We start from the raw sequence: 127,116 nt of genomic DNA, 5'->3' as shown, positions 1-127,116 counted from the left end.
AGATAAAATTCAGTACACAGATTTATCTATACTATGAATACCAATCAAATTTTGAGCCAAATCCAACTACAGATTGACTGTATGTCAATCTGTTCTTTCAGAAATATGTAAACGCTATAGTTCAAAAATGCAGTGACTTAAATATACTAGATTTGATATGGGATTTTGTGACTACAAGTATAGTTATGTATCAAATTTTTGTTTCAATCGGTTTGGAAAAACGTGTCTAAAATATAAATTCAATTTTCCGGTACTTTAACAGTAATCAGAGACTAATCACCAAAGATTCACATGATAGATTCATCAATGATAAATTCATGCCAAAGATAATATTTCATGATTTTGTACCTCTATACCATGCAAAGCGTTCTTTGAAGACACTTTTATTCACATCTTTATTAGAGAGTATGTGCGAAAGTTTGGGGAAGACCACTGTTGCTGGCTTAAAAATAATTTATTCGGAATTTAAATTCTGTGCTAAGCAGAGAGGTGGATCATGAATTCAGAAACGGACAGTGCTGTAAATATACTTCTCAATAGAATACTATCTCCAAGTGTATCCCTAAGTTTTTAATTGCAACATTGTATTTTTAAAAAGTATCGACTTATTCTATGATGAACGGCTGGTAACAAAATAAAGTGAAATCATTAAACGATATGCAGCTCCATTTTTCTGTATTTTCTATTTTATCATTGTATATCAATGTTGGAAAATGACCAAATAGGAGTAAGAGCAAAAAATAAAATTTAAAAATATTTCAAAAGCTGCTGCAGTTTTAATGGGCAAATTAAGCTATCAGCAATGCCAAGCTTGATAAAAAGTTTTGTATTTTATTTACATAATTTTTAATTATATATGGATTATATAAGGATGATTATTGGAATATTGTTCTTTGTAATTAATTATCCTAAATCAAATTTATTTCAGTTATGGAGTGTATTATCTTATCTGTAGAATTTGGGGAGTGTTTCATACGGAAACTTACAATTTATAAGAATTTACTCCTTATTAACGTCTGTAATTTTTTTTAAATCAATATTATCAATTTACATAAAAATTTAGATTGTTTCCAATAATTTCTTTATTGGATAAAAGTCCAACATTTTACTGTTATATTAAAAATGCAAGGAATCATAGGGCACAACTTAGTTATAAACTAGATTTGTTAGCTTGAAACAATTGTTGACATAAGAGAACTTCCTGCAACTTATGGGATTCAATATTTGTACAATTAAGAGATATTCTAGAAAAATTATTCAGAATTTTATAAATGGATCTAAATTTGTCTAGAATATAAATAAATTTTTGAAATAAAATTCTAGTTCTTAGATTAGACTACTATTGCCAAATATAAGTTTTACCAACTGAATCATAGGGGACTGCTGATAACAATACTGTTATGTACTTTATTATATTTCATGCAGAAGTATTCTATTTATATTTAATCATTAGAAGTTGTGTAATAGGAAACTGGATGTGTAATTTTCTACCATGTTACAATCGCAGTATTTTGTAGAATTCCAACATTTACTTAAACTAAAATTTGTTCTTAGAACTGATTTAGATTGTAGAGAATTAGTCATATGGCAGACTGATAAAAAGTTCTCAATTAAGCATGATTCTGTCTATAAGCATTTCTAAAAGGGATTGATGATGAAATAAAATATTGATATTAGTGCATAAAACAGAAGCCATAATAATAATTTTTTGCATTTCAAGCAGCATAAAGTAATTCTCGTTTGTCTGGTATTAAATGTATGTTATTTTTAATGTACAGCATATAAAATTATTAAACTTATAATTATTAAATTATAATAAAAAATAAGCATGTTCATAATTTTCTTTAAATCATGATAATGAATAAAATCTATTTTTACTGGAATAAAATTTAGATAAACAATACAAGATTAAAAGTATCTGAGGTAGTACAAGGAATGATTTTTAATAGTTTTTCTCTTTAAGGTTATCATCAATGCTCTTGCATGTTGAGACTAACTGTATCAATTTAATATGAAGAAATGTGTGCATTTTTATCAAAAACAAATATTGTTTGATTATATTTTTCTTGTTTATATGTATTAAAGGGGAAAAAAAGATTCTGTGTGTTTATAAAATTATATATTTTGATATATTACAAATTTTGCATTAAATATTCTCCATTCATCAAATATACACTTGTAGAGTAAACTCTTCATTTAAATTTCAACTGTAAATGAAAAAGTGTTGACATTAAAAAAATATCTAACAATTTTTTTGTGAAAAGTAAACTAACAAACTTGCAAGCACTGAAATCAATTATTGAGTCATATTTGGATGTGTAGGTATCCTAATGCAAATGAAAATTAATCGAAAGCATTTTCATGTAAACATATAATTTTTTCATATTATTAATGGAATTCACTTATCTACAATTGAGAGAATAACTGCGAATTAAACATTTTTAAACAAAGAAATCATAGTTAAAGTATGTTTTAGAGTTTCATTGTAAAGAAAGAACAGGACCAAATGCAAAACAAATTGTTTAGACCAGAAAGGATCGATTTACTAAGAGAAATTAATAATAATTCATTTTTTTGCCACCTGGGATAAGAGTTGTGCAAAAGAATGATTTTAGATTATAAAATAGGCTTAAAAACTAAATAAATGAACTAATTAATGTTTAGGACAGACTAAAATTTAGAAGGTAACTTTAAATAAATTCTGAGCTGTTACATTTTATTTATAGTGTTTAACTTTCATTTTCACTTATTGACTTAACAATTCACAGCTTATTTTTTTATAATTATACTTTTTAAAATTTCATAATTTAATTTACCAAATGTTTTCTTTGTACTTGTAGTAGCAAGTTCTTTCTGAAAATAACACTGTAGCACTGACTATTAAAATGCTGTTTGTCAATATTGATCTGTACATCTTGCAATATTATATAGTCTTTTATATCAATTAAATCATGAACATTTCCAAGTTATATAAATTGTTTAAATCACCATAATAGATATATATTACAATTGTCAAAAATTTGGATGATACAGAATTTCACTTTTTCTTTTTGTGAAATAGGAGAGGAGGAATGAAAATGTTGAATAAATAAATGTAACTGCACTAAAAACATTCCAATGCTAAAATGCCTATTTAATTTTAGTAAAAAATGTCATGCCCTTTTTTATGCTCTTATGCTTACGATGTAAAAATGTGATTTCTCAACTTAGATTCACTATATTCTATATATTTAATGGCATCTCAATACTTCCTTTGTAATTTAACTCTATACACTTAAAATATAATCACCCAATATTATTGAAAAGATTTTAATTGTTTTATACCTGACAATTAAAAGTTGTATTATATATTTTTAAAACAATTGCCATTAGATGCAATTAATTTTATATGAAAAGGGGAGATGAATTCAACATAATGTAAAAATACATACAGAAAACTCTTCTTTATTTTCCATTGAAAATTAATGAACATATTGGTGCTTTAATCTCCTGCATTCTTTTATGATGAATTAAATACATAATTAACAAAAATCAATTGAATTAATGTTTGAATAAAATTATTTTATGCCTTTCTGTGCAGAAGAAAATGTGAAGTTGTTTCATAAACAACAAATGTTATAGCAGTGGCAGGAACTACTCTCAGCATATTGGGTACAATTCCCTTGTAGTAACCTTTAATGCCTTCATACCTAAAGGGAATATTGTACTTCAGTAATCATATAATGTGTATATTTAAAAATTATCAGTTATTCAACATGCATAAAAAAATTAAATGACTGTTTGTAAAGTATATTCATAATACTTGCATATTAGATGCAATATTATAAATACACAAATGAAAATAGAACATATTGCATACTAATAAAAAGCTAACTTCATAGAAAAATACATTTCTTAAATTGATTTTTATTTCATAATATACTGATACTAAAAATCAATTTTTTAATGAAAAAAATAAATGTAAAAGTCTTGGGATATTCATGAAGAATTTGCCTTATACTACAGCACATTATCACTTTAGATATGGAAATCACCTAAACTTTCATATATGCTCTAGGAGCTTTGATTTCACTAAAATAGAGGCGAGATGAACTTGCATAATGGGTAGCCTAACAAAGAATTGCAAAAAAGAAGTATTCTTAATCATTGAGTACCACCTCTATGTGGAATAAAAATCATTTAAAGCAATAGGCATAGCTTCTTAAAACAGACAGTTTATGAAATATTTCCTATATAATTATGTCTTAAATGAGTATTGGAAAATATTACAGCATTTTGTTACCATTTGGTTATTATCTATCAATCAGTAAATTCTCAAATTTATTTAAGAGGCAAAAGATCTCTGAAAATATTTTTGGGCCTTTACCTCAGATTTATAATTACAACTAACTTATTAGAAAAAATATTTCTAAAGAATTTTTTTTATAACCAAAATTTTAAATACAAACTTACAGAAGTCACTATATTAATTTGCCACTTGATTATACTTCAATCATGATATTAAAAACTGTGTACAAATAAATATATCTTACCATTTAATCATTATATATTTTTTTTAACTTTCACTATACAAGATTTTATGAATCAGTTTTAATTATTTGAATACATAAAATGTGATATGAAATAAATAAGAAGCAGACCAAATTTTCCCTGTTTTTATTATGTATTGAAGTTTTGCAAACAAAATATACTTTCACTTTAAAATAACATGGGAATGATTATATTGTGCAGGAAAAAAAGAAAACTTATCAAAAATAAAACAAGACAATCAGTACTGGAATACGACTTCCATTCATACAGAAGCAGTATATGACACAATATAAAATAAAATATTAATGCATATCAATAAACACAGTTTGAGATTTAATTGGTGCTTTAATTTGGCTTTTTCTTACGATAAGAAAAATAAAACGTTTTGAAAGAATTATCCTTTTACAATAGGTGAAATAAAGAAAAGAAAACTTTTAAATACTGCCTTAAAAAGAACTTCAGTAAACCTTAGTGCAAAACATCATTGAAAAAGCTATTTAAATCTTTTATCTTAACCTATATAATTTTGCATAGATATTGATTCAAAATGCACATCATTTTATAAATGTTAATACATGCTATTAAATATTATGAATCTAAAATAGTTATATGTTAAATTTATTTTCCCATTGTAATAAATTCATATTTATCTTATGAGAAACAACTACGAAATTCAAATGCAAAGAAGTTCCAAGGATCAAGAAAGATCCTTTCTTCTGTTACGTAATTATGCATCATTTAAAAATTTAGGACTAATGTTGATCTAAAAAGAACTATATGCATAACATGCAAACTGCAAATAAGAAAAGTTCTAAGGCTATAAATTTAATTACAGGTAAAGAAATTTTATATTTCAGATTTTTTTTAAAGATAATGTGAAGGGGAATTCAAAATGAACTAAAAAAATTTATATCTTTAAATTTTTCAATTTTGTTAATTTCATAATGGAAGATGAAGTTAATTATAAAAGTTACTTTTCTGAATTAACATATCCGAATATCATGTTTGAATTATCTGAGTGAAGTAGAAAACCTTGTACTTCAAGATGTTAGTTAATCATTATTGAAGGTCTTAGCTATCATTATGTTATCTAATTTAATTTCATCTTCATATTGTGCATTGAATTATTTAATGTAAAAATAATTAAAAAATATTCAAATGAAGTCATTTTATAATATGGTAATAGAGCTAGCTGGTGTTATTAAAAATTAAATACACTCTTTTATAACTTATTTTATGCCTGAATGAAATATTTTTAATAATTTATATTGAAAAAAATTCTAATAATGAAATTATATATAATTAGAAACTTTAACAATATTAATTAAGAATTCATAAATTCCTACCAATATAATTAAAGAAAATAGAAATAATGGTATTAAATTTTAATTTATCAGTTATTATGGTTATAGAATAGTTTCAAAAATATGCTTTTACAAATTTGAACATAAGAAGGCAAATATTTTGTTTAGAAACATCATTAATGCAGTATGTCTTTGCAAAATTTAAAAATACATACACAATACAGGGAGATTTTGATTAAGTACAAAATATGAAAGGGAGAAACTCTTTTGTCAGTTTATTATTTATAAAATATCATAAATAAATTTTTGACAACATGTGCTTGGGATAAAATATATTTTATTTCATAAATACAAAAATTATGTTTTCAATGTAAAATATCAATATCAAAAGTTTTTCATAGTATTTTTTTAGATGCTCAGTGTGCTGGAATTTTTTTTTTTTTTTACCTTATACCGATTTTTACCAAAATTATCCCAATGCTATATTGTTCTTTTGAAATCAGAGTTTATAATTAAAATCTTGTTCATTACAATTCACATTTTTTATAGTTTTGTTTAATACTGCTGATTGAATTTTATTTACTTAAAAATAGTAAATTAGATATAAAGATATGGAAATTGGTTTTATAGAAAATAATATCACAAGATATAAAATAGTTCAATAATTATACATAAAAAAATTGCATCATTAGGGTGGTGTGATTGTTGGACACTGTTTAGGTTGATCAATAGTTCTTAGAATGTTATATGCATCAAATCTTGAAAGATAATTGTATCACATGATATTCACCAAAGTGGTGAAGAATGTAGATAATATAGTACATATTCTACAAATAAATTTACAAAGTCCTATGAAAAAATTAATGTCATAGAACATCTTCTTCTGGGAAGATCGGTTCAGGTTCATATATGTGGGTTAATTTCTCATATATGAGGAAGACAATACAAATATTTGGTGTTACGTGGAGGAAGTACGCAGGCAAACCCTTGTAAAAGCCCCGCATGCCTTCATACCTATGGATAAAGACACAGTACCGATCTCATAAGATTAAAGAGTTCACTGAAATAAATGCATTGGCTAGATGTAAAAAAGATATCCCAAGGCAAAAAGATTTTAAAATTTCAGAGCATAGCTAATTCATAATTTAGCAATAATATAACACTTTATATATAAATTTATTATAAGGTTATATTACATTATAAAAAAGTTATTTTTTAATATATATGAACTTAACTGCAGAAAGTTAAAGTTAACCAAAAGTTTTTTTTTTTTTTTTTTTTTTTGTAAGACATGACATAAAATTCTTTGCAATATTAATTTTAATATTTTTCCTACGTTGCATGATGTCTTGAATTTTAAAGGGATTTTCTCAGTTTTAAGCACAAATTTGCATTTTAAAAGATAATACAATAGAATAGCATATTAAATCTAAAATAAATGAAATGATTAGGAAGAGACGCATAAACTTGCTTTTGTAATATGAAGTTATTCTCCAAGACTTTTGGTATAATTAAATTACGACAAGTTTGACAGCGAAATTGCTAATGCCAGATTCTAAAATAAGCTTTAATAGGAGGGGGGATCCTTTTTGTTAGTTTTCATCAAAAGGCTACATAAGAAATTGCAACTTTTTTTTCCAGTAAACTGCATAAGTAGCTTTAAAGCTTTATAAATGCTTATAGATGGTTTTAAATTTAAGAAACTGCAAATCTTTTCAATAACAGGATATGCATTAAAAAAGATTTATATAACTTAAACAGCTTCATAACATATCTCAAAGCAATCACAAGAAATTATAATTCAGGAACAAGAGAATGATACAAAGCATTTTTTAAACTAATGTAACTTCATATATGTTACAAGAAAACTCTTCATTGGTTATTAAAAATCAAGGGGAAAAAACGACAGGCATTTTTAGAATAAGGATGTGCAGTTTGATCATCATTAACAAAATGGAACAATTACTACAAACTTTCATACATGGTAATAAATCTGATACTAGATTTTTTTTTATCAGCATAAAATTATGGAATAGTAGAAAAGAGATGAATAGCGGTGAAAGTTTAAAGTAAGAAAAAGAAGGGGGGGGGAAAGGGGGCAGTACTGTTTTCTATAACTAAAAAACAAAAGAAACCAAAGTATCTCATTTTTGTTAAAGTCTACAAAATAATTTCTCAATGTTTTGTCACATAACAACAGAATGTAATAAGCATTCTATTTTCATTGATATTAAATAATTATATATTGAATATTAAATAATATACTGAATTATAATATCATCTTTCTTACTGTTAAATCATATGTTCCTGAGGACAGGAGTTAATAATAGATAATAAAAGCGAGAAAAGAAAATATTTCATTACAGAAAAGGCAACATTTTTTTTTAAAAGAACAATACTGAAATAATCTTTTATTTATCTCAGGAAGTAATAATTTGATGAAGAATAAATAATCTTTTTGAAATTTTTTTTTCTAATAATCATACTGATTTAGTAATTGAAATATAATGATGATTAGACAAGATCAGGTTTTCAATTTATATAGAAGGTGTCAACTCGAATGGTCCAATAACTAAGTTTTAATCTATCAGAGATAGGCATATACTTCTAATTGAATTACTATTCTAAATGACGAAGAATAATGCAGTATTTGAGACAATGAATTGATTTAAAAAAACTGGAAGTCAAAATTTTAATACTATCCCGCAGTCCTATTATTCAAAACTAATAATTTTTTCTTCACTTTTTCTTTTCTTTCTCTCTCTCTCTCTTTTTTTTTAATTTCACTTTTCTGTTTTCTTAATTAAAAATAAGTAAGTGATGGAGCTTTGAATATCTATTTTAGACTTTTCAATAGATGCCTCGAAAAAGATCTATCAAGAATGAATGCCATTTTCTAGAGATAAGAAACTGAATAATTAAAGAAATTTGAAGCTTCAAAACTGGATCAGTTTTGGTTACAAATGGGTGGAAATGTCTAATTTAAAATGTTTGTGACACAAAAATAGTTTATTATCTACCACCAATGGGAGTGAAGATCTGCATAAAAATTTGGACTTTACATTTTTTCATAAATATATTTATTAATTCAAAAATAATAAATGAATATAATTAATAAATATAAGTGTCATTTGAAGCAATTTACCAACTGGAAAAGTTCCTACCTCTAATTATTATGAAACTAACTATTGGGTATTATGTTTTTTTATCATTATTACAACAAAATGGAATCCTCTAGGGAAAAACTTATCTGACAAGAAAAAATAAATTTATTCAATAATTTTGTTCTAAAGTCATCTTTGGACACCTCAGAAAGGAGAATTAAAAGTCAATTACCTTCCAAAAGGTATCAACAGTAGGAAATTGCTTTCTGCAGGTATGCAATAAAACATTTTGATCTTGTGAAATATTATTGGCAATTCCATGTATTTCAAAGAAATTAATAATAATAATAATAAAAATAGAATTCCTAATTAAGAGAGAAGAAAACTGCATTATGAAGCTAACTTTTATTTCCATTACTTCTTTCAGTATATCTTACAAATTGTTTTTATACTGCCAGAATCATATAAAAATTTGAATATAAATAATTTAGCATGTGCTACAGTATTAATATAGTTTGCTGTATTTGTTCTATGATTTGTTAAAAAATTATGATTACATTAAAATATCCTATGCTAATAAACATTTTTAAATTTCTTAAATGTACCTTAGATCTTTTCTCCCATCAAATAATCATCGATGAAAAATGTTTCTCAATAAAAAGCTACAATATCTTGGTTTTGAAAATTACAAAACAAATATATTGGGGGGAGGGGAAGGGGAAATAGAAATATACTATACCTCCAGGTTCTTCTAACAACTTCCAACACACCGGAATATTCTTTATATTGATCTTGCAGACGGGCTCGTATTACCTGATAAGGATATGTCACACTAGCAGCAAACAATTTTGACATTGCGGCAAATGATAAATACTGCAAGGTACCCTGAAAAGAATCTTTGGTTGTTTAAATGAAATAAAGTTTTGAAAACTATTATTTTCTAGGCAAATTCTAGCTTTTATTTAAGAGAAAAATCAGTAGTTAAAAACTAATAACATTGGAATTTAACTTATTACTTTTATAAGGGCTCATATATAAATTGTTATTATTAAATTAGTATATTATTAGTATATATGTTAGAAATTGCTATAATAAAGCAGTTTCAACATAATTTACCAATTTATCATCCACAGGTAATTGATAGTAACTTATATAGCATTTTTTCATTTCTTCATAGGCCATAAACTGCAAGGCACCATGAGATACTCCAAACATACCAGGCACAAGTCCCTAAAAAGAATTACAAAATATTTTTAATTAACATTTATAAATCCAAATAATTAGTCACATGATGTGTAGTTCTCGAACCATACCCTAATATAGGTTATGCCAGTGAATATTACAAGAATATTTTGAAGAGAAAACATTTTTATTAATTTACATAAATAATGTCTAGGTTTTCATTAAAATGTTTCATTCTTTCAAATAAAAAATATATATTGTTTATTTCATAATTATAACAACAGAAATCAAATAATTTATATATATTGGTAATTATCTAAATAGTTTGCTCAGGTAAATAAGGTGAAATTACATGTCAATTTCAAAATTATACTAGACAATAGCTTTGTATTTTATTTTATATTTACTTTCCCATTATATTTTCAAATTAAAATTTTTGAAAACTTTAGTAATTAGAATTCATTTTAAAAGATATTAAATTTTAGCATTTCTTGTCCATGGAACAAGGTCAGACTGTCATTCAAAAGTGTCAACTAGTTTTTATTAGTAATCAAATTCATACCTTATACATTCCTGGAATGCCTTCATGTCGATAAACTTTGACTAGAGCATCAAGCATTCCAGTATAATGCTTTGAAGGAGGCAAATCTGTGGCTGTAGAATATTGTAAGCACATTCGTGTTTTCACAACCCATATTGGATTTGTTATAAACAAAGTTATGATTCCTAAGAATAAAAATATACAGATTACCACTGTACATAAATTAATAGGAAGATTTATACAATAAAAGCAAATGTTATAATATCAACCTGCTTCAGCTGCAGCAAGCATATGACTTCCAGGTCCCAATGTTTTTTGGTTACCATGTTCCACCATCCATGTTTTGATGGCATTGTAGCTGAAATGTATTAAAATATATTACTTTATGTGTTTTATGAGTTTTTAGAAAAAAAAATATTATTTATCATATAAATATTAATCAATCATATTATATTAAAGTAATAAGATTCCGTACTGATAATATGATAATACATCATGATCACATCTATCAGTATTAGATAGAAAATAAATCTGAAAAAGCTTTAAAATTCTACAATTTATTATACCTAATAATTAAAAAACATCCGAGACTATTTTCAATTTGAAAATTTAGGAGCTTTTCCTTTTTGCTGCCTAGCTTGAATATTGACTTTATTAAATTAGCTCGTTAAGACAGTATCATTAAGATCTGAAGAATTATCATTAAAATTGGTAGATTATTGTCTAATTCCACTATTGACACCCCCCCCTCCTAAAATTTAAAATGAATCAATTACTTAAGTTGTATTTCTAAATATAAAACCTCAAATGATAATGCATTCTATATGAAACAAATGTTTTGAAAAAAGAAAGAAAGAACGACAGTTTCAATAAAGTAAAGCAGTAAAACCTTGTTAAGTCGGAAATCAAGGAGCAATATATTTTTGGTCTTCGCTGAGGATTTCTTTTCATTCTGTATTTGCTATGAAACCTGCATGTTGGAAACAATTCAAAATGTTTGTGATGAAACACAGCCTCAATTTTTGTGAGCATGTCTAAAACCAAAACTTTCAACTCTTCGCTCTTATCCCATGCTTTTATCAGATCCTTTACAATCACTTTTTTTTTTTTTTTCTTGTACTTTCATTTAAATTCACAAATTATCCCTTGAACAAGAGGCTGAAGAAATGCAATTACATTTGGTGGAAGGAAAACAATTTTGATTGCTTTTTCATTTTTGGATTGATTGTGAGCAGTACAGTTATTTCTTATGATAATTGTACCTTTTGTCTGAAAATTATACCATAATTGCCTTATCATTTTTTATGATAATCTTATGGTAGCATTTCTTGTCTGACATTAAAATTGAGAATCCAGTTTGCAAATATGTTGTTCCCAAATTATGGTAGTCATCCATGCATTTAAATTTACTTCATATACAACTGGAAGGGTGAAGTTACAGGCATTGTGTGCTTGCTTCTCCAGAAGTGCACTTTTCACCCTTAAATGATAGAGTTTTATCAGAAAAAAGATGGTAAAAGGAACCAGTTTCATCAAGATTAAAGACATTTGAAGCATCACATCTAGATAAAATGCCCTTGAGGACACTGTTCTCCTAGTCTTCTGTAGGATCAAAATTAAAGCAGCTTATGGTTCACAAATCATTTTAAAAGAAAGAAACTATCCGTCTTTAAAATGTTTCATTCGACCACTGCTGCAATGAAATCTTTAACGCTCAACTCCTCAGCTATTTTCGGGGGGGGGGGGGGGTCCTTTGAAAACCACAACAGAAGTTGGTATGTATTACACTGTAACATGGTAATAGCCATTGTACTAAAACTTCCCCAATATTGTCAAATTTCGATATCCTCATTTCCTTTTTTTTTTTTTTTTTTTTTTTTTGTCTTTTCAGTCAGCTTTTTCAATGACTTTTTTCAATGAAAAATTGTTGTTTAATATAATCCTGAGAATATGGTCTTCTTTGACAAAAGCTGTTTTCAAAACACTTGATTTTTTAAGAAAACCAATTGTTCCTTCCTTCTTTCTTTCTTTTTTTTAAAAGAAAATTAAGTAAGTTTTCATTTCCATGGTATGTTAAAAACATAATTGAAATACGACTTTGCCAGAGAACTAACTGCCTTTATAGCAGAACTTACTCACTATGAAATGAAGTCATACTGCGGAGTGGTCAAGAAAAATATATGCACTCAACAGATTCAATAAGAAGTGCAATTTTGAATGATTAGTAGCGAGAAATGTGGTACATGTGCATTGAGAAATCCCAAGAGCAAAAACCCCAAAATGGATATTGCATGGAAACTAATGCTTAGAAACAGCAGAGACCTACAGATGTTTTGTTGAAGTGACAGGCATAATCAAAAATTCCCCATAAAGGTTTGTCTTTCTTAAATTGAAGATGTAGTGCTGAAAAGACAAGACAATGGCAGGAAAAATGGAAAAAGAAGATGCTTTTGACCATATTTGAGGGTAATGAGTTATCTGGATTAAAATTAAATTTGATTATGGATAAAGGAAGGTTAACTTATGTTATTGTGCACAAGTCTGTAGATGATTTTCGCAAAAAATATTGCAAAATATAAAAAGCATTTTTTTTATACAACAACACACACACACTGCCCTCAGTCATTACAGAAAAATGATTAACTAAGAACACGAAGGAACAACAACAGCATTGCTAGGATCTTCAATCTTATAGCATACATGTGACCATATTAGCATCTGGCCAATGCGCAGCTTACATAATGGCAGATTCTACGTTAGGATGAAGGAGGTGAAGAAGGAGAAAATGAGCACTGATATCTAATACATACTAATAGACTTTTTCAAAAATAATGTTCATCAATAACATATAGTTAATGCAGAAGCAATATTAATAAATACATAATTACATACAAATTAAATTATTATTTTATATTCAAAAATTAAGTATTAAATATTTAAATTACAAAGAAAAATTAAGGGAAATAATCAAATTCATTTTTATTCTTTGGTACTGCCTCTTATAAGCACCCCCAGATTCTATTGCAAAGGAACTAAAATATATTGTAAAGATGGTTCCATTATGCACAATATATTGGGCATAATCTGAAAATTGCTAAAAAAACCTTGAAGCCACTATTAAACATAAATAACTATTTTTTACAGATAATAATTAACAGCTTTATATTTTGTTAACACAATAACAAAATCAATTCTTATCAGTAATAAAATTACTATTGTTTAATAACTTAATATTTAACTGATACAATTCAATAATTCTATTAACGGGCCCAAATGATCAGTAAGTTTAAATGTTGGTATAATCATCTCGTGAATTATCATTAAGATTTGGCCATTTTGCCTGAGGTCTCTCTACCAATTTTATTTCATAATAATTACTAGCTGCATTTTGAATCTAGTTATTCAAGGCGAAATATTTGTTGTATTTAATTTTAATTTCCCATGCATAACTTAGTATTAACAGTTCCCTCAAAAGCATTTTTAAACATTGAATTGACTGAAATTTAATAAGTGTCATTTTAACAGTCTTAGATTAAATCTATCATTTTTTTAAATGAATCCAAATAAAATGGCATCATAATTCCATACAAATGTAACGATACATATCATCTAACGACACACACATTACACTTTCTTATTTTTTAAATAAAATGTACACTTGATATCAACAATAAAATAATACAGTAAATTTTACTAGTATTATATGTACACATCCAACAGCAAGTTAAGTGGATTTGTTTGGATTCTTTTCAAGAGCTATGATGTTAACTATAATCTGCATATCAGATATATTGTCTATTAACTTATAAAGTTGTTATTACTTTATTACACAAACTAATTTAATTAAATAAAAATAGAAATGAAAAATTTATAACAACATTACCAAAGAATGTGAAGAAATGAATAGAATCTTCATTTCTTAACTTTCAACAAAGAAAGAATAAATATTTGCAGAAACAATGAAAACATTTATAATTCCATAACAACAAAAATTATTATTGCAAATATAGCATAAAAATATCCTTAAAAAATGGTTTTTAAAATTCTGGAAAAAAATTGCACAATGTAATTGGTATCAATAAAATATAATTTTTTTTAAATATTTATATTATATAAAAATATTTTTATTAATTTTAAGTAATGGTAGAAAGTCAAGTTTGTGCTATAACATTTTTTGAAATTATCAAATTTTATATTTTTAATCAACTAAAATTTTAAATTGCTTCTAGATACATATTCTGATATATTAAAGTTAATATCGGTAAAATCCGACAGTTCTACGTTCAATAATCTACTCTGTAGAAGACAGACATGCATTTGTTTTTAAAATTAGTAGAAATCAATGTTTTTTTCAGTATTCTTTTGTAAGTAGGGTCCAGTCATTGCTAAGGTTCGATATTATTATTCCAATAATGGCAATATACATTGCTAAGATGTGGCACCAAAACTACCAATAAGATTTAGCAGATTTTTATTTAAAATCTGCTAATACAATTTACATTTTTTTTTTAATAATTAGAACAAGCATCCAATATGTTGAATTGCAACTTACAACAGGAAGTAAAAGCCCCATGATGCTCCAGCACCCCAGCAATTTGGAGTCACTCCTCGATACAATCCTTGAATGCCTTCTTCTTTTATAATGGTAGAAACAGCATTACCCAACCCATGGTAATGTGGTCTTGTCAAGAGCTGTCCATCATTGACTTAAAAAAATTACATTACAGTCAACTTAATTCCTTTATTTTAAAACAGAGATTCGATTATAATAAAAAACAACCATACTAGAGAAAACAGTGAAGGAAAAACTGTTGAAGTAAATTTAGAGATTGCGATAGAAAATATTCATTTATCTGTTTATGTTTAATAATAATAAAAAAAAATAATTAAAAAATAGAAAATTAACAAAAAAACCATTTAAAAACTATTTCTATTGATATATATTTAAAGATTTTTAAAATATAATAAAATATATAAAAACAATAATTACTTTCAAAATCCTTCTGTTTTTTTCAAAAAAAAATAAAAAAAAAATGCTCAAATGATAAAGATTGATTTCAAAATCTAGTTAATGGTTGGTAGATGATAGTTAAAAATTGTTTCAAAGAATGGGAATACATATTGAATTTTTTTAAACTAAACAAAAAAAAAGTTGATATGTTGAATTTTATTGGCGCAAGAGCCATGTTTTGGCTAAACTGCGCCAAAAAAAAAGGAGGAAAGAGATGATTTCATAAGTGTCCTGTAAATAGGATATTAAGCATTAATAAGTTAATGTATTGCATTAATAATAATAATAATAAATAATAATGAAGAAATAAAATTGGGCTTGCATATCAACCTCCAGCCAGCAATTAATTGCAAAAAAATAAAAAAGCCAAAGACATAACATTTGACAACATTTGCCAAAAACATGCAGTTAACATATAAGTACCATAAAAACTACTGATTACTTCACAGCAGGTTCATAATTGGATTAAATTCTATAGTATGTTAATTTTTACAACCGAAATTTTGTTAATAATTTTACTATAAAAATTAAAACTATTTCATCCAATAAATAAGAAATAATAAGCAGGAACATGAATATTTAAAAGTAAAAGAAGTTTAAAGTGAATTTACTAATAAATTCCCTTAATTTGTGTATTCCTATTATGATTTCATTTTTAATAATCATAAAAAAATTAACTTTTTCTACTTTTAAATAAGTTTTATGACTTTTTTTTCTTAACTATCTTGTTTAAAATTATTTTTAAATTTAAGCTTATATACTTGATTACGAAATCAATCTTTTTGAAGGTGACCCACAATCAAATATTTTGTAATTTCAGGACATCATAATATTTGCTACCTAAAACATAATTATTATATTCTTATATAACTATTAAATTTAAATTAATAAAATAATATCTTTCTTTGAGAGAAGAAAGAAAGGCATTGAAATTTAAATTGCCTATTTACCCTGCAGAGCTTAGTTTGCCCCTGATCTTACATAATACAAAATTATACATGGTTATATAACATTTGAAAAATAAATTTATGTTGAATCATTATAATAAGACAGAATTACTTGATGCAAAATAAAAACAGCTTCGGGGAAATATAACTTTTTTTAGCAATTAGAAACTAAATAAAGGATATGATCTTTAAATACAAGCATGAATATCCAAATACTAAAATTTATTACTTAGAATACATTCAATATATATTTATACTCTCTATATATATTATTTCGATTGCATTTAATTTACTGAAGAAAAAGTTTCATGATAAATAAAAGAAAAAAAAATGCTTGAAATACTTTGCCAATTAATATCAGAAATACAATACAAAATGTTGGAATGCTCATTAAAATGCTTTTACATTTTCATAATTAATTTTCGTGTTTTAAATGTGGATGACTTCAAAGCAGAAATATGTCTACATAAAATAAAAGGTATGTTAAAAATTATACTATTTATGAAAATTATGAATTTATTCATAATATGTAAGAGAAAACAAATATAATATAATATAGATGGCGAAGTAAAAGAAGCAATCATGTTAAGAAAATGTTCCGAGAAATGAATAAAATAACGTCAGTGCAATTTTGGAAAAGCAATAAAATATGTGCAAATAATACGTTTCATAAGATTACAGTTTATTACCATTTAAAAAGTTTTATTTTAGATACTTCGCATAATCGGTTAATTACTTTTGAAAATAATTTAATTTTTAATTGTTACGCACCTGCAAATCTGATTTTCAATAAATCAAGAGGGTGAAGAACTAATGTCGAAGTTACTCCACCGCTTATGCCAGCCAATAGATGCTCAAATTTAATATGAGCAAATAAATTGATTGGTGATTGCACTTTCGTCTGAGCATTCATGTAATAGCTTGAAACAATTCAAACAAATAAACAATTAATTTAAAAATACCATCATAGGTTTCACTTCCAAACTAATCCAATGATTGCATCACTTTTATCTTTACATGCTCTCAGAACCTACTCGAGATTTAGCCCATAGGAACATCTGGAAAGTTGATTGGTCGATCACAGAGAGAGGAGATGAACACACCACCAGCTCTTTGAAAGAGGATTGGACAATATAAAGTAAAAGGTAACGGATCTACAGATCTACGGTAGTAAAAAATATTGGCGATTGGCAAGTCAAAAACACAAATCTGAAGGAATAATATGTTTTAAATTACAAATAAGATATTTTTCCAGAGTAAAGAATGATATCTATTCAAAATGTTTCCAACATAAACAATTGCAGGAATGCTTTTTCTCTCTTTTTTTTAAGGCAGATGTGCAGTATTCGCTTTAAAATATTATTAATGCATAAGCTGGTCCATATTTTTCTACGCATATGTTTGCTTTATCATGTACTCTTATATATAAATGGTAAATTTTAATTTAATAATACTAGTTTTATTCGTTTTATTTTTTAAAAATATGTTGAAACTTTCTGAAGAAACTTTAAAATTAGTTAAAATTTTCTGTAGTTTACAGAACGAACAAAATATTTTTGTTGATAAAGAAGAACGTATGAATAAAAAACAAAACTAATCTTTCGAATTCTTTAATTATGGATTCGTTCCATATAGCATAGCAATGAAGACTGTCCATAATGTTATTAACAGAATGTTTAGCAATATTCCAGTTATGGCGAGAAAGGGCGTATCTTGAGGTGGGACAGAAACCCAAGTCATATCGTTCATTGGCTAGGAAATGTGATGTTAAGGCTTATTTGTAAAATGTGGCGTGTAAGCACTATTTTCTCATTTTCGGATAACAAATTTCTTCTCGTAGCTTCCAGTAGCAGTGAAACTACTGGAAGCTTCATTCGAAACCTTATTCTGAAAAGAAAAAAAATGGGGGTAGGAAAAAGCTCATCTTATTCAACATTATAAGAAGAGAAATTTGAAATACAACTATTTTTTTCAAAAATATGTAGAAAAAATTTCTAATGCAGCGTTTGGTTTACGAGTGGTTTGCACTGCTGAAATCAGAAAAAGGAGCTGTCCAATTAACTACATAAATGAATTTATTGACTATTCTACATTCGGATTACCATAAAGATTGTAGAATTTAAAATTATTACTGTAATACATAAATGTCATCATTTTTTTTCTGCTAAAGAATTTTATTTAAATATCGCAACATTTATATATTATTTTTATCTTAAAAAATTAATGATTATAACTTGCATTAGGTTTAGTATAATTGTTAACTTTATTTATTTTTTGGGCTCAAAATACAATTGGAAAATTTTAAGAATACGAATTAAAAGTACCGTTTCTTAAATCATGAAACCTGTCGCAATTGGAAACTATATCGCAAAATTACTGACAGCTTTTATTTCTGTTTGTTCTTCAATACTGGTGAACAAAAATCAGTCGTCCATCTTACGAAAGCTGGATTAAATATGTAAATTTTTATTCTAAATAAATTTGAGCGTGTGCTTCTAAACTTGTCTAAGGAGGAAAGAAAAATAATGGGGAACTGCAATGAAAACAATTATTTTAATTATTATTTATTGTAAAAAAACTGATCAATAATTAATGAGAATTACTTTTTCATATGCGAAAGAGAGCATATTGTGATCATCCAAAAACCCGATCTCAAAATTTTGATAAGGAGCGAAATTTTGATTTTCTTAATCTAGGAAGATATTTTTGGATTAATGTCTTTCTGATTGAAAACATGACAGTTCATATATGACATAGACCCGAAGAATTGCATTCATTATATGGTCTTTATATAGAAATTTTAGATTTCTCTAAAATTTTGGATGAAATTCGGCAATGCAAAATCTACCCTCTCAGTACGTATGACTGTAAACATAAGAATTGAGAATGAAAATCCTAATGAGCTAGTCGGATGAAATTTGACATTTAGTTTTACATCCGGAATCGAAAAGGAGTATCAAATTTTGGATGAAATCTGTCAAAAGGTTGGTCTTTCTTTTCGGGTTTTACGAATGTCATAACCTCAAACGGTCATTAACCAAATAAATATTGTGTAGTATTGTAGTTTTAATATGAAAATTGTAATTTGTACCAAGTTTTTTTTTTTATTCAATAGGTTAAAAAGAAAAGTATAAATGCGTTTTCTTTCTTTTCATTGCACTACACATAAGGCGCTTTACAAAATTTTTACTATGTCGTACGGCATTAGAATACCTGATAATGCTCTGGAGATACCGCACAATGTGCTTATAGGAAAGAATCTCAACAACACAAACAACTAGCCATATTGTGTACACGTATGAAGCGAGCACATTTTCGCTTACTATTGTTTTATTCTGACAAATATATAAAAGGGACATAAATATGTAAAACATTCTTCGAAGAAACCGGCTTGAAGTTCCTTAAACAATTTTTATATTTTTTTTATTTTAAGGAAAGAATTTAATTTTTATCTATCATCAAGAGTTCTTTACTGAATCTTTGATCAGTACAGCGGAGTATGCTGTTTGGGAAGGCACAAAGCAGGGAGCAGGAGAGAGTCAGGAAATATTCTGAATTTATATAGGTTCATAAAGGATTCTGTTGATACCGCGTTTTGATCACCGCGGGAAAATGTAACTCAAGTTAAATCGGAGTTCGAATGATTAGAAAAATGTTTTTATAATGTAGACAGTTAGATATTATATATATATAGTATCTGCAGAAGCATTTTTGCAATAATATTGCTCTTAATAATATGTATATGTTATTCAATTATTTAACTTTTAAAATTCATTCATATTATTAGACAAAAGCATAATAAAATAAAATAATTTAATACGCAGTTTAACATCTTTACATTCTATGGATAAAGTAAGTTAATTATATTTTGAAACAAAATTTTTCGTTTTCGTACGATCTACTGAAAAGCTTTATTTAAAAAGTTTAATTATTTAGTAAATGTTCTTGAATGTGAATAACTAGTATAATTAACTTATAAATGAAACTGAAAACTCGCCAAATCTAAACAGAAAACTTTTGTATTGAATTTAATTTACCTTCTTCAGTTGGGAAGTGATATGTACAGAATGATTATTTCGTAGCAGCCACTGAAAAATGAAATAAGAAAACTTGTAGTATCACATAGTGTTTACAGGATGGCATACTGTTTGTAAATGTAATATGTGTGATGCAACAAGAAGGAAGAAAATTTCAGCAAAACGCTCTAAAAACGTTAATATAGATCACCAAATTTAGCACGTAGTTATTTCTTAAATAGAAGGCGATCATTAGGAACAAAACTATCATATCTTTTTTTTTTTTTTTTTTTTTTTGTGAATAAAAAATAATTGAAAATTTTATATTGTACGTCAATAATTTCGGATGATGTAATGATACAAACGCATTTTTATACTACATTAAAATTAAAAAGAATACAAGCTTTTCAGCAATTTCCAATTTTAGTTTCTTTTTTTTTCCCTCAGTTTTTTTTTAATATTTTTTACAAGTTTCTTTAAGCATGTTTTACAGCAATAATTTTCATTTTCTTAATTATTGGATTTATATTTAATCCGATATTTAGTACATATTTTGTGCTTGTCATTTTTTTAATGAAATTTAAAAACTTTGAAATAAAATAAAGATAAATGAATCAAACTAAAAAAAAATGATGAAAGTACGATGTCTCGGACTAGAGTTTGACAATAATTATTTAATAAATATTTATTTCAAGTAAAAAGATTAGTTGGATAGATATTTAAAAATATACGGATTAATTGATTTCGCAATGTAGTGAAATAACAAGATAATTGAACCCTTTTTAAAGTTCAGAAGAGGGAGTACGCCAGTGCTTGGCTATGGTTTTAATAAAGAACATTTAAAATGAATTCTAAAAATTTAATAGTAATGAATATAATAATGAAGAAAATGGAATAAAAATATGATTTCCAATAACCATTTCTGTTCTCCTTTCCCTAGATTCCATTGTTCGGAATCAGAGATTTAAAGACGATTTCACCAAATGCATACTGTTTATGTGAACTTGGTTTAAATTAAATTTGCCGTTTTTCTTTTTTATTCGTCTTGTAAACTATGTAAATATTAAGCAGAATCTTTCTTCTTCAGTTTTCAATAATAGAAAAAATCCCCTGATTAAATATTTACCGAAACAATGAAAACAATTTGGATTTCAGGTCAAAAATGTGATCTATAGTTAGAAATTATAAATAAATAAAATTAAATTCAAGGGAAATTCGCACGACTATTAAATTGATATCCGTAACAAGACAATGTAAACATTTTTTCAAACTGTATAAAACTTATTTTTATGGATTAATAATTTCGGAATTTATCGCAGAAAAATATCAAAATTCATCTTCATTTTCAGTTAATAAAAATTTTAGTTAAGATTTCAAAAAAAAAAAAATGTTAATATTTTTCTTATTAATATTTTTGAAATATTAATTAGAATTTTAATTTATTTAAAATTAGGAGAAATTTTATCGTCTTTTTCCGAAAATATTGTTGCACAAAAAAAATAAATTTTCCATTCTTTCATAATTTAATTTTTTTAATGATTCCAATTTAATTGACAAAAGAATTTTTACTGTATTTTTGCAATTTTTTTGAAAAAATATTTTTTATTTAATTTTCAACATTAAATTACATTTCTAAATTGAAATTCAAACCGTACTTATTGTTCCTTAAAATTTTTAATACCCTTATTTTCTTCCGTTTTTGAAAGCCCAAGAAGAAGGTAGATCGGTGTAGTTTACAAGACAAATATAAAAGTGTATTTACAATGTCGTAAAATTTAGAAAATAGACAAACAGTATATTTATGTTTTTAATGTTTCTATAGTGTTATGGGATTATTTGATTAAAAAATATTCATGTACATCGTATTTAATATTCGTGTACCCAATAAATAAAGCTTAAGTAAGCCAAAATAACATGTCATTAATCCCTAACAGCCTGGCGGAATTCAGAACATGAAGTTATATCTAAACAATTTATATGAATGTTAGTAGTATTTCTGACGAATCAGCTGGCTGTTCAGACCGTTAGTGCTTTTAGTATAAAATTAATAAATAATTTTATGGAAAAAAAGTTATCCTTCAACTCTATGGGTAAAAAGATATATATAATTCTTAAAACTGTTTTCGTCCAATGTCAAAGAAAAAAAAGAAAAGTGAAGATGGAATGCGAGAAGACCATTTGAAAGAAAAAAAGCTGGCGAAAAATAAAAATGAACTGAAACTTTACTACAGGAATGAAGGTTACCATAAAGTAGAAAGAATCCCCGCCTTCTTTTCCCTGTCCACGCCCATCAATATCATTTGGGGAATCAAAGTGTATTCTGTCGATAGCAACTGCAAGACCGAATAATATAAACACTACGTTCTTATTAGCGTGATTGTTTTTCACATATTGACGTACTTATATACTGTAAGCAACATATAATCGTATATTCTATAATGGATATACAATATAATCCGAAACCTCTTATTGCCGTGGATTATCCGGGAACTGTTTTGAATGTTGATGAAATGTCCAGAACTTTAGGAGGGAAGCAACAAATGTTCAAAGCATTTAAAAATCCATCTAAACGCTTAGAGTTGAAATTTCGACCGAGTGATCCATTTTGTAAATGTGTTCATGGTGATCGATTTAATACCACTAATATTGTAATGAGAGTAACTAAAAGAACCAAGCGAAAATCAAAAACGGGCGAATTACCACTTGAACCTGAAGTTCAATATAAAATAGAATTTCTAGGTGTTGCATCTACCACTTACAAATTCAAATCGTTGGCAGATTTTCAGATTCTTCCTGTGACTTTTGATAAAGATGAAAAGAAATACAAATCTTTGCTGCCTAAACTGGTGCCAACTACTTTGCATCCAGCATCATGGCTGGAAGAAGAAATGGAACTTTTCGTACCTCCTATTCTTTTTTCTCGATTTGATTTTCCTCAGTCTACATATTCAGAAACCCAAACCAAGGCAAAGGTTCAAGAAGCAAATCGACATTTACCTCCAAACATAATAGGAAGAGGAAGGAAAAGAAGAGCCGGTCATGCAGTATTTGCAACGTTTGAAGAAAGGAAGGTGTTGGATAAACCTAAGCCAGAAGCTGTAACTCAATTAAAAACTTATCCTCTAGATGTTGAGGTGAAAAAGAAAGTGGATGTATTATTTCAAGAAAGACCAGTATGGAGTAAAAATGCCCTTCAGCTTCGATTGAAATGTGAAAAAAGTAGATTAAAATATCCACTTCCTTGCTCTGCTTATTATTTTACAAATGGACCATGGAGGACACTTTGGGTTAGATTTGGCTATGATCCACGGAAAGATCCTGCTTCGAAATTGTTACAGGTATTGGATTTGCGCATAAATCCAAGCATCCCTATTAATGAAAAAGGCTACAGACCACGCTCATCATATTACAGTTTGCCTAATAAGAATGCACTCAATCACACACGTGTGGCTACCATTAAAACTTTAGATTTGTTGCCTACATGCAAAGATGATGATATTATGGATGATAAGGACATGGAAACTAGATTATTAACATGTGAATATATACCTGGTCAACTGCCTACTGCTCGGCAATGTTTTTATCAGCTCTGTGACATACATTTGGAACCTGTTCAAAAACTCATCCATCAGAATGACGGGCAAGAAGAATTTTGTCATGAAAAAGATGGTTGGTGTTTACCAGGGACAATAGAGAAGTGCAGAGATCTTATTATGATGGATATACAAAAAACTGTGCAGGATTTAAAAGAAAACGAAGTTCAGTGATAATCTCTCATATTAAATCACTCGGAAGACAATACTTATATTAGCTTCTTCTGTCAATTTAATTTTTTTGAAAAATTCATGAATGGATAAATACTATGGTGTTACAAAAGTACTATAGTGTTTGGATTTGATGAAAGAGAGCAGGAAATGATTCATCACTAGGCAGTAAAATTCTGTTCCTTCAACTTCTTGTGTTGAATAAGTTTAATTACTTATAATCTTTTTTTTTCTGTATTTTTTCTCTACAATCTGTAATTTGCATTGTTTTAATCATTTGCATTTCTCTTTGGTATTTAATTAGGTTTTTTTTTAATATTTATATTCTGCATGATAAGAGAAAGGATTGTTTTTTTTTTTTTTTTTTAATATTGTAATATTGCTTCACTTGTATATAGTATTTGTTTATCAATCTATGTATATATGCTATCATTTAAAATAATGTGTATTTGTGTAAATGTAAAAATATTGTATGTTTTGATGATGAATAATGCAAACAATTTATCATTAAAATATATGATTAAATAACTAATTTAAAGCATAAAATATCCTACATGTTTTTATTGATATTGAATAAAATTTCTGTCAACAGCTGTGTTATATTTTCCTGAAAAAAACATAGATATAGGTAAAACTAATAAATATTACCTTTACATCAAGATTGCAAGTTAAATCATTTATAACATTAAATCTATTGCAAACATTTCAAACATTAAATTCTTAAAAGACCTGTATTTTTTGAAACAAATATTTATTGCTTTTATATTTCCAATAAAAAAATAAACACATTAAATATTTCATATATTAACAGTTTCTCATTTTATGAAGATATATATATATATATTAAAATATTTAATTAATTTATAGTAGTGTCAATAAAGATATTTTCATTTAATAATGATTAATAATTTCATTTAATAATTCTTTGATTTGATTAATAATTTATTTCATTAATAATTCATTAATTAATGAATTTTATATGTTTAACTTGCTTTAAGAACAGGAATTCAAAGATAAGTATAATGATTATCATAATTAAGGAGCTAATGCCCAGTTTTTGTTTTAATATTTTTTATTGTTTAGCTTGGAGAAATATAGATTGTTACTAAAAAAATTTTAAAGTTCTATATTAAAAAACCACAAAGCAGGTAATTGAAGAATCATACTACAATCAAATGTTATTTTTCTTCTTTTTGTTTCGATCTATTATAACCAATAAAATTTTGTTCTGAATTAACTGCATATCTTTGTTAAGCTTGACAACATGCGAGTTTTTTCAGCAATGACATCGAATTGAAGGCAATCATTGCTTTTGTAGTAGTTCCTTCTCTAAGTGCAAGAGCTGTAAGACAAATTTTCTTCTTTCAGGATGCCTTTCCTCTGGAGATATTTTCTACAAGCCTGATATTTTTTTTAAGGAGTTGTTAATCATAAATAAAAAAAAAGATTAAATTGAAATAGTTTTTCTTTTTAGGTAATTATTTTTTCAAAAACATAATCTAATGATTATTAAAATTTTTGGCATTTTTTATTAATAAATATTGAAGAATTTGGAAGAAAATGCTTGGAAAAGTTTTGTGGTAATAATAATATCAATCTATATGATCATATTTTGAGCCATGGCTTGTATTAAAAAAAAAAAAAATCTTCATTATTAATATACTAGGAAATAATTCTACTTTTATATATTTATGCACCATGGTGTTTTTAAAATGCAGTTAGTCATTAACTATGTAAATCTATAAATATATTTAAAAAATCTAGGAAATTAATTATTTTGATGTTACATTATTTTTAAAAATTAATTTGTTGAAATACTTCTCTTTCAAGTCATGAATGTGATAGTAATATTATTTTATCTCGAAGGTGTTAAATAATTTAGGATTGATTAATAAAGACAGCAATGCAGATGATACAAATAAACATTGCATCATGATAGATTATAAGTTATGGATCCCCACATGGATACAAGACAATTCTACAAATCACATTAAATTGCACACCTTTTTTTATTTGTCCTTTTACTGCCTACTATATAAGGATATATTACTATCATATAGCTATTTCTTTATTTTTCTGTCAACTTTATAGATATTGTCTCATGAAATGGAAGAATATCTTCTAAATTTCGCATAATGTAACTTCACATTTTTATTCGTCTTGTCAACTCCCCAGATATAAACGAAATGTTTCTTTAACTTTCACCAATGGAAACAAGTTGCAGGATTTAATATTTAATGAATCAGTGAAAAATGTTTGAATTTTGAAGCAACAATGTAATCTATTGTTGGAAATTAAAGAAACATATATTCTTTTAAAAATTGCCAAAATCTGAGGAAAATTCGCTCATTTAGTAAATTTATATAATTAAAAAAAAATTCTAATTTTTGAAATGGTTAAAATTTTTCTTTTGTGAACTAATATTCTCGGAATTTATGGTGGCAAAACACAAACATTGTAGATAGTTAACAGAGAAACTAATTCATAAGCTAATACTAAATGCTTGTTTTCTGTAGAAGGGAATAAAACAATTTAAATTAATTTAGTTATATTATTTATGTCTCATTTTCTAAGCAGTTTGTAGCTCATTGCACTAGGACTATTTTCATATAGAACAATGGTCAGATAACGTAAATGGAAGGGGCGGTAATGACATTCGAGTCGTCATACAACTCCAAACTTTTGAGCCATATCGTAGAGGGGTAAAAGCGGAATATGCGTGTTATAGCTTGAGCTTTTATCAATGCTTATGAAAGCAAAAGATTATTCGGGGAAAACTCCTGTTCACATATGACATCTTTTATAAACTTTTTAGAAAATTAATAATTGGAATATAATGTTTAAATGTTTTTATATTTCTATTACATCGGTATTTCTATTGCATGTCTAAAAAGGTTTGAAAAAACAAGGTCGCGAATATTTATATTTGAAGTTACAAACTTAATTTTTGTAATTTGATAAATAACTTTCTTTTCACAAATGAAATCTACCATGAAATCATTCAAGAGTTAAAATGCAAACGATTTTTTTTTTTTTTTTTTGTAATTTAAAAATTATTTTTTTAACTTGCAACGCAGCATTGGCTTAAGCAATATTGCATTTAATTTCTATTTCTTTCGAAATAATTTGTTTAAACCTTGAAGGTTTAATCTAGCGTGTCTATTGTTAGAAGAAAACATTTCCTGGAAATGTATTCTTCAGTACTCGAGAATTTTCATTTAAGCAGCACATCACAATCGAAACCGTTCGCATGCTATTAATTGGTCCTGTGTTTCTGATTTTGAAGGAAACTCTTACAAATGAAATATAAAGAAAAATAAACGATAATTTGTTGCTTTTCAATGGCAAATAAAGAGTGCTCAGTTGTTAACAACAATAAGATGAAATTTTATTTCTTTCAACTGCAGGTAAATTTTTACAATAGTAAAATATGTATTAATACATGCGATGGTTTAACACATCATTGTTTATATGTTTACTACTCACGAAATTCGAAAAGATTCAAGGAAAAGTCAAGAATTTTATGAAAGTTATGACACGAATTTTCTTCATTAGGGATAAATCAAAAAAGTTTCAAATCAAGCAAATATTGCAGAAAATTTGAGAAAATAACTTCTTTAGAAAATACATCCTTAATGTTTTTGACGTGATAATATTTATGTACTGGCATGCTATTTATAGAATGTAATGCATAAGATGAAAAAACCGTTCAAATCGATTGACAAGGCAGTGTAGGACCTACAGCTACTTCTTGAACAGCAGATGATAATAAAGAAAGGGTTTCCTAAAAAATGAAAACTTTGGCGTTTTCTCTCAATAACTCCGAAGTATGTTGTCCCACAAAAATTATTCTTAACACTATTACTTTATTATTTCACTATTTTAAATTTCAAAAGAGTAAGCCTTTTAGAGAATTTCAGTTTTATCTTCATTATTAGATTTTTATCTAATTTTAATAAATTTTAAAAACACTCTGAGTTTGTCTTATTAGAATATTTTTCACTGTTTTAGTTATTGGATTTATACTGACGCACACTGCAAGATAATTAAAAATTTTAAGTGAAAATTTAAAAATTTGAGTGCTCTATAACTGAGTAGATTTTAAAAATAAAATAAAGACAAATAAATCAACCTAAAAAATTATCTTGTTAAAAAGTCTTGGATAAGAGATTCAATTTTTTATGTAACTATTAGTAAAATATAATAATATCTCTTAGTAAAATAATTTTAAAATTTAGTTAGGTTTAGTCAATAAAACTTTTGGAATTTTTTTTTTTTTAGAACAATGAGTAAGATTCTTTTTACTTTCTCGTATACGTAGCATATAAAGAAAGTAAAGTAATCGTCAAAAAATTTGAACTTGAGATTTTGACGAATCTCTACATTTTAAACCAACCTGAGTGCGAAAAACACATTTTAAAAAAATGTCCATCTGTCAGCCTGTTTGTGACAACGATAACTAAAAAACGCTTTGAGTTAGACATTTGAAAATTTGACAGTTTTACACAAAATTTGTAGATTTTTATCAAATTTTGAATAAGCAAATCCGAATTACAAAACTAAGAGAGCTAGAAAGATAAAATTCGGTACACAGATTTATCATTTATTGTGTAGACACCTGTCAAATTTTGAGCCAAAACCAATTCACTTTGACTATCTGTCGGTCTTTACTTTAAGAAATAAGTAAACGCTATAATTCAAAAACGCAGTGACTTAAATATATCAAATTTGGTATAGGATTTTGTGGCTACAAGTGAAGTTTTGTTTCAAATTTTGGTTTCAGTCGGTTGAGAAAAATGTGTCTAAAACACAAATTTGATTTTTATTTTTAGATACTATTAATGCATCCCAGGGATAAATCAGCAAATAACTCGCCAAGGACGACACAATGCATTTAATAAAAATGCCAAATTCACTACTATACGCCAATGGCATGCAAGACGTTCTCTGGCATGACAATTTTATTAGAAAGTAAACTAGAAAGTTTTAGGAATGAATTTTTAGAAGGATTCTTTTTAAGAAAAATCAAAAAGAAGAAATCAATCATAAGAAGATAATAAGAAATCCAAAATTTCTTATAATTACTAAGAAAGCGATAACTTCGATAGTTTATTCTGTTCATCTAATCCGTTCGTGTTTAGCAAATTTATCCCTTAAAACAATTCATCGCACCCCTCGTCCCGAGAGATAATCTTGAAGGATGAGATTTGCCCTGTAAAAAAGATTTATCAAGACGTTCAATGATACTGGAAGTGATTAGTTAACGATCCCATCACCGATGACAGGGCATACTTCTTTGTTGGAGTCTTGGGTAACGCTCATAATGACAACTCTTATTCTTACTTTACAATATTTATATTGCTATTTGTCGTAGAGCAGTCATTCAAATTTGTTGGACGTTCGCAAGAAAAAGCCAAGTGATGATTAATTAAAATAATCCAACACAAGCATAGGAGTATTATAAGAAATTGCAGTGATTTACTCCATAGAAGATTGCAGTAAATTATTTTTATAGAAACAGCATTGGAATCAGTTTTTGCAAATATTTATAATGAATAAAATCGAATTAAAGTATCAATTTTTTTTAAGTTTCTACATACGAAACTGGGTGTATTTATATTTTGGAAAAAAACAGGGTGCCCACATTAACTAATTTGTAAACTATTACAGATTAGCATATATTTTCAAATAGAAAAATGCTTTGATTTTTTTTTTTTTGAAAATTGATTTAAAAATAGAAATTATTATACAGCTACACCCAGTCCTGTAAGTAGAATTTAAATAAAATGTTCTTATACTAACATTTTAAACAAAAAAATTTCATTCTTCTGAGATGAAAAGTGACTGAATTATGATTCTTTAAATATCACTATTTTAGATTATTTAAATGGCTGCCCCCTAAAAGACCACTGAATGTACAAACACGTTTTACTCCAATTAATCATTGATTGATCTGAAATAATGAAATTCAAATAACTTACCAAATTTATTTCATAAAATAATCTTCATAATTTGAATTTCAGTCACAAGAATGGAACTTTTCTTTGTTTAAAATTTTAATGTGTTAAAAATATCTTATTAAATAAAACTTACAGAATTGGGGGATTATAGAAACATTTAGTCATTTATAATTATTTACTAAAAAACTTGGGATATTTTCTTTTACATCATCTGAAGCGTTTTTATAATTTAAACTACAGTAATTGCCACTTAATGTTATCATTTTAGGACTTCAGAATTTTGATAACATTAACCGATTGATGATAATAACCAAATTCAATATAATAAACTAAATTTAAATTACATTAAGGAAAAAGGATTTTAGTTTCAGGACTATCTGCAAATTTATTTCAAAAAATAAGCATTAATTTTAAGCAAGCATTTACTTATTTGTTGCTTATGGATAATTATTCTTAACATTTCACTTACCATATACAAAATATTTATAATATTATATATATATATATGTTTTTAAAAAAGAAAAATATTTTTCTTTCTTTTTTAATTTGCTGAAAGATTCTGCATATTGAATTTCAAATTTCCAAGAAATAGTTGCTGTTTGATTAAAGTCAGCATTTGGCGAAGGTCATTGCATTTGTTTCTGTAGGAATCATCAATTATCATTTGGTTTCAAATCACAAAAAATCACGATTTTATCAAAACTTTACAAAGAGGGGCTGTGAAATTTTCAACTGTGCACAGCATTAGGATGTCTAATTTTTGTTAAACTTTTATAGTGAAAAAATTTTAATTTTGTCTTTAACACACAAATCAGTTAAAAAAAAACATTTTGCTATTATAATTCAATTACAGGCAACAAAGATTTAAGGTTGTTTAATAGATTTCAAAGCTAGATCTGACAGTATTTCTGTCCCACTTAAACTGATCCAGACTGTTTTGGTCCAGAAAGGAATGTAACCCCATCCCATCAGAAAAATATATATTACCTTACAAAGTACATCAAAAAATTTCATGAATGTCAATCATTAAAACTGGCTGAAACTGAAGGATTGGTTGATTTTCTAATTCAATTTTGATAACATTAAACAATATGGTGATCATACAAAACAAATAATTTTGTGTACATTTGGACACATTGGTTTTGGACCAAGCATTTTGATAGTATAAAATGAATTATAACATTAACCATATTTACATTAAGTGACATCCATTTAAGCATATCTCTAATGTTTTAGTAATTAGCTATTGGACAATGTTTAGAATGGGAACCGCTGATATTTATACACTCAAAACCATTGATATTTTTTTTCATTTTTATCTCCGTTTAACAAAAGAGTTCTTCCTTCACAATATATCATGGGCAAATAATAGGTGCATTAATTTTATTTTTTTAAATGAATATTACAGTTTACATTTAAATAATTACAAAATATTTAATAATTGAAATTAATTATTAAATAATTAAGTGTCAAAATTATGCTATTTCAATCTTATAATATTAGTTCAATCCTACAGGAATTTTATCTTGCATATTTATAAGGAGGGGAAAAAAATGCATACACATTTAAAAAAATATTTTTTATTTTAAACTTAACAAATTTTTTTTTATCACAATCTTAAAAAAAGTAAAATAACAAATAATAAGTAATTGATTTAACAATATGTTCAATATATTTATGATATATAATGAAAAACTGATTAAAAAGCAATACTTGTATCAAAAGGATTCAGATCAAGAGTAGCAAATGTTGAAGTACAATTAAGTAATAATCTCAATTTCTAATTGCAAATAATGTTCATTGAGAAGAACTTTTTTCAATCCTTTTTTCTTCATTTATGTATGCAATCACTTTTCAACTTTTGATAATCCTTTCTTTGCAAACCATTCATCACTCTTGTCAGCATCAATAGCCTAGAAAAAGAAATATCAATAAAAATATTAAATATCAACAAATATATACTTAGAAATGGATATCATCACTTTCTCTCTCTCTATATATATAAATTTCTAGATACAAAGACAAAATATGATTTCTGCAATGAATGAATGAAAAGCTTTCAACCTTGCCCATCACAGAAGAGTAATAAGTTGCTGAAAATGTGCACATTTAAAGAATAAAAAAACTACTTGCAAAATACATTAGCCAATAAATAAAAAAAAGTTCAATACAATAAGCAAATGGCATTAATATTTTCATAATTTTTTTAAAACTCAAAACAATTCAGTTTTTATACTTTTTACTTTTTTTTTTATACTTTTTGGTTTTTTTTAAAAAATTTTTTTAGCTTTTATACCAATTTGCTAAAACAAGATACAGATGCCATACTTTTCATGATCTAATAAATTTTTGCCAATAATCAATACATTTATAAAGAAATATTTTGTTTAATAAAAGGTAATAATTATCTCTTTTTAAATATTATTTACATTGTATAAAAATGCAGCAGTTAAAAATATAAAAAAATTAGAATAAAATTTTCAAAATTGAAAAAATCAGGTAATTGAAATCTATATGATATTGTAAACACTTACTTCCTTTAACAATCCTTCTCCTTTAGGGTCAACTTTTGATAATTCTCGGAAAGCTTCATCTCCAACAAAGCATATTTCATGGCCATCCTAAATGATAATTATCATTATCAATAATTATAAATGTTACAATTTTTATGTTACATTGAAGTTTCATTTTAATTATGCAGCATAAAAATAAGAATGGTTTAATAAAAATTTGACAACATTTAATCATCTTATTTAATACAATAAAATATAATAATTATAAGTAAATAACAACAGAAATTAATCATGACAAATTGGAGATAAACAAAATCCTCAATCAGCATAAAACAAAGAATTCACTATTTTTGTTCATTATATATATTGTGGTTTAGAATAATAATTTTATTATTTTAATTAGAAAAATACAGTATTAGGTGAAAAGAGGATTAGGCGAAAGAGGAAAAAATTACCGGATCAGCCAATATAACAACATGAACAGTGGCTTTACCAGGAGTGTCTAAACTCACTAGAGGAGTCAGAATTTTATAGCCAGAATTCTTGACAGCATCTTGGATACCAGCCAACTGCAAATTGTTTTAACAAAATAATTAATAAAAAACATAAGATACACTCAAATCAATAACCAACCAATACTACTGAAATATTGATAAAATTTTTGTGATGAAAAATTAATTTTTACAAATGAATTAATACCAAAACAGCAGCAATTTTTTTATTTCACAATATTTAAGGTCCCCCCCCCCCAAAGTAAACAAAAACAGACATTCAGCAATTATTTACCCACAAAACTGATTTGTTATAAGAGTTGCACTAATTTTTCCCAAATTTAATTCACAACATCTATATTTCTAATTCTCAAATTCTGTAAATTAAATAATTATATAAATATTTTCTTAAGAATTTATTTTACAAAAATATAATTTCTGAATGGATGAGTGTTATTAATTCTTCAATAATTTTCCTTAAAGATGAAAGTTTAGAAAGGAACAAAACAACCTTAATGTTCAAATGCACTAAAATTTCCTGGAAAGATAAAGAATAACTTATTTAATAAAAATCGACCATAACAAATTTTTCACTCATTTTCCTTGATACAATTTATGCTTGAGAATTTATTTTAAAAATTCATATGCAATTTCCATTATATTATATTTTTCATATACATTATAAGTTATCTTATAAATAATTATAATTAAATAAATAATGGTTCTTTATTTTGTGAATCATTAAATATTAAAAATGTTATTACAGTTTGACCTGATAGCAAATTATCCATAAAAAATTTGTGAAAAGTAAATTCAAAAAAAAAATTTCAAAAAGGAATATATTTTTTTTGGAGGAATAGAAACAAAAGTCTGATGGGGAAAAAAAGTAACAATATAATACATTAAATGAGAAAAATTTTATTCTGTAGAAGTCGGTATTTTTGAGCAAAATCTATGTTAATGAATATTAGAATCCAAACTACTACTTCACTTACTTCAGAAGTTGGACAAGAGAAAGCAATTCTGCCAAATGCTTGTTCATGGTTGACTGGGCCACCAATGTCTTTTAATTCGAGTTTACACTAAAAGTCAAAACTTTATTAATATAAAATTATTCTTTAAAGAGTAAAATAAACCCACAACAAAAGTCTGATATAAGTCACCTCACATTAATTATTTTTATATTTTCCAATGCAAATTATCAATTATCTCCAATTTTATTTTTGCAAAGCATATACTAAGATTTTCCATTTATTTGACTTATGACTTAATTTTGTCCAGTTAGTTTAATTAAAATCCAGTTAAGTATATATCATTAAACATCACACACTGTCTTAAGACAATGTTTGCTTATATATAGCACAAACTTTTTGAGCAGAGGAGAAAATGCATTTTTCAACTTCCAGCAAATGTAATGCCAAAGTTGCCAATGCATTTTGCTATATATAAATGATTTTGAAGTTTCTTCTAAACAAATCTAAATTATTCAGAGCAAAAGATGTGAAAATTTGAAGACAAGTTTGTATGCAGTATCCTTTTAAAATCATAATGTTCTTTTAACATACGGATATCGTAACTAAATTTTTAAGAAATGAAATTTTTTATGAATATTTAAAATAAAATTATATAAATATTCTATAATAAAAAACAACCAATAAAATTTAATGAGGATTCCCTCTAATGAAGCTTTGAGCATGAGAGTAATAAGAACATATAAATAGGGAGTAATATAAACATAACAGAGAGCAATGTAAAATGAATTAATAATTTTTAAGAAAAAATAAAATGTTCATTAATGTTCTAATGTAAGAATTATTAGTGGTAATTAGTAATAATAAATTTGTAGAGGACTCTGACAAAGATTTACTAAGTTTAAAAAGAATAAATATTTGTTAGTTTTATGAAATCAAAAATGTATTTGTACTTAAACTTATAATCTAATTTTTTAATACTGTTTACTAATACTATTTAGTATTTCCAATTATATACTACTGTTTAGTAGTATATAAATGAAAAATAACATGTTACTACTATATAAATTGAAAAAAAAAATTAACTGTTATGTATTCTTCCAATGTTAAGATACTGATAAGATTAAACAATAGAATTTCAAAAATATTCCATTATAACTTAAATTGTTAACAATAAAAGGATAAAAAGAAATATCATTATTCTTCAGAATTGATTAATACAAAAAATTATAGCCATTTCTTGAAGTAGTCAAAGAGATTATCTTAAAATTTCATGAAAGATTAATGAAATTATATATTATATAATATTTAAATAAAAACAACATACATATTAAAAAAATATACACAAAAATAAAATAACTTTAAAAATTTCAATGTACTTTCTCAGTTAGGTAAGTATTATAATTGAAAAAGCTAAGTCACATGTGATTTGAAGAAACAAGTTACCTGTGTATCAGCGTAACCTAAAGTTACAGAACTGTCTGTTTTTTCATATATTTTCATTCCCAAGAGACCATTCCAATAATCTAAAAAATAATTGTACTTATAATATCAAAAAGAAAATTATAAAGAATTTAAAACAAATTTATTTAAAAATAAGAATAAAATTTCATTATATATATATATATATACATACATACAAGCAACTTTTCAAGATTTCCTCAAAAATGATAATTTTAAAATTTATGCTAAGTCATATTTAAATAGATATGAAAATATCAATACCATTAAATAGTTAAGAAAGTAAAAAAGTAAAGTAATTTAAATGTTATTCATTGGCAATTTCTTTCTTTACTAGAACTATCATTTTTTAAATTCCTTTTGATCAATAATTATCTATATTTTTCATTCTCAAAGTTTTATTCATTTTATACTTTACCTATAGATTTCTGTAAATTAGAACAAGCCAAAGAAACTTTCTGCACTGGATCTAAAAAAAAAAAAAAAAAAAAAAAAAAAGATGTATAAAAGAAAGTTTAGTATTGCATATAAAAAAACTGATCAATAACCAAATATAGGTCTAATAATTCATGATGATTGCTTCTGACATGTAATAGTTTATACAAAGAAGTAATGAATGTTTCACTTCAATAAACTATTTTGTGTAAGCACACAATTAATTAAAATTAGTTAAATTCAAAAATCTTATAAAAGAACAAATAATTTTTTTTTTGGGGGGGGAGAAGGAAAAGAAATTTTTTTTATTAAAAAAATTATCAGTTAAAAAAGGAAAGAAATTTAATTCCATTTTGATAAATAAAGCTACGAAATAAAATTTTTGACACAAACTTAATTTTAATTATTTATTTATTAAAAGCAACATTCAAAAATTGTCTAATTAATGTATCTTATATATTCTATAAATAACTAATCCTAAAATAACTAAATATTCTATAATTCCCTATAAATAACTAAATATTCTATAAATAATAATTTAACCTAATCAGAAAAATACCTGCAGAGTTTGATTTCTGTTGGTCACAAATAAAATACTTATAACCACCAGGAGCTTCAAGAATGGCAACATTATTATCTTTTTTTGTAGGCCATCCTTTAGTTTCAGCATTTTTTAAAATGTCACTTGAATGAATTGTTATACCCTAAAAATACAGAAATTATACATCATTATATCAATGCACATTTTTATAAGAACATTAATATATATATTTTTAATTTCTATTTAGGTAAACATATTTTTACATAGAGAAAATGAAAAGGAAAAGCATTTAAAAAAAATTCCTACAATTCTTCAATTCATCTTTATACTAATAATTGAGCTTAATAAAAGCTTAGATTTGAGGTGAACTCATAATACATTTTTTGAATTATGCAATTACAAAATAAAAAATACCATAAATAATAATTATAAAAATTAATTAAAATACCAAAAAATTATATATGCAATTTAAAATCTTGTGAAGAATTAATATTTTTCTGCTAAAAAAATTTAATCATTAATTACAAAAAAAAAAAAAAAAAAAAGAAGACTTTATCGCATACTTAAGGAAATTATTATGTACCTCTATAGAGTACCAATGCTAACTATTTTCACAAACTTGAAATTTGAAAATATTATAAATCTTAAAGATCAAATTTAAATTAAGGCAACAAGTTAATCAGACAAAAACTAATCACTATTAATTGAAATGTCATTAAGCAACACAATAAATACAATCAGAATAAGCACAAAGGAAACTAGAGAAGCCCGATTAATATTTTTCTAGTCATCTGATATGCTTATTTCAGAACTATATTACTAGCATTTCTCATTTAAAAAGAATTAAGCATCGCTATTCGTTCATAATAAAATTTCACTATTTTAAATTTAATATTTATGCCAGGAAGGAAAAAAAAATATATATATATTCAGAAAAAAGTTTCTTCTTTAAATATGAAAAGCAATCAGAGATATTGAAAAGTAATCTTGATAATTTATTAACATTTAAATTAAATAGTTTCAAGGAATCTTAAGATATATTACTTAAAAAGCTAATTCATCAGGTGAACATTTAAAGGAAAATTGACAAGCTGTACAAAACTTGCATAAAAAATAGCTTACTCTAGAATAAAAATGTGGAATATTTTTCAAGAAAGAGCACTAGAAAAACATTTCACTATTCACAGTCTCTGCTGATTAGAGATCTTTGACAATTAGTTATTAACCCCATTCTATTTTGTGATGTAAAAAAATTAGATGTGTACAACAATGTAGAGGGGGGGGGATACAATATTTTTCATATGGAAGAAATTAAAAGGTAATCTTGATTATAAAACAACTCATGTAGAGATGTATACAAATTGAGCATATAAATACATAGATTAGAATAATAGCTATTAAAAAATAACAATGTCCAAATATCAGAATATAATCAAGTTCCTTAGATATCTTTTAAAAATTAGAAAGAATTCATCCTATACTTTGAAAGAAAAGTTATTCTTTAATTATATATTGCCTTTCTGATAAGATTAAATCTTCCAGAACAAAAATCTAAGGATTTTTTATTAATAAAAAAATAAAAACTATCTTTGGTATTTAAAAATAATTATTAGATATATAACCATTATAAAGACAGGAACTAACACAGATATTTTTGCTATAAAAATTCAAAGATACAATAAACAAAACTGCATAAGTTTGAATAATTATATTAACTACTTTTATTAAAAGAATCCTGGAAAGTATTTATATTCTGTTTAAACTTACAATAAAATCATTTCCCAGTTTATAAGATTTAATGCCATAGTTATAAGTCAATTCAGCAACAAAGTGATCATCTTCAGGCCCATATCCTATCATTGTTTTACTCCATTTTCCATCATATGGTCTGCAGAGAAAATTAAATTATTTATAAAATGGAAGTTATTTAAAATACATCATACTTTCTAGATTTCTTAATTAAATTTAATAAAACAAAATTAAAAGACTACTTAACAGCTTTTAGAAATATCAGGCATTCTTTTAATTATCTTTTTTCTTCTGTTTAAATAACTTCACAGTTGCATTACATTTTAAATATAATAAAATATAAATTACCACTTAAGAAACATATACTTACCCATTGCAGCTAGCTTTACATCCTTCTTCAAATTCTTCATGTCTCAGCACCTGTAAACGAAATTAAATACATTATATATTAAAATTATCAAAATACTTACTAAATTATTCATTTTGTCAAAAAATAAAATATGATCACTGAAAGTTTATTTATATTATTTAAAATTATTTTTAAGTACAGATTTTAAAACTTTCAGTTACCAAAAAAGTTGTATTTAAACGCAGATATTTTCATGGCGTTAGATTTAGTGACAAGAAACTAAAAATTTAAGAGTTTATAATTATTTAGGTAATTTAATCATAATTATTTAGGTAATACATCTGAGATTAAACATTTGCTGGTGCATCTAAATATCAGATTTAAAAAATAATATTACACAATATAAGCAAAAGAAAAGGGGCGAAAACATCGCCGTATGATTTCATTATTTAAATAATAACTAATATTTTCACCGTTTTTATTTTATTCAATAATATACTGTGAAAATTAGGGGCGAATGAAATAATAAAAAAAAGGGATATTTTTTTGTGGAACAATCGCAAAAAAACGTAAAATATTTTGACAGAAAACAATCATAAATATCATTCATAAAAATAATTTTAAAATATATACCTTCATTCCTAACACTTCAGTATAAAATTTGATAGTATCTTTTCTATCACCGACTTTGAAAACAAAATGAAGAGCTCTTCTTGCAGACATTTTGAGATTTAATACTCTTCAAAAGTTATGAAAACTTTTTCGGCTATATAATTACGAAACTGAAATAGTGAATGAAGAGACTCGTTAACCGGAGGACGCTTGAACCCCCAATTTGAAGTTGAAAGGGGGGAGCAGTGGGGGGAAGCAGCACTGGAGGACGGATTTCATTCCGGTAGTGATGGAAATGGGGGAATCGATGTATGGTTGCTTACGGAAAAGCTTTTTTCGCCAACATTTGAAAATTTATTTATCCGCCAAGAATGAAGCGCATTTTTGGAATGTATATGGTGGAGTGTGGACGAATGTCGGTTGGATCTATGATGAAGGCAGACCTTATTTATGCACGATCTTTTTTAATAAAAGAATAATACCGTGTTATAATATATTTATTTTTGCTCATAATTAAGTTTTAAGAATCTAATTTTTGACTAGAAATTAATGTTGACTGTGGCTGAGAACAGTGGGAACTTGGGAAAGCTGAATTTTCTACAGGCGCCTTCTATTTATAATTAATTAAATGGCAAGAAACTAATATGTTAACTCATAATTAAATTCTATCTTCTATTAGTTTGTTAAATGAAATTTAAAGTTTTCACAAAGTAATGGAATGAACTTACAAGTTTCATTTAAATTCTTAATGGAAGTTTAAAATGATGCTTTATTCGGAATACAAATTCGATGTAGTTTTAATTTTATTTCTTGCAATTTGGCTGTATTCATTGGAAAGTATTTTAGTTTTTTTATACTATTAATTTTAATGCCCATATTTTGTTTGTTTGTTGTTGTACAAAGCTAAATGTTTTTTTTTTAAATTAGCTAAAAAATTTTTTAAATGATGCTTTTAAAAAATTATATATATATTTTTACCTAATTAAGTAATAAATTAGTGTTATAGAACATTTAAAACATTTTTTATAACTGCAGGCATGCTTTGATTTTGTTATTTGCTAGTATTTATAGTAACAATAAAGCATTTATATTTTGTGGTCTAAAAATTGCAATAATAAAAATCTGTAATCTCTTTCTTGCAGTTTTGTCCATTCTTTTTTTTTTTTTTTTAATGTTGATAATGTGCATGATGTACTCTTTAAAATTTGTTTTCAAATTGAATAATTCATACTTGTAAAAATATGCATTGTAAAGATATATATATAATTTTAGCTAAGTTTTTGATAAAATATGGCTTATTCTCTGTTAAGAAAGTATAACCAAAAATCCTCAAAGGGATCATCAAAATATTCAATATTTTCTATTTAATAAAAACTAATTTTTGTTTTGCTAAAATAAGATTTATATTGAATTAAAAATTATATGCATAAGCTGATTAATATTACATGATTTTAAAAAGTGCTTTTTCAATACATATATTTTTTATTCTAATTTATTAATTTTTTTCATAAATGCTTAATATATTTATTTATGCATACAGCAATTTAATTCTTCTTTTAATGCTAAAAATCAGAATTTTGATTGAAAGTAGCCAAACTAAATTTGAAAAGGTAATAGAATCAATTATTTCTAATTATACGATTGGTGTAATAATATTTTAAAAGATAATTTGTATTAAAAATTCTAATATCGTGGATAAATTTGTTCTAAATGTTGAATTTTCTACTTTTATAATAATGCACAGAAGTTAAAACTTTTAAAGAAAATTTGGAATGTAATTTTTAATTTCAAAAAATAAAAATTATTTTTTAATTTAATATAAAAATATTAGTGTATTCTAAATTAGTCAATAGAATTTTCAATTAAATTGTAAAATATCATTTGTTAATTTTTGCATAATATTTAAGTCATATTTTATTCAACACTTACATTTTCTCAAGAAATTTTTTTTCTTAGTTTTTTGAAACTCAATTTCTTCTTATTTTGATTTTCAATAATAATTCATGAAATAAAAATGATTTGCTTCACAAGCATTCATTATTGTAATATACAAATGTATATTAGTTAACCAAACCATTAACAAAATAAACATTTACTCCACCTTAAAAAATGCTATACTAATATTGTTTTAACTGATTCAAATGAGTGGATAAATACCAAGTGATGAATAGTTCTGAGATATTGTGTAAAAAAAAATTATAAAGGATGATGAAAATCCTTAAAACCTATAAAACTTATATAGTTTATATACCTACTTTATCTTTTAGAATTAAGGTTTTGACTAAATTATTAAAAAAGACAATTTCTATGAGGATATAGAAAAAAAATTTTTTAGGAAAAAAAAATTGGAAAATAATCTTTTTTGTTTTAAAGTAATGAATAATTACAATGGAATAATGAATTTTAACACTGTTTATGTTAAATTGAAAAAAATTATTTACAATTTAGAATCAATAATAAAAATAATCATAATCTCTGAATCAAATTATCTGCAAATTCATTTGTTCAATAGGAATTTAATAACTTGGAGAATATGACTTTAGTCACTTGGGGACTTTAAATCAACTTCCATTGTCCCCATTACAAAAACGTAAAGAAAGGCTAATTTCCAAAAATAATTTAGTATTGATTCAATTCACCTTCAGTAAAAATTTTAAACTACTAACGCAAGTAGGTTAAAACTGTATGAGTGGTTTACATATATCAATTGGATCAATAAAAGAAAATAGATGGCAATCAACTGAAGACAGATTTTATTCATTACAGAAAAAAGGATGGACAGAGAATGAATAATATCAGAAGGATCACAAAATATGTTCTGATCATTGTTTTGATGAAGGAGTTTGTATGAAACCAGTATTTTAAAAATCAAAGTAGTTTTGTACATTTTAAATGCAACTGAAAGAACTTCCTGGGCCATTGTATTCACAAAAGAAGAAAAAAGAAATATTTTAGCATATGAAAGAGCAATTGAACTTGGATATGTATCATATAATTGGGAACTTCTAAAGAGAACTTGACAGGAAAAAAAAAACTTAATGAACAAAGAGAAAGCACAATCATTTACAATTGGAATATATGAATAATATATTCTCAAGATATTGTATCAAAGCTGATAATCTATACAACTCCTCTCAAAATTCAAATTCTACCTCTAAAACATGATTCTTATTAATGCTTAAACCACAGCCTGAAAATTGGAAGGGAAAAAACTGTAAACAGTATCTTTCACTTTTGTTTCCAATATCATTTTAAATAATAAAAAAAAAAAATTCTTTTTTATTTAGTTAAAATTACTTTTTAAAAAATCGTCTACCTCATTATTATTCATTGTAACTAAAAAGAATTTAAATTAAGTATGTTAAATGTATGATGTGTTATTCTTTGTTTTTTTATTAATTTTTTAAAAATTTTATGAAATAAAAAAAATTATATGCTTCCCTCCCTTTCTCTCTTTATACTTTTTCTGCCTCTTTATAACATTAGCATATAAGATCATACAGTTTTTTTTTATATGAATACAATTAATTGAAAAATAAATAACCATTGTTTATATTTATCCTTAGAATTAGATACCTGAATGCCATCACTAATCAACTCGCACTAAAAGAAAATTTTACTTTTGAAGAAAAATAATTATTTTGCGAATAAAAGAAACCTTGGTTAATGCTTCAGAAGAAAATTTCATAATTTCCAAATGTATTTTTTGAAGTTTTAAATACTAAATCTGAATGATAAAATGGTATTTTAACAAAATTTCGAATATGGCTGTGTTCATTTACCTAAGCATTTTTATTGAACAAATAAAATATCTTGAAGGGTACGAGAAATTGTGTGGTTTCAAGATGTCATAAGGAATTGTTTACCTCGTTTGTAGATTTTTCAGCTACTACTGCAAACATAATATTCCATTTTTTTTTCAAAGATTATTGTTATCAAATAATATTATTGCTGTCATACTGCTTTTTTTTTTTTTTTTTTTTTTTTTGTAATCACTATATTGCATACAAACAAACGCGTAATGTTGAGTGACAGAAAAAACAAGTTTAAATTAATGACAAAAGAATAAATTCATCTTTACTTGATTAGTTAAATTTTGATAGTCTTGGGAATGAAATGAATTTTATTACAATAATAAAAATTATTGTAGAAATACATTCTAAAATATTTTTTTAGTTTATTTATATTAAAAAGACAATTGTATGATAATGAAATTGATATCAATAAAAGGATTTTGATATTAAGTTTGGAAAATGGTGTTAGTATCATTTTTGTACAATAATATATTTTGGGAATTATAAGAGGAAAACATCAACATTTTGTTTAGTTAAAATTATAACTGGAAATTTTGATGCATTGCATCAAAGCACACGCTTTCATCTTTTAAAGCATGTTTGATAGATTTTCAGTTTCTGGAGTCGGCAGTCTGTCTTAAAACTCATGTTAAAGTATAGATAAATATATGAACAACTATATATTTCTTCAGTAAGATTGAAATTACAATTGCATATCTGTATATTGACCTAATGCCATTCTTTGATTTGATATCCACCGGAATGCAGCATCTTGTAAAATTTTTATTCATCTACTATTCTATTTAAAAGTGAAGGGTTTTTTTTTTATCAATTAATTTTAATAAACATTATTTTGATATTTTTCTCTTTTTTCGTTAGCATTTTAATCATCAAAATAAAATTGCTTAAATGTAGTTTCTCAAAGAAAGCTTATTTGCAGAAAAGTATTTCTTAGATAGCGCAGTAACCGATGCTTTTATGAGCATAAAGAAAGAAAAATAGATACTTATGACAGTTCTGTAATTGATTTTTCCACTTCCATCTACTTATCTATCTCTGCTGCTTTTGAAAGGCTACCCCAATTTGCTTACAGCAACAAAACCCCTGGGTGGTGGTAAGCAGATGCGCTCTTATCTAGTATCATATGTGCTAAAGTTGTAGGATTAACGGAATTTAATTACCTTTTAGAGAAAACTTGGTAAACAGTTAGAAAAGCTGTAGTGAATGCAAATTTCTCATTCTTATAATGCGAGTGATTGATGGATAATGATTCTTTTTTATGGGATAATCAACATTTTTCCCACGCGAAACTTGATAATTACACTTTAACCCATGCCTGGAGATGGGAAAATTCAGTGAACTCATGATCTAATTTCCTTCAAACAAATGCCTTTATTTTATAAAGGCAAATGAATAAATTTTTATTGAATTAAAAAAAAAGACAAATTAAGGAATAATTAAACAGACAGTTATTTGTTTACACAAATGATATAACAAAGTATTTGACATTCGCATTGGTCTGTGAATATCCATTTTGAACGGATGATTTTTAAGTAAAGTTGATTAAACTGAATCTATTTTTCCCTTGTAGCATATAAATATTACAAACACTTGATAAAGAATATTGGAATTATTATTACGATTTATTTCTTATTTAATACTTTTTTATCGGTGTATTTTAGTCAGTTTTTGAGTTTGCTGTTTTGAGATGCATTTTAATATAGTTAATGTTTTGATAGCAATAATGGACAAAACCATTTTTTATACAACCATGTCGAATGAGTTTTATTTCAATATATAGTATGTATAAATATATATATATATATATAGAGAGAGAGAGAGAGATTAATTAAAATTATAGTTGTAAATTTTCATAAATTGCCTAAAAGTACACATTTTTATCCTCTAAATCACGTTTGCTAAATGTTAAGCTTTGGGGAGGCAGTCTGTCTTGTAACTCATGTTAACATATAGATAAACACATTAATAATTATATTATTCTTCAGTAAGACTGAAATTACGAACGGGTATCAGCATCTTACTCTAATGTTATTCTGTTGATTTAATATTCATTAAAAAGGACCGAGAAGAGCTATTTGGAAGACAGCATACAGCAAAATTTTTATTATTTTTATTAATCTGCTTAATGATAAAGATTTTTAACCAAAAAATTTTTATAGCACGAGTTTTATATTTTCCCCTTTCTTGTTTGGTATTGTATTCATCAAAGAAAGAAATCGCTTAAAAGTAGCTTCTCAAATAAAGGTAATCGTTTGCAAAAATAAATTCAAGTTAAAATATCGATTTTTATTTATTCTTTTATTATTTTTTTTTATTGGGCTCAATTTTTCATTCGGTTGACAAGTCTAATTTTTCTGAAAAGGATGTTGCATTATTTACAAAAATTTTAACTTGATTAAATTTATAGAATGGATGTTGTCTCTGAATTAAGTTAGAACATTTATCAGGCAAAAACATATTCGAGATTTCTGAAGGCTAGACCGTTCGACCGAAAGTTGGTTCGTAATTTGAATAATAAATGTTCACTAAGAAAAGTTTTTAAAATTGCAAATAGGTTTTTTTTAAATATTAAAATTAATTTAAAATATTATTCAAAATATTAATTATTCAGTGATATCAATTTTATTTCTGTGTAATTTCTTTTCATATTTTAATTAAATATTTGAAAATATTTTAAAGAATATTTTATAATAATACTTACTAGTACCTTTGTTACAGGGTTGGTCTTAGAAAACGCGAGGCCCAATCTGAAACTATTTTCTATAATACTTATTTCTAGACAATTTTTACCAGTTATATAAAATAACTTTTGTAAAAAACACTTTTTAAAAGATATTCTAATTAGTGAATTAAAAGTAGATTTTAAAAAATTTTAATTGATTTTTTAAATTTTTTTAAATTATTGTTACTATTTTCCTTTGGCAACTAGCTGGTTTACCTAGAATTAACATTTGCTTTTCAATTAAATATTTTATGTAACTTGCTCTCTTAATAGATTCTCAAGAAAAATGTTTTTAAGCTTCAAATTTTTATAAACATATCACCGATACTATTATAGAAGCCTTTCCTTATTCTGTTCGTTCTTCGATGCCTTTCTCTAATTTTCTATGAGCTCCCGTAAAATGTAAACTTGAAATTGAAGCCGGAATTGCTAAAACTTCAATAAATACATTTTTTAAAAACCAAACACGTCTTTAAAAAATATATGAGTTCAGCATTAATATCTAATTTGTATTACAGAATATTTACATATTTTATGAATTAAATAAAAATATAATTCAATAATATTTTCTTTGGCCTCGTCATAAAATTTTATTTTTAATTTTGCTTTCTAAAAGATTTAAATGACGTAATATTTTATTTTATTTCAATTAAAAAAGTACTTCTGTAAACGATTATGAAGTCTAAATTTTATACGATCCTTCAGACCTAGGAATCCTATTCAGTAAAATAATCTTGACCATCTAACGTTTCCATCTTTGCGGCAAATCTGACCGAGTTATAAAGCCTTGAATATCCTTATTTTAGGACAATCAAAAATGTAATTATTTTAGATTGATCAATCTTGGAGAAACTCAAGGCACTGATTTTGTATCTTCGAGGCAGTCAATGGAGTTCCGCGTTCAAATTGTCCGCATTCAAATTGTCATAATTCACTCAGTTTTGATCACAAAAGGGCGAACTTTTTTTTATATAATATAACAAAATATACATAGAAAAATTATTAAAAGCATGCCTCATATTTAAGTCAACTCAACATGGGAAAATAAACCAAACCTTCATATCTTGGTCATATCAGTGGGAAAAGGCTAAGATGAGGTATTAGGAGCAACAATGTAAATGGTTTCAGTTTCTCTTCAGTAATAAAATACAATGTTGTAAAATAAACTTAAAAACTTTAAAAAAAATAAAAAAAATTATATGGCAAAAAAATTTTCATCATTAAAAAGATAATGTTTTGAATTTTAAGATGCTGTACAAATTGTTTTTCTGCTATAATATTTTCAGAAATTATTGCAAAAACACCAAAATTTCACAAATTTTAATTAACTGAAAATTCAAAAAATCCCACCGAAATTTCAAATTTCCGCACTGAATATATGTGCAAAATTTGGTTGTTATAGATGGAACGATTTTCCCTGTACAGTACCAATACAAACACACACAAATTTATCTTTATAATTAGTGCAGATTATATGCATTATGTAATTTAAAAATAGTTTTTTTTCTCATATTCAGTACCGGATGACACTAATCATGTGAAATTAAAAATTAAGTAAATTGACAAGTTAATTTCTAGAAAAATTATGTATAGTCATAGAGAATACAAACGTGTAGTGCAATTTTGAACTGTGTCACTTGAGAGGGTGAATAAAAATTCCATAACAAAACTTCATCTTTACAAACATGAAATGCATTATCTACTAATAATAAAGCGCATTATTAGTAGAGCGATCTCTACTAATAATAAAGATGAATATGTGTTTGCGCGTTTGTATATCTGAGTATTGACGCTCTATTAATCAAACCGTAAGACATATAGCTACCAAACTTAGTACGCACTTACTATGTTGGACGGATATAATGTGCACTTCGGAGCAATTTTTTAAAATTTCATTTAGAATTTTATTTAATTAAAAAGTAAGCAAGTTCTTGATGTTTTTTCTCCTCGATAACTTTCGAAAATATTACAGTATAAATGTTATTTTTATATATTTAGAAATTTTTTTTTCAATGATTGTAATTTTTTGCAGTATAAATATTTTTTTCATATTTAATCAATTTTCTAAAAATATTTTAGGCACATTTTCCAGCAAAAATCTTAAGAATTCTGAGCAAATATTAAGCGTATCAAGAATAATTATACAAAAGCATAAGAATTCTTGATGAACACCAAAGTTATTATAAAATTTGCGAAAAAATGTTCAGTTTTCGTTTTACTGTGCGAATTATTATTCTGTCCTTTAAAAAAATTATGACTGGCAAAGCTGATCTCAGGAAAGTAAGCAATATAATTATCTAATTCCGCAAAAAAAAAAAAAAAAAAAATCTGAAAAATTTACATTTAAAATATTTTTAATATGAAGAAAAATGCCAATTTTTGTTTTGCCCTAGGTTAGAAATTAGATTGTATTGTTAAAAGACTAAAAATATCAAAGTACATCCACGATGGTTAGTGGCGTTGGCAGAAAATAAGGTAAATGCATAGTAAAATTAATAGAATCATAGAAGTCTTCTAATATAATATTTATTATAGACTATCTATCAAAATTTGAAGCTTATAAATAATTTGCTAAAGAAGCTATTAAGACCCAGTTACGTAAAGTATTTAATTGAAAATTTTAGCGGCCATTAACTTTGGCTAGCCAGTTGGTCGGTGATTAGTATTAAATAAAATGTTGCTATAGATATAACTCAGCAATAGAATGGAAATCACAAATAGAAATTAACGCTAAATAGAAAATGATTAAAACGTGTTTTTCACACGGATTAATAAACCAAACATACTCGTAAATTTATATATATTTTAAAACATATCCTTTAATTTTTAATTCATGAATGCACATAAGCTAGCCAACAAATGGACAAAAATTTGTATACTATTTGTAATAAGTAAATAGGTCACTATACTATTTATTTCAGTGACTTAACAAAGATTTATGAAAATTCTTTATTTGGTACAAAAAGAAAATTGAAATGCAAGAACATTGTCAGAAATAAATAATTTTTAGGACTAATAAATAATTTTTAGGAATAATTGAAAATTCATAGATCATTATTGTCGTTTATTATTAGGGAGCAATTTTTCTTGTTTTTATTTCCTTTTGCGAACTTTTTATATAAATCCGAAATCCAGCTGATTTCAGATCCAATCGATATAACTGCCCAACAATTTAAGCGTCCTTGCTGAATTAATCATCGTAAGTTTGTTTTATAATTAATGATTTAATGATCGTAAGTATGTTTTATAATTAATGATTTAATGATCGTAATTAATTTCAAGTTGGAAAACTTTCTTTCTGAAACTGTCAAGAGAATCCGTAGATGAATATATAAATTTGAAATGCGTCTTATCTGTTATCACAAGCCAGAAATTCAAAATTTTCATGTTTTTTTTTTAAATTTTAAATTTTATTTTATTTCCAAATGCATTCTTCAATTTCCTCACAAAGCATTCAACCATCATATTTTCATTCAAAAAAGAAATCGGAATGGGATTTTTTCCCCTTCTGCAAATTATTTCACTGAAAAAAACTATATTATTCCAAATGTTCCCATTAATGACATATGGATAAATGCGTCTTGTTAAAATGGTGATTAATAACAAAAAATGTTGATAGAATATGCATAACTACTATAATGAAAAAAAGTTTTAAAAATTAAAAAAAAAAATACTTATTTTTGTGAGAATTTGAGCTCACAAAAGTTAAAATAAAATTCTTAAAAATAACCCTTCAGGATTACAAGAGAATTCGAATTAAGAACAAATATCTTGTTTTTGAATAAAGTCAGTGCAGAATAATAATATCATATCAGAATAATAATTTCATAAATTCACATTTCCTAGTTAAAAGGCTTTTATTTAAAAATTCCTTTATTCAAATTTTATAGAAAGCACCACTTTTATAATGAACCAGAAATCAATGCATAAAATGCTAATTATTTTTTAAAGAAGAAATGCCTTGAAATTTTTATTTTCTGCTCATGAAAAGTTTCGCCACAGATCCATTAGTAAATAGCATGTTAAGTGGACAAGAAGTTAATTTTCGTTGCTGAAGAGTTTTAACTTTCCGAATTCTTCTAAATTGTAAATTCTAAAAAAAGATAGAAATAATGATAGACAAAAAACTGGTAACAATGATGGGGAAAAAAAAAAAAAAAAAAAAGCTGATACAAAATTAGTAGTAACATTGAAAACGGCTTTGAGCTTTTTTTTTCAACAGTGAAATATATATTGTTGCAAAATACGTTTAAAATATATTTCAAAAAATTTATTAAATATTGTAAGAAAAATTGTATGATAAACAAATTTGGTATCATTAAAAGGATATATATATATATAAATTTTATAATGCTATAAAAACTATTTTTCTACTGTAAACTTTTAAAAAGTTATCCTGAATAAAGACCAATATTTCGCTTAATTTTTAATTAATTAAAAAATTTTTTAATCACTCTGAAAAGCACATTTTTACCCACCAAACTAAATATTTGCCAAATTTGATTGATACATGCCAAAAAGGCTGGTTTGTAAAGTCAGCACATGTACAGACAGTCAGAAGCTTTTTCCTTATGTTTAAGTATCAAAATTTAGTTAAAATACCAATACTTTTTCTCACTAAACATTCTTGCCAGCAGGCTTATGTGTTTTTAGCAAAGACTAATCACTCCCTAGCCCCTTTTTTCAATGGGCTAAGAATGATTTATTGGACGTTTGACTCGTACGGAAATGTCTGGTCCCAATACCCTTCTCGTGCCCCCCCCCCTTTTCCCCCTACTAAATAGACAAACTAGCTGTAAATTTTATGTTATGAACATACAATACCCTTCGTAAAAAGACTACTAGGATTCTTTTATGTTTGTTAAGGTCCATGGCAAGGCGGAAGAAAAATTAACCCTGTATGCAGGAAATAAGAAAGAGACCTTATGAACGTCGCCCAATTGGAAGCAATTGACTAAAGACCGATCCTGCTTAATTCTTGGTCTTATACTCAAGAATGTGTTTGATATTGTCGATACTAAACACCATTTTTATTTACTTTATTGCTGTTGTAATTAAGGGAAAAGAATAATATAAAAATAGATTAAAATGAAACCTAAAATACTATTATACTACGATATTTCGAATTAAAGGTTCGAATCACCTTAATATTTATTTTTTGTATAATTTCTGTGATAAATTTGAAAAGAGAATATAAGCAGTCTATAGAAAATATAAGGATCTTTTTGATCTGCCGTCAAAGACATTTTTTTCCTTAATCTGTTCTCTCCTAGCAGATAACAAGTGGTCAAGATCAATTACATGATGTCATTGATACCGGATAAGATTAATGTATTAATCATTGGAAGGAGTAATAGGATTTAATTGAACAAAATTAAAACACAGTGCCTGAAAATTTGCCATTGTAGGATATCCTCTTTCCGAAAACTAAGAGAACTGCTCCACTTCGGGCTCCTTCATGGTTTTTTTTCTATCATTTTTCCTGATGGGTTTTCCAATATCCTTCTATTGATAGCGTTTGAAAAAGTCATAACAATAGTTTTTGATGCAAATTTAATTGAATTTTTTATTTCTTAAGATTTGAAGTCTGATTGGAAGAATTTACTTGATAAAAACAAATATCATAAATCCCATAATGGGTTTGAAGGGGTTTATACATTCCAGCTTATTTTCATCAAATAATCTACAAACAAGTTCATAACATTTTCAGAGAATAAATGTAGATTATTCAAAGAATAGTAGTTGATTAGAAAAGATATGTAAAAATTTATAGAACAATTAAAGGTCCATGCTACACATTCAACATTAATATAACAATATAGGCGCATACCCGGTAGCTGAACATAAATGCTAAATAGAGAATCAGTCAATAAATTAATTTTGGATTTTAAGAGGAGTCGCTGCATAACTAAACAGGTATTCCATGTACGACATGGCTAGAGCCGAAGAAGAAACATGAGCTCTAATGTTAGCTAACTATTTAATAAATGATATAAGTAATGGTATAAGTAGACCCAATGATATAAGTAGACTGTTTTGTTTCTCATTGAAAATACATTTACATTATAAGGATGATTATTGTTAGATGTATACTTTGGAAACGAAATCGAAATAATTAGGGATGTACCAGCTGCTTTCGGTGACCAGCTGGTCTGTCCATCATACATTTAGTATTACTTTAATTATGTCAATTAAAGTATTTGCAATAAATTTAATTTTTGTTAAATTAATGTATGAATTGCAAAAAAATAACAAGTTATATATAGTTGTAAATTATAAAAAATACTGTTTATGAGAATTTTTTTGAGAATTATTTTTTTAATACTTAATTTTAGTTTAATTCTTCTTTAATTCTTAGTTTTTTATGAGAATTGCTGTTTAAGCAAACTATAATATATAAATAATTAACATAACCTTCGAAAAGAATTATCTTGCAGTTGATAGAAGACTTATTTAATGATTGAGCTAAGAAGTAAATATATTAAAACTAATAGAAAGTTAATTTCTAAAATTGCTTTTTATTAAATGATAGAAAAAAAGCCATAAAAAGCTGGTCAAATAAAAAAATCAACTGTATTTTATTAGGGGAAAAAAATGATGCTCCAGTTATACCTAATTTCTAATTTTATGTTAACCTAAAATAAATGAAATAAAATAAATAAAAAATAAATAATAGAAATGAAAATAATAAAGTAGATTTGAATCTTCATCCAAAATATTATAGTAAAGCCAAGATTGTAGATTTTAATTGTTTAGTTTTATATTATCTTTAAAAAATTAAAATGACAATAATATGCGCATAAAATTGTATTGAATATCACTGCAATGTGCTCATGTAGAAGTATAGTTTACTAAACCAATGAAAAATATTTTTGAAAAATTTGTTTAAAAGTATTTTGAAAAATACTAAGATCAAAGAAGAAAAATATTGAATCGAATTTAAAAAAAAAAGAAAAAGATAACTGAAAATCTAATTTTTTTAAAATTTAAAATGTTTTTGGTCAGTGATATATTTCGAAGTTATAAAGAAAATGCTGGAATTTTGTTAATTTTTTATTAAAATTTTAATTTAATTTTTGAAACAAGATTTCTTAATATTGCTATCTAAGAAATAACTAATTGCCAGCCAAATTTGGAAGCTCTAAGTCCTACAACCTGCCTCGAAAGATGCAATTTATTGATAGCATGCCACCCTTTAAATTTTATTATATTAAAAATATGAATAATTTTATCTCATATTTTTTAACAAAGAAAAATCGTTCAGCTTTGATTGAAAAATGAAAATGATTTGTCTTTCATTTACGATATTGCTGAAAATCAAAATTTAAAAATTTGTTAAAATAAAGAATATCATAAGATTTTATACTTAAAAAGATATATATCTAAATATACTTTTATTTTAAAGATGAATCAAAATCTTTTTTTTAATTTGGAAATATTTTCGAAAGTTATTGCAGAAAAACTTCAAACTTTTTCGCTGTTTTTAAATAATAAAAATTAAAAAATTGCTCTACCAAACATTACACTTTCCTACCCTCCAAAACATATTTATTCTTCTCTGCGTACACACACGCACGTTCTCTTTTATTAGAAAAAAAATTTGCATATAGTAAAAAATTTATATATTTATATATATATATTATATGAAGAGTCCTTGCAGTCAAATGTTATTTCGAATCGCAATAACATAAAAGCATTTATTTATTCAAATTTCGCATGAAAATATTTCTATTATTTTCGACTGTTGGAGATGTTTTCTTTCAAATGAAAAATAATTATACAATAATAAAATAAATAAAAAATAATAAATAAATACATTTATATTTTCAATAAGTTATTTAACAAATGATAATTTTTAACAAATGACTTAAAAAAATTCTTAATAAATAAATACATTTTAATAATAATAAAGAATTTATTTACATCAAAATCAATTTAAAATAAAAAAAATATCAGTTGAATTTCTGAAAGAGTGTAAAAGAAACGAGTAAAGTTTCAGAAACAGTAAAAGAACCGAAACAGTGTGACGATTCGAAGTTTTGGCGGAATAAAATAAAAAACAAAATCGCGTAATAGGAAATAAAAAAGATTGGCATAATTCGCCACAAATGCGCTTATTTGCCAAATCTTATAACCCCTATTATAGTTAATCCTGCAATTGGGATAGTTCTTGTTAGCGCCTATAGATGGCTGTAGACTGCTGGCGCCGTCTACAGGCACTAATTGGAACCTAGCTTGATCCTCCAATACGTCCTCCGGTTAACTCTACCCGTGAATGACAATGATGGTTGATGCCAGACTTTTCCTCTAAAAAAATGTAAAAAGATAATTTTTTTTAAAAAAAGAAATTCAAAATTGGTTGGCTAAAATAAAAAAAAATATTCCCCGAAAGAATTTTTAAAAATATTTTTATACTTTTTAACAACTATCTATTCAAAGTCCATATCACTGTTACCAGAGTTTCATGTACGAAGCAGCTTCAAACTACTAAACTGTATTCTTGAATTGTAAATAGAAAAAAGGAAAACAAATTGCCAGTTGTTGAATGCTGTGTGGGGGTTCGTTACCGCGAAAATCAAATTTTAATCGTTTAATTTTTTTTATTTCAAATGTACGGAAAAGTGAACAAAAATCTTAGAAATGTCTTCAATGCAGATTGTCTTCCTCTTTGATCTGAATGCTTATAATGATGGTATCGCGAAATCCATTGAAGAATTACAAGAAAAATTAATTTGTTTGCGTTTAACTTGTCTAAGGATTTTAACTCATTATTCTTCCACTGTTTCGAATTTTAAATGGGGATTCAAGTTTTTTGATAGTCGTGGTTCGCTCACACAAACTATGTGCAATTTTTCTTTCCCACATGTCTCCCTTGAAAATTTTGAAACTCTAGAAAATGAAATTTGTCTAAAGTTTCATAGACACTTTTCATATTTAGAAGCCCTAACATTATCAGCTGAACGTAGTGAACCATCACAAGGGGATGAAATTCTTAAAAATAAAACAGAATCAAATCGAACTCCTCATCAATTGTTACATCTTGCATTAACACAGATTTTATGTGAATATCATTGGAATGATAGTATAGACATGTTCTCACCTAGCACACGGAAAAATATTCATAAAAATAGAAGAAATTTACTGTTTTTAATTAGTAAATGTGCCTCTAATGCTGATGAATTTAAAAATTATTTTGGTACTGAATATCATTCTATTAATTCTTCAAAGTTAAATAAATTATTACTTTCTCAGTCCTTGCAACAACAGCTTCTTTATAAAGAAGCCATTCAATTGATATGGCTAAACACATGTGGAAATGAAAGTTTTATGGTAAGTATAAATGAAATATTTAGTTGTTAGCTAATATTCCTTTTGAAATTAAATGTGAATATGATTGATTTTTTGAGGTTTAATTTTAGTTTTACTTTCAGTATTTATTACTGTTATAGAAAAGCTGCTCTATGTGAATTGAAAAAAGAAGGAAAGAAATCAATAGCATATTCTATCAATTAATGTTTCATTTACATTCTTCTAATATTTAAAATTGATAATATTATATATCAGAATATGATTAATGCATGCATAATATGAAATTAAATGTATGCTGATTTTCCACTAGTGATAACTATTTAAAAAAATGAAATTTGAAGTTCATATAGGAATATCTCTCTAAACTGAACAAACAAATGAAAAATTATCTTAATTACTAAAGGATCTGTTCTTCATTTAATGATACAGAAAATATAATGCTAATACTTTTATTCAGAAATGATAAAGAAATCAAATATTTTACTAGATAATTTATAACTTTGACTTGACTTATATTTAAGTAAATAAATCATTTCTATTTAATAAATTGTTAAGTTGATGTATTAAAATGTATTGAGAAATTCCTTGTTAATTTACTGGCTAACAAATATGTTTTAATTTAGATTCATTTAAATATTAAAATCAAATTTTGAATGACTACATACTCTATGAAATATCTTTTCTTCTTAAATAATAAGAGAATTAATTTATGAATATCTCATAGATGCAATTTCATCTTAGTTTTTATGTAACTGAAAGAGGAAAACACTTTTACAGTCATAATTCTTTTAAGTTAGGAATTTATCTAATAGAAAATTTAAATATTTATTTCTTTGTTCCTAAAAATTATGGAACTCTTAAACTGTAATTCAGTAGAATTTGAAATGTCCTAATTTCCATTATCTAGTTTTCCAAACATTCTAAATCATTTTGAGGAAAAATAAAAATGTCTGCAAATAAAATCTTATTAATTACATAGATTGGGTCCAATTCTAATAAATATAGGTAGTTATAATTTTATTGTATTGTTAAAAGCCTCCAGATAAAAAAAGTTATGCTCTCATATGAAAGTTTTGGTTTAATAAATGGAGTTTTCTTTTGATTACTTAATTTTTCTAAAAATACATGTTTCTTTTGTAAAACAATAATTTCCCTAAAACTTTAAGACTTCAAAGTTTTCATCACTGTTAAGTTTATTCTTGTCATATTAGTTGATATTGTGCTTATTCATATGTGTCTTGCATTAAAATAATGATTTGAATATTAAAAATTGCTTTATATTTATGATTATAATGAAGTTTTGAAGCCATTTAGTCTTAAAATCTAAAATAAAATATTCTTTACTTTAGATTTATAAAACTTTATCTCTTTCAGCAGAGTTTTGAATCTGATGTCTTAAATACAATAGCTGATTCCCTGAGATCCTTGCATTGTGCTCTTATTCCACTTAGTGTGCTATCTTTTCCAAACTGTGTTATGAAACTCAATCAGAAGCTGAAAGATTTAGAAACATCAATTTTAAGTGTTTCATGCAATCCTTTAGTTCCATTCCCATCATCAGTTAATCAAAGTATTTCATATCCTTTTTATAAAGAAGGAAAAGAAGCACCTAATGAAATAGAGTTGTGTTTCTTTGAAAATACTTTTTGTGTCTCACTTATTGTTACCAAAGTGCCTGTGGAATGGAATAAGTATGTTATTTCTCCTATTTTGAAAAGTTTCTTTCTTTCTCTATTTTTTATAATTTTTTTTACAAAGTTCATTGTGTATGTAAGTAATTGAGAAAAGAATTTTATTTTTTCTTGAGCAATGATACAAATGATGTACCAATAGAATTTTTTTTTTCTTTGCTGATTCAGATCTGTGATATACCTACACTTCTGTTATGAGCCAATAAGAGTTGTGCAAAAGTATTTTTAGTATTTGTGGAAAATATAAAACATTAGGAATTAAAAAAAAAAAAAAATTATGAATTTTGTTTCTCCAAAATAAGACGAAGAGTGAAAGTTATGCAATTTTGAGCACCTACAAAATAGTAGTGAAAGAGGAGTACCATGAACTTAGTGTTAAAATAATTAAACATTTAATACTGTGGACAAATATAAAACTTGTGGAAATAATATACATATGCAATAAAAATCTTACAGCAAGCCTGAAATAGCTTTAGACATATCTGCCTTTACTGAAAGGGGCACTTGTTGGTTGTAATGACAATCAAAAAGTGGCAAGAAAAAATTTCACCAATTTGGTGATTTCAGTCGTCAAGCATGTAATTTGCACGTTCAAAATTTTTCATAATAAATAATAATGCACTTTATTATATTTTTATAATTTGGCAAAAGTTTTTCTTGGTGCATTTCGGTCACTATTAAACCGAATTGTACCCTGGAAGGTTATTATTAGAAAATTCAGTTCCTTGAAATGAGCTCAAAGATTCCATTGAAATTATCTTCTATTTGAATAGCTGATTATTAGGATGAGTAACTACTGGCTTTCAGTATAAGTTAATGAGTAATTGTTTCTTTGCTTTTATCATTTGTTAATGCATTAATCTAATACTATTATAAAAACAGAATAGAATTAAGATAAAAACGAAACCTACAAGTGTCATTAAGTTAGTCTAAGTCATTTGACTCTTAAGCTAATTTATACCCTTAAAATTATTAGTAAAGATTTTAGAAACAGATATTTGGAGTTCTCAGAAATTAAAAAAAAAAAAAAACTGCTATATTAAACCATTCGATTTTCTAACCACTTTGCAGACTCTTTAACCTTATTGTATCACGTTAAGTTGTATGTTTATTGCTGACTAGGGCTTTTGACGACCAACTGATTTAACCTGAATTATTGGTTAGATTTAATTTCAGTTAAATCATTTAAATATAAGCTCATATTCATAATGCAATCAAATTTTCAGACATTAAAGTTATTTTGTCTTAATTATATATGTTCTGTTGATTGTGCATATGAATCTCTAATGAAGATCAGTCCCATGATATCTTAGGACTATTAAAAATATAAATGTCCAATCATCTGTCTTCTAATATTCATAATAATAATTAATTCATCTTGTAAATTACACAGATATTAAACAAAATCCTTCTTTAATTTCCAACAGTAAAAAGAAATCCTGCAATCATGAACTTTATGAAGCGATGAAAGCAGTTTGAATTTCAAGGCAACAATGTAATCTATTATTGGAAATTGGATTAGTAATGAATTAGCATCAGTAAATCAGTTTGAATCAATAAAAAGAAATTAATTTTTTTTTTCTAAATAGTGTAAAATTTATTTTTGTGCAAAAATATTTTTGAAAATCATAGTAGGAAAGTACCAAATTTAATTAAAATTTTCATAAATAAAAACACACACACTTTAAAGTGCTAATTTCAAACTTTCAAGTTATGTATATTAGGGTGGTTGATTATGTAGTATAGTTACCCAATTTGGTAACTGTAAGCCAAACGACCTGGCTTGTAGAGTGTCAGTATATGCAATTCACCTTTGTTATTAGTAGAGATAGAAAGATAAGAACAGGCAATCTATTTGTGGTTGAAAGACACCATAAATCTCTTTGTACCATGGTTAAAAAAGAAGGAAAGAAATAGTTCAGTAATATATATCTAGTAACATCCCTTATCACTTAAAGTAAAAAATAAATAAATAAAACAATAACAACAACAAAACCACAATAATTTAGTTATGAAATATTGAAGGTCTGAAACTGTCATGTATACTACATAGATGGCATTAATTAATTTTGATTATTTGTAAATCTACTCATTTATAAATTATTTATGTTGAAATATTTTCATTATATTTTTATAAATTCTTTAGAAAGAATCCTGGATTTTTTGGTTTCTTCATAAGAAGCTCTATTTTTAAGAATTATTCTGATATTTTGTCTAAATTTAAGTTAAAGATTAATAATTTATATAAAAATTTAGTTTTTTTTCATATAAATTTTAATTCATAATCTAAGTTATGAAAAACTGTGGCAAGACAGAGGCTCTGTATCAATTGCAAGAAATTCTCCCTGACAATTCTAAATTATAAAAGAGACATCACAACCACAATTGCAAGACTCAGAACAGGACACCTGAGGGAGGATCATGCCTGATGGCTCCAGACTTTATGGAGAATGCAGACACTTTCCAGACGTGCAGCTGAATCTAGAGCATATTTTTAGCTGCCATTCTATTGTTTCAGCCCTTTTCAAAATAGACATTGACTGCATCAGAGATATTCTTTATTCCGATAAAGCTAAAGATGTGACCAGTGCTGTTCTGCATGCTTTTGGGCCAATCTAATTGTCCTCCTCGCTCCCATTCCCCTTTATTTTTTATTGCACTTATCATATGACAACAACAACAAGTCATGGAATGCAAATTGGTAATTTAAATTTATAGAATACATTAATCATTTCTTATGGTATACTTCTAAGTATTGAATAAAGTATCAAATTGAAAACAGTGCAGAATGTTATTATAATTTAAAAAATACTATTACATATGATTTTATATGTCCAGTCAATATTTACTATTTTTCTAAATTAGTAAAATCCTAAAATATTTGATAAAATTGCTAATCATCATTAATTTGATAGTATTATAGTGTCAGTAATATCTCTTTTTGACTATATCCTGTATTTTTCTTTTTAACTTATCACATATACATGTGTGTGTTTTATCTTTTCCTTAGATATTCTACAGAACAGTAATGTATGAATGAAAATTAATTCTTGCTACTGTTTTAAATTTTTGAGCTATGGAAAGTGATTGTTTCAAACAAATATTCTTTAAAGTATACTGACATTTTTTATGACTGGATTGATTGTAATGATATATATATATATTATTATTATGTATGATATGCACATATTTTTCTTATGAATAAAAAACTTAATGATTCATTATTCCTCATTCCTCATGAGGAATTCTATTTATTGTTTCTATAATATCTTTCTCTGGAAACAAAAAAGAGAATATTAATTTTCAAACTGAAAACTTTCTGTCAAATTGAGATTTTATACAGAACAAAGAAAGATTTTATACAGAAACAATTAAAAATGAAGTTAAGAGAAATATTTATTTTTTCTAAAGAAATAATTTATTACAAAATTCAGAATTAATGAATATTTAATAATCCTGAATGAAATTCATAAAGTTTTTGATGATATACTTGAAAATATACATATGATTCATAAAAATAATTTGTTATCCAAAGTTATTAATGTTTTTGAAGGATGTTGGGAATGAATTTTAAAAAGTAAAGTTGCATTCTGAATTTTGTTTCATTTAATATTTTATTTTTAATTTGATGCATAATTTGCTGCTTTTTTTGGAAATAAATAAATATTGCTGTAAATAATTCATGGAATAGTATTCCATAATTTGTAAGTAATCACCTAATTTAAAAGAAAGTACTATTAATATTTTATTTATTTTTCATGCCTAATTTTCAAAAATTTAATTAGAGTTATATATATTTTTTTCAGTTGTAACATTAAGAAATATCATTTTCACTTTCTTGTATATGAAATATAGAAAAAGTATTGTAATTCTCAAAAAATTTAAAGTCAGCATTTTGACAATTTTCCATGTTTTACACTTTTCTGAGTTCAAACAATACATTTTATACCTAATGTCTCTGTCTATCTGTAACAAAGATAATACTTTGAGCTAAACAAATGAAATTTGGTATGTAGTCTCACAAAATGTGTAGCTTTTTATCAAATTTTTAGTGAAATCCTTTCAGAGGAAATTTGGCTGTCTGGATATAAGTTAGCATGACAATTACAAAACAAAGAGAACTAGATGGATAAAATTTGGTACACAGATTTAACAACTAAAGTATAGATGGGTACTAAATCTAGATCCAGCTCTGTCAAAGGATTGACTGTCTGTAGGTTTGTATTTTCACAAGCATGTAAATGCTATAATTGAAAAATGCAACGACTTAAGTATATGAAAGTTGGTATGTGACTTTTTTTTATTACAGTTGTTGTTCTGTGCCAAATTATAGTTTCTCTTGATTGAAAAAAAAAATCACCTAAAACATAAATTCTATTTTCGGGTACTATTAACTGTGTACCAAAGATTAATTGCCAAAACAATAGTATATGATCACACAATAGATTTAATTCTAAATTCATGTCAAAGATCAATGTAATGCATTTGCAGCCTTATCCAAGGTCCAAAATTTTATTTAGATTGAAGGGGTTAACACCTCTATTAGGGAATATGCTAGAAAGTTTTGGAGATCAAATTTAATTAAAATGAGAGATTAAATTTGGATTTAATTAAAATGTCACTTATTCTCTTTACTGATATAAACATTATTATTTATTCTTGGTAGCGTCTTAAGACAAATATCTTTTTTTTACTAAAATATGTCATAGCTACATTTTAGTATTTTGTATTTTTGATAGCAGAGTTTATCTTATTTATTAATTTATTTTTGCTTTTATTATATTTAGGAAAGAACCAAAATCTTTGTCTAAAAAAGTGTTAAGTCAAACAAACTGTACAGAATCTGCTGAAAAAGCAAAAGAAAGAATAAGTACATCAAATTCATGGACAAAATTTATGATTTACTTTGCTGTTGCAAGACATGTTCAACTAAAATCCAGTAATATTTTATTATGTATGCCTCATGTTTCAGCTAAATCAACTAACCATCACAAATTCCAAATGCTTATTAAATCATTGTTAATGAGAAATATTAATTTGGTAAGATTCTTTTCTCTTATTTTTTATCAAAACAAACTTTAAAAATTCTTATTAAATTTTTTGTTAAAAGTATGTTATTTATAGAAGTTTCAAGGTGAATGAATTAACTCGTTAATATTTTTTTACTTCATTCTTTTTTGTATTCAAAACGTAATTTTTAATTTATTCAGATGATAGAAATAAAATGAATTGTTGGTGTTGTTAATCTTTTATTTTTGGACCTTATTTTATAAATTTCAAAAGTTTGTTGATGAAAAATGATTGGATGTGCAAAATTCTAAAAACAAATGGTTTATTCATTTTGCAAAATCAGGAATTTTCTATTCATTTTGTATTTAATATTTTATTCCGTTTAATCTTATTTAAATCATTGAACTAATTATTTCATTGTTATTTATTTTATTATGTTCCAGTTACTGTAATTTTTTTAAATATGTGAAATAGAGATGTAAATACTTTTCAAGCTATTTTATTAAAATTGTGCCAAACTAGGAATTAATAATTTTTTTTATTTGGGTCATTAATATCTAAGAACAATGACTTGATCATCAAATTCCTGGTTGAAATATCAAAACTTTTCCATTGATTATCAAAATTCGTTTGATCTATCTATCTAGTCTACTTAACAAAATTATAATGTTGTGTTGTTATCAGAACTCTTTATTATCTACTTAATGTTATAAATTTGTTTTTAAAGCAATAATGGTGTTACCAATTTTTTAGTTGGAAAAAAAATATTTCTGCATGGTAGAGACATATTGATTGTTAAGTTTCGGATATACATTATAATACCATATATTCAAATTTGCTTGGATAGTCTTAATTTCAAGCTCATATCCGCATTAGTGGGTAAAGCTTCAAAATGTTTGGATTTATGTTAGCAAATTTAACAAGAGAGAAATTTAGTTGCAATATGGGAAATCCAATGTATTTCAGAAAGCTGATGCCATTCTGCTATTATATTAAAATCCATTGTTTGAGCACTAAGTGCAACCTTGTAATTTTTAATAATGGGGCCCATTTGAATAGCTGAAGGTATTCCAAATCTACGCATGTTGGTTGTGAGTTATGCTTGTTTGTTGTAAGCTGTTGTTAATTGTTATTTATGAGCTGCTGATTGTTAAAGTGAATTCTGTTTCATTCTGCCCAGAATGCTTTTTGGAAAAAGAAATTATATGATTTTTGTGAATAAAATTATTTAATCTGGAAAGTATCTACTAGAAAAAAAGAAAATAAATAAAAAAACTGGATGGACCTTTTTATCCCGAACCCAGCTCAAACTGAAAATTAAATGTCATGGCATTTTAGTTTTATTTATTTTTCATTAATGTAATTTCTGTTTACCAAACCTTAAGCTTTTCTTCATTCTGACATCTTCTTTGTGTGAAATTATATCTTCTCTGCTTTTTGGCTTCTTAACTAATTAAGGATTTAAAAACAAAAATCTTTTCAAACTTGGGTAGTGTTATGATTTTTATATTATATTCTAACATTTCACATGATTTTTCTCCCTTTCCTATTCTGTCATGTCTGAATTTAAATTAGAAATATTATGCTAATCCAAGCTATATTATATTTTCAAGTAATATGCTTATATAAAATTTACTTGTGTTAGTACAATAACGCAAGATCTAAAAATGTATCACCTCGTCTGCTTTTGTCATCTGCTGTTGGAAAGCAAGCACACTTCACTTACTACTTTTCATGTAAATTTTTGCATGATTAATAGCGAAATTTCTAAAGCATTGAAATTACTGTTAGAAAATATACTTAATCATTCAAAATATATTAATACTAAGCAATATTTTGTTAAAATATTTGCACTTCAGAATTACAATTCAAAAATAATTCAACGTGAATTATTTTAGCATGAAAAATTAACTTTAAGTTGACCAGTTAAAAATAAACTACTTTCCCTAATTTTCTGTTTGATGGTTTTTATTTATTTGATTTTAGCTTTGTTTTATGTGTTCCTTCATATATATATATATATATATATATATATGTTTATTTCTTTTTGTTCTTAATAATTTTAACTTATTGTATTATTTTACTTTGTTTTGTTACTATTTTTCCTAGTTTGTTATTTGTGAATCCTCTTGTGGCTCAATAGCTCCTGGTATATTTACACCACTCTCAGATTCATCAGCTGTGATATCAGTTTTAGAACCTAACATATGTTTTACAAATACGAGATTATTTAATGCTTCTAACTCATTTAGTGCTTCTAATATTTTTGATATGAAAGAAGGAATGAACAATCTTGAAGAAGAAATTAAGAGTTTTGAATTAAATGCAAGTAATAGTAAGTTATAATTTTTATTTCAATTGTATTTGTATTTTGAAGCATTTTTTAAATATTTTTCTTTATTATACCAAATCTTATTAAACCTATAAAAATAAGAACGGTTTTGTATTTTTAGCATCTTGTTTTTAATGAATGAATTTATTTATTTCACACATGAATTGTTTATTGCATTGTAATGATTCTGATTTCAACAATTATTCATTAATTTGATTAGATAAAAACCAATGCATTTTTTCTTTCAAAAAACCATCTTGTTATCAAAATTGTCTACTTTGTATAGAGCTGATATTTGAATATATATGACTAAAACAAAAATTATTATAAATAAATTAAGGTGTCTGTGGAAAAGAGTTAGTTAACAGTTTTATGGGGTCCAGGATATTATGTTGTATGAAAGTTTATTCAAGCTGTTAAATTATAGTTATTAAATTTTGAAAGAAGTGGTTGAATGGATGGAGTGGGCAGGTTTAAAGGCTCATGTGATTTATAAGTTTGAATATTTTTATGATGAAATAGAAGTTGGTTTTATTTTAGAAACTGAATATGAATAAGTGTTAAAAACAAGTTATTTTAAAGGTGTTGATAAATTGAATTTGATTGATATTATATGGAAAGAATAATGGATTGCTGAAATTAAATAGTTTGCTTGATATAGCTAATGTACATTATGTGAATCTATGAATGAAATTATTCTCTGCATGCAATATTGTTTACAAGAAAGATTTATCACATTCATATCATCATCTTATATATTATGAATTTATTGCAAATACATTGAGCAATTTTTATTGTATTACTAGTTTGTGTAAATCTTTAGAAATAGTTTTCTTTTTGGATCCAAAATTTAGAAATCTATAATTATATCCAAATATTTGTTTTAAAGAATGTAAGAATAGATGCTGAGATATCTAAATTATGATCAGCATAATAAATGATATATATAAAAGTTGGTTTAGAAGGACAAATTTTTTCCATATAAAACATAGCTGAGCATAAAGGTTTTTAAAATAAATATGAAATTATCTCAGTCCATTGTGCCCCTTACATGATAGATTTTTGCTTAAAAAAAATCCATTTCATATAATCACTATGCATTTTTCTTTTGTTTAAAACGATATGCCAACAGAATTTATTTTTCTCTCTTCAAATTTTAGGATTACAAAACATGTATTTCTGAAATAGTTTATAATAGATAAATTGTTTTTAATAAAAACATATTATCTGATAAACTTTTTAAGCTGATAATTTATTGAGTTGCATTTTTTCTATTGTTTCATTTATAAATTAGTCAGTAAAAATTTTGAGAAAATAAATGAGAGATCAAATCATCTGCTAAAACCTTTTACAATGCCAAGCATGGAAAGATGGTTTGTGCCTACTTCTTCATTCTGCAATACTTTGTCTGCAATTGAAGATGAATCAGTCAGGTAATCCAACACTTTTTATCACTTTAAACAGGAATATTTTCTAAAAATTTTCAATTTGGGTAAATTTGTCTTTGCAATTATTTTATTTTTCTAAATTTTTTTAATTGTGCAATGAAGATTATGCCAGTTTTGATAAAAATTTCATTAATTAAAGTTATTGAAACAAGTTTTTAATAAGCTGTCTGTGAAGAGGAAACACTGTTATTTTTGTTAAATTAATGTTTTATAGAATGTTATTCAAGTAACAAAATATTTTTGATTCCTCTTTATATATACCAATATTAAATATTTCCAAAAACTGTTTTTCTAAAATGTATTCCTTTATTTTCTAAAATTAATATTTATTTCTGTTTTTAGTGCAGTCATTTTTTTTTAAATTAAAATTGGATTATTTGGTGATACTAAATTGCATAAGGATTACATATATTAATATAAAGTAGTCAATAAGACAAAAAGATATGTTATTTTTCTTTAATTGAAGTTTTATGGTGTTACCTGCATTTAAGGAAGTCTTTCTTATGATAAATAAAAAGGGTTGAACTGGAATTGTAAATTGCTTTTATCAAAAAATAAACTTAAGAATAAGAATACATTTTATTGCAATTGAAGCAAAGTGATATAACAATAATATTTTCATGATGTATAGCATTGAGTAGTATATTTTCTAAATATATTGTGCAATGATTTAAAAATGAGCAAACTCATTGCTGAGGATACATTTGTTTAAAATATCAAGTACAAATTTTGTAGTGCAACATAGAGAAAAAAGTTAAATTCATATCTCCCCAAATTCTTGGTTTATTTCATTTAGAAAGTTGATCACATGTTTAATTAAATTTACAATACCTTATGGAAATTAATTAATAATACTATAATTGAATACATTTCATACATTAGAGAAATTAATGTTATTAGTTTCTTTAATATTCTGAAATAACATTGTTATATGCAGTGTGGTTATAATTAAAGTGCAAGTGTTTGAAGGACTATAAAAGAAAAACTACTTGGAGTATGTTGAAGAAATTTGGTATATGTTATATTTACAACAGGGGAAAATGAATTACACAATAAAAAAATAATTAGTTCAACTTTTTGTCATAGGTGGCGCTTTTTAATGACAATATTTTATACATTGTAATTATAACATTTTTCTTTGTTAAAATATGAAATGCGTAATGTATTACAGTATTTGTTCAATATGAGATCTTTCAAGTCCTATCCAATGCTGTAGATGCAAGACAGCATGATCCACAGTAGCACCTATTGTTTCCTGCTGAATTTCTATTACATGTCTAGTAATGCTGATTTTTAAAGCAACAACAGAGTTAGGTTTGTCCTTGTAGACCCGATTTTTTAACTATCCACTCAGCGAGAAATTGCAAGGATTCAAATCAGGTGAACGAGGTGGCTACACATTTTTGAAACATCTGCTAACTCTACGATCCTCACTAAAAGTTCTGTGAAGTAGTTGTGTAAGACAATGGGCAATATGAGATGGTGCTCCATCTTGCATGAATATTGTTGAATCGAGGCAGTTTCTGTTTTGCAAAGCAGGGATCACATTATTTTCTAAAATTTGAGTGTAATTAGTGACTGTTAAGGTGCTGCAAACTAGCCTTGTTGATGTAAGAATTTCGAAAAAAATGGACCAATAATAAAGTCAGCAGTCATACCACACCAAACTGTAACAAACGCTGAATGCAAGGGTTTCCTAAAAACAGTATGCGGGTTGGATGAGCATCATATCCTACAGTTTTGGGTGTTGACTTGTCTGGATAAAGTAAAATGCACTTAATCAATCCACAAAATCTTTCGAATCCATAATTCGTCTTCATCAATTTTGGTAAGAATGAAGTTGGCAAAATCAATTATTTGTTGTGGATCGCCTGGTTGCAAGTGCTGCAAAATTTTAATTTTGTACGGATAGCGTCTTAAAATGTGGCACAAGACTTTGCGTACAGTCGTCCATGGTTTTGATAAAGTCCTTATTACACTTCTAGCGCTTACAGATCACTGATCCACTAACCAATTGCTTTCCTAATCTCTTTCACAACTTCCTGATTTACAAATCTTCTTTCTCTGGTTCCAGGGAGCACTCTGAATTCTCCTGTAGCTTTAAATTTAGTAATAATTTTCCTTAAGCCATTCACAGACGTCGGTCCTTTTCTCGAATCTTTAAGACGGCATTATTCTTTCAAAGCAGCACTATAATTGCTATTATTTTGATAATAACATTTTACTAACAGAGCATGTTCTACCTTTGACAAAGTCATGGCTATAGTTTAAAGATGTATGACTTTTATCATCATAATGATTTTAAAATTGAAGTGGTATTCATTTTGACGCAGTACAGTGCAAAAAACAACATTTTAGTAATCTACAACGACGTCTATTGCAAAAAAATGAACTAATTTTTTTTTTTTTATTGTGTAATTCATTTCCCCATGTTGCAAATGTAACATATACAAAATTTCTTCAACATACTCCAAGTAGTTTTTCCTTTACAATCCTTCAAACACTTGCACTTTAAATATAGCCACCCTGTATATTAAGTATAATTATTGTACTTACATATTTTTATTCAGATGACCATTATTTTAATTAATTCCAATACTAAAATCTTGACGTGCAGATAATAATTTGTTATAATAATATGTTATTATTTATTTGACATAATAGCACATTAATGTATTTAGCAGGTACATTTAATGAGAAAGAATGTAGGAATATGCCTATTTATTATTGATGCAAGGTGTCACAATCAAATGAAAAAGGTGGAGGTAACAGGAGAAGGATATATAAAATAAAATGTTGAAAGGCATAAAAAGGAAACAAGTAGAAATAATAGTAAAAATGTTAATGAGATATGGGTATGCCATATAGTTTTGGGATGTTTTCTTTTCACAGTTCAATTGATTTTCTCTTTTTTTTCATTAGTAATCCTGAGGTTGCAGCCTTTCATAATTTGTTAAAACGATCAAATAGTCTTCGAAACAAACCGAAGAAAAAGGATATAAAAGATAAACAAAAACATGTACCAAGTAAGAAATATGGATAAGTTTGATTTATTTTCACATATTATGCATATTAATATTAAATATCCCAGAAATGTTGGTCCAATTTTTGTTATTAAATATAATTCACCCTAATTTTTAGAACCAGCAGAATGTTCAGAACAATCAAATGATAAAGACGGTTCTGATGACTCATTTAAAGGTATCTTCTCAATTATTTTGAAGTTTTCATTTTGAATAATTCTGTGATTATAGGAGTTTTTCAATTCTTTTGCTTTTATGTATACAGATTTCAGCTATGACCAGTTGATTGCTGTATCAACTGAAACTTATGCTAAAGCTCTGAAGTCACATGGATCTGTTTTACATTGTGGTAGAAAAATCATCAAAATGGCATCTTCTTTTTTTCTAAAACAGTCTATCATAAACTATGAGGTAATAATAAAAAAGTTATTAATTTTATATTACTGTGCTTAGTACTTCTCTGCCAGATAATTTGATTTTTTAAAAAAAAATTTAATGTGTTTTTTAGGAAAATATGAAGAATTTTATGACTGAATTTTTTTTACTTAATTGCCGGAAGTTAATTGAGAAATATGGTACCGATCAAGATGAAGAAACTGTTGCAAAAGCAATAAATGAGTATGCTTTTTGATTTTTTTTTAAAGGAGAAAGAAAGTTTTATGTTTTTTGCATTTTTGAATAATAATATCGATTTTAATAGAAAACATATATATTTAATTCATACCAATAATTTTTGCCCAAAAACGTAATTGTATTTTGTTTTATCATATATGAATCAAATTATTATATGAATGTTTTCAAAGTTATATAGTAAAAGATAATTTTTCTATATTTTTTGCACTATTTATAACTTTTGATTAGAACTTTGTCTGTAATGCTTACATCTATTAACTGTGAGTTGAAAAGTTACACACATATATTTTTAATTTCATAATTAATAAAATCTTATGGATAAATACCTAATCAGTCTTATTCCAAGATTCCAGATGATATAAATTTCTGATTGAGCTTGTGATGGAAGTTACAAAGTTCTTAGGATTGCCCTAAGTTACTGATAAAAGGACATTTTCACCTCTATCTTTGGAAATAATCAATGTACTTCCATATAACTTTTTTTTCGTATGAAGATATATTAACTTGCTTATTTAATGAGACATTTTACCTTCTTTGCCTTTATATTCATTCTATATGATATATCATTTTTGTTTATATATATATATATATATCTTAAAAAATTTCCTTTAAAAATTTTTTTGGTAAAGCATGCTGTTTTTTTTCTTCTGTGTATTTGAGACACATTGATATTTTATTCAAATAACTTAAATGATTTTTACGTGAAATCTCAATTAACTGCATCTATATCAACGGAGTTAATACTATGAAATCGAACTAGTGTTTTTTATTTTTCAGAAAAATCACTGAGATTTTAAAAAAAGGATTCAGAGATTATATATTAGTTTATTTTCATGAAGAGACATAAAAAAAATACTAACCCAGCATACCCAGTTGAATACTAGTCTTGTATATTGTTGTTATCAGATGGCAATGTTTTATAATTCAAGAAGTTGCTTAGAAAAAAATAATGAAAATAAAAACATAGTATTTTTTTAAAATACTTCAATAATTATATGTGGAAATGCCATCCATTTTCATAAAGAAATATTACCATAAATGTGTCAGAAAATTTTGCTAGTAAAAATATTCTTTTAATAACATGCAAACAACGAAATTTAATAAAATTTGCAACTATCAAAGCTAATTAATGTTTCAATCATGCATATGAAAATTTTGATAAGTGATAAATTAATACATGCTAGTAGTTGCAGGTTATTTTATTTTTTTTATAATTTTAAATAAACTATTTTGAAAAAAATTTCTGTAAGAAAAAAGTAATTTATGTAAAAGGTAGTTTGTTATATAGTAATTAAAATATAAAATTTAGTTTTATTATCTGAGGTGATTATTGTTCCATTCAGTTTAGATGATTGAAGTCTATTGCATGAATATTCTTGTTTTGCTATTGTTTTTTCAGTAAGAAGTATTTTTTATATATTTATAACTCCCAATTATGTGCTATAAAAATATTTCCTGTTTCAAATTTTATAATATGGCAGTGCTTCTTTAAATGCTGTTTATGTATTGCATATTCCTGTGTTTAATTTTATTCATTTATTATTTTTGTCTTACAGATGTAAATTGCAAACTATTTTAGCTCTGGAAATGGAAATACTTTTTCCTTCTGTTGAAGAATCAAGCTGTGCAAATTCAGTAATTTTTTAATTGTTTCTTATAAATAAAAATAAATTTTGAAATTAATATATTTTGCATTAAAATTTATATAACAGTCTCATATTTAAAAAAAATTGAAGTTACATTCTACAATAAATAAATAAAAATGTTTACTGCTCTTAATTTTAAAAATATTTAATATTATTCTGAACTCATTTGAATTTTATAATTTATAATTAATTAGTTTATAACATTTATTTTCAATGTATAAAAAAGTGATGAAAAATCTATGTATAATATATTAGTAAAAAATATGTATCATTATATATATATATATATATATATATATATATATATATATATATATATATATATATCATTACAATGTTCAGATCTGTTATATTTTTTACATGTTGCCAATAAATAAGATACTACAGCCTTTTCAAAATTACTTAATATTTTAACCCACATTTAATTTAATTGAATTTTTCAATGATAGAAAATTTTTCTTTTAATTTATAAATAATTTGAAATAAATTTGGTGCTATCATATTTTCGTTATCCAAGTGCATGCTATTATCAAAATATATATTATTAATGTGTATTATTAATTTATTTTTATTATGCAACTTTTATTATAAACTTAACAGGTACAATATTATAAATTTATTTAATTATTTAAAATTATATCTTTAATTAAATCTTATAATAGAAAAAAATTTTTGTCTATAAGTAATTGTTTATAAATTTTTTGTCAAATTTGATACCATCATATTTATGTTAGAAGTATTTATTATAAAAATTTATTATCAGCTTAATTTTAGATTAATCATGAAAGAATTTCATGTTATAGTAAATTGAACGAAAATGTAAAAAAGATTAATCTTCATGTCCATCATTAATGCATTAAAATCTATAATAGATAAGCTGAAAAACATATAATTGTAACTTTAAAAATATTTGAAATTTATTAGTCTTTATTAATAAGTACTAATATATTATTTGGAAAAACTGATAGAATAGAAATTATGCTTTAATAATTCAATAAACTTTTTTTGTTCATTACTAATCTTTATGTAGTGTTTTAACCATGTTTTTAAAAATTGTTCATTAAAAGCTTTGAAAAGAATTGCAATATAGTGATTTAAATCATTATAGTTCCTTGTCGAACCATTATTTTTAATGTTGTCAAAATCTTAAAGTTTTGAATTAATATTCTCGTTAACTATATTCTATTCTAAACTACATTATCTCCTAAGAATATTGTCAGAGGCATATATTTTTTAAATTATACAGGGTGTTGCCGAATTCGACCGACAAATTCAGAGGGGTGATAGTAGGCATCAAGAGGATAAAGGATCACCATACAACATGGGGTCCCAAACGTCGTTTAGGGGGTGAAAATCGCAAAAATATAGTAAGTCGACGAACTTTTGGAAACTGTAAAAAATTAATAAAGAAATAACAAATGGTGTTTCAGCTATGAATTTTTTAAAAGTGAAAGCACATTTTTAAAGGCAATTTTTTATGTAAGTAAATGCTGATTTGGTGAACCAGGGGGTTGTAAATTATTGAAAACGAAAAAATAGTTTAGAACCCTTATCTGCAAAAATATTAAAGCTTTAAGAAAAATAAAAGCTTGAAAATATAAGGAATTTTAACCTCTTTAATTTGATGTAAGTCTGTAGTGTGAAAACTGAGGAGGTTTTAAGATATTCAAGAAAAACTAAAATGTTTGCCGGGAAACATCGCTGCAATATCGGCACCAATGTTTACAGAAGGTATTGCAAAATTCTATCGAAAAATTCTGAGGAGTAATAGTAGGCATCAAGCAGATAAGAATTTTCAAAGAAATATAAAGTCGCAAATGACGGTGAAATTTATTTACTGGAATACAAATGCAGCATACATTTACAACACAGACATTTTAACATAAGAAAGGAGACGATGAGAAACTTTTATAAAAATTGCTCAGTATTGCGGCCACGAAGGTCATTACACAACCGACACCGACGTTTAAACGACCACCGGACGCGCTCAAACATACCAGATATGTTTGCGAATTCTCCAGCAGCTACGAGATCTTTCAATGTATCCAAAGGTGTCTGATAAACAAGAGATTTCATATGGCCCCAGAAGATGAAATCCAAGGGTTTAAGGTCCGGGGAACTTGGAGGTCAATCAACAGGTCAGCCATGCTCTTTGAACGTCCCAGGATATGTATCATCTAGGTAGTTAGCACAGAATTCAAAAAATGCGCTGGTGCACCAACATGCATTAACCACATGTTCTGGTGTGTAATGGCCGGTATTTCCAGCAGTAAATCCGGAAGGACGTGCTGCAAGAAAACAAGGTACTTTGCGCCACTGAGGCGTTCGGGCCCTGCACTTGGCCTTGTTATTTTGAAGGATCATGTCTCCAGCAACCGTCTATTAATATTTGCAAAGGTCCTATAGTATGGCCAACGCCTACTTGGATATTACTATTGGTATATTCTTTGTGCTAGCCGTCCATTACCATCCGCTCGGTCGTAAATTAAATGCATATCCGCATATTCGTCATTCGTGAAATCTGACATTTTTGCGAATGGAACTTATCGACAATCAATTCTGGTGTGCTCTTTAATGAATACAAGCTGTTTTTATATTCGTCGAAGCATCAATTCTGCAATGCTCGCTGCTTTTATATTCCTCGAACGCATGGAAAATTTAGATACGAGAAAGCTTCTTCTTCTCGACTACATTGTTCCAAATCCTTGCATTCTTAGGGCCATTCTCTTCGTCAGGCTAATTGTCTCTTCGATGTCTGTTTTTGCGATTTTCACAGAATAAACGTCTTCTGCGACCTTATGTTTTATGAAAATTTTTCATCTCCTTAATGCCTACTATCACTTCTCTAAATTTACCTTTCGAATTTCTCAACACCCTCTGTAAACATCGGTACCGATGTTGCAGCGATGTTTCCTGGCAAACATTTTAGTTTTTCTTGAATATCTTAAAACCTCCTCAGTTTTCACACTACAGACTTATATCAAATTAAAGAGTATAAAATTCCTTATATTTGCAAGCTTTTATTTTTCTTAAAGTTTTAATATATTTGCAGATTTACAGTTCTAAACTACTTTTTCGTTTTCCATAATTTACGACCCCATGGTTCATCAAATCGGTATGTTACTTACATAAAAAATAGCCTTTAAGAATGTGCTTTCACTTTTAAAAAAATCATAGTTGAAACACTTTTTGTTCTTTTTTATTAATTTTTTACAGTTTCCAAGAGTTTGCCGACTCCTTATATTTTTGCGATTATTACCCCTAAATGTCGTTTGGGACCACATGTTGTATGGTGATTCTTTATCCTCTTGCTGCCTCCTATCACCTTTCTGAATTTGTCGGGCGAATTCGGCACCACCCTGTATATTTACTTTTTAGGTCATCAGTTTATAAATTATTATTAATTGATAAGGTGGAAAAAAAAAGTGTAAAATGTAGTCCTTAATGTTATTACTAAAAATTCCATTTAATGGTAATGTACATATTAAAGAAATTCAAATAAATAGGAATTCTGTGCTAAATATAAAATTCTTATGAAGTTATATTATATTATTATATAAACATTTAAAATGAAATTTTTAAGTTACAAATTATGATAATAATAAGTTCTAACTGATAAAGGAGTCATTGTTATATGTAATGGTATGTATCAAAACAATCTCTTGTTTCAGATTTCATCCATACTTGGGATTATGTCCTTTTTCAGTGGTGCTACTGTTCTTGTCAAATATTTGCAAAATGATTTGTTGGAAAGGTAAATCTGTATAATTTTATAATAGACTATTTTTTTTTATTTTGCAAAAATATCTTGACTAATACCCCTTTACCCCCTCCCAAAAAGGAACTAATAAATCACTTGACATGTGCTTTAAATATTCATTTATAGCAAAATGATTTTCATTTTTATTTAATGACAATAAAAAATGCAGAATAATTGACAATATGTGTTACAAATGAAGATAAAAGTTAAAATAATATCGCTCTGATTATATTTTCATTAAATTTCCTCTGCTAAGCCCTTCCACCTTCTATAAAACCTTTTTTTATTTATATTACTGATGCATGTGACCCATATTCAGAAAATGATAGCTTTGTTTGAATTATTTAATGCGGGTGAGCGTCAAATGATCCTTTTATATCTCATTGTGCTCTACTTTAATGATCTTTAATTTCAAAAGGCATAAATAATATTGCTATGCTTCGGATGGATAGGTTCATAGATTGAATGAACTTTAATCAAGACAGCATAAGCTTAAATTTATTTCTAGTTGTTATTTACAAATATTTACGGCCGGTAAAAACAATTCAATCTTCCATAGAATACTAAATCGCATGCTGGCTCACTTAGAGTGCACGGGTAAAAAGCTACGAGGCAAATCGACTTGTATTCTCAGCAAGTCAGTAGTTTCGCCTCGGTCAGAACATCGATGATCATATATCATGCTTACTCATTCAAAATACAACAGCGACTCATTGATAAAGGATTGCTGTAATACATTATGTATTCTGAAGCCGCTCGAATTCTCTGGCAAAGAACAGGAATTCCGAGATGTGAAATCGCCAAATATATCACCATATCTGTTACTTAGGTTGTTTTATATATTGAAGCGATAGGCGATGTGCTAGGATAGAACCTGGGACCTTGTGGTTAGCAGTCCAGTAACTAAACCATTTTACCAAAACGATCGTTCCGGTAGAAGAGTTGTTAACTGGCTTATATGCTATCCAGCACAATATTATCAAAACTTCGACAAGAAGCCAGAACATGCTCACTTTACAGAATTTTTACTGCATTACGTGGTTTGTTGTGTCTGACTATTTTATTTTATCCATCCCTTCCACAAGACGCATTAATTGTTTTTTTTTATGATAATTTTTTTGTGATAATTTGTTATCATTTTTTTATCTCTTGCATGTACATATCTTAATATTAAGAAAGAAAAAATAAACTTTTTACTTTCTCATATATGTAGTATAGAAAAAGTCTAGTAATCGTCAAAAAATACGAACTCGAGATTTTGACGAATCTCTATGTTTTAGACCTCCTCGAGTTTGAGAAACTTATTTCTGGAAAATGTCCGTCTGTCTGTTACAAAGAAAACTAAAAAATGAATACATCCGAATTCCTGATCGTTGTTGCAATTATTATAAAAATTATTTTGACAAAATAATTGACAAAAATTCAAAAATGCTTTGAGCCCTTTATAACAAATTCGTAAATTTCTATCAAATTTTGAGTAAAATCTACTCAGAGCAAATTCATCTGTACAGCTGTTCAATTATAAGTTAACACGATAAATACAAAACGAAGAGATCTAGATGAAAAAAATTCGTTGCACAGATTTAGCATCTTCACAGCATTTAGCACAGATTTAGCATCTTTAGCAACATTTTGAGCCAGATCTTACTAGAGACTGACTGTCTGTCCGTCTGTACTTTCAGAAGTATGTTAATGCGATAATTCAAAAATGAAACGACTTAAATATATCAGATTTGGTAACAGATTTTGTGACTACGGGTGTAGTTTTGTGTCAAATTTTTGTTTCAGTTGGTTGAGAGAAATATGTCTAAAACACAAATTCAATTTTCGGATACTATCAAGTGTTTGCCAAGGATGACATGACAGATTCAGTAAAAATTGTAAATTTACTTCTAAAGTTGCCATTTCATAACTGTTGTACATCAATGCCATACAAGGCATTCTCTGGCATGAGAAGTTTATTAGAAGATGTGCGAGAAAGTTTTGGGGAGACCACTGCCGCTGATTTAATATATTGATTGTCAGGGACATTTTAGCATGCTGTATTTATTTTGTAGTACCAGTAAATCACGATTCTTAAAATATTTTATCTCAATTGAAATGGCTTCTGACATTGCAAACCTATTACACCATTAAACTTGCTAAATTCTTACAAACTTCTTTCTATATCTTAATATCATTTCTAATTAAATGTTTTCTAATTTTGCTGATACTTTTTAATATTTTGCAGTTATGGAAATAAGTTATATAATTTGCTTGTTGAAATTGGGGATGAACTGTGCATTCCTTTGAAACCTGATGATGATTCTCTTGGAGATCCCTTTGATTCTGCTTCTCCTGTATCATTAACTGAAATTGCAAGTTCAGTTTCCTCAGCAACATTGTCCTTAATATCTTCACAAAGTACTTCGAATAAAAGTGATGGCAGGTAATTCGTTGATTTTAGACTTGTTTACAAAATATATTAAAATTGATGTATGAGATTTTCTCATAAAATGGTTCAATGAAAAAAAAATTAATTAATTTCAACTGGAAATAAAAGTATTATCGCGTAGATGAAGTTAGCTTTGATAAACCGTGTATTAACTAAAGTCAAAGATCTAATCTTAAATCTAATCTTAACTCGAGACTTTATTCAAAGAACTAAATCTTATATCTGTTTTTATCCACTAGACGAAATGACTCGAATCTTCTATATTTGAAAAGATTTAGAAATTATAAGAACATTCTAGAACGAACGAGAAATGACAGAAAGTAAATCAATAATAAAGCAATTTTTAGGCAACTTGCCTGTCAGATACGAATTTGCGAATTGTCGCTTTCAGTTCATAGCATTCTACCACTGAGTCAAGTTAACAAGTTTCATTATAAAATATTAAACAATGAATTAAAAAATGAAATAATATTATTTTTCCATATTCATATAACTTGCATATACACGAACTTTATTTAAATAATAATATTTTTGTGTTTTGTGTAATAATAATATTTTTGTGAATTTTTTAAAATTGAAATATTCCAACCTTATTGATTTTCTCTTTACATTCTACTGATACCAGATTTTGTTGGAAATTATAATTTTATTTGAATAACAAGTTTTTTTTAATTTTGTATGTAATTAAACATTGAGTTTTTGGTTTTAGGAAATTGATAAGGAAACGCAGTGATATTTCTGTGACAAGTAAAAGGCGTCAGATTTTACTTCCTGGAAAGTCACCTAGGAAAAAGAAAGTAATGTCTAAATTTTGTACTTGTGGATTTTGTTAAAACAATTTTGTACATGAAGCAAGAATTTAAGTCATATTAATAAGAGAAATATGTTAATTAATAGCTTTTTACGATTTTTTTTTTTTTTTTTTTTTTGTATCTCAAATTATTGGGCGAATTTATAATTTGCTTTCTTGCGCATTTAGTTTGATGGTAAGGAAAATAATTTTACAGTAATCTCTAACGGGTGCCGGATCAGTGGCGACGAATTTAATGACTTTAGCTGCAAAATTGAAGGACCGAGAATATTCGAGAACTTTGGCTATAGCTTCATTGAGTTCCGGTTTTAATTCTAAAATATTCGACTCCCAGACCCGGGATCTATCAAAAGTGAAGTCAGACAAATCATTAATCGAAACGAGAGAAAGTAGTTGAGTGCAGTGTTGATCGTCAGGAAGTTCTCTCAAAGTCTTTGTGCAGTTATGGTTTTTAATATTGCTTTGTCATTTAATGTTCCTTAGGACTTGAACTCCAGCAATTCTTCTGGAGCATTCAATGCCCTCTCCCTGGAGCTATAAAGAGCGAAATCGAGTCAAGTCGAGTGAGAGATAGAGCGAAGTCTCTAACCCTCTTTAGCGGGTTCTTGGTGCTGTTAAATTGTTAGAAGCGATTTGCTGCTCGTGGACTGTTATTTACTGCAAATGTTTTTGTTCTTTTTTTAGCTTGTATTTTTTTTACTCGCGTTTAGGTTGTATTTTTTTTTTACTCGCGTTTTCATGTTTTCTCGCCGAATAAAGTATCGTTATATGTTGCAGAACTTGCGTTTTTTTTTTTTTTTTTTTTTTTTTTTTTTGTTCCGTACATTTACTAGATTTTGAATTTTTGCGGATTTTTCGTAACAGTATTAAAGCGAGAAAAAAAAATTACATTTAAATATCTGATACAATTCAAAAATTTTTTGTTAGAAATCTTTTTTTTTTTTTTGTGTGTGTGTGTGTGTGTGTACATTAAAAAAATTTTTTTTCTGGATTGTATGGTGTTGTTATGAGGATAGTTTTTTTTTTTTTTTTTAATATTAACGTAGAAGTGTACTGCAATACAACTACCTTTATTTTTGGCGATTCACTTATTTTCTGATAATGAGAATAGGGATAGAATTATAAAAGCAAAATAAAAGTGCTTTTCTTCAAACTGATCACTATAAATAAAGTGCTAAATTATATAAAAGTGTAAGATAAATTTTTAATTGTCTATTATGATTCCAAAATTTCAGTTACCTTAGACTTTGATAAAACTTCTTAGTTTCAAAATTTTGAAAACTTTTTTTAATGTACATTAAGAAACTATTTTCATATTATTTTTTACCAAGATTAAGATGGTGGTTACAAATTTTCATTACATATTTCATTGCTTTAAGGTATATTATTTGTCTGCTTATTTTATTAATCAATATATAAAGCATCATCACATGCGAAGTGAGAAAATCATCTTGTAATTATTTCTTTTTATCTTTAGAGTAAAAATACAAATGCAACTGAAAATATTCCAATTCGTTATTCTCCTCGTCTTGCTTCAAAGAAGAAAAGAGATAGGTTTAGGGCTGCTGAATCCCACTCCAAAAGTGTTCGAAGAAATCTTTTTGCCCAAGATAAGAAAATACAAACTCCTCGTTCTAGTACGGTTCTTACAAGATCCCCTTTCAAAAAGAAGAAGGTCTGCACTCCAAAAAGTAAGCTGTTTTTAGCTATAGTTTTCATATTTAATCAAGAATGGTTCTTTGTACTTAAATTTTGAAAAAAAGAATATATGTTTGAGTAGATAATGGGAATTATATCCCCCCCCCCCCTTCTCTCTGTCATTATGTGAAATCTTAAGCATAAGATTTTTCATTTCCTATTTGCTGCCTTTGACAACCAGCAGGTTCATTGGAATTAATGTTTTCTAAAATTTCAATTAAATATTTTATGTAACTTGGTCTCTTAAAAGCTTCTTTAGCAAAATAAAATAGCAAATTTTGATAATTGTATAATTCAATCCATTCTAGAAACCATAAACCGTTCTGTTCATTTTCTTATATGTCTGTCTGTCTGTCTAATTTTCTGTAGACTCCCATAGAATCTGAACGTTAAATTAAAGTGGAAGTGCTTAGAATTCAATCATTATAATTTTTACTGAAACCAAGCATGTTTTTTATTTAAAAAAAGTTATGTGTACAGAAAAAGGAATCTCTCAGCTTTAAAATCTTATGTGGACTACAGAATATTTTTTTATAATTTATGCAATATCTCAAAGAATTATTCAAAAAAAAATTTTCTCTGAATCATCATAAAATTTAGCTTTTAGTTTTACTTTCAAAAGGATGCAAATGGCATAAATAATAATATTTTATTTTGTTTTGATCAATAAATAAACTGCAGAAAATGAATGAAGTCTAAATTTTATATTGTGCTTTGATCTTAAGGAATCATACATTGAAAAATATCTTTGACACCCCAACTTTAAAATTAAAAAAAAAAAATCTATTTCCTGAGATTAGATCATAACGAATTATGAAATTTTAAAAGTTACAATTGTAGAAAAATTAGACCAGTCAGCTTTGGGGGAAATCTGGGCACTGATTGGTATATTTTCTTTGGTTAGTTGATGGAGAGGTTTAAAATTATGCAATTTTATAAGTGAGTAATATTCAAATTTTCACACTCAGTTTTAGTTGCAATAGAGTGGGCTTTTCTTTTTATTTAAAATTATTTGCCTTTGTCAAACAATTGGTTTGCTTAAAATATTAATTACATTTAATCTTCTGTAAATCATGTAGATATAATTTCATGTCCATGATTTCACCAAATTATTAGACATTAAAGCCATGCTATTGTAGTTATCTTTTACATATGTTTTGTTAATTGTACACAAAAATCTTTTTAACAGAGATCATGACGCTATTTATCCGGTTCATTTATCATCTAAGCTTCATGATATTATATCTTCATTTTTTTATACGTCTTGTAAACTACATAGATATTAAACAAAAACCTTGTTCTTTAGCTTTCAATAATGCAAAAAATTCATGCCATTAAATATTTGATGAAACGATGAAAAGGGTTTGAACTTCAGGTGAATAATGTAATCTGTTGTTGAAAATCAGTGAAAAAAAAATTGCACAACTATAAAAATTGATATTATGAAAAAGATGATTTTAAAATTTTGAAGCGGTGTAAAATTCATTTTTTGTGCGATAATATTTTTGAAAGTTTTCGCGGAAATACGTCAAATTGAATACATCTTAATTAAAATTTCAAAATAGTCTCTCTGACATACACATTCTGACCTTCACAATATATACGTGTCAAAATTTGATAGCTGTAGATCAAACTAGCCAAAACACATATACATTCCTCTTTTTTATTAATATAGATTAGATTTATTATATAAATTACGTGTGTAAAAAATGTGTGTTATTTTTATATAAATTATTTATGTGAATGCCATAATTTCAAAAAGTGTATCTAAAAATTTAGTTGCCATCTCACTGAAAGCAAATTTTATGAAGAAAAATATTTGTTGCTATTAAATTCTGTTGTTTATTTATGTTTTATATTTATATTAAATGTGCACTTTCTATCAGCTAAATAATCCAATTATTATAATACCAGTTAGAATTATGTGGTAATTTTAATGTTTGTTATTGTTATAATCTTATTCTCCCTTTTGTATGTTATTATATCCATGAAATAAGCTAGATAAAACTTAGTTAATTAAATAATATTAATAATTTAATGGATGAATCAACTCATAGTTGCATTTAGTTAGCAATATATTTTATATCTTTTAGCTAGAAATATATTTTATATAATCTACAATACTGGAAATACTTACGGTTAATGAAATTTATACTCACTTACATAATACTTATTCAAAGTATCAGTAAATAATACACACTGAAAAAAAGGATGGATTTGTGATTTATTCGTTAGTTTCTTTTTTTTAAAACGTGTACATTTTTTTAACAGAAAAAAAAATGAATTTTAAAATCAGTTTCATGAATTTTTTCTGATTAATAAGATTAAAAGCAAACACATAATTTACTTAAAAACACTTTTAAAATTACTCATTAAATCGAGCGTGCAATTCTAACATGGTATTAGTCTACCTTTTGCATTGACAGTTTCATTAATTTTTTTTTATTTGTTCATTTTCCTTGTTATATTTCCTTTTATTTTATATGAATTAAATAGAGATTTTTCCTTGATTTTGATTTCATAAAATAATTTCAAAATCATTTTTAATAATCTTGAAGAATTTATAAATATAGTTATTCTTATTTCCATGTCAAGGGCATCATGTTTTAAAAACCGATTTTGTTCCGGACACTCCTACTCCCAAGCAAAATTTATCTCGTTTACAAAGAAGAAAATCCCAGTTGGGTTTACACAGTGATAATGATGAAGTTTTGGGATCTACTCCATCAAAAAGTACAAAAGGTATCTATTCTTTTAAAGCAATAAAAAAAAATCTATTCTGAAGTAATTCAAAGAAATATTTATCCATGTTAAAATTCCATATTTCTGTCTAACAATAATAAAATAGAATAAATGGTTTATCAAGGAAAAACTTATGAGTTAAATTTGTCATTTTTACTTTTCATCTTCTAGAGCAACATGCTCTGAAGACTGATTTTGTCCCCAATACTCCTTCAAGTAAGCAAAACTTATCAGCATTACAGAGGAGAAAATCTCATATATGTGTAACTAGTGAAATCAGAGAAATTGCTGAATCACCTATTGTTTCAAAAAGTGCCAATGGTATGTAATTCTTTTCTTTTTCTTTTTTTATGCTGATTCCTAAAATTAAATTCCAACATAAATGTTTGCAGATCATAGTTTGTAATTTTTTTTTCTTTGAGGGAATTTAAATGAAAATATACAGATTGGAATCAACAAAATCTATACAATTTGAAATACAGCTGTTTCAAAAAGTTATTACAGAAAAATGTTTTTATGTTGCACATTTCCAAAAGTAATATTTATATAACATTTGTTAACTCAAAATTTCTTAAGTAATAATTTATTCTCAATTATATAAATAAATCAATTTTTCATATATTGATATTTAGCCTATAATATATTGTACATCAGAGATATAGAAGCTACTGATCTTCCTGAACGTATGACATTCAAAAAATATTTACTGCCCACAGCAAAAGAAAAAACATCGTTAATTTTTGGAGGAATATTAATAATCGAAATAAAAGCTATTACATACTGCTTTCTGTTCATTAATAAATTTTAATACTATTTAAAAAGTTGATTTTTTAATTAATAAAGGCTTTAAGGTTAATTCAAATTTTCTTTTCAGCTTAAACCTTCACTTTTCTTTGCATACAAATATATTAATGATAATATTACCATTTATCACCAAAAAAAAGAAAAGAATTAAGATGTTGTTTCTTCCCATGATCTGGACAGCAAAAGCCTGATAATCATTGGGTAATTGATGGTTGTATTGAACTTTTATTGCAATATAGATCATTTTTTAAAACCTTTATAATCATTAAAATATATTTTTTATTTGTTTTTTTATATTGATTCAAATTTTAAATACATAACCTTATGTTTAATATGATTATTGTTTCATGTAAAAATGCATTGTTAGTTTCAGGTACCAAGAATTATCCAAGTTGCAGCTCAGCTCAGTACACACCGGAGAGCAAAAGAAGACTTTCTCTTAAGTTATTTTCTAAAACACTGGTGAGTCCCACTGCAAGGATGGGACTAAAGAAATGTAGTAAAAGACTTTTTGATCAAGTGGAATCACAATCACAACCAGGGCCAAGTAAAAGAACGAAATTTTGGTGAATAAAATAGTAATCAAGAAGATTCATTATATATACATTTATATATTTGCCTGAAAAGTGAATAGTTTTTTTAACGGTGTAAAATTCTTTTATTTTGTTAAAGAACCCTAGATTCATTGTTGGATTTTTTAAAAAAATGTTCAGTAATTTCTCAATGTATAAATCTTTATTACATCACGATTTTAAAATATATTTTTCTGAGCAATCAGTATCAGATGGTCTTTCTTATTTTTAGTTCTTAAAATTTTCTATAAACACAAAAATTCTTTTAAATTGTGCTCTGCTTACTTGTTAATTAAAAGATAAGTTTTAATATATCTATAAGTAATAAGATAGTAGTAAAATCAAATAATAAATTTAATTTTTTATTTCTTTTCAGTGTTAATCCTGCATATCCAAGCCAATTTAAAACAAAATAGCATGATTTTTTTGCAATTAAAAACGTTTAACATCAAAAATTTACTTCTTTATTTGAGCTATAAATGTCATTATTTTTAACATCATATATTGCAATCATAATACACATTACGATAATTAAATATCGGATTTTTACTTTCTTGTGTATGAAATATACAAAGAGAAAATATTGTAATTATCAGAAAATTTGAATTAGAGATTTTCTCATATCTGCATTTTTCCTACCTCTCTGAGAAATATATTTTTGGAACTATGTTTCCAGGTGAAAAGAATTCAAAAATGCTCTGAGCTTGACAGATGAAATCTGGTATATGGACTTAAACCAAATTTGTAGATTTCTCTGAAAGTTTGAATGAAATCCTTGTGGAAAAAATTTGTCCAACTGTCTGAATATGAATGAACACAATAACTACAAAAGGTAAAGAGATAAAACGTAGCAATAAGAGATAATATTTGTTACACAGATTTAGCATCTAAATATCGATTTGTGTCAAATGTGAAACTGAATTTACAAAGGCTTATCTGCCAAGTTTTATTTTTGCAATAATGTAAATGCTATAATTTAAAAACCTATCAAAGATAAATGAAGTTTGATACACAGCTTTAGAATCTAAATTTTAGATTCTTATTAATTTTCAACTAATTCTATCAAACGTTTGACAATTAATTGTCAATGTATGGTTTCGTATGCGTTAAAGCGTAAATGCATGAACTCAAAAATACAATGATTTCAATAAATGAAATTTGGTATGTGATCTTGTAGCAACAATTGTTATTCTATTTTAAATTTTGGTTTCAGTTGGCTGAAAAAAAAAAGGTGTCCAAAGCACATTGTTGATTTTCTAGTTTTTATATATTAACTGCACACCAATGATTAAATGGGGGGGGGGGGAACCTGTTTGCTAGATTCTTTAAAAATGCTAGATTCACAAGAAAATTGGTATTTCTTGGCTATTGCTCATCAAAGCTATGCAATTAATACACAAGTTTTAATTTTCTTTACTATGTTATGAAGCACAGAATTCTCTTATTTGAAACAGTTGTGACACAGTCTTTCCCGAAGGCCTCAATTTTATGTGTGGGAGGTGAAGGTAGAGAGGACAACACCTTTATGCAAGAAAATTTTTGGATGACCATTTCGGCTAGTTTAATATAAATTGTAGAAATGACATTAATGCATATTATTTAAAGTAATGCTTCTTTCAGAGGAGTAAGTGTGGGACATATATTGTTTGTCAACGGATTCTAAAACTCTCCGCGCTTTTGCCCATGCATTAGGGTCGGTTTAATTCGTCAAAATAGGGGTGAGAGGAAAGATGAAATTAGGAAATGTTTACATGTAACAATAAAGAAATATCGGACTACTCGCAGATTAAATAAAAAATAATAAGATCAGAAACGACACGATACTCAGATACACATGAAAAAAAAAATTAAACGAAAAAATATCTAATGGGGAGGGAATCAAGGTCAAAGAATGACGAAGAATTCTGGAGATGTGCTCATCCTTCTGATATCTTACCACTCCTTGGTGAGATCGAGTCATCGAAAAGTGGTAGTCTCAGGATACGGACACAAACAGCACTATAATACTTCCATAATGCTTTCTTTCAAATTCTTCGATGGTTTGCAGCAAGAAAATGTAAGTTTAAATAAAATCTTGATTTAATTCATTAAAATTTATGAAATAAATATTTTAAATTAAATTTCTCTATATTCAGTTAAATATATATATATTCTATTTTTAATTTCTCTGAATCGAAATATGCAAATAAAAAATATTGTAATCAATAAAAAAAAATTCAACCTTCAGAATTTGATGAAGCATTTCATTTTAGACTCTGAAAAGCACATTTTTTTAATTAAGGCTTTCTGTTTATGAAATTGACAACTCAAAAACATGTTGTGCTAGACAGTTGAAATTTGATGTGTGGTTTTTGTAACAGTCAAATTTTTTGGCGAAATTCATTTATAGGAAATTTATTTTTCTATATTCAACTAAATAAACTAATTAAAAAAACTTGAAAATCTAGATGCAAAAATTTGGTAGGAAACTGTTTCAAATTTTGGATCAAAGTTGTCAATGGATGTTTTACTATATTTTGTTTATATCTGAACATGGTAATTCAAAACACAAGAAATAAATAAATTATGTTTGATATTTTTGATCCAAAATCTTTGGATTCAACATGATAGATCTTTGTAGAATTTTGGTTTCAATTGAATTAAGGAATAATATTTAGTTTATTACAAATTGCAAATTATCTTATGTTACGTTTTCGTATGTTATGCTAAAAGTGTAGGAGAAGGAGGTAGAGTTATTTCAACTTGCGAAGTGTGATATGTTCTGTGAATGCAGACTTATGAGAACTAGAAAGACGTTGCTATATTGTCTAAATATGTTAGAATGTCGAAAGGAGAAAATACGTACTGCTTCACTTTCGAATTAAAAAAATAATAATAAAATCGTGGCAAAAGTTAGTAAAGCCACAATCAAAATAGGATTTCCTTAAATTCTTACAAGCAATAGAGTACTAGTTCATTATAACATAAACCTGCTGAGTGTGATTTCACAAAAACTTTTGTTATAATTTAAGGAATTAATTACATGTCGGAATACTTAAAAAATAAATTTGGCAATGAAGAGATTAATTAGGCATGTTCGAACTACTATTTTCTCTGAAAAAATCTAATCTTAACCATATATATTTTTAAAAAATAAGTAATTAAGGGCAAGTCTTTCTGTTTTCTACTTCTTGAAGTAAATATACATGAATTAATCTAAGATAACATAGTAAAAGTTGGTAGACTTTATGGGTCATATTGGATTTAGGATTTTTTTTTAACCAATTTTATGAAAAATACATAAGGTTTTCATTTGATTTATAGGCATACCTAGCTCAAAGAGAACCTTCCATAACAAATGATTCGCATGAACAAAACGAAATGTAAAGAAAGGACTCTTTAACGAGCAGTGTTTCACCAAATGAGTGACGAAACAATATCATGACGTTGCATTTGGGATTAGCCGGTAGCTCAGGTAACAATCTGTGTTGAACGCTTGTTTTTGAAGAGAATCCTTATTTCAATACTTATTTCTGCATGAAGGAAGGTTTGGCAAGATAGCGTTGTCGAATGCAACTCGGGGATTTCGGAAATGCCTGTGAAGCTTTAATCGACGAGATTTTGTCTCTTTCCACCTCTAGATGGAGCTAGAGGTGGGTTGCAATGGCATCGATGAACTGGTGGTGGAACTTAGTCAGAATTACCGAAGAACTGATGGCTTTGCATTTTATTGTCATAGCAAAAAGTCGAGGGGAAGATTTGGGAAGGAATAAGGTCATAAAAGAGAACTGGCTGACGATCAATACTTGAAAGGGAGAATTCTCTCACTACTCCTTTTCTCGACATGATTACTACTGACTCTTTTCTATTCGACTTCACATTTTATAGTCCCCAAGATATTGAATATTCTTGAACAAAATCGGAACTAGAGTCCTAATAGAGATGTCGCCAAGATTCTTGAAAAATATGGGTCTTTTATTTTTGTAGACTAATGATTGCCAAAGCCGAGGGTCATTGACTTGGCATCCATTCTGCAGCCAATACTATCTTTCTAAAATTATCTTCCTTGCCAGGGAACTTACTGGGCAGAGAAACAATTTTACAAATTCATGATAATATATTCTCAGTTTTAGAAATTTCAAAAGCGCATTAATATTGTTAATTGTTTGAAAAAATTTAATTTTATCATGCTGACATAACACACATGAAATATGTCGCGCCAATTGACTGAAAATTTATCTTGCAAAAGAACAAAAATATATCGCGATATGGCGAAAGATATGCATAGTTAAGTATTAGATGGTTGGTCTAATAATGTTTCATTATGTAATTATAAAGTCAGATGTATTCACTTTATTGACAATAATAATGTCTTACAAGCTTAGGAGGGCTATACAGAGTGATCATTTTACGCCTCTTCAAAATTTGGATATGAAATTTGACACCCTAATGTTTATATGCTGGCATATTTGTGTATAAAGCGACATGCATTATGAAAAATTAGTGAAAACGCCTTGTAAGGAAAACCATTGAAGCGACAGCTATCGAATCTGATACTTAGTTACTTCTTGGGTAGTAGATGCTAACTAAGATAGGATTTTACCAACTTTTTATTAGATTTTAACTTAAAAAGAATATTTTATTTTCTGAAATCTTTGGAGCATATAGTGCGCAAAAATCAATTTTATGCCACTTAAAATTTAATATATATATATATATCTTTAGTAATACAAGTTTTATTTTTTATATCTAATATAAGGAATTAAATTATTATTTTTTAAACTATAGTAGTTCTTTTCAACGAACAATCGTTTATCTACTTTATTAATAATATTAATTTTTACTTACGTCTTACCCCTACAAATGATAATAGTATTTTGAATTATATTTGCAAAATACAAATAGATCGTTCTTATTAATTAGGCTTACATGCAATTGATGAGGATGTGTTAGAAGTTCTGTTTTTCAATGTCCTTCGAAAATGATAGACGGGGGGGGGCGGATGATCGTTGATGATGTATCTATTGGTTATAAGTTTTCAAGTGAAATAAAAATTGAGGAAATCGATACCGCGATTGTAGCTGGGGAACTTTCCCGAGCCTTTTTCCTCATAGAAAATAAGCCTAATAAAGTTTTTTAATTTCTTTTCTTCTTCTGAAAGTGGAGAGCTTAGGAGAGGGTAGGGGTCAGATCATTAATTGTATGTCTAGGATTATGAGCTTTCATATGTAAGATTATGTACTCATGAAATAATAATTATAATAGGAAATAATCCTAGATAATGAATTGAAAATTCCTGGATTTGAATGTGAGTTTTTCATTTCATAATTATTTTTTAAATCACACTGGGGAAGTTCGGTGTGATTTTTTCCCCCATAGGAAATATACAAATAATTTTTTCGACTTGATATGTGAACTTTTTTGATTTAGAGCTTTCTTAATCTATTTACTTGGCTATCGTGATACTTTACTTAGAAGAATTTTTGCACAGTACTCGTCCGATTAAACCAGCTGCAATATGATCATCATTTAAAATTCCATGTTGACATATTTTGTTTCTTCTTTTCTTCATATGTAATGGAAACTTGGCTGCATAATTAAATTAATAAGCGCAGTTAATGGAGTTATGGATGCTAAGTTGAGTAATTTACAGATTTCAGCAGAAAGTGAAACCTACTTAAGGATTCTAAATCTTTGAAAAGCTCAATAATAAAGGAAGTGCAGCAAACTTTTTATAAAACATCAAAGGTTTCAAATCATTATGAAAAATATATATATATATATTCAGAATTACAAAAGTAGGAATATGAAATGTAAAGCTTGTCAAAATATTCAAACAAAATTAACTAATGTTTTCAAATAGATCAGTAAATGTTTGAAAATTTGGTACTTTTCGGTTAGCTGGGCGCAGTGTCGCTAAATAATCTAAACTTGTGCCAACTTGCGTACAAACCTAACGCTAGAACTTTTTTTGACAAAGTTTTTTTTTAGGGGGGGGCGAAGTGTAAATTATTTGGCGACTTTTCGCTTGCACCCAGCTAATCGAAAATTTTATTAATCAAATATATACCGGAAATATATTATTATGATATTTGATTAGTTGATCTATTTTTAAAACAGTCGTTTCATTTCAAAACATCTAAGCCAGTATTTGTTTACGTATATAAGTGAATAAGAATAAAAATAATTTTCCTGTAAGTTGATAAAAGTTTTTAATTTTTAATGCCATTTATATGAACAGTGAAAAAGTTTTCTGCTTTCTCTGTGCAGGTTAAAAAAACCATGTTTGTTCAATTTTGATATGTAAATATGTAATTTCGCTTATCATACTTTTGTCTGATGTTTATAAAACAGTGAAGGAGTGGAGCTTAAACATATTTAATTTGGTCTCGATTAATATTGGTTTAAATATTTGTTTATAAAGGAAATAAAAACTCGTTCATAGAAAAAAAAATTATGTTTTACATGTTTTAAATAATTCGTTGAAACATCAGATTCAGAATTGTAAACTGATTCAAATTACAAATAAATAAACAAACAGAATCTGAATATGGCAATATGATGCGATTTCCTATTATGGAAAGTGTTTTTTTTTTCTTCCCCCCCTTCTTCTTTGTCTTTGATTCCGAATAGCGGCTTTTTTTTTTTTTTTTTTTAATCTTAATCTTTCAAAAATCTTTGCTATATTCACTTCAACCATCGATAATTTATTTGAAGGTAAATATTTCTTTCTTGTTTGCTTTTCCTTATTTGCTGACTCTTCTAAAAATATATTAATAATATTTAAATTAATATTATTAATTTATCAAAAAATGTAAAGAAATTTAGTCATATGTTTTTATGCACGGTTTCAGTAACTATAGACGATTAGAATTCCTTCCAATGACTTTTGAAAAAATGAAAATATTATGGCAAAAAGTGTAAAATATTATTTTACATATTATTGGAAGTTTTTTCCCCTATATCCTTCCATCTTTTTATTCAAATATTAAGTTCAACTTAGGAATAGAGGCCAATTGCAAAAATTATTAATTTTCAAATTTTCTTTCTGCTAAATGTGGTAAATCCTTACTGTCTTGTCACAATCCAAGTTTGCGGATTTTTGGCGAGTTTTTTGGCGGCTGGCACTAGTTTTGGGTGCTTGGCGTGAAATCTGATCATGTTCTTCAATCTTGCTTATGAATCATTAATTTTTCAAACGTCATTTTATCGTTACTTCTAGACAATTGCATGACGAAATATGCTGTTTTTAAGAAAAAGATGTTATCTGTACATTGTCAAATACGCGAAAGTTATTTCTGAAATAGTTTGTACTATTGAGGTGATTCTTAAGTAATGAAAGCAGGACATGTATGAGTCTGTAATTGAGTACATGATAAATTTGTGTGAACCTTTTCTTTGTATTAACCGCATAGCGAATTTCAAGCTTAACCGCATCTCTTTACCAAACATAATCAAAGTTTAACTATGACTAAAGTGATGTATTTGGTGATTAATCGCTGTTTGTAAAAAGCATGGCATCTTTGAAGATTAATAGCTGTCGTGCAATTATTACACAAGATTGTGTACTTATTAATTAACTATAAAAGAGCCCAAACTCGCCAAATGTGCACTAAAATCAAATTGATATTGTCAATAATGTCAATCCCCCTCATCGTTAACTTGTAAATACAATTGGATTAAGTGAAGAATAGTGTGCTCCCGAGTTTGTCGCCAATATTGCAACCCATCGGATCGCTCTTCTAGCAACCCTAATGCTGTTTTGTTTACTACTTTTTGCAGTGGCTGAGTTGTACATAAACTACAACTATATTATGAAAAATGTTAAATTAAAAATATTAAAAAAATATCGATTAAAGATTTTAATTTTGTTCTTTATTATAATTAAAAGTTTATTAAATAAAGAAAGTTAAGCTTATAATTAAAAGTTATTTTCTTCTTTCTTTTTTTTTAATGTGAATACGAACAGAAAATATTTATTCTTTTGCAATTTTTAATTCTCAGTATGCGCTTTAAAAAATCGTCTGCATTCTCACTTTAAAAGACAGCTGCAATGGAATTCTTCGCAGCTCTCGTAATTCTTTTGGTGTTCTAACGGTTGGTTCTCTTCATAATTTGTTATGTCGGGAGTATTTCGAACCTATAGAATGGATGAAGGGTGAGTTACATATATATATATATATATATATATATATATATATATATATATATATATATATATATATATATATATATATATATATATATATATATATACGAGTTGATGAAATTAGGAAAAGATGCTTGTTTGAAATTTTGTATGGAGAATGTTCCTTCTTTTTCCATTCTTTCTTTTCTTTTGGTTATGTACTGTTTCTGTTATCCACATAGTCCTTATGTTCAATGTGCTAGCGAAGCTACTAGGTTCCCGCTCCCGCTGCTAGCGAAGCCGTAGGATGTTTTTTTTTTTTATGTTAAAAAATTCTGCTCGGTGCCTTCTACAGATGGCATCTGTAGAAGCGAGGCCTTGCGCGAAAAAGACAAAAGCGCTACCTAGAGGAGGCCATTAACATGAGAAATTTAGCTGCTGTGACGTCACAGCGTAAAGCCTTCGTTTGAGTGCTTGCGATTGGAATGCGCGCGTGATTTAAAGAAATACATATCGAAATTCCGGTGTATTCTTGGATTAACTCATTCGAAAGTAAGTTTTTTAAATTTATGTTAGTTCCATACAAAAATATAATCTAATTATATTTTAGAGTTAACTTTGATTGCAATATTTTTAGATATAAAGTTGTTCTTGTATTTACTCACGTGGTGACAAGTCTAATTTGATGCTTTAATTGTTGATTATATTACATCTACATTATCGTTTATTTAATTATGTAATTTAAGCATTTCTTAGGTTCTTCTAAAGCTTAGAAATTTCAATAGCTTCTTTTAAATGTAAGCATTTCATAATTGTTAGAAATTAATGTTACTCTCCGAGATCGGCTAAGCCTAAAGTACGGAAAAAATCAACTCGCTTGTGCAGGCCGAGCAAAACGAAATTGTTCGGCTGAAAATTAACGGACTTTTTTTCTTTATGTAAAGTATACATAATTTTTTTAATTCTATTGTGGACAAAAGAAAATAATAGGTTTTTGGAGGAAATCGCTAGAAAATTATTCGGAAACGCAGTTATTTTTTAAACATACAGAATGACGAATTTTAATTTGAAATAGTTTAATGAAATATTTCCAAAATTTTTTTTTATTACAGGTAATAATTTAAATTTGTCGAGATCCTTGAACTTAATGCTAATTTAGCTTTTTTAATTTTAGTTAGCTTTAATCTTACATTTTTTTTAGAACCTCTGCCCCATTATTAAGAATGACCAGCTTAGAGCTAAAAATTTGAAAAGAAAACTGTCAACTTTTTCTTAGTAGGATAAACTTTAGGATATTAATCTTTTAGCAAACGAAGGAAATAGACTTACTGGGGAACCCACCTTCGCTTAATATTTCTGAAAAGGGGTAGTGCATCTAGAAACAGTACCCCCAGGGTGATGTGGAAAGCTGTTTCTAACAATTTAATTAGAAATTTATGTAAATAAAATTAAATAATTTATCGTTTTTGTATATTTTTTCTCAAAACACTGGATTATCCAACATCAGAATTTCCTGCTTTGAATTAATCTTTTTAAAATTGATTTTTAATGAAATATCAGTTTTTTGCATATGCTATTTTATGAATATGAAAAAAAAATTTTTTGGTTTCTGGTACTTTTTTTCTAAACAATGGGTGATCTTCTATCAAAATTCATTTCTTGCAATTGAAATTTGTGTCAAAGCCTCTTTAAAAGTTTTTTATTTTACTTGTACTATTTTTTTTCAAATATTTATTTTAATTAATCGTCGATGTTAAAAATTCATTCAGTAATAAGTAAATGTCAAAAACTTTGTACTTCTGTTGTGTTTCTGTAAATGCGATTTGGTTTGAAAGAAAACTTATGGATTTAAAGATACAAATCCCCTATTCATTTCAAAGGTCTTCTTAATCCGCAAGAAAATAAATGTTTAATTAAAGAGGTTTTATGAATTTTTAGTTTTTATTGGCTATTCATTCCGAGGTTAGTTTGAATCCGTAAAAAAAGATAGAAAATTTCTATCGAAAGACGAAATAGTTAGTTTCTGCATAGGAATAGCGTTTCCTACATCACCAACAGAGCTAAGCAGAGGCTTTCGACTGTGACGTCACGAATTCAACCTTTCGGCCTCCTGCATTCTGTTTTTGCAGGAGGTTATGCTACTTCTGTTTATCTTTTTCGCGCACGGCCTCGGTAGAAGGCACCGGGCAGTATGGGAAAAAAAAAAAAAAAAAAAAAAATAAAAATAAACAAATACTTCCGAGGAAGTATTTGTTTATTTTGTCCGCCATATTTATTGGCGACTTGGCATTGTTGGCGCAGCAGGGTGCACACTATAATTCACTTTTACCATACAATTACTCTTACTAAAAAAACTACTAAATATTTTGTTTGGTTGTTTGTTTGTTTTAGCCAATGAATTGCAAATTTTCACCGTTAATTAATAAGAACCCAGAATTGTTCTTTGTATATTTGCTTACGAAAACAGCATGAACTTGTTCTTAAAACATTGAGAAAAAGAGATAACTTATAGTTAAACAAAGACATTTCAGAAATATTAACTATGCCATTTTAAATTAAGCTCATATAATTGTTCTTTGCAAAGGACGGTGTATGATTTTAATGTGATAATGTTTATAGTCTGACATTCTACATATGAATTACGACATAAAGATGAAAAATTGTCCAAACACTTTACAGGGAGACGGTTGCATTTAGAAATACTTAATTTAGCATGTTTGTGGGTATCAGATGTCTACTTGAAATAATTCGAATTCAAAAAATTAAACGAAATGTTAATGTTTTTACTCAACAATTTTTGGACATGTAATCATGCTTAAAACATCTGAACGTTTCTTTAAAATTCAAAACAAAAGCTTTTCGGTATATAAATTTTTATTTCTGTACAATTTTTTCTCTTATTTTAATGAATTTTTAAAAATATTTCAAAGTATATTTCGCAACATTACTTTTCATTACGTTGTTCATGTGGTTTAGATTAACTTATCTACGTTATCACTATATAATTGAGAAATTTTAAAAATAAAAGATACTTATGGATATTTGCGGTCCTTGGTTTACTTGGAGGTTTTCAGACAATGGCAAGATTGTTGATCTCCATTATACATGATGCAACTATCTTGCCGATAAAATCTGCGGGCCGTAAGTATCCATAAGTAGAAACAAAGACACTTGAAATGATGTTTAGGATTAGCGATTCAAAACACCTTCAATTGTTGAAATATTAAACTTGCGAATTTTCTTAAAAGATGATATTATATTATTTTTTAATCTTTTTCTTTTAGTTAATTTACCTTAATTTCTATTCTCTTATTGTACAATTATTTATATAGTAAAAAAAGATTGTATTTGAAGACAACTTATGGAGCGGGAGAAATATCTAAATAAAAAATTCAATGACGTTTTACAAGCCCAAAAAAGATTTAACATCTATCAAGAAAATTATAGAACTCTGAAACTACACTCAAAAGTCCCTTGCCCAAAATATTGGAAAGAAAACGGAACTGAAGCGAAAGTTGAAATTATTCAACTTCAGAATGATTGCGATTCTAAATCGAACGACGTGCCTTCGAAAATGCGTGATTCACCGCCGCATTTTGAAAGTCAAAATATCGAAAAAGGAACCATCAGTTCTGGTGAAAGCGATATAAGCATAAGTGGTTCAGTATCAACTGTGACATTTCCGAATACAATAGAAAGAAGGTGGTGCAATATTCCCAGAAAGACTGAAAGGGAACCTTATCCTGTTCATGTCGTCAGACCTCGTTTAAGCATTCAGATGAAAGAGAAACCATCCAAAGAGAATTTCAAGGTTGTGCAGAAAGGAAACTTTTTTGAAATAGTCTCTTCGACTCCAAAAAATGATAAAGTGTGGAAATAAAATTCACATTTTCAATAGTGGGTACTGTTTGTTTTTGTAAATTCTTTTTAAATTTTATAAATTCTTTATATGTTTTATTCCTTTCATTTGTCAAATAGTTATGGTAACGGTGGTAAGATCGCGGCTTCAGAACCAGAGTATTTCAGGTTTGAGACCAGATTCCACCAAAGAACGTCATGTAAATGGGCCTGGGGACGCTAAATCCATCGGGACCAAACGCTCCCCCGCTTTTATGGTGGGGAAGTTTGGTGAAGGGGAGGTGCCTTCTTCGTCACCTGACCGCGATTCAAAATTGCGAAGTCCTTCCTAAAATAACCCTAGTGTTGCTTTAAACCGGCATATTAATATATTGAACTAAACGAATTGTCAAGTAGTTATCTTTTAACAATATTCAGCAGAATAGATGCATACTTTTAAACGACATTCGGATGAATTGTAATAACGATACATTATGCAACATTTGTAATAACAATAATTCTTGTAACACTAATTTCGTTAAATTTTTCTAGTGCAATTTTCCATCTTTAGTTTGTCGTATATAGAGAAAGTAATATTTTCATCAAACCAGCTGGAGTAATTTGGAGCTATGAAGGCTTAGATTTTTATTTTCAGATTATTAATCCCCTAAATGGTGCTAGTAGTGTAGGGGTGGAGGTACCGAATATGTATTTTAAACGTTTTTGGATCGATTGAAGCCAACATTTTACATAGAACTATAAATATAGTCACAAGCTCACATACAAAATTTCATTTATGTAGATCGTCTCTTGATTGAATTATCACATGCATGCGAATTACAGTCTGCAATACGTTAACTCTAAACCAATCTACTAAATTTTATCTATCTTGCTCTTTATGTTTTGTAAACGTCGTGTTTAATTTCACTTATACAATCAGATAAACAGACTTCCTCTGAATGGATTTCTTTCAAAATTTGAAAGAAACATACAAATTTGAGGAAAAGATCATAAATCAAATTTCACCCGTCTAGCTCAAGCGTTTTTGGAACATCGTTCTCGCAGGCAGACAGAATGTGTTCCAAAGTTCAAAAAATGAGTTTTTCGTGTAAATATCAAATTTGAATTTTTTGACGATTAAAGTGTTTTCTCTTTGTATATAAGAAAATAAAAAGAAACAAGAATTATATAATTAAAAATAAAATTTAAAAAAGACCAAAAGGCATATATGTTTACAGTTTCCCCTGAATTATTTTTTTTTTCCCAATTAGTTGTATTATTTTAGAAATACATTTACATTTTTTGACAAATGAGCGTTACTTGTTCATCAAACTTGCATCACTTATTTTGTGTAATTTATAACGATAAAAATTTTTTCCAATCTTAATAGTACTGTTCCGTTGAAAAAATTTTCAACTCCAATCGATGAATCAATTTTTTTAAAAACATTGCTTTGCTTTTTGCATGCACTACTTATACATGTAGGAACATTTTTGATTTTAATGGTCCTTAATATAATATTAAATGTTCTGCACTACATAATTCTTTGAACAGTCTATCTCTCCTATAAAGATGGGGTTCGACAGCAACTCGGAATTGCAAGGCCCTTCCTAAATAGCTCAAGAATAGCTTTCAAAAATAAACTAATAAGTAGAATAAATATTCAACTTATTGTAAATTATAATGCGCATTTTTTCCCGTCTTTGAGTGCTCCTTTTAGGGAAATGATAAACTTAATATGAATATTAATACTCTCTCTACGAATAATAAAAGAAAATGTGGGTGTGTTAGCGCTTTACAAGGCAAACAGCTTGAGCAGTTACCAAATTTGGTACAAATATACTTTGGTGATAAAAATATGGATTTTGAAGCGATTTTTTAATTAAAATTTTTTTATTAAAATCAAAGCAATATTTTGATGTTTTTCTGTGGTACCTTCATGTGAAAATATTATTGCGCAAAACTTTTTTTATACAACAAAATATCAAAATTCAATAAAGTTATCTTTTTAATAATATAAGTTTAGGTGTCGAATAATTTTATTCTAAAAATAGAAAATTTGTAAGATATTTTTTGGCATAATTTCCAACAATAATTTTCATTTTAAAATGGGTTTAAAATCGTTTTGATTACTTCATAAAGTATTTAAACGCGTGATTTTCTTTGATTGATGAAAACTAAAGAGAAAAATTCTACTAATGAGGAATGAGGTTTACATGAGGAATCAGAAGGTGAAATTATATTTCACGAAAGACAGAATGCAAGTTGAAAATAGATTACCGAGTTTATTACAAGTTTATTGCAATAGCAATATAACGAGTCTTGTCCTCATTAGGAAAATTCCTTTACTCAAACAAATGGAACTGATATCAGCTTTAATAAAATGGAATATACTGAATACAATTAAATCAATGGATGCCGCTTCAATGTATATCGCAATCTAAAACTTAAAAATTTTTTGTTGAGGGAATAAGAGATTTAATTAAAATTAAACTCAGTCAATATCCTCTGTGAAATAGCTGATCTCTAAAGGCGGATAATTCTTTAAATAAATGAAAGAATGATGAGAATTTTGAGTTATCAGATAAATATTGAAAGAACCATATCATTATTATTTCGAATATGGTTTAAAGTAACCCTATTCCATCTGGAAGCACGGAAATAAATAGTTTATCCAGAAGCTCGATAATTATTTCACATGTGGCGTCTACATGTTGCAGCTGAATAAATTAAGAACAAATAATAAAAAACGAAGATTTTTCTGGAATAAATAACTAGATGGAAACAGCTGCTCTTTTTTGCTTGTACAGTGTTTCCTTGCCTTCCATTAGATATTCATTCTGTATTCAACATTATTTTATCATTTTTTTTTTATTCTTAGAATTGTTCGAAATTTAAATATTTTTGAAAGCTTTTTATTATTTTGTGATATTTTAACTCTGAAAAACTATTTTTGGATTTTTTTTCCCACCAGAATAATTATAGTTTTCCTTCTGTCATTTTTTTTAGTAAATTTGAAATAAATTCATAGATTTTTTTTTTTTTAAATTTCATTTTATCGATCTCAAAATAACTGAACAAAAAAGATTTAGACGCTTATAGAAAAACCAGTAAGGTTGGCAAAAGTTTTACCCAACGAAACGTATGAGATTGAGATTAACCAGTTCTAGAATGAGAATAAGATTAATTGTTATAAAATGAGTGCATTCGACGTGTGCACCCGACAATTCAAAGCTTCATTTTGGTGCCATCAGTGTGTAATTTTTTTATCTAATAAAAATAAAATCTTATTCGCTTTATTATTTTTTGCAAAATTTACTATGCAACCATTTGTATAGCATTCACTCTTTAAAGTCATTACTTTAATTTAAAAAAAGGGAGAGTTGATGGAGTTTAAAAAATAAATTCTGCATTTAACCAACTGGTTTAAAAAGATTCTGATCTTCAAGTGTATATAATCGTTGACATTTCAATAACTAAATATCGACATCACATTTCGGAAAATGAGTAATCACAAGAAGTGCTGCAACCTTACTAAACGAGCTTCTATTGTATATTAGTAAGTGAAATCATGCTTTAATCTACAAACGTGCGAAATCCTTTTCATTTTTAATTTTCTCTTTGTAAGTCGATAAAAAATATATTATTTAGCATGATAATAACGTCATACTACTTTTAAATAGCGTCATGCGACAGGCATGATGAAAATATCTTTCAAACTGCACTTTTGGGTAGACATTTCAATCTACAGCAGAGACATTTTGGCATTTAGTTGCCTTTTGGGTTATAGGTACTCTCAAAAAATGGTTTTCAAAATTTTAATGAGATTTTTAATTAAAAATTGATCAAAATTTTAACGTTTTTTTTTGATAACTTTGGAATGTATTATTTCATTAATGCCAATTCTAATTTAGTCACCTTTTATTAAATTAATCACATTTTCTTAAATTACTTATTTTTTTTCTTTATCTTAAATTTAGTTTTTAAATTATTAATTTTAATTTCTTTTAATACATTTTTTTTTAAATTTCACAACAGTACCTTTTATTGTTATTTTTTTACTATATTTATATTGGATGTGTATTGCGATTATATTAAATACATTGTGTATGTGTTCGTACTCGTTATCGCTGTTATATATTAAAGAATAAATTTTAAAAACAATATAAAGATAGATGAATCCCTTTTAAAGCATTATCATAGTACGATGTTTCAGAATACAGGCCCAAAACTTTTTTTTTAGCGGAATATCTCTGATTGGATGTTCGTAATTTATTGCTGAATGTATGCATGTTTATCTTTTTGCTGTATTTCATAATGCTATGTCTGTGTTTATCAGCGTTTATTTATTATTATCAGATATCATTTCAAATACGAAAAACAATATTTTTTATTTAAAAAAATCTTTAATGTTTATTTTTTATGCACATTCACATGCAATAAATAAATAGCGTAGACATGAGATATACTGCATGCACACTGAATGCTCTTTTTGTTTTACATTCTTTGTTTCTCATAGAAATGTGTGCATGTGCTGGCGCGCGTGTGTAATTTGTAATAATGGAACATTATGTACATTTTTTACCACAATGAGGTGGTACACACAATACACTTATAACATTATCTTTACCCAAAAGTATACAGCTTATTCGGTAAAGAATTATATATATTATAAAGAATTATATATTTATATATAAAATATATAAATATTTTATAAAGAACACCAAAGTCGCTTTCTCAATGGAGACCAAGCATTTTTAAACTGCTTTCCTGTAATGTTTTGGTAAAAGAACATAGCGTCCTCTACTTTCGAAGTACTGATATGAAAAAGGAGAAATCAGTTTACATGATATCATGCACCAAAACAATCTTGATGTTTCAAATATAAACTTGGAAACAGAAATTAGATTAGACAAAGGAACAAAATGCATAAAATCTAAACTTTAAAAGCGTTTGACATTTATTTTCATTTTATTAATACACTCTAAAATACCTTATTTCATGAAACAATAATATACATAAAAAATATCATAACTGATATTGTAATATTTTGGTCACCATAAATTCGGCAAATTATAATAATATAATAATTTTATAAGACTATTTGTTCTTTTACTAAGCAGAAGTAATAGCAAGAAAGTAAAGATAAAGATAATGGGTTTTCATTCTGATAAATTTCAATATTTAAAATTATCTTTGGCGTCTTAGTTAAAGTTAGCCCTAGCATTCATAAAAGAATAAAGATAATTGCAGTTTGAAATCTAATAAATAAATATACAGGTTTAAATTTTTTAAAAACTTATAGTTTAATGATAGTTTAACGAATTAAACTGAATAATTTAATTGGTTTTACATGATAGAATGATATAGTTTAATTTTGAGAGTTTTTTTTTTCTTATATGATGAGGAACTGGATAAAAACATTCTGAAAAGTCTCTAACTTAAGTTTTCAACCATGAGAAATATTATACATGAAGTTTTAAAAGCAACCAAATTAATAAAAGATGCAATCCATCAGAAGAACTATTATTAAAGACTTTACTTTTTTTAGAAAAATTTTTACTTGATTAATTTATTTACAAGAGTGAAATTATATAATTTATTTTTCATTTTGTGGATTTAAACAAACTAATGAAAGTAAATAGACGCATTCTGCAATTTCTAAAAATTATACATTTTATTTATATGAATTATTAATCAATACAAAACAAAGAATTTTCACCGGTCTTTGAATATTTATAAAAGAAAAAAAGAATATCAATTACTTTGCTAGGTACTGTTTCAAAACAGAAGAAAAATGTAAGTGTTCAAAATATAAACCTTCTTATATACACTCGTAGGACAATAGCAAATGATATATAATACAGTAAATTTGAATGAAATGCAAATTTAAAAATATTAATAATTTAAGCCATTTAAAAGGAATTGTGATATATTAAGGAACGTAAATGTATCATTTTCTACTTACATTCGAATAAAAATTATATTCGGATTTTAAATTAATATAAAAATTAAGAATTTTGTTTTTGTTGTTTTCAAAGAAAACTAAGTTCATCAGTTCAGTTTTTAAATAGATTACTGAATAATTTTAATTGGGCCAAAAAAATAATTTGAAGATTATTTTTGAGTTCTGTAGCTGGAAATTGCTGTAAAATCACACTGCAAAATTTGAAATGCTACCGTGCAATATAGCTATTTAAATGTAGAAGTATCTGCATCAATTATCTTAGGCTTGCCAGGTCGCTGTATTACAGGAATTACGAAAAATACTATAAGGGTGGATAAAATATAAATGAGACCTTTTTAAGCGATCTTTTCTGATATATCACTTACCAAAATGGCAAAAATGTTATTTTCTTATAAAGGGTGAAGATAAAGATTTTCTCTAATTATAAAATATTTTTGTGAAAGAATCATTGTAACCATAAAGAACCATACGTATTACAGTATTAACGTATTATTTAATTATTTTTTTTTAATCCAAGAGATAGCGAAACTAATTCAGAAATAGTGCTTTTACATTGGATTATTTTTAAACTGGCGATAAGAAAGGAAAAAGTTCAGTGCTTTCTTTGGTTCTATGAATAATTCAAACAGCCCGCTAATTTCTATGTCAATAAAGGACAGAGGGTTTGTAACGCCAGTTGATGGTATTAATACTTTTCAAGTTAGAAACACAGATGCGGCAGCCTATTATGATAGCCGAAATATTGGACAATATTTGATGACAATTAGAACACCACCTTGATATTTTTTGAGCTGCTGTACTGAAATTTAGCGACCTTAGTGGTTTTATTAAAAACTTTATAAACGTCTTGCAATATATCGAAACAACCGCATGCCAAAATATAATAATTTTTATAAGGTTTTTTTTTTTTTTTTTTTTTTTTTATTGGGATAAGATTTGGTGATTACCCATTATTATTATTATCCTTATTAACATCTATATGCTTTTCCAGTCATATTGGGAGGTGGTTTTTTTTTTTTTTTTTTTCATTTTTCTGTTATAAAATGGATTTGGACCTGTACAAAGCTAATTGTACGAATATTTTAGTATTTCTTAATCCGGCGAAAGTCTTTCTCATCCAGACTCTTCTTTGAGAGATCCTAAAACATGATACCACGAATATGCTCATCTGAAACATAAGGAAGATGCTCGAGTATTCCTTATGTACTTTAGCAAGCTGGATATACAATTTGGACCAAATTCATAAGGCTTGGTATTTACATTCGTTAAAAATTTCAGGATTATTCGCTGTGCAAGTGAATAGGACACTTTGTGTTCACTCGTCGTGATAGCGCATAATTAAATGAAAATATAAAAAAATAAGTTCTAAATGAATGTCAAACGATTATTTAATCTTTAAAGGACTTACAATTGCCACTTTAGTATCATGTATTAAAACTGTTTGTTACTTCTAAAAATGCCTCGTTTGTAATTCATTTATTCTCGTGATGGGGATTTCAGTGGGGAGATTTGACATACCTAATGAAACGGGAAACAGTTAAGCATCTCCAGAAAAACTATTTTCATGCGCAAGAGGCTTCAGATCCATTATTTAAACCACAGTTTCTTTGTTTTCTTGATTGTGTAATTGATTGCAGTTTGATTGTAGAAGAGATCATCGATTCAATATCTACTCAGCATTTCTTGGCATCATTCTATTTAACATTTTTGTATGATTATGTGCTGTTAGATAACATTGATGCGATTATTTTCATTTAAGTTACCACGAGTAAAAAATGAACCAAAATGCGGAGTTCTGAGCAAACGTACAAGCAAAAAATACTCTAAAGTTGAGGCTAGTGAAGCGACAGGAATTGTGCAAAAATTCCTGCTATCCTTTTCCAACAGCTGCTGGAGGTCTCGTATGACAACTACCATCGAAGAAAGTAACATCATCCAGAGCGAATCCACCGTCGGATGATTCTCCCTCGAAATGCAACAGGTAATCTCCCTTGGCTTCTACACTTACTTGAGCATAACTCCAATCTGTTCTGCTTGAATTGGCGAAATTCCTGGCTTCTAATCGCCAAATAACTGTTCTCTTTATGCTTTCTGGATCCGACATGTCTAGCAAAACAACCTGCGAAATACATTTTGAGATATTATTTCTTGCGAAAAATAGTTCTAAGAATTTATTGTTTTATGACTTTGCGTTCTGTAGCAAGGAAAGGCAAAATAAAATGGAAATATTCAGTAAAACAAACAATCAACCATTAAAGTACCAAATAAAGTAATTTTTTAAAAATCATTGTATATCGAATTGAATGCTTCATATTTTGACATAAATTTGAATGTTACTGAATTCATGTCTCTTTGTATTAAAATGGAAATGCCACATCCTCGAACGTAAAACGCGTTTTTCGGAAAGAGGCAATATAAAAGGTATAGCATAAATCTTTATAACAGACATAAGTATTTTATGTTTCAAATGAAAGTTTATTAATGCAATTAAATGCCTTTTACCTTTTCATCGTATATATGACTTTTTTTTTTTTTCATTTTCTAATTTCTAACATATTTAATTTTGAGATATATCAATTAAAGATAATAAATCATTATCACAAAGCTTTCTGCTATGGAATAGTTTAGATATTATTGAAAGAAATTATGCTGAATTATTGAAAGTAATGCGACTAAAATTGGTATTACTCACTTCACTATTTTTATTGGATTTATTCCCAGGAAAAATAAAAAATTGATTTATATCTTTATGAAATATTTATTTTTGGCACTGCAATTATTTTTCAAGTTTCAAGTACATTATCATGCTGCTAACATTTAAAGTGGTTACATAACCGAATTGTTGAAGGTTGTATTTATAAATAGAGAAGTTTTTATCCCAATTAAACATAATTTAAAATGCTCGGTTTCTTTCAAAAAGTCAGAAAATAAATCTAACTTTTGATACTCAATATTTACCTCTAAAGCTGTGGCATCACTTCTTCCAAATGCTACAAACCAAAATCCCAGGCAACGAACTCCGCTGAAGCTGAGTTCTAACAAAGGGCTTCTTAACTTTGGACGCTGCATTGCCGTCTTGTGAAAGACATCGAAGAAAATATATCCTACCGGGGAACGGAATGTATGATCCAACAATCCGGCTGGTTTATAATCTGCGCGAGCCATCTTCCAAAGACTTTCTTCCACTGTGTTTGTCGTTTTAGGTTCTGTGGTAGGTGCAATTGTCGATGCGTCATCATCAAACTCCGACAGAGATTTCCAACCACACATATCCCTTTCGAAAAAGCATTCGCCAAGGACAGCTGCTGCACCCAAAGGTTCAGTCGTACAGTCCCCATCGAAGAATGTGATGTCATCAATGGCTATGTTCCCAACACGCCCTTCCCCCCATACGCCTTCAAAAATGATTTCGTAAGATGTCTGGGGAGGTGCTCTTTCGGGGGTTGTAACAATCGGTGCTCTTGCAGGAAACCATCTTTGTCCCTGGTGGTTGTACAGTCGCCACAGAGGTGACAAGGGTTTTCCTGGTTTTATGAGACGAACGAAAACTCTGAGACTGCCCAAGCTGAGCCCTGCAGGATCAATGAGCCTCTCGTACATCCAGTAATGGAATGAAACACATTTTGGATTAGCTGTGGGTTGGAAACGGGAACTGACTAACCACCCTCTAGTCCCTCCTTTCAAAAGCAGGGGTGTGTTGGTAAGCAAGTTCATGTAGTAGCCTTTTGCGTCTCCTCTAGTGTGGTCATTTGGAGGTCCACTCTGATCATAATAATACTGTCGAGCCCAATCAACATCGTCAAGTTCATCCTTAGTAGAGAAATTTCAAAAAAAATTAAAAATATTGAATATCAAAATTTAAATAAAATGTTTTTAAAATTTTTAATTTTTACAATTTTTTAATGCTTTTACTGTTCGTTAATTGTTCATCGGAATTGCACTGTAAAGAAGCAAGCATACTTAAAGAAATAAAATTAATCGAGTGAATACTTATGCATAATTCAAAATATTAATTGAAATTATAAAACTAAGAAAATATTTAATATGCGAAGACCTAAGCCCGGGTGAAATACAATTTTTTTTGATTTTATCATGAAAAGCAAATTGATTTTAAATGTTTTGATCTCTGTCTAGTATGCGATTCAAAACAAATTCAACAAGAATACATCATTGGACTTCCAAGCAGTAATAACTCACCCATGTTTTGCAAAGAATAACATGGACCATGCTGTTCAAAACACATACAATATTGGCCAACGCATAGACATAGAAAAAAGCAATTATTTCAAAGATAACTTCAGAAAAATTCATCAGAAATCGTAAATCACGACTCACTAATATATTTACGACTGTTCTTCACAGATATTCTCAGAATATAATAACACGAATGAAATGTGAGAATAAAAATAGGAAAGGGTATATTTAATTACAGTGACAGAGAAGTAATTTTAACAAAATAAAATGATATTTTTTTCTAATTTATTTATTTTCGAACAAATGTAAGTAATCTTATAAATAAGCATTCTTTAAAAATATAAAAAAAATCGCATATTAAAATTGTTTCATTGACATAATTAAAAAAACTGATTCCTTAAAACTTTTTTTTTTCAAAATTACGTATTTTTAGTTGTTTTTATTTTGATAGGTATTTGAACGTTACAGTAATTTATATTTGTTTCTTTATTTTTATTTTTTTAATTTGGTTTGTTCTAATTGAAATTTATGAGGACTGCTGGTTGTTATAAAACTTTCTGGTCTGTTCCAATTCAGAAAGATGTTTGTGATCCAATCTGAGTAGAATTTATAATAATGAAATAAAAATCTACCTAAAAACTGCTTTGAGTATGCCATAATATATTTTTTTATTTTACTTTAAAACAGCTTAAACACTATTAATCTTCTGTTAATATGCTTAAGTGATGATATCTGAACGTAAACATCAACAAACATGAAGCCTTTTCCCATAAAAAAAGATTCCACAAATTACATTGACATCATTACAATTTAATCTGCTCACTTTATAGCTCAAACATTTTATAGAATAGATTTTGATGTTCAGTTTAGAGTTCATATCAGTATTGATTTTTGTTCTATTTATTGTATAATATCATTTCCTTTTGAAAAACATGCATATTATCGTTTGTGACTTTAGTTGATGAATTATTCTTTTCTGCTCTCTGTAATTTAATCTCATATGTAAAGTCTGTTAGTTCCAATAAATAAACTGATTTATCTTAAACATAATTATTTCAGTTTCAAAACATATGAGATTTGTAGATTTAAGACTACATAATTTTGTTAATTCGGTTCCGCTAATTTGTTAGTACAAATTTTGTTTTATAAGTCATAGAAATATTTTATTATTTATATTGAGGATATTATAAAAGAAATAACCTCTTCCTCCTAATGTTTTCATAAATTTATATTTTTCAGATCGGGATTTTCGAGACACTATTTTATCTGTTGAATGCTTTGAATTGGTGGACGCAAAATATGCAGAGTTTGTAAGCACAAAATAAGCACTTACTTGCGGAGCCGGATTACTCCAATTGCACATATTCTCTTCGAAACTACAATCCCCATTATCTTTGGCCGCCGTTTGAGGAACAACAGGGCATGGACCCGGTTTGAAAGAAATGTCGTCTACTGCAATATTTCCGAATTGATTGCCTGAAAAGTAAACGAAATCAACATTTACATAAGAATAAATCGATTTAATAATTAAGAAGTTTTGAGAATGTACTTAAAGTTCTTGCATTTATATATAAGCATTAAAATTCTTGTTATTTCACTATTTTCATGCTATTTTATAACATGTTGCAAGTCTAGCATATATTGTAATGTTTCTACTAAAAGACAATTTCGATTGAACATATTATCAACCTAAGTTAAAAGACCGACTTATGATTGGTTTAAACTAAAAAGAAAATGGAAACTTTAAGCGAAGTCTGGATAGCTCAAACGATTATCAAACTGCCGGTCATTTTTCTAAAACGATATGATCAAAACTTGGATTTTTGATTCAGCGTTTATAATATATTTATCTAACAGTTATGGCTAATAATGAGTTGAGAGATGTTAGTGCTGAGAATTACTGAGATTTACTTTTGATTAACGACATATGGCAACCAGCCAGTTTGCCTGGCATATTGCTTATATTTAATTTCGATTAAATTTCTTATGCGTAACTTAATGTTCATGATGTTCGAACAAAGTATTTTAATCATAAAATTGCAATAAACATTAAAATCTTATGATTTTAACTGCTTATTCTGTTCATTGGTACAGCCTTTGTAATTAGTCATGCCTCGTTCAATTTGTAACTGCTCAGCTAATCTGTCTTTTAACTACATGCTGTCTCTCATTGTACTGAAACTTCAATTTCTAATTTCACATGACAATTGCGAAGATAATAAGCATTATCTTCTTCCATAGCTTTCAACAATGGAAGAAAATCACGTGATCTAATATTATTTTAATAGCTTATTTAATATTATTTTATAGCAACGTTTATTCGCGCAGTAATGAAAGCAATTTGAATGATAATAATGTTTAATAATGAAGAATATTTTGAAAATGATGCAAAAATATTTAAAAAGAATATTAAGAAAAATATTGCATAAATAAGTAAATTAGTACCATTTTTTTTTAATTTTATAAAATGGTGTAAAAAATCATAGCTGGGCAATGCTGTTTTACCGAAAAATTTAGCTAACATTTAAATAATTAAAATTAAAAAGAAATTGCTCAGAATTACACATTTCCGTTTTTGAACTTTATTTTTTCCAAATTTAATAACAGTAGATGGTTTTACCAACTGAGCGGTAATAAAAAGGCATACAAATACTCACGCAAGCACGCACTCATGTTTTCTTTTATTAGTTGTGAAAATGTATACTTTTGTATTGTAGAGATGACATAATTTTGTTTCTTCCATTGTGATTACATTTTCCTGCCTTGCGTTGATATTTTTTGAAAATCTATATCGTTTGTTTTGCTTTTTCTCGTAATTGAAATATATGCATTAATCACACTAAGTAGCGTCCTGATGTTAATCTCGTCCGGCATCTTCCTTTAGATTCCACAGAAAACTAGCAGACAATTATCAACATTTTTTTTTTCATTAGTGTAAAAATAGGGAAGAAATAACAACTTTTATTTTGTTTATTTTTGACGTTATGGCGAATTTTTTGAAGAATATAAGATGGCGATATTTCCTTCGAATTTAAATAGTTTTAAAATCATTTTGTTTCGGAAAACAAAAATGTCATTCCTTTTTTTTTTTTTTTTTTTTTTTTTTTTAAGAATTTGAATCTAGTCTATTCAAAGTAAACATGGCAGCTGACATTTAATAGCATTCGAAAGGGATTCTTCATCTTGAAACTAATTTTATGATTATAATGGAGTATTCTATACTTTTCATTAATAGTGATGATTGTATGAAACAAATGGCATTAATTAAGAAACACTATTCATTCTCTTTCCATATGGGAAGATTTAAATTCAGATACAGATCCATTAGCCAGATTTCCGCAATCTCTTCAACAAATTTCAAAATCTTTATCTTTTAAGGTATAATTGCTAAAATCCACGCAATCCAGGTATATAGTCAATCATGGTCATTCCACACAATGTCAAGGCATGCATCCAAGCCTTTCTCTTCCCAGTATCATTCAGTAAATCGCCTTCCAATTGGCTGGACGAGAATGGATTAGGAGGAAATTAAAAGGGTTGGATATCCCATTAGCTATTCCAATACTTACTAATTTTCTATATCGATGATAGACATTTTTGGGTATCTCTAATCTATTGGAGTTATCATGGATATCCAACTTAAGGCTCCAAGGAAGCAGAAATCCTATTTGTAAATTTTCAAGAATCAATCATGAGAGAAATTCTTCTGGAACAGTGAAAGTGGCCTGCACATTTATGGGGTGGAAAAAAACTTTCGGAGATATAGAAATATGCCAGCTAAGACAGGAGATGTTTTGTCATTAACTCAATTTAAAATGTTGAAGAAGATTGCAAATATTCTCACAAATGGCTATGTTTTCAGAAATAATGAAATAATAATAAGATGGATGATGATCGAGACGAAGAGGTTCTTTACTTTGAACAACATTCCACCGGGGGGCACCTCAAAAATGAGGATAAAAAGATTTCGGTATGATGTTTGTTTTTCGCCAACCTGGTGGGCACAAAAATGGTGCGGGTCAGCTAATCCTATCGATAATGAGGTATACTTCCCACGGGAAGGGTTCTATCGTGGCCGGTGATAGCCCTCAGGATTTAACCACTATTCCCTCCAACATTGCTGTCACAGCGGTCTCGCCATTTAGAGCTTTCCGTGTGCCTTCTGGTGGGTTGGAGTAGCCACGATAGCCGGTTAAGGTTACTTTGAACAACTAGCGCACCTTCGGGATCAACGCATGGTTCAAAATGTACTCAAACGGATAGGAATCTTTACTGCGTACTTAATATATGTTTCTAAGATTATAAATACTTTAATCAGAATGATGATTACAGCCAAGATTTTATGTTCAAAAATCAAGATTAAAAATTGATGTTAGCACTAATCTTCAATCTTCCTGTGTAGAATGAATCAAAAGAAATCTCACCATAGCATTCAATGGATTTAAATTTTTTATATGGTTCGTTTTACAAACCCAATTACCTACGATAGCAATCAGTAACAGCTGGAAAGGGCTGAGCGAGGACAGCGTAACTTGTGCTTTGTGCCAGCTGTTGCCAGAGGGTCCAGACATCTCCCACACCGTCTTGTCACTCTCGTCTTCGTTCTTCAGCACCAACCTGAGGATTCCCACTCCGTTCCCGAACATGTATGTGGCGAATCTCATGCACACGGGGCTATTGTCACCCGTTGTCGGAAAACTGGGACTGCGCAACATTGCTGTATCACCCGGACGTCGAGGATAAGCCGTATTGATGTAGGCAAAACCTGTAAAAAAATTTGTGAATATCAGGGTTAAAATAATTTGTGCATTTGTAACACACAAGGGGTGTTTCACTAGGATGAATTTAAAAATTGCCAATAAATAAATAAATATTCTAATATATATAAAGCAGAAATTATTGTTCACTATAGAAATCCGAACTATTTAATAGATATTCTTTAATTTTTTTCCTATAAACATCATGAAGAATAAGGAAGATTTTAATGAAGTCTTCTTGACAATCATTTAAATAATTAACTATTTATTAATTGAAAATTTGTTTCTTTTGTAGATGTACAATATTGTGCCAGCAAACAACACTTGTTGTGGTCAATACTTATTTAATAAATTAGATTCAAAACAATGAAAACATGAGAAAGAGGTATTTAAATAAAATTTATTTTCATTTTTTATATTCAAGAAGGTTTTTTAAAAATTGTTTTGATGTATCCTATTGTTCAGAGACTGGTTCAAAATTTGTAAATTCGCCGTTGAAAATTGCTGCCTTCATGTTTCAGGTTGCAAACATATATTTAAATCGCAAATCATATTGTCATTGAAACCGCGTGTCATTCTTTGAAAAATATTGACAATTCATTGGGAAAAATAGTTCTCTGAGATTTCTTGAAAATCGTTTTGGACAATATGTAATTTTTTAAGATATCGGAATTTTAAAATTACTTTGGTGTTACATGTTCCCTCATTCTAATTAAAATTAAATTATAGATAAAGTTGTGCAAGGATATTGGCTTGTATGTTATATTAAATATATTTTTATTTTTCCGTACAAGATGATTACAATAATGAAGTGTTTAATAATTGAATTGATAGATCATAATTTAAATTTTTAACTATTTGTTTTGCTCAAAGTTATTAAGATTTTTCTTATGTATTTTAAAACATAAGAAAGGTTTCAATAAATGTTTTATGCCAATTAATTAAGTAGTTACTTTATCACTATTTTATAAGAATCATGAAACTAATTTTATCCCAAATAAGGCTGAGATATGGGCTAATATGAAATAAAACTGCACTGAAAAGTTAAAATTGTTTTTAGCATATTATATCAGCAAAATTACTCAATAATATCAATCAAAGATATACACTAATTTCTTTTAAATGTGATTAGCTTATATTCATTGCTCTTTAATTAAAAATAATGGTACATGCCATTTAATTACATTCAGGTAAATGAAAATATGTATTTAAAATGAAAGTTTTTTGATTTTATGTTACTCTTTGTAATGCTATGAGACATATAGAGGAAAATATTACGCCAATCAACTGTCAACAAATCATTGTAGCTTTCTATGATCAATAACATAGTAAGAACTTACTGAACATATATTGCACTATTTATTATTGAGAAATGCTCTGAATAAAATTTTCTACTATACAAACGTCTGCTTAAAATTGAAAAATCGTTTTCAGCCTTATTTATTCCAAACTTTCCTATTAATGATCTTGCCGCCTTTCGTGACCATTTGGATCACCAGGAATATTGGTTGTGCTTAATTTCAATTATAACCATACCTTGATGTTTATGCTTCAATTATACGAATGTTTTGATTTTTAGGATTCTCACACACAAAAAAAGTTTTTACATCAAATTGTGACAAATATTAAAGCCATTTTATTCTAAAAGTTTTGCTCCTATTCTGCTATATCGTGCATATGAACCTTCCTAATGGAATCGAGTCTCGCTAATCATAGTACCATTAAAAAGTTAAGTGTCTGCTTAATCTATTTCAAATTGCACGTTGTTTTTTTGTGCTAATGTAATTTCACAATCTAATTCCTCATAAAATTATGAAAAAAAAATATTTTAAAAAACTGTCAAAATTTATAAACATTTTTTTAGCTTTTTAAAATATTTTCATTAAGAAGATAGTTTTTAAATTTTAAAATTATATAAAATTTCATTTTATGCAATAAAATTTTTGGAATTGCCAAAATACACACACACACACACACACACACACACACACATTCTTCTATATTATTAGTAGATGTGATGCTCACAAGAGTGAAACATAATGATTGGCAAACCATTTTGTTGATCATTGTTTACTTACCACCAGTTTGCTCATTTTTTCCGTAACTGGCATAGTCCCTCGGTGGACCAGTGAGAAAACTACTACTTCCTCTTCCAAGTTCCCAATCGAAATCGTCCTCATCCATGTTTTTCCAATCGCAGAAACCACCTTCAAATGTGCAGTGGCCTATGCACACCTCGCTGTTCGGAATACGATCGAATTTCACGTCGTCTAAAGCAACATAGCCTCTGAAAATGAAATAGTGTGGAATGAATGAAGAAAATCGAATCAAATACCGTGAATAAATTGTCCCTACATTTGAAAGATAAGTTATGAAACTTCATAATCTCCGAATTCAAAGTTATGAACTTTTTGTAAATGCTTACATTTAAAAAAAAAAGTAATATCAAAAATGTAATTTTATGCAAAAATCATTTCTGTGTATAACAGGAAATTCTTAAATTTCTCAGATTTTGGCAAACAGTAGCATAAATAAATAAAATTCCGGTCGACAAACTAAAAGTAGTTTCCGTATGGCTCTAAATAAAAGAAAAAGAACAATTTCACCCGCTCCCGCCATTTCTCTCTTTCTAAGTTTGAAAATGTAATTAGAAGGAACCATGATCCGAGAAAATATACAGCATTCTTTTCAAAATCATAAAAATTTAGTTAAATTAAAAAAAAACATTCGTAAAAAACGGGCATGCATCTTCTGAATATTTATTATTATGCCATATTTTTCGAAACATGTTTTTTTTTCTACATAGAAACAGTTCATATGTGGAAAAAAAATGGACATAGATATGTAAGAAAGAAATAACCAACTACATTTTGATATATAATTGCATTCGCAATTAGTGTAGAAAATAATTCAATATGGAATATTATTCAAATGCTATGTTTTACTAAAATTAAATTCTGCATAATAAATAGTTTGTTGTGTGACAGATTACAGTTGATACAATCTTTAACTACAAGTAACATTTACTTAGGTTTAGTTATAAGTAGTGAATCATAAAATGATGGTTGATCACAAAATGGTGATTATCATCTACCAAACTGAATTCGATAAAAACCTAATTCATATATGCAGTCGAATCTAAGTTGTACGCATCCATTTGATAATTTAGAAAAATGATGAAATTAAATCCCCTAAATGAAGCATGTATCTGCAATATATCTTTTCTCAACCTATATCATGACTGATGAAGAATAAATTTTTCTCCTTATTTCATATTCTCTGTTTGTGAGATTTATCTAAATATATATTATCAATTTTAAATATTTTAAATACTTTTTAAATAGCAATTTTTATGCTACTTTTTTATATATTAGTTTCTAATATTCTCACTAATGCTACTTTGTTTTAACATGTTGTGTTTTAAGTTATCAAATGGAAATCATTTTTAAATTTTTAATAATTTTCCAGTTTCAAGATGCATATCTTGGTGCAACAAATAGTATTTTTGTAGAAACCACTGATAATCAACCGAAAAAAAAATATCTTGATTACATAAAAAAAAAATTAAACTGATATTCTGAATTTTTTATCAATTATATATACACTTTATAATTTTTTAAGAGAAATTCATTTTTCTAAATTAATTACATGAAATACATCGTATTAAGAAAATTAAATATTAAAAGATTGGGAAAATTTGTACTTTGAAAAAAAAATATTTTTTAAAATTTCAACCTCGTAAAATCGGAGGCATTTTTTATAATATGAGACATTGAAGTGTTTAATATATATTTGTTGAAAGTCGAATGATCAAATATTAGTTTTTCAAATTATAATTAACATAAATTACTATGATAAAAATGTATAGTCTTCTCAAAACATTATTCCTTTTCAAATTTGAATACTCATATGTAAAATTCCTTCCATAGTATTCATGTGAAATTTTATACTATGATAAATACTGTTTCAAAATTATATGATATGAATTATTTTATATAAAATGTTATATTACGATTTATAAATGATGCTGTGATATTTATAAGCAGTATACATCTGTAAACCTATTTTTATTTATTTCTGGGCAGTAATATATATTTAAGGGGCTATGTATGAAGATAAATATAAATTATTTTTTAGATTTTTAATATTATATCAGCTAACATTTTTTTACACATTAGAAGAATTGTGTAATTATAAATTATTTTTTATTTATTTCTTGGCAATGAAATATATTGTATTGACTATTTGTAACAGCAAATATATTATATTTTTCAGATATTCAATATTATATCATTCAGTATTTTTGAAATTTTTATTTTATGTAAGTTGAAATGCAAGTAAATTCATTGCATTTATTATACATTTGCTTACATATAATTCTAATTTTGAGATAAACTTATTTGAGAATTCTTCTTTCTGAGTATACATTTATGATTTGAAGTTATGAACTTACACAATATTGCTTCATAATAAAATTTCAATTTATTATTAAAAATATTTTAAAAAGCATTATTTTTTTTTTATAATTTTATAGCGAAAACAGTTGTTTTTTACATAAATTAAATTTTAGAACACATATAATATTCATTTGGAAGAAAATATCCTTTATTTACAGTTCAAATTTCAACGATTTTAGCCTCGAGAAAACGTTCCATTTCTTTATTAATAATTTTAAAAAGTTAGCATAATTTTTAAAAAATAAAAATTTGTAAATAAGTATGAAAATTTTTGGAGTAAATATACTGATATATTGTATGATGCATAAAAGAAGAAGGGTATTATTAACCAAAACTTAGAAATAGGCAGATATTTATAATCACAAACAAAAACAAAAAATAACGTTTACCTGTACGTGAGCTTTTTATATGATTGGTTGGTCGGAAGCGCTTCAAACAAGATGCGATACTTCTCTCCATAGCTGAATGCGACTTCTCCCTGATGCCAAATACCATCTGAATTATCTTTGCTCTCCCAAAGAATAGTGTCTTGATTGAGAGCGTTCCTGAGCTTCACCCTCAAAGATTTGGCACTTAATCCAGCGATGTTATAGAAAAAGGAAAGACAAAGCCCAGAAGGACCCGTGTGATTATACAGCGGTCCCAACAACTGATTGGACGTGAATTCAGATTTGGGTAGTTCCACAAAACTGGAAAGCTCTGAAGTTTCATAGAAGACATAGCCGCTGTTCTTATCTCCTTCCGTATGGTCAGCTCTTGGTCCGCCGATCCAATAAGCAGCTGCTCCCATACCCGATTTCCAGTGAATTTTTCCTTTGCTGATATTCTGTGGAACGCTCCAGTAACAAGTTGTCAGTTCTACGATAGATCCGAAATCACATGCCTCTGGAACATCCTCTAACTCCAGATTTCTTCTGTAACGCGTTAATGTAGAATTCCGATTTAATTCTGCTTGTAAAACATCAACAAAAATTGCTGTTAAATAGCACAAATAAACTATGAGTTGAACTTTATTGTTCCACATTATACCAATCAATTGAAGTTCCGATATCAAAAATTTTGATATTGCCAATAAACGTTTAAAAATTTATCAGTTTTCTGATGATAAATATTCTCGAAACGTCAGAACTCGATTTTTTTTATTGCTGAAAGCTAAATCAGAATTCGAAATTAAGAAATTGCACATGAGATATAATATGGTTAAGAACTTATCGATTTTGTACGAAGATCCATTGAAAATTATCCAGTATTTTATATAGATTTCTCAAAAGTGTATCTAAACTCTATCAGGCAATTCATGCTATTTTTCTTATTTTCTTGAAATTCTTCAAACACTAACGTGCATTTCCGAAAATCCAAATAATATCTAAATCAGCTTACTAAATAACACGTCTAAACTGCTCTTGAAACTCACACTTAATGCTTACAATCAATATTTACTGCCACACAGAAATACATTTATACCAGTGTAAAAAAAATCCATTAACGGCATCGAAAGGAATTAGCTTTTAAAGCTTAAATGGAACTAACAGATTTGTTGTCACAAAATAAAGAAGAGAAAAATAGCTACCCGTGTAAGTGCTATCCAGCACCAAATGTTTTGCTGAACTCATTTTGTGTAAATACTCTGTTTAAATGGCTATAGAAAAGAAAGAGCGACAGAAACACGCGACAGACACAGTTCCGTCCTTTTACGAGGATGTGTTTATAGACCGCCCCCTTTCATGGACATCAATTTCCTCTTCCGCTCAGTTTTTGAGCACTACTTTTAAATCCCGCTTTTGTATCAATTTAGGTATATTTGAATTATTGCATGTAGGGCAGTTGGAATAACATAGTTCTATTTGTTGCCATGACGAAAAATAAACAAGGGAATGAGAATTGAATGCTCTTGAATACTTAGTGTTTAGTCCATTGAGCAGTCTTTAATTGATTTTTTTTATTGTTTAAGTCCATCTACCTCCGACACTACAAACAGCGTAGGCAGTTAGTTCCGTTTATGATTTAGAAGAGTTTATCTTAATACGAGTGTCTAGGGATTAATGTAAAAAAATATATCGGCTTTTTATATCTATTGAAAAAGAATATTTTAATTAACATATAATTTCATATTTTCCCTCAAGAAAATGTTTAATATGAAATACTTTATTGGTATTTATATTAATTATCCGTTTTCGGCTATCAGCTTCTTCGCCCAGATTATAGATTTTTTTTAGTTTGTTAACTATTAATATGGTAACTATAAAATGCTTTTTAAAAATTTCGATTGGATATGCTAAAAAGCGTGCATTTAATGGATTCAGTCAACTAAAACAAACTGCTTGTGCATATTAAAAAGTGCATATGCCATGAAATAAAAGGAAATGAAAATATTACTTCGGAGTTTATGTCTAAGAGAAACAATTTTTTGTCTTAATTCTAACATATGTAAAAATACGTGATTGAATAGTTTGATAAGTGAATTGGAATTTCACTAATGCATTAAAACATAGTAATCTTATTTGATACAAATCATGTATCAAATAAAATTTTAAAAACTATTAGCAGTTGCACAGAAATGAAATTTATATCATTAAAAAGGTAATCTTTTGAGTTTCAAGATAATGAAAAAGTATTTTTTGTGTGTGCGTGAGAAAATAATTTGAGAAATTATAATCATCAGCTTTTATAGGCAAGACGTAACGATTACCTATCTGCCGACGGTTGATCTATCTTAACAATCGATTAACCTTCTGTTTGACACCTATTTATATTATTTTGATTTCTTTTTCATTTTATTCTGATTGAATGAAGATCTTAGTAGCGTATCAAACCCTCTTCTTAGCATATCTAATAATATTTTGCAGTTCCATTAATTAATTAAGTGAGATGTTAAATTAAGCAAAACTGTAAAAATATTTAATTAAGCAGTCGGGAACATTAGTACAGCTTTTTGTTTACATTTGACTATTACTATTCTATAATAAATATTAAGAACGATTTTTGTGTGACATACGTTAACGTTTCATTTATATATATAGGAGTAGTACAGAAAAAAAGTTATATATTAGAGAATTATTATCTATATTAAGTATGTATATATAGTAACTGTCTGATTTAACGAATAAGTCTTGCTATGAGTATTCCATTATTACGAATAACTTGCAATTTATCGTCGACGAGTTATGTGATGCAAAAAAGTATATGTTTACAACTAGTAAAATTCAGTAGGCTTCCGCTGTTATGTTGGCTTCAAAATTGGCGTATCAAAACTCATACTATTATTTTCCTTAATGATCTCAAAGGAAGTATGAACGCAAATGTCAAAACATTGAAATGGAATATTATTGTAGCGGCACCCACTTTTTGAAGCATATCTAGCGACAGTGACGGATTTCTGACAAGGCAAGTTGCCTAAAACCATTGAGCTGAGGGTGTCGCATAGCGATGGATTTAAAAATGCTATTAGCCTTTTACAAAGTAAATTTGTAAACAATACAAATTCTTTTAATTATAAAATATCGATTAATAAGATTTTCATAAGTGTAATTGGTTCAGTTCTTATAATTTCATTTTGTTCAGTTAATTATTGTAGTTTTTCTAAACATCAAGCTTACTCGTGAATATCACGCATATTCATGATTAATTGATGTATTTATTTATTGACTTGGTGTATAAATAAATAAAAACGTACATTTTCACATAATTCTAAAATAAATAATTAAACTAAATAAGTTTTCATTGTGTTTATTAAGTTGAAAATGGGAATTTAAATTGACCAGCTTTTTAAAAGAAAGGACATCGTAACTGCCACACTCACTACCTAAAGCCTCAAAAATGCTTACATCTGCCAATGTATAGTGATATGCTACGAATCTGTGGGATCTTCAAAGGGTATGAATTTGAAAATATTGCTACAAATTTATGCTTACCAGAAAAAGTTCCTGATAATTAGATCACAATTAAATGAAAATTTGGTCTTACATTTCCCATTCTGACGTATTTGTATGCTGCTTGAGATGGATATTACAAAATGACCTCATCAAATCTTTTTTCAACAGCTATATTTTCTATTGTATATCATTCTCTTTTTTATTCAATAGTATTCTTTGGTTCTGCTATGCTACAAATACAAAAGGTAAGAATATTTCACGTAATTCCCTAGGTGAGCAATATGATGTTAAGTCCACACAAATCATGCCATGATCAAATAAGATATTTCTCTTTCGATCATCATATGAACCGTTTATTTTGAAAGTGGTGCAAGTCCATTTTTGGTAAAAATGGATATAATGGTGATTATAAAAAAAACTTGTTATGATCTTTTTATGCGCAAACAATTTAAAGTAAAAAAAAAAAAAAAATAGATTCTAGTATTTTGGAGACGGAAGTTTTAGCTCTTAACAGTATTGAAAATCTGTTTATTTTGAAAGTGATGCAAATCCATCTTAGATTGGAATTATTTTTGACCGAATATATTACTGCAAAATTTAGCTCCGGTTGCTGTATGGTGAAGGAAATGTGGCCGTTTGATATCATGTCTGAAATTTAGGGTGTTTCCATCTATCTATCTCTGATAATGAAAATCGGGGATTGTACAGTGTTTCATAAATAATAAAAAGTATTTTTTAATTTTGTGTTTCGATACTAACATGTTTACTTCCAACACCGATTGTTCAGTAAAGTGACAATGAAATAAATATCATTGACCACAAGTTTTGGTTGTCAGGACATTCAATTTTATGGAACGATCGTGATTTTGGAGTGGTAGAACTTGCAATCCAGAAAACAAGTTCCTTGTATATTCCCCAGATATTTACTATAAAGTAATAAGAAATTGTCGAAAATATAATAAATGTTTAATACATGAAAAGAAACGCGGATATTTATTTTGAACCCAACCTCTGGAGAAAGCGGTTTTAAAAAGAAATAAAAATATCGATGGTAAAACCGTGGATTGTTCATCTATATGCTGGATCAGATTTACAAGGGATGTACCATACAAAGTGTTCTACAAAACTTCGATAGGACGAGATACAGAATATAAAATTATCGATTTGCCACCACAACGAGGAAGACCAAAAATTATCTTTTATGTATGAAAAAAAAGAAGATCTACTACATCTGAAAAATGCAGGGACATGATGGATTTATTACGATACATATAATTCCTCCTATCTATTAATATTTTTATATTGAAATGCAAACCTTCAAATATCACGCAATAACAAAAAATGGACTTGTCCCATTTACAAAACAAACGGCTTATATATAAATAGATCAGCATCAGGTATGCATCTCTGATCAGATCTGCATCCAATTAGGCCCTCATCTAAATAGATCTGCGCCTAATTATATCTGATTCAGGCATTTTATTAGACCCGCATCAGAACTACATCTAATTACATCTGCATCTATTTAGACCTGCAAGTAACTAGATAGATTTAAATCTGCATCTAATAAGGCCCGCATCAAATTAGATCCACTTCTAAATAGAACTGCATCTAATTATTACTGCTTCAGATCTGCATTTGATTAGATCCATATCTAAATAGATCTATCAGGTGCGCATCTAATTAGGCCTGCATCTGATTAGAACTGCATGTAAATAAATCAAATTTGCTCTGCATTTAATTAGGCTAGCATCATATCTGCATTAATTAGATCCGCATCTAAATAGAATTCTACCTAATTAGGCCTGCATCAAATCTGCATTTAATTAGATCTAAATAGATATTAAAAAAAAAAGGGTCTGCATCTAATTAGATCTATATATAAATAGATCTGCATGAACTCTGTAACTAATTAGGCCTACATCTAATTAGATCTACATGAAACTAGATCTATTTAGATGTGCATCTAATTAGTTCTGCAACTAATTTGAACTGCGTGCAACTACATCTGATTAGACCCGCATCTAAATAGAACTGCATCTTATTAGACCTGCAGCACGTTTGCATCTCATTAGGCCAGCATCTAAAAAGATCCATATCCAAATAGATCTGTCACATGTGAGCATCTAATTAAGCCAGCATCAGATCAGCATCTAATAACGCCCGCCTCTAAATATATCTGTATCTAATTAGAAATGAAACAGGTCTGCATATAATTAGGTCCGCATCAGACCTGAGTTTAAGCAGAACTGCATCTAATTAGGCCCGTCACTAACCAGATCTGAATCAGGTCCGCATCTAAATAGAACTGCATCTAATTATATCTGAATCAGGTATGCATCTTATTAGTCCCGCATTAGAACTGCATTTAATTAATCTGCATCAATTTAGAACAGCTAGTCACTAGATATATTCATATCTGCATCTAATAAGGCCCGCATCGGATCCGCATCTAATCAGGCACGAACGTAATCAAATCTGAATCAGGTCTGCATTTAATTAGATCCGCATCTAAATAGAATTGCATCTAATTAGATCTGAATCAGGTCTGCATATGATTAGACCCGCATCTAGCCTGCATCTAATTAGGCTTGCATCTGGTCTGCATCTAATTAGGCCACCATCAGATCTGCATCTAATTAAGCCCTCATCTGGTCTGCATCTATGTAAAACTGTATCTAATTATATCTGAATCAGGTCTGCATCTTATTACGCCTGCATTAGAACTTCATCTAATTAATCTGCATCCATTTAGAACTGCAAGTCACTAGATATATTGATATCTGCATCTAATATGGCCCGCATCAGATCTGCATCTAATTAGGCACGAATGTAATCAAATCTGAATCTAGCCTTCATTTAATTAGATCCGCATCTAAATAGAATTGCATCTAATTAGATCTGAATCAGGTCTGCATCTAAATAGAATTGCATCTAATTAGATCTGAATCAGGTCTGCATCTGATTAGACCCGCATCTAGCCGGCATCTAATTAGGCTTGCATCTAGTCTGCATCTAATTAGGCCACCATCAGATCTGCATCTAATTAGACCGACATGAGACCTGCATCCAATTAAGCGCTCATAAAGTCTGCATCTAATTATATCTGAATCAGGTATGCATCTTATTAGGCCCGCATTACAACTGCATTTAATTAATCTGCATCCATTTAGAACAGCGAGTCACTAGATATATTCAAATCTGCATCTAATAAGGCCCGCATCGGGTTCGCATCTAATTAGGCACGAACGTAATCAAATCTGAATCAGGTCTGCATTTAATTAGATCCGCATCTAAATAGAATTGCATCTAATTAGATCTGAATCAGGTCTGCATCTAAATAGAATTGCATCTAATTAGATCTGAATCAGGTCTGCATCTGATTAGACCCGCATCTAGCCGGCATCTAATTAGGCTTGCATCTAGTCTGCATCTAATTAGGCCACCATCAGATCTGCATCTAATAAGACCGTCATGAGACCTGCATCCAATTGAGCGCTCATCAAGACTGCATCTAAATAGAACTGAATCTAATTATATCTGAATCAGGTATGCATTTTATTAGGCCACCATCAGATCTGCATTTAATTAGACCGGCATGAGACCTGCATCCAATTGAGCGCTCATCAAGTCTGCATCTAAATAGAACTGCATCTAATTATATCTGAATCAGGTATGCATCTTATTAGGCCCGCATTAGAACTGCATCTAATTAATCTGCATTCATTTAGAACTGCAAGTCACTAGATATATTCATATCTACATCTAATAAGGCCCGCATCGGATCTGCATATAATTAGGCCCATACCTTATCAGATCTGAATCAGGTTTGCATTTAATTAGATCCGCATCTAAATAGAACTGCATTTAATTAGATCTGAATTAGGTCTGCATCTGATTAGGCTCGAATCAGACCTGCATCTAACTAGATCTGCCTGTAACTAAATTTAATTAGATCTGCATCTAATTAGGCCTGCATCTAGCCTGCATCTAATTAGGTTTGCATCTAGTCTGAATCTAATTAGGGCACCATCAGATCTGCATCTAATTAGACCGGCATGAGACCTGCATCTAATTGAGCGCTCATCAAGTCTGCATCTAAATAGAACTGCATCTAATTATATCTGAATCAGGCATGCATCTTATTAGGCCCGCATTAGAACTGCATCTAATTAATCTGCATCCATTTAGAACAGCAAGTCACTAGATATATTCATATCTGCATCTAATAAGGCCCGCATCGGATCCACATCTAATTAGGCACGAACGTAATCAGATCTGAATCAGGTCTGCATTTAATTAGATCCGCATCTAAATAGAACTGCATCTAATTAGATCTGAATCAGGTCTGCATCTGATTAGGCCCGAATCGGACCTGCATCTAATTAGAACTACTTGTAACTAGATCTAATTAGATCTGCATCTAATTAGGCCCGCATCAGAGCTACATCTAAGTAGATCCGCATCTTAATAGAACTGTATCTAACTAGGCTGCCGTGAGACCTTCATCTAATTAGAACCGCCTGTAACTAGATCTGATTAGATCTGCGTCTAATTAGGCCCGCATTAGATCTGCATCTAATTAGGCCTGCATCTAGTCTGCATCTAATTAGGCCACCATCAGATCTGCATGTACTTAAGCCAGTATAAGACCTGCATCTAATTAATTAATCCGCATCCATTTAGACCTGCAAGTCACTAGATATATTCATATCTGCATCTAATTAGGCCCGTATCAGATCTGCATCTAAGTAGATCCGCATCTAAATAGAATCGAATCTTATTAGGCCCGCATTAGATCTGCATCTAAATAGGCCTGTGTCTAGTTTGCATCTAATTACGTCAGTATCAGACCTGCATCTATATAATTAATATGCATCCATTTAGACCTGCAAGTCACTAGATATATTCATATTTGCATCTAATAAGGCCCGTATCAGATCTGCATCTAAGTAGTCACGAACGTAATCAGATCTGAATATGGTCTGCATCTAATCAAATCCGCATCTAAATAGAACTGCATCTAATTAGATCTGAATCAGGTCTGCATCTGGTTAGGCCCGAATCAGACCTGCATCTAATTAGAACTACCTGTAAATAGATGTAATTAGATCTGCATCTAATTCGGCCGGCTCAGATCTGCATCTAATTAGGCCAGTATTAGACCTGCATCTAATTTAGCGCTCCTCAGACCTGCATCTGAATAGAACTGCATCTAATATATCTGAATCAGGTCTGCATCTTATTAGGCCTGCATTAGAACTTCATCTAATTAATATGCATCTATTTAGAACTGCAAGTCACTAGATATATTGATATCTGCATCTAATAAGGCCCGCATCAGATCTGCATCTAATTAGGGACGAACGTAATCAGATCTGAATCTGGTCTGCATTTAATTAGATCCGCTTCTAAATAAAACTTCATCTGATTAGTCCCGAATCAGATCTGCATCTAATTAGAACTGCATGTAACTAGATCTATTTAGATCTGCATCTAATTAGGTCTGCATTTAAGTAAAACTGCATGTAACGATCTAATTAGATCTGCATCTTATTAGACACGCATAAGATCTGCATCTAATTAGATCCATATCTAAATCTGCATCAGGTCATTATATTTTATGTATGAAAAAAAAAGATCTATTGCATCTGAAAAATGCAAGGTCATGATGGATAACTCTTGTTCATCATGAACATTTTAAAATATTGAATCCTGAATAAAATTCTATTTAATTATACCGGTTTATAAATTGAAAATGTATAATTTAATTGAAATTCGCAATAAAACTGAATTATTTGTTTTTATGTTATATTTTTTACAAGAATATTCTGTATTTTTTTTTCACTTTTTATCAAATGAATAAATAATTTTACATTTTTAATAGTATTTGGTTTTTATTATTAAAAAAAAGACTGATGTAACTGAAATATTTCCCTATTAAATAAACGTTTGCAATATTTACTTTATTTTGAAAGTGAGGGAAGTCTATTTAGTTATAATAAAACTATTATTTTTTTGTCTGCACTGTAAACACTGTTGGATTATAAACTTACATTTCCCGGTACCACAAAATACAAAAAATATATCTATTAATACTTACCAATATTTTTATATTTATTGAAATGCAAACCTATAAATATCTCGCAATAACAAAATATGGACATGCCGCATTTTCAAAATAAACGGCTCATATGATTTAGTGTGTAACAATAAATGAGAAATTTTTTTCCCTTTTCTTTGTTTATCTGTTAGAGTATTAACTAAATAACTATGTAAAATTTAAAAATTTTCATTATTACCGAAATTTAAAACGTATCTAATATAGCGAGACTCAACCAATCCAAAGCGAATGTGCGTGTAGTTTACAAACAGACGTTAAGCTCACAAAGACAAGACAAGTCAGACAGAGACAGCAAAGGTTTTCCCACTCGCTATATCTTTTAACACCTAACAGTATCGAAAAATATAAAGCAAAATTTACATATAATAAATAAGAATCTAGAAATTAAGAAATTTACAATTATAACCGAATTTTGAAAAAATAATATCAGAGGGGTTTAAATAATAAAAAAATTAAATAGTAAATAAAATGCAAAATAACAAACATAATTAAAGATATAAAATAATAACTATAACAGCATAAAATAAATTAAAAAAAAAAGAAAAATATAAGTAAATATAAAAGAGACCATATCTAAAATATAATTTAAAATGTTATATATCTAAAATATAATTTAAAATGTTATTAATAAGAAGAACATATATTCAATTAATATATGGCATACTTAAAAAAACATAATACTGCTCAAAATCTCATTTTTTGTAAGTATTGTACTTTCTAAATATTGTTATACAAAAGAATTTCTAATAAATCTGTAGATTTGTAAATTTGTAGATAAAAGCCATTTGTTGTACCAAAAATAGTGATTATTTCCTAAAATGGGAAGTCAATATTTTCAAGTTATTGTATGCAAGCTATTGTAGTCTGTTTCTTTGCCATCTATTTCAATCATAACTTATCAAACGAAAAGATAAAATTGTCTTCCTTTTTCTTTAAATATAATATCAATAATCTGAAAAGATGTAACTAATATGGAGAAAAAAAAAAAAAAAACCTGATAAAACATCATTTACTAGTACCCCCCAAACGGTGTATTTGGGATTTCAGACTAGTATCCCAATTTAATAATCTGTATCTCAAATACAAATTATTAAATTTAGATCACTTTAATAATCTTTCAAAGTGATTGGCATATCTTAAAATTACTTTAAAAGATTCCAGGCATCAAACCAAACGATTTTTTTTTTTTTTTTTTTTGCTTGTGTTACTTTTTTCAGACACAAGTTTAGCAATCCATGTTTTGTTTGTAGTTAATTAATTAATATTATGTTGATCTTGGTTCAGTAATTTTAAATTTAACATTTGGAATATTTATTTTTTAAAAAGCATTTTCATAAATTTAAAATATTACTTTTCAAAATTTATTCTGTATTATATCATTAGAATTAGAATTTTCATAAATACAGATAAACTGAAGATAAAACATATACATAAATTATAGAAAAGTTTTTTTTTTTTTTTTTTTTTTTTTTTTTTTTTGTAAAATATTAAACTTGTGGCATCTGAATTGTTGGCTTCAGAGTTATTGAGAGAAAATGTTAAAATTGCATTTAATTTTTATTGAAAAGTCTCACTTAAAATTTGAAAACCCTTGTATCAGCGAGCACCTACTACCCAAGAAAAAAATATCTACCTAATGTGGTAACTCTATTCCCAATAACCGTAACCTGTAACGAATTAGAATGGTTTATTTTTCATGATGCATGTCATCATTAACAGATAGTATGCTTCCCAGTAAACGTTCACATGTTAAAGAATTAAGTAAAGCAAAGAAAATAAAATTTAATAAATGTTTGTAGCACTTGTGGTATATTAATACAAAAAGTAGTTGTAGCTTTGTATGTATATGCTTGCATATATCCTCGTAAA

The 127,116-nt window shown here is 27.3% G+C and overlaps 5 protein-coding genes across 9 annotated transcripts; 2 read left to right on the top strand and 3 right to left on the bottom strand.

The window, feature by feature from the left end:
- Positions 1–3,424: 3,424 nt before the first annotated feature.
- LOC129957076 (mitochondrial folate transporter/carrier-like) lies at positions 3,425–17,704 on the bottom strand. Of its 2 annotated transcripts, none has more exons than XM_056069337.1 (7): positions 17,391–17,702; positions 15,214–15,367; positions 10,931–11,019; positions 10,683–10,846; positions 10,055–10,168; positions 9,678–9,823; positions 3,425–3,689 (listed from the first exon to the last, which is right to left on the bottom strand). In XM_056069337.1, exons 1-7 carry the CDS (start codon positions 17,530–17,532, stop codon positions 3,563–3,565), a joined length of 936 nt encoding a protein of 311 aa, XP_055925312.1. In that variant the 5' UTR covers positions 17,533–17,702; the 3' UTR covers positions 3,425–3,562. The 2 variants fall into 2 exon arrangements, with proteins under 2 accessions (XP_055925312.1, XP_055925229.1); XM_056069254.1 differs by lacking the exon at positions 3,425–3,689 and adding an exon at positions 5,926–6,848 and having other exon boundaries at positions 17,391–17,704.
- Positions 17,705–22,970: 5,266 nt separating this feature from the next.
- Positions 22,971–24,892, top strand: LOC129957000 (general transcription factor 3C polypeptide 5-like). Its single transcript, XM_056069138.1, has one exon. The coding sequence runs from the start codon at positions 23,074–23,076 to the stop codon at positions 24,400–24,402; it is 1,329 nt and encodes a 442-aa protein (XP_055925113.1). The 5' UTR covers positions 22,971–23,073; the 3' UTR covers positions 24,403–24,892.
- A 7,087-nt stretch (positions 24,893–31,979) lies between these two features.
- On the bottom strand, positions 31,980–39,675 carry LOC129965348 (glyoxalase domain-containing protein 4-like). Its single transcript, XM_056079180.1, has 10 exons — positions 39,503–39,675; positions 38,891–38,940; positions 38,539–38,659; positions 36,790–36,934; positions 36,214–36,264; positions 35,781–35,860; positions 34,359–34,445; positions 33,328–33,441; positions 32,894–32,980; positions 31,980–32,272 (listed from the first exon to the last, which is right to left on the bottom strand). Exons 1-10 carry the CDS (start codon positions 39,590–39,592, stop codon positions 32,207–32,209), a joined length of 891 nt encoding a protein of 296 aa, XP_055935155.1. The 5' UTR covers positions 39,593–39,675; the 3' UTR covers positions 31,980–32,206.
- A 14,863-nt stretch (positions 39,676–54,538) lies between these two features.
- On the top strand, positions 54,539–107,381 carry LOC129963087 (uncharacterized). Of its 4 annotated transcripts, none has more exons than XM_056077142.1 (18): positions 54,539–55,348; positions 56,702–57,018; positions 61,806–62,058; positions 64,138–64,363; positions 65,655–65,793; positions 68,731–68,834; positions 68,950–69,009; positions 69,097–69,242; positions 69,340–69,449; positions 71,021–71,099; positions 74,782–74,864; positions 77,101–77,298; positions 78,014–78,101; positions 79,593–79,806; positions 82,409–82,555; positions 82,727–82,876; positions 83,727–83,925; positions 107,277–107,381. In XM_056077142.1, coding segments are annotated over exons 1-18 (3,204 nt in total). In that variant the 5' UTR covers positions 54,539–54,658; the 3' UTR covers positions 107,278–107,381. The 4 variants fall into 4 exon arrangements, with proteins under 4 accessions (XP_055933117.1, XP_055933108.1, XP_055933136.1 ...); XM_056077133.1 differs by lacking the exon at positions 107,277–107,381 and adding an exon at positions 84,608–84,747; XM_056077161.1 differs by lacking the exon at positions 107,277–107,381 and having other exon boundaries at positions 83,733–84,116.
- On the bottom strand, positions 102,875–116,864 carry LOC129963104 (MAM and LDL-receptor class A domain-containing protein 2-like). Its single transcript, XM_056077175.1, has 6 exons — positions 115,641–116,864; positions 112,873–113,081; positions 110,518–110,802; positions 107,371–107,513; positions 104,802–105,653; positions 102,875–103,962 (listed from the first exon to the last, which is right to left on the bottom strand). The coding sequence occupies exons 1-6, from the start codon at positions 116,273–116,275 to the stop codon at positions 103,714–103,716; spliced, it is 2,373 nt and encodes a 790-aa protein (XP_055933150.1). The 5' UTR covers positions 116,276–116,864; the 3' UTR covers positions 102,875–103,713.
- Positions 116,865–127,116: the final 10,252 nt, after the last annotated feature.

This window comes from Argiope bruennichi, chromosome 1 (genome assembly GCF_947563725.1).
Source record: "Argiope bruennichi chromosome 1, qqArgBrue1.1, whole genome shotgun sequence".
Lineage (NCBI taxonomy): Eukaryota > Metazoa > Arthropoda > Arachnida > Araneae > Araneidae > Argiope > Argiope bruennichi.
Note: the sequence above shows the minus strand (reverse complement) of the source record. Positions and strands in the feature narration are given on the sequence as shown.

Excerpts from the sequence above, each read along its gene's own strand:
- LOC129965348 (XM_056079180.1), bottom strand. The coding sequence starts at position 39,592 with ATGTCTGCAAGAAGAGCTCTTCATTTTGTTTTCAAAGTCGGTGATAGA. Across the intron at positions 34,446-35,780 it reads TAGGTTACGCTGATACACAG|TGTAAACTCGAATTAAAAGA; the intron begins GTAACTTGTTTC and ends TTTGACTTTTAG. Across the intron at positions 32,981-33,327 it reads TTGTTATATTGGCTGATCCG|GATGGCCATGAAATATGCTT; the intron begins GTAATTTTTTCC and ends ATTATCATTTAG.
- LOC129963104 (XM_056077175.1), bottom strand. The coding sequence starts at position 116,275 with ATGTGGAACAATAAAGTTCAACTCATAGTTTATTTGTGCTATTTAACA. Across the intron at positions 113,082-115,640 it reads TATAAAAAGCTCACGTACAG|AGGCTATGTTGCTTTAGACG; the intron begins GTAAACGTTATT and ends TTTCATTTTCAG. Across the intron at positions 110,803-112,872 it reads AAAAAATGAGCAAACTGGTG|GTTTTGCCTACATCAATACG; the intron begins GTAAGTAAACAA and ends ATTTTTTTACAG.
- LOC129957000 (XM_056069138.1), top strand. The coding sequence starts at position 23,074 with ATGGATATACAATATAATCCGAAACCTCTTATTGCCGTGGATTATCCG.
- LOC129957076 (XM_056069254.1), bottom strand. The coding sequence starts at position 17,532 with ATGAATGCTCAGACGAAAGTGCAATCACCAATCAATTTATTTGCTCAT. Across the intron at positions 10,847-10,930 it reads GCTTGCTGCAGCTGAAGCAG|GAATCATAACTTTGTTTATA; the intron begins GTTGATATTATA and ends TTTTATTCTTAG. Across the intron at positions 10,169-10,682 it reads GCATTCCAGGAATGTATAAG|GGACTTGTGCCTGGTATGTT; the intron begins GTATGAATTTGA and ends AATTCTTTTTAG.
- LOC129963087 (XM_056077133.1), top strand. The coding sequence starts at position 54,659 with ATGTCTTCAATGCAGATTGTCTTCCTCTTTGATCTGAATGCTTATAAT. Across the intron at positions 57,019-61,805 it reads GTGCCTGTGGAATGGAATAA|GAAAGAACCAAAATCTTTGT; the intron begins GTATGTTATTTC and ends TATTATATTTAG. Across the intron at positions 69,450-71,020 it reads GTTGCAAAAGCAATAAATGA|ATGTAAATTGCAAACTATTT; the intron begins GTATGCTTTTTG and ends TTTGTCTTACAG.